This window comes from Theobroma cacao, chromosome 5 (assembly GCF_053813885.1).
Source record: "Theobroma cacao isolate CCN51 chromosome 5, ASM5381388v1, whole genome shotgun sequence".
In the NCBI taxonomy this organism is placed as follows: domain Eukaryota; kingdom Viridiplantae; phylum Streptophyta; class Magnoliopsida; order Malvales; family Malvaceae; genus Theobroma; species Theobroma cacao.
Genome location: NC_142643.1, coordinates 35,206,209 through 35,326,905, shown reverse-complemented (window position 1 = coordinate 35,326,905; position 120,697 = coordinate 35,206,209). Strand labels below are relative to the sequence as shown.

The 120,697-nt window shown below is 33.4% G+C and overlaps 12 protein-coding genes and 1 pseudogene across 16 annotated transcripts in view; 8 read left to right on the top strand and 5 right to left on the bottom strand.

The window, feature by feature from the left end:
- Nucleotides 1-1,464: 1,464 nt before the first annotated feature.
- Nucleotides 1,465-4,234, bottom strand: LOC18598980 (Chlorophyll A-B binding family protein). The gene is made up of 6 exons (XM_018120571.2): nucleotides 3,997-4,234; nucleotides 3,726-3,892; nucleotides 3,151-3,297; nucleotides 2,616-2,748; nucleotides 2,079-2,171; nucleotides 1,465-1,869 (listed from the first exon to the last, which is right to left on the bottom strand). The coding sequence occupies exons 1-6, from the start codon at nucleotides 4,162-4,164 to the stop codon at nucleotides 1,567-1,569; spliced, it is 1,011 nt and encodes a 336-aa protein (XP_017976060.2). The 5' UTR covers nucleotides 4,165-4,234; the 3' UTR covers nucleotides 1,465-1,566.
- Nucleotides 4,235-25,181: 20,947 nt separating this feature from the next.
- On the top strand, nucleotides 25,182-32,114 carry SIP2 (seed imbibition 2). Its single transcript, XM_018121543.2, has 14 exons — nucleotides 25,182-25,525; nucleotides 25,731-25,944; nucleotides 26,709-26,944; nucleotides 27,253-27,343; nucleotides 27,578-27,626; nucleotides 27,772-27,863; nucleotides 27,973-28,080; nucleotides 29,087-29,209; nucleotides 29,802-30,354; nucleotides 30,591-30,658; nucleotides 30,759-30,893; nucleotides 30,976-31,193; nucleotides 31,403-31,491; nucleotides 31,584-32,114. The coding sequence occupies exons 1-14, from the start codon at nucleotides 25,306-25,308 to the stop codon at nucleotides 31,944-31,946; spliced, it is 2,559 nt and encodes an 852-aa protein (XP_017977032.2). The 5' UTR covers nucleotides 25,182-25,305; the 3' UTR covers nucleotides 31,947-32,114.
- Nucleotides 32,115-32,332: 218 nt separating this feature from the next.
- LOC18598977 (pentatricopeptide repeat-containing protein At1g59720, chloroplastic/mitochondrial-like) lies at nucleotides 32,333-42,859 on the bottom strand. Its single transcript, XM_088806639.1, has 9 exons — nucleotides 42,599-42,859; nucleotides 41,987-42,155; nucleotides 41,315-41,639; nucleotides 40,387-40,458; nucleotides 39,712-39,793; nucleotides 39,472-39,585; nucleotides 38,572-38,776; nucleotides 33,772-34,697; nucleotides 32,333-33,563 (listed from the first exon to the last, which is right to left on the bottom strand). The coding sequence occupies exons 1-9, from the start codon at nucleotides 42,857-42,859 to the stop codon at nucleotides 32,736-32,738; spliced, it is 2,982 nt and encodes a 993-aa protein (XP_088662765.1). The 3' UTR covers nucleotides 32,333-32,735.
- Nucleotides 42,860-47,441: 4,582 nt separating this feature from the next.
- LOC18598975 (polygalacturonase-like) lies at nucleotides 47,442-52,172 on the top strand. Its single transcript, XM_088806638.1, has 13 exons — nucleotides 47,442-47,581; nucleotides 48,135-48,294; nucleotides 48,579-48,657; nucleotides 49,039-49,073; nucleotides 49,166-49,297; nucleotides 49,394-49,561; nucleotides 49,658-49,678; nucleotides 50,555-50,762; nucleotides 50,866-50,947; nucleotides 51,170-51,278; nucleotides 51,379-51,495; nucleotides 51,586-51,948; nucleotides 52,031-52,172. The coding sequence occupies exons 1-12, from the start codon at nucleotides 47,442-47,444 to the stop codon at nucleotides 51,799-51,801; spliced, it is 1,467 nt and encodes a 488-aa protein (XP_088662764.1). The 3' UTR covers nucleotides 51,802-51,948; nucleotides 52,031-52,172.
- A 1,046-nt stretch (nucleotides 52,173-53,218) lies between these two features.
- On the top strand, nucleotides 53,219-55,872 carry LOC18598974 (polygalacturonase-like). The gene is given in 10 exon segments (XM_088806271.1): nucleotides 53,219-53,250; nucleotides 53,252-53,594; nucleotides 53,838-53,969; nucleotides 54,100-54,267; nucleotides 54,361-54,381; nucleotides 54,632-54,839; nucleotides 54,937-55,018; nucleotides 55,150-55,258; nucleotides 55,351-55,467; nucleotides 55,579-55,872. Coding segments are annotated over 10 exon segments (1,455 nt in total). The 3' UTR covers nucleotides 55,822-55,872.
- Nucleotides 55,873-56,958: 1,086 nt separating this feature from the next.
- On the top strand, nucleotides 56,959-64,424 carry LOC18598973 (putative cellulose synthase A catalytic subunit 8 [UDP-forming]). Of its 2 annotated transcripts, XM_018121750.2 has the most exons (14): nucleotides 56,961-57,301; nucleotides 57,874-58,066; nucleotides 58,158-58,378; nucleotides 58,467-58,542; nucleotides 58,633-58,834; nucleotides 59,507-59,773; nucleotides 59,851-60,196; nucleotides 60,283-60,420; nucleotides 60,787-60,912; nucleotides 60,993-61,205; nucleotides 61,328-61,592; nucleotides 62,240-62,442; nucleotides 62,804-63,154; nucleotides 63,495-64,424. In XM_018121750.2, the coding sequence occupies exons 1-14, from the start codon at nucleotides 57,278-57,280 to the stop codon at nucleotides 64,077-64,079; spliced, it is 3,210 nt and encodes a 1,069-aa protein (XP_017977239.2). In that variant the 5' UTR covers nucleotides 56,961-57,277; the 3' UTR covers nucleotides 64,080-64,424. The 2 variants fall into 2 exon arrangements, with proteins under 2 accessions (XP_017977238.2, XP_017977239.2); XM_018121749.2 differs by having other exon boundaries at nucleotides 56,959-57,301; nucleotides 58,467-58,834.
- A 1,589-nt stretch (nucleotides 64,425-66,013) lies between these two features.
- LOC18598972 (fission regulator-like protein) lies at nucleotides 66,014-67,032 on the bottom strand. Its single transcript, XM_007028723.3, has one exon. It carries the CDS (start codon nucleotides 66,560-66,562, stop codon nucleotides 66,236-66,238), a length of 327 nt encoding a protein of 108 aa, XP_007028785.3. The 5' UTR covers nucleotides 66,563-67,032; the 3' UTR covers nucleotides 66,014-66,235.
- Nucleotides 67,033-68,209: 1,177 nt separating this feature from the next.
- LOC18598971 (zinc finger (C2H2 type, AN1-like) family protein) lies at nucleotides 68,210-70,546 on the top strand. The gene is made up of 2 exons (XM_007028722.3): nucleotides 68,210-68,499; nucleotides 69,548-70,546. Exons 1-2 carry the CDS (start codon nucleotides 68,401-68,403, stop codon nucleotides 70,331-70,333), a joined length of 885 nt encoding a protein of 294 aa, XP_007028784.3. The 5' UTR covers nucleotides 68,210-68,400; the 3' UTR covers nucleotides 70,334-70,546.
- A 1,868-nt stretch (nucleotides 70,547-72,414) lies between these two features.
- Nucleotides 72,415-87,673, top strand: LOC18598970 (protein SEMI-ROLLED LEAF 2). 4 transcript variants are annotated; one of them, XM_018121981.2, is made up of 20 exons: nucleotides 72,415-72,631; nucleotides 72,976-73,299; nucleotides 73,749-73,823; nucleotides 74,956-75,071; nucleotides 75,988-76,102; nucleotides 76,244-76,372; nucleotides 78,797-78,844; nucleotides 79,854-80,044; nucleotides 80,150-80,346; nucleotides 80,511-80,803; nucleotides 80,988-81,137; nucleotides 81,245-81,673; nucleotides 82,304-82,453; nucleotides 83,821-83,896; nucleotides 85,255-85,382; nucleotides 85,715-85,915; nucleotides 86,027-86,125; nucleotides 86,244-86,369; nucleotides 86,561-86,758; nucleotides 86,980-87,673. In XM_018121981.2, exons 2-20 carry the CDS (start codon nucleotides 73,153-73,155, stop codon nucleotides 87,139-87,141), a joined length of 3,030 nt encoding a protein of 1,009 aa, XP_017977470.2. In that variant the 5' UTR covers nucleotides 72,415-72,631; nucleotides 72,976-73,152; the 3' UTR covers nucleotides 87,142-87,673. The 4 variants fall into 4 exon arrangements, with proteins under 4 accessions (XP_017977470.2, XP_017977469.2, XP_017977468.2 ...); XM_018121980.2 differs by having other exon boundaries at nucleotides 86,241-86,369; XM_018121979.2 differs by having other exon boundaries at nucleotides 86,027-86,167.
- A 398-nt stretch (nucleotides 87,674-88,071) lies between these two features.
- LOC18598969 (uncharacterized protein At3g50808-like) lies at nucleotides 88,072-88,906 on the bottom strand. The gene is made up of 3 exons (XM_007028718.3): nucleotides 88,699-88,906; nucleotides 88,379-88,609; nucleotides 88,072-88,300 (listed from the first exon to the last, which is right to left on the bottom strand). The coding sequence occupies exons 1-3, from the start codon at nucleotides 88,885-88,887 to the stop codon at nucleotides 88,142-88,144; spliced, it is 579 nt and encodes a 192-aa protein (XP_007028780.3). The 5' UTR covers nucleotides 88,888-88,906; the 3' UTR covers nucleotides 88,072-88,141.
- A 255-nt stretch (nucleotides 88,907-89,161) lies between these two features.
- On the top strand, nucleotides 89,162-91,876 carry LOC18598968 (ozone-responsive stress-like protein (DUF1138)). Its single transcript, XM_007028717.3, has 3 exons — nucleotides 89,162-89,302; nucleotides 91,299-91,399; nucleotides 91,479-91,876. Exons 2-3 carry the CDS (start codon nucleotides 91,306-91,308, stop codon nucleotides 91,625-91,627), a joined length of 243 nt encoding a protein of 80 aa, XP_007028779.1. The 5' UTR covers nucleotides 89,162-89,302; nucleotides 91,299-91,305; the 3' UTR covers nucleotides 91,628-91,876.
- A 23,434-nt stretch (nucleotides 91,877-115,310) lies between these two features.
- Nucleotides 115,311-115,816, top strand: LOC148762818 (large ribosomal subunit protein P3 pseudogene; annotated as a pseudogene).
- A 2,736-nt stretch (nucleotides 115,817-118,552) lies between these two features.
- Nucleotides 118,553-120,697, bottom strand: part of LOC18609062 (DNA-directed RNA polymerase III subunit 2-like) — a 13,174-nt gene continuing 11,029 nt past the window's right edge. The window contains exons 16-17 of the mRNA XM_088806637.1: nucleotides 119,969-120,097; nucleotides 118,553-118,794 (exon numbers count right to left, since the gene is read on the bottom strand). Of these exons, the coding sequence (XP_088662763.1) occupies nucleotides 118,744-118,794; nucleotides 119,969-120,097 (180 nt within the window). The 3' untranslated portion in view covers nucleotides 118,553-118,743. The remainder of the gene's footprint in view (nucleotides 118,795-119,968; nucleotides 120,098-120,697) is intronic.

The following is a 120,697-nucleotide window of genomic DNA, read 5'->3' as shown; positions in this document are numbered from 1 at the left end:
ATCCAAAAGTAGGTTTTGTTCTCCATTCTCGTGCTTTTTCTGTCTTATCCATGTTAAAACTCAACTGATTTAAGGCAGCGTCTGGTACGAGAGAAATGAGGTATATTTTTTATAATGTATTTAATTAAATTATATTATAATATTTATTTTATAATAAATTATTATAATGTAAAATTATAATATAATCACATTATAGTTGATGAATGTATTGTGATTATAGTTCAAATTAATACAATCAAATTACATTGCACTTTATAATATTATTAAAAATATTTTTATCTTTCAATTTGGTTGCTTTATTAAAAATATTTTATAATATTATAATTTATTTTTTATATAAATTTCAAGAATGTCTTTTGATTATTCTCAGTAGTTATGGTGATTGTTAATAAAATTTATATTATCTTTTTAAAAAATTAAAATAAAATATATAATATAAAAATTTATATTAAAAATAAAAATATAAAATTATAATAAAAAATAAAATATATGATATTAAAAATATATTTAAGACATGATATTATATAAAATTATCAATAAAAATACAAGTATATTAAATTTATATTTTAATAAATAGAGATAATTATGAAAATTGACATTACATTTTCAACAAAATATTTGTAAAATAAACGTTGCAATGTTATCTTCTCTACATTTTAATCATTACTTTATTTATATACTAAATACTGTAATATTATTTTTCAGACAATCACATTACATTAGAAAGTACCAAACGCAATCTAAATACCAAATAGGGAATTTGCAAGAGACTTTGGTGCCTTTTCCTTTTGCAAGTCCAAACACCCTTTTCATATTATATATATATATAATAAGAGGACGTGAATGATGATATGCCGAATTGAATGAGAGGTATTTAATTTAGCTAATTAAGAGGACGTGTAATGCTCTTAAAGATCAACTCGACAAGGTGGGCTTAGCGTGAGATTCGGGCATTATTCCTTGAGAAGGGGATTATAATTGGGATTTTTCCACGTAATTGAATCTTCAAACACTTATCCATAAAAATATTGCTGGAAAACCACATGAGCAATTGACTTGACAATAGGTGCATGAATCTTGTAGACATCACATTTTTTTTATTGGATTGGACATATTTTTTAAAAAGAAACCGTGGTTAAATTAGGCTTGTTTTGCTTAAAATTAAAAAGTCCATCCCAATCTTAGGATTTTGGGTCATTGGGGCTCATGGGCCTTTATAAATTTCTTTAAAAAAAAAAAAAAAACAGACGAAGAAAGAAATAAGAAAGGGCTGGATTGGCATGGTTCAGCCTGGTAGTCGACTTTCTCCTCTTTCATGTCCCTTTCCCCATATACATTCTTCACCTATTCCTTGTTTCTTTCCGCTATTTTCGTCCGTCCCCAACCCAAAAAGACCATATTTTGCCAACAGACAAATCTCAAATCTCTCACCTCTACATTTTCCCTCCAAAACACCAAATCTCATTCACATAATTAATCATCAGTTATATATATTAGTACGTTAAAAGTGGTCTACCAAGAGCTTTACAAAGTATCTGTATTTTGGGCGCAGTTGACAAATATGTATTACATGGATTTGAGTATGGAAAATAAGTTATTGTGAAATGGATCAGAGAGGTGCTCAAGTAGGTTCTGTACAGGACCTTTACCTGTCAAAGCTGCTTGGGAGTAAAAGCCTAACCAAGCAACCATTGCTAAGCGCCCATTTTTAATCTCCTTCACCTTCAGCTCCTCAAAAGCTACTGGGTCTTTGGAAAGGTTTAATGGGTCAAAAAGCACTCCTCCTGGGTAATTTATATCGCCCGGCAAGTAAATCCCTAGAGGCTCCAAAGCCTCAATCCCACAATATCTTGCATACTCTGGTCCAACCTTTTTACATACAAATAATAAACTTTATATAACAATAAGCGAAAGAATGATGCACAATCCTTACGAGTTTAACATGCCCTCAAGAATCTTTCCCCCCTTCCCCAATTATTACATGCGCCAAAAATATGAAGCATGATTTGAAGCACACAGTGTAATGATATTTGTCAAGGCCAGTGAACAGATAAAAGAAATTGCCAAAAAGTCATTACCATCAGAAGGGCCTGGCAAATAGCAATGACAATCACTCCTTGCCCTCCAGCTAAGTGTAAACCTGGGATGCCAAGGTAGTCCAGTGTCTCTCCCTAGTGTAAATCAACAAGTAGGTATAATGGGTAAGTTGTAATACTATTAATAGTCATTTGTTTCGAACATAAAAATTTCAAATGAACTTAAATTTGATTAATCAGTTCCTGTATGTTGATATGCCGTTCCTCCCATTGAGTCTCCACATATACCGAACATATGTTTTGATATGCAATAAATAGAGCAATTTACATTTCATGTATTCTACAATGGCAATATCAGTAAATGAAAATTACTAAAATTAAGGTAAAGCCTTGCATCAATAATATATATCTTAAAGTAGAAGACTTAAAAAGTGCACTAAATGCATTAATTAGAAAACTCATTCAGCACTAAAATAGACACTGAAGTCCCACCAAGGGAATTACCAAAGATGAAACAGGATATATTCATTTCAGAATGTCCATGAAGGATACTTAATGAACTGAGGCAGTTTTAACAACCTGAAGTTTTGAATAGCCCACCCGCCACCAAACAGGTTCAACAAAGTGAGAGAAGCCAGACAGATCTAATATTTCTGGAACCACAACACCAAGGGCTGCAAGCATAGCCCACCGAGCATGAAGTATTTCAAAACTGCATAAAAGAGATTGCTTTGATCATTTAATAATTTAAGCTATCATCATTACTAATTTAATGAGAATAGATTGTCTTGAATCAGGAAGCCTCGCTCCATGGTACTGATGTTTAACATTGTGAACTATTTTGAAAACAAAAAGAAAAAATAGTTTCATGCATCTGAATGAAGTTGGGAAAAGTGATCCACAAAAAAGAAACATGCACAGAACCTCCTCAGCAATAATACATACTATTTTGCAATGGCTCTCCAACTAGCTATATGAACTCAGCACCTATAATCCTATTACAAATTAGGTCATGATTTTTTATTTGCATCATATTAAAAACAAACATTTTTCCACTGTAAATGTCTTAAACAGCCATGACTTTAGAAGAAATGAAGTGAAATGAATGACTTACTTGAAGTACTTCTGAAAATCCACAGGATCCTTGCTCAGACCTGCAATATCAAAACCATAATCCCCAGGCAGCTCTCCAGTAAGGTATTCAGGATAGTCATAGCGGATGGGACCAAGCCAGCGAGGGCGATCCTCTCCATACCAGAAGCTGCGAAATCAGAGGTATAGGCCGTAAAATATACATATACATAACACTCTTAATAAAAATATAATAAAGTATCTATCAGGAGCTTATACCTGAGCTGGTAAACAAACAAAATACCCAGTGCACAAATTCTTAAATTTTTAAGACGGACATCCACAGGTGGAGTGATCCTTATTACCCAAACTTATTAATAGTAATCAATATGATTAAAGACACCTAAATGCAGAATTACCATGAGCATTCAATTAGACATAAAAAAAAAAACAAAGAGTAGCATTCTTAATTTATTTAAGGGAGAAACCAGGGAAATGAACAAAAGCAGAACCAAAAAAGCTTGAAACTTTTGGTGCTTCTTTTTTCTTGCCTCACTGGCTATATCCCTATACGTAAGGAGGGTTTCTTTATTTATCCCAGAGCCAGAATATTATTACCTCTCATTTCTTGCCTTGTCAGCTAAAGCCCGGAACTTTGAAGAATTTTGGACAGCTTCTTTCTTCTTCTCTAACAATTGCCTCTGCAGGGACTCGCCTAGAGGGCTATAAGCGATGGCTTTGACCACCGTGAACGGAATTGCTGAAAATACCAACACTCCCGCCAGCTGCAAATCAATAAGAAACAAACTAAATACATTTCAGCATATTATTTGAATAAGAGTATATTACAACAGATTGAAATTGCAAAAAGAAAAGCATAGAGAGAGACCTCTTGCCATGAAGCTTTGCAAAAAGAACGAGGCTTAGCGCTGTTAAGGTTAGAAGGAGGTTTCAAAGACAAAAAGGTAGAGAGAGAGCGTCGGTCTTCTCCTCCTCCTCCATTGAAGAATGACGAAGATATGGAAGAGAGCCGAAGCTGTGGTCCAATTTGAGCCATTCGATTTTAAGCCCTTAATTCGCTTCCCTCTTCGCAGTCCGCACCAACTAATCAACTTGAGAAACTACAACACTACCAAGTGACCGTAAGGGGTTTTAATTCGAATTTTATTATTTGATATTTTTTATGTAATTTTTATTTCTTGATAAAGTATTTAATTTTTACAAATACTGATTAAATTCTCTAATTGTTATCTGATCTTACATTTCTTTATTCATTAAGTATTCGATTAAAATAAATTTAAAATCAATTTAGATATATTATTAATAAAATTTAAATTAATAAATTAAAATTAATTCATAGGTAAATTTAATTTTTTAAATTATATTTAAAATAATTAATGAATTTTAATAAATATGACATTAATTATAAAAAATTTATAAATAAAAAATAATATATAAAGTTAAATTTGAATATTAAAAATTATTATACATAATCAAGTTTAAATCGAAAGTATCTTAAAAGTATCATTTGAATCTATAACAATAATAAGATACTACTCTAATTAGATTATAAAATACATTAATTTTAATTAATTAAATCGAATAATACAAATACTCGATTACAAATACCTATTGATAGTCCTAATAACCAATCATCAAATCACCTGCACTCAAGCTTGGCCCATCCCACAATTGTATTAAGCTTGATTTTCTCTCTTTTTTTTTCTATGAAACTATTTTATTATGTCAAATATTTGAATTTTTTTAATGAATATTTGTGGCAAAAAAAAAACTGTAAAAACAAACATAAAATTTAATTAAATTAATTTTTAATTTGAATCAATGATTTAAACATACAAATAACAACCTAAATCACTTGGTTGAACATTTAATAAACAGTGATCAATTATATCGAAATGAAAACAAATTATAAAGAAGAAATAAAATTACATATATATACAAAAACAAATTATCAAAACTTCTAACAACAAATTATAAAGGATATTCCGCCATTATATAATTTATATTATATACTATATACTACAATTTCTTTTTCTTTTAAATAAGGATTTCTTTCTTTCTTTTCTTATTGTCATTTTCTCTCTTTCAAGTATAAAAATAAGCAAGGCTATTTTTTCTTATTCTTCCATAAATAAAATTATTAAGTAAAGATAATTAATTGCAATGAAGGCTATTTTTTCTTATTCTTCCATAAATGAAATTATTTAGTAAAGATAATTAATTGCAATGATATATGTCCCTTCTATACTCATTACATTTTCTTTCTTTAATTTAACTACTCAATGTGTAATAATACTTAATAAATTTTAGTTGAACTAACACTTAATGAATATATTGGTTAAAAAAAATAGCTCAAGTAGTATGAACTTGTTGTAGTAATTGTTTATATGAATATAAATACAAAAATCATTTTTTACAGAACCATAATTGGTAATTCTTCTCATTTTTAGAAATCAAAATCTTACGAAGTCTTTATTACATACTTAATGATTGCACTATTATAAGTAACATTTCTTCCGAAACTTTAAAACATTGTATCCATTAATAATTTTTATGTTATGTTTTATTATAATGTAAATTTAATTTTTCATAATGATGCAAGTGGGTCAATATTTTCAAACTGAAAATTAATATTTCTTATACTCTACATATTCTTAACGCTATGATTGAATCAGTAAAAAATTTGTCTATCTTACCTCGACTTGACAATTCAAGTATTTGTATCTTAAATGTGTCATGTAAATATAGGGTATTAATAGTTATATGAGTAAATGCGAATACAATACGATTAATTAATTATATTAAGATCTTAAATATATATACAGATACATTTAATAAACATGTAACACGATATGACACGGTTAACACGTTTATTAAATGTGTTGGATTAAATTTTATACAACATGATACGATTAACACGATTAAAATTTATATAATATATAACTTGTTTACACAATTGATTCGATTAATAAACGATTAATACAGTTAACACGATAAAAACAATTAAATTGAAATATATATATAAGTAAAATATGATTTTATTATTTAAATTTACAACAAAAATTATAAATATCATAATATTTATCAAATATAATAAAATTTAATATTAATAGATCTTAATTATTATAAAAATATTAATATTTATATGAATTAATAAATGATTCTTAACTATGTACTAAAAGTGTCTATACGACATGTGAACACGATTAAATATATGAGTAATAAACGGGTCATTTGTTATACGAATATATAATAACACGATCAACTGATCGTGTCTTAAACAAGTTTAGTGGATTTGACACGGTTAAGACATGATTTATTTATATCTTAACCGTGTCGACACAATTAATCTAAACCCAAACCCGTTTAAATTCGTGTCATATTGCCATATCATATACAAAATTATCAAGTCTAATCTCACCTAAAAATATATAACTTGATATACATAATAATTATTTTTTTAGTTTCTATCAGTATTATTAAAGATAATAGATCTTAAAATGTTCACATATACATGAATACAATTACTGTGTGAAGTCGCAAAAAATACATTTATCCAAAAATAATGTAATCCTTCCCGCTTCATCGGTAGAGGCTTTTAGGACGGCCTACAAATGGAATCCAAGCTTATAGTGGGCATCAATCTTAATAGATGGTCCAATTTTTGGGTTTGCTGTGGTATATCCATTATATTGGAACTTTGAGCCCAAATGTGGTGAAGGAAGCTCCAGTTAGGAGAAGCACCAAGTTTCTTCTTTTCTTCTTTTCTAAAGGATTATTAGTTTTTTTTTTTTCAATTGGAATAAGAGGGATTTGAACTTTTTTTTTTGTTTATTCAGGATTAATAACTTCTTTTATTATATCAGAGTGCCTTCAAAGTTCAAATATATCTGCATCTTTGTCTTTCTCTCAAAATTTGTTCTCCACAAATAAATATAAGAAAAGATTTTTCCTTTAGATTTTTGAATTTGGTTTTACAGTTTGATAATACTATGACATTAATGAGACCTTGAGTCACTGTTTGCTCAATGATTCCATGGGATTGTCCGATCCAAAACATCCTTAAATTCGAAATCCATTCGATTTTCCAATCCCAAATATTAATAGTTTTGAGTTGACATAAATGCAAACAAAATAGGGAAAAAAAAAGAGGGAAAATATTATGAATGAGAGACAAATGTTCATTTGGCAATCAATGGATTAACTTCAGTGCTAGATTGTACTATTTCAATGATGAAAGAGGAGAAAAAGTTTGATGATGGTGGTCATTACAAGTAATGTGTCATAGGGTCATAGCTGCACTCATATTCTTTTATTATTTCTATCATTACCAGTATGAATCAATACCATTATTGTTGTCATTTTGAGCAAAGAAGAGCACTATGACCTCCATATTAATTATCAAAACTTAAATTAATTGGATCCTAAATCTCAATATTCAAGTTGTGCTTTTGAGCCTAATGATCCCGAAACAAAGAAAAGGTGTCATTGACAGCTATACTAAATATTTTATCTAAGTTTGTTCACTGGATACGTACCATGTGGATGAGGGCCCCCAAATGCGAAGCAAAATTTTCTTCTTTCTCTTTTTAGATTTGCTTCACCCTTTTTGTGAGCAAAAGTGTCCTAGGATTGAAAATTCAGCTATGGAATCATTGACTTAAACAGTGATCCAAAGGTCTGCAAAATCCTACAAATTTCCGGTGAAAATTAAATAATTCTTGAGGCATAATGATTCACAATGAACAAATGACCTTTTCAATATGTAATTTGAGATATTATGCCAGGATGAGAAGGTTTTTACAAGATAGATATGATAAAGAGGAACAAAGAAACCTAATTAGACAAATTAAACAAGGATGGAGAATGCACGAGGCTTGAGGTTTGATAATTATAAAATATTTTTTTTTTGTACATATTTTCATTAATGAAATGCGAATGATATTAATTACACTGTTAAATCATCCAAAGGAAAAATCAAATGTGTGAATATCAGCCCATCACAAATAATCATGGTACGTAGGAGTATTAAATTAGGAGCCACGGTGACGCCATCAAGTTTCAATTATTGTGGAAACGTCATAAGGTTGAAAAAGACACAATGAATGATTTGAGTGGAATTTGGATCCCACAATAAACCCTGTCGTTTCATTTTGCAAGCCTAACATTCAACTCATCCCACGTACACTGAGGTGGGAAAAAACAAATGATTTTAAGGCCTTAATTTCATACATTCTGTGTACTGATAAAAAAGTTGACTTGAAAAGGAAAACAAATTTATATAAATCTCTTTTAAATCAATTACACCTAATTTAATAGATACTTAGAGTACAAGGAGATATCTATATATATATATATATATATATATATATTTATATATATTTATTTAATAACAAACTTTATTAAGATTTAATTAAATAAAGAAAATTAATCTTTAACATATCGTTCATTAGAAGAGATCTGACCTTTACAGGAAATACATTATAAAATCTATTTTTTTCGTCTAAATCAAAACTTTTGTTTGCCAAATAATCCATTACAGTACTCTCTTCTTTAAAAATATGTAGTATTTTGACTTTCTATTGACGATGAAATACCTTGAATAGTTTCAATCAAATCTGAATCTGAACATGGATGGTTTATGGGGGAAGTGATGGCTTGCACCACTAGTTTACTATCCACTTGGAGTTCTATTTTCCGGTAACCCAACTGCCACGCTAAATTTAGTCCTTTATAGATACCCCACAACTCAGCTCGGTATGCAGTGCACCTACCAAGGGTTGCAGAAAAACCTCCCAACCAGTTGCCACAGGAATCTCGAAGTACTCCACCAGCTGCTGCCTTGTCCAGTGATCTTTTAAAAGCAACATCTGAGTTTAAGGTAAGCCAACCATGTATCGATTCCGATTTCAATGATAGTACTTCCTTCTAAAATTTAAATTTAAGTTTAATTTGATCTGGTTAGTTTATTTTTTAAAATTAAAATTAATATTTTTTAAAATTAAAATTAAAATATTAGAGACCATATAAATATGAAGCACGCACATACTCTGATTGTGACCTTTGAATAAGATTGAAGAAAACTAAACTTTGAACCTTAATCTTTAAAATTCAAGAGTAATTATCGCAAAAAAATTAGGAATGAAGTTGATAAATGATGAAGCTCATAATATGTATTTTGATTGTGACCGGTTTTAGGAGTAGTGGCGGATCTTGCCTTTGTCTGATTATGTCAACAAGCTTGTGGCGTTTGCACATTCCCTTGGGATGAATAATTTCTTTAAAACCAAATTAGTCGGAGTCATCTCACCGTCGAGCTCATCATGGCGGACTAAAAATTATCTGATTCTGGCAATGATTGCACCTGTAACCATACACATGGACTCGTGGAATAGGGCCACACTTACCTGCTACAAAATTGGCCTCCATTGGCTGATGCTGACCCTCTGATGTATATGCAAACCATCTTAGTTTCCCGTTTTATTTTATGTTTATTTATTTTTAATCTCTAGAGTTAATATAGTTATTCATTGAAATATAGGGCAAGTTAATATAGTTGTGTTATATGTTTCGTAATAGAGGTGTTTAGTGATCGAATTTAATCAGATTAAAATTGTTAGATAAATTAAAAAATAAATAAATAAATTTGGATACAATTTCAATAATTTTTGTTTTATATTTATTATTAAAATATTTTATATATATATATATATATCAATGTTTTAATCTTTTAAAATAAAATTAGCTATTGATAGCCTTAGTTTATTATGAATAATTGAGATGCATGTAGCAAGTACTAACATAGATATACATGTGCACAAACCAACACGTTCGCTTGCTCACACCAATTAGGTGCGTAGCTAGCTATCTAGCTGACATGAAAGAAAGTTGGGTGCAAAATCATTTTTAGCTGAAAGGAACCCTAGGATCAAGTACCTTTGAGTTTGGACTGCATAGTTCACTCCACCCACTTGCGAGGTCTAATACATCGGTCGCTTTTGATATTTTAAAATATAATGTGATTATAAATAATTTAATTATAATTAATATAATTATAATGTATATAAATAAAATAATAATTAAAATATAAAAAAATAATATTATAATATTTGATTTATAAATATTTTATTAAAAATGTAATGTCAATTTTAAAAATTATCTTTATTTATTAAAATCATAGTAATTTTTAATATAATAGTACTGATTAAAGCACCTATTCGTACTCCTCTGAAATTTTTTTTGCAAAAAAAACTTATATAATAGTAATTTTTAAAATTAATAAAAGTTAAAATTATATTTTCAATATTACTATTTTATCAAACAAACAAAAATACTAACAATTGACTAACGGCTAAATTTATGTGTCTAACAGAATATTTTTTTAGGATAGAGTATTAATTTCAAAAACCAATGTATCTACTTAGAATTATGATTAAAAGTTTAAGAGTGAGGGTATTTTACCCTAAATTTTAACTATAATTCTACAAAAGTGTACTAGTATTCAAAATAAACAGTCCGTTCCAAACATATAGACGATATTAACTAGTAAATGTAAAATGTCTAAAATATTTTTTTTTTCTCCACTTCTTTTCATTATTTTCTTGTCTCTCAAGCCGGTCGACGACACTCCTTTATGCGGGTCAGCTACCCCATGACCAGATTTGACCGTGGAATGCCAAATTCGGTCAAATCTCCTTGGGGGGAGCCCAATTTGGCCGAATCTAGCACTCTTTAGCCAAATTTGATAGCATGAATGCCAGAGGTAAGGTAGAGAGAATTTTTTTTTTTAATAGGAGAATTTTTTTTTGAATAGGAGAGAAAAAATTTTAAAAATAAAAAATTATAATTTATATAGTGTGATAATTTTTAAAATTAATAAAATATAAAATTATTCCAAAAATATTACCACATCATCAAACTAATAAAAACATTAATGATTAATTAATAGTTGAACTTATATATCAAATGAAAGATTTTTTTTAAAACAGACTATCTATTTTTAATACTAATTGATTCAGTGAAATTATAATCAAAACACTATGATGTTAACTTTTGTACATACAAAAAGATCTGTGAAAACATAACATCAGATCCTGATCTTAATTTTATTCATGAGTGTTGACTTTTTATTAATTGGGCAACAATGAATGTATAAAATTAAAAAAGTTGTCATAAAATTGATTTTTTACTAACTTGTCAAAGTTCTAACAGTTTCCATTTTACAAATTAAGTTTTTTTACTAAAATTATATTCGCAACTCGAAGTTACATCATAATCAAATAATTATCAATAAATGTGATATAAATTATTATTACATGCAATATAAAAAAACAATTAATAAATTACACAAATTAATAAAAAAACCCATATAAAATTGAGCAAACCCACAAACGTTGACCTAATGGAGTAATAGTGATATAGACAATGGCAATCAAGTAAAGCAGGAAAATCACGAGGGTAGGAGCCTATCCTTGCAACAGACGTGGCCTAATTACTAAATTAGCTACTTGCTCACACACAAGCTGGTGTGCTCGCGGTCTTTTTTGGCAAACTTGCCTCTAGCAGCTCCTTCCCCCGGCCCAGGCGCAATCAGTTCGTTAGGCTCATATTCATGATCTATATTAGTGGCAGGGCCTCCTTTTTATTCATTTGTTTAATTCATACAATATCCTTTTCCTGGGTACCACCAAAATTCTTTTACCGACCATTTTCATCTTCTTCGGAGGAAACCGACAATATTAAAGGAAAAAGAAATTGATACCAATGAGCTTATTAGCAATACTAGGAGACAGCCTAGATTGATTGAATGAATTGGTGAGAGAAATCAAAAACCATAGCGTTATGAAAGCTATATGCAATGCTTCTCTACATGCATGGTTGCATAATTGAAGGCTGCGGAGTTCTTTTGGAATGCATGCATGCATGCATGTGATTGAAGGCAGAGTTTTGTGGTTTTTTTTTTTACCTAACCTTGAAACATCTTCTGGTCCACAAGCAAGCATAATTTTAATCCTTTCCTAGTCAATTGTTGAAAGAAAGTTGTTGGTTTTACATATTAAAATCATCAGTGTACTTTTCATATTAAAGTCGTGACAGCTTAGTGCTATCCGCTAAAAATACATTCATTGCAAGTTGTGATTGCTGAGAATGTAATTATTCACTCCATCCAAAAAGATAATTAGGGCCCTATGCTTCTGCAATGTTTCAGCCAATAATTCATTAATTTTTAAGTTCTTTTAGGACCATTTTTAAGGATAAAGAAACATGAATTAAAATGTCCAAAATAATCCGATGGTTCGACCACTAGTATAAATATTTTATATGCTTGGACAAATGAAGTTCATCAAAGGCTTATATCACAGATTCTTTTTTCTCAAGACCTTTTTTTTTTTTCGGTCATTATTAAAAATAAATTTTTTAAAAGAGAATATCCAAAGAAGCAATTTTGGGTTTTGTTTTTTTAATTTTAGGAATGGTGTCAAATATTTAAAAAAATAATAATTTCTTTTGTGCACATACATGTAACTCTCCTGAGTGGTTATAGCATTCCAACTCTTTTCTTTAATTTTCTTTCAGGAAAAAAAAAGGAAAAATCAAGTCCTCTGTTTTCATTTCTTTCATATGACTAAAAATTAATAAAGATTTAAAAATATGAGGACAAAAATAAGAGTACTCATGATATTTTGTTAAAAGAAAAATAATAAATAAAAGGGGGTCTTTTATAAACCCTCTAAACTTACAATTATTTTGATTTATTATATAATATAATAGCTAATATTTTCCAACTTCCTTCCATAAAAAAAAAAAAACAGCGGTAAAATTAATACTGCTACCAAAAGAAATTACAAAGAAAAAAAACAAAGCAGGTGGTAGGATCCACATCCGTGCAACCTATCTTTTTAACCAACCACTTGTCAATTAATAATGGAGCCTACCGGCCAGCACATGAAAGAAATATTTACCATGTGCTTTCCATCTAACAAACATGATCAACACGTTTCCGAATCTGATAGGGTCCTTTGCCACAGATGCTGACTTTGGACTTCGGCAGTGACGTGGACTTAAACACTAGAGGGAGATATGATTTCCAATTAATTATTACTTGTAAGTGGAGGCCGCAAATATGATCCAAATATAAGAAAATCCCGTTAACTTATCTACTTCGATCCGATTTTATCAGAAAAATCAATGATTCTCGACTGCATTTAATCCAATTTTATAAAAAAAAAAACATAATTTGAATTCGTAACAAGTTAAATTTAAAAGATTTGGAAAATTAATCTAAAACAATTGAAACTTGTATAATTTTATTCTTAAAAATTTTAATTTAATTAAAAATAATAAATATAACACAGACTATTACCGTAATAATATTTAATAACTTTAAATTATCTTTTAAAATCTCTATTATTGCTTGTATTTTTATATAATTTTAGAAATTATCCTTTTTAATTATAAGTAAAAAAACAAATTATTAAATGTAACTAAAAAAGAATTAAATACATTTAAATTCAAATTTTCAAAAGTTTTTCATTCGTTACCTCTACAAAAAATTTAATATTCTAAACGCTAATTAAATCACTTCAAACTTTTGATAAATAATTATGGTTATGGTTATGGTTGATAAACTTTTGATAAATATTCTAAAAGTTATGGTTATGGTTGATTTTGTAAGACATTTATCGTACTATAATCATGATAAATAATTAATAATAAATAATAATCAAAAAATGAAAATCATTAATACTTTTTCGAAGCAAATTATAAATTTTTATACAAAATAATTCTAAATTAGTAAATGATTTTTTATTCATTTGTTTTTTTATATGATTTAATTATTTTTGAAAAAGTTTATTTTTATGTGACTTTAAAAAACTTATTTACAATTGATAAAATCTAACTTGATTTATATAATTTATCCAAACTACTGGTCTAATTTAATTTGACTTTTAAAGTTAACAACTTAAACTTTAAATGACCGATCCCAATAATTGAAGTGTTAAACTCAAATAACCTGAACCCAAAATCAGTAAATTCAAAATGAATTGATGTAATGTGATCTGACTCAAATTGGAGCCCCCCAATTGCCAACTCTATTTCCAAGTTCTACAACATGATTGATTTCTTTCTTTAATTTTTTGTTGCTTTGTGAATTTAAAGAATGTATAATTCGGATAGTACAATTTTTTACTTAAAAAAAGAAAACAGAATATTCTTTTATATTAATGATCATAAGCTTTTTACTGCTTTTTTCCTTTTGTAATTATTATTGGTTAAATTATAGTGACAATCAAGTGAGTCAAATCGACTTCAGATTGAGTCACGAGTTTTATCAAATTACCTGATGTTTGGGTTTTATCGTCTTCAAGTTCAAGTTGTTTCCTTTTGAGTCACTAGGATTTCAAAATATTATACAATGAGTTAAATCAGATTTGAGTCACTACACATAACAGGTCATTCTCGGGTCATTACAAATTCAGTTATTTTTTAGGTTTGGATTAGTTTAAGATTAGAGTCATTATGTTAAGATGATTTTGATTTTGAAAAATTTAAGGTTTGCACCTTCTACTATGTTATATTTATTTATAAATATTATTATTTACTAGTTATATCGATCTTGCTTTTGAATAAGTTTATATTTAATTATTTTTAAACATAGACATATTGAGTTAAGATTTTATATTGATAAGATAATATTTTACATTTATTATTTATAATTAAAATTTTTTAATAGAAAATAAATTTATCTTTTTAATAGAAAATCAGTATAAAAGGTCATCTCAATATGTTACTTATGCTAATAGTTCGAAAAAAAAAAGAAAAGTAAAAAATATATTATTATGATGAATTTTTTTGAGATGTGTCATAACTAAAATAATAATAATAATTAAAAAATTAATGAATTCATTAGTATTATTAATTATAAAATTTTAATGTACGTAGTATAATTAATAAAGATTTTTGACATTTCAGTGGTGTCATCTTACACCACTTGTATCAAGATGGATTCGCCCTTGCCTATCCACCTACAATATAGTATACATAATTCTATAAACAACATAAAAGTTTGTTATTTGTCTTTATAATTGTAAATAAAGAAATGAGCTTCAAAATATTGTAAAATTACTATACCCAATTTATGGACACATGGTAAGTAAACCTACAAAGTTGCTAGTGAAAAATTTTTTCATGTTGCAAAATGATAAATTGGTTAGTGAAGCCTTTACCCTCCATGAGTAACAAGGTCACATGTAAATGCAATATAACTCTTGTTCCATTCACTCCATTTAAATTCCTTAAGTCTTTATTTTAAGAGAATTAGATGGAAAAATGATGAATTATGAGGTTGAAAATTAAATGAGAATTTTTGGTGCAAAAAAATTAAAATTTTTACCCACTAGGGGTAAAAGCGTAATTTATGGTTCGAACTGATAAATTGGATCACATTCACAGTCATTGAGGTATTGTGGATATAATTGGATAATTGAAATTGAAATGAATGGAATTGGAGATTTTAGAAATTTACACCGTGTATAGGCAAGTTAGGTCGGACACTGTGATTAAGCGATTGTCCAAACATTTCACACCCTATCTAGTGCATACGCATGGATAAGAGCCTGAAATAATATATATTGATTTGACACAAATTATTGAAATTTTTGTGTCATGCATTGTGGATAGGTGGTGAGCTATCTGATACGGGTAAAAGACTACACCTGAGGACCGAGAATAGGAGTATATGTACTCCTATTACAGTGAGTAAACTTACTATCGTCTTAATTATCTAGAGTAGATTTATTTAATTGTGTGATTTTATGGAAAAATGGTTTAATTGGAAAATTATTGTGTTTTATGGGAAAATGGGATTTTATAAAATAATTTTATAAAATTTTTGAAAATTTAATAATGATTTCAAAAATAGAGTAATTGGAGACCTATACTATGATTGTGTTGTTTATCCATGATTTTACATTAAATGACTTATGATAAATGTGGGTATAACTGGTTATTTTTATGATTTAAAAAATATGTGAACTGCTTTGATTTGCTTTGAATGTGTTAAGTGAGCCATGTCATATTATTGTGATTTTATTGGTTGGTGGATTATAAAGTGGGCACTGCAGTGACGGGGGTTCCGTGGGCCAACCTAATTAGAGGGGCACGGTTCCCAATTATTGAGCTTACCTCGATTGGAGAGGCACGTAGGATAACTCTCGAGGTAGGATTTGAGTACACTTCACGCTGGCCACCACGTGAAACTGGGACTCAGCCAACGCCAAGGAATGACTGTGTTGTCAGAGGTGAAATGTGTTTGTGTGTGTGACAATAAACAGCCTTGGCGGTCTCGGTAAGATGCCTTCGCGGGGTATCCCCGAGAATGGATTTTTGGCAAGGGCTAAGTTTTTGAAAAGTACATAAGCCATGTTGAGTAGTTGGATGAAATCCAATTATTTATATAGGTTGGAATGAATTATTTTAATTGTCTCATATTACTCGGCTTTAGATTATTTTGATGATGTCTGTCTACTCACTGGGATTTTATAATCTCACCCCTTCTTCCTATACATTTTTCAGGCTCAGAATAGGCAGTAGACTGTCAATTGCATCGAGAAGTAAATTTCGGAGTTGCATCCTAGAAAGCAAGGTTATAGACTTAAACTTTCTCAGTTATTTGGGGGCCCACGTGTCATTGTAATTTAAATTGCATATTCCAGTTTTCTATATTACAGTATGTATAAATTTGTTTTGTTTTTATGTGCAGAAAACTAATTTTTTGATGTTTCAAAAATATACATATATATATATATATATATTGTTTTACATTAAAATAGATTATTTTAATTAATATTTTTAGTTTATTTTATTATTCAAAAAAAAAGAAAAAAAGAGAGAGAAATGGAAAAACTGGTACGAAAGCCTTGCGAGGTCTCGAAAGGCATTCGGGGGAAGAATGTCTGTTGAGGCTTCGCGACGGTTGTCACGGACTCGATGGGAGTTCCGGGTCGTGACAATTATTAGTTAAATTATAGTGACAATCAAGTGAGTCAAATCGACTTCAGATTGAGTCACGAGTTTTATCAAATTACCTGATGTTTGGGTTTTATCGTCTTCAAGTTCAAGTTGTTTCCTTTTGAGTCACTAGGATTTCAAAATATTATACAATGAGTTAAATCAGATTTGAGTCACTACACATAACAGGTCATTCTCGGGTCATTACAAATTCAGTTATTTTTTAGGTTTGGATTAGTTTAAGATTAGAGTCATTATGTTAAGATGATTTTGATTTTGAAAAAGTTAAGGTTTGCACCTTCTACTATGTTTTATTTATTTATAAATATTATTATTTACTAGTTATATCGATCTTGCTTTTTAATAAGTTTATATTTAATTATTTTTAAACATAGACATATTGAGTTAAGATTTTATATTGATCAGATAATATTTTACATTTATTATTTATAATTAAAATTTTTTAATAGAAAATAAATTTATCTTTTTAATAGAAAATCATTGTAAAAGGTCATCTCAATATGTTACTTATGCTAATAGTTCGATAAAAAAGAAAAGTAAAAAATATATTATTATGATGAATTTTTTTGAGATGTGTCATAACTAAAATAATAATAATAATTAAAAAATTAATGAATTTATTAGTATTATTAATTATAAAATTTTAACGTATGTAGTATAATTAGTAAAGATTTTTGACATTTCAGTGGTGTCATCTTACACCACTTGTATCAAGATGGATTCGCCCTTGCCTATCCACCTACAATATAGTATACATAATTCTATAAACAACATAAAAGTTTGTTATTTGTCTTTATAATTGTAAATAAAGAAATGAGCTTCAAAATATTGTAAAATTACTATACCCAATTTATGGACACATGGTAAGTAAACCTACAAAGTTGCTAGTGAAAATTTTTTTCATGTTGCAAAATGATAAATTGGTTAGTGAAGCCTTTACCCTCCATGAGTAATAAGGTCACACGTAAATGCAATATAACTCTTGTTCCATTCACTCCATTTAAATTCCTTAAGTCTTTAATGGAAGATGTTAAAAATTTTCTGCCTTAAACACAAGAGAACATTCTAAGCCAGGATTAGGACCCAACAGGTTTTGGTCAAGGCATTCCCAATTTTGATTAAGGTACCCAAATCACACTTAGCTTCATAAAAAAGCAGTCAAAATGCCACCATTCAAAGTATGCTTAAACCAAGCGTCCCTGCCTGATTTCAAATGGTCCCTCCACTGGTCTTTTTCTCTGTTAAAATATGTACAATTGACAATGATACCAAATTAAAGTTGAATTTACGTTAGCAATCTATTATATTTTACTTAAAGTTGAATTTACTTTAAATATTTATTATGTTTTACGTAAAGCTATCTTTATTATGATGGATTAGAGTTGTTTTAATAGTCATCTAAGGGAGAAAGAATGTTCCATGTAATTTTTTATGGATTTGCTTTAGCAAAATATTTATTATCTAAATAAGTTGAGCTAGTATATAAATTGGTTACCTACTTACCCATGTAATCCCAAACCATTGTGCTAGCCACCACCGACTTTGGTCATGTATTCGAAAGGAGATGCTACTTTTGCTTTAATTTGTTGGATTTTCATTTTCTATTGAAAGGTCAAATTCTTTGCTATTTTAAGTAGACTTTATGAGTGGTGTACTCAACGCTTTGTTAACAAGCTATTTTTATTAAGCACCGTGATTATGCAATGCAAGCAACAGCAAATTTGTGCCTTTTAACACTCTGTTTTATATAATTGCTTTGTTTGACTTCTTCTTCCTCTCATTGCCGTCTTTGGTGTATATCCTACGTGGGACGATTGCATATATATATATATATATATATATATATAAGACAAAAACTGATGAGGGGGAAAACCAGCAGGGAAAAGAAAAGCTCGATTTTTTGTATACTGATCAGATTTTGTTTGTTATTTTGCTCTTAAGCAATGCTATATAATTTCCATTATATTTAATTTTTTTTTAAATGATGAAATGAAATTTAGATTTCTTTGTAAGCTCGTCGGATTTCGTAATTCCTTATATAATTATTCTTATAATGGATATGATTTGAATAGGTTTAATACGATAAATTTTTTCTCATTAAACTTTAAACCAATTTATTTATTTTGAAATATAATATTAACTCACTAAAACAAATTATTGTTATTTAATTATTTTTCTTAACTCAATTTTTATTAAGAGACCCTTAATCAATATAATGAATTTTGACCTCCTGATCACTTTTAATTCTAACTTTGTCACTCCAATAAATTTAACTTAAGATTGTACATTTTTAAAATGTATTATTAAAAATATTTTAAATATTAATTTTTGTATTTTTTGACACTTTTGTAAATTTGATTACACTAAACAAATTTTTAACAATATTTGTAGCATATGTGGTTCCTACCATTAATTGGTTAATTACCTCAATCTATAATTGGTCGGCTTAATGACGGCTACATTAGTATAGTAAATCATTCTCCTCAATTATTTGGACATTCACAATTACGCCACCATCTTCATTTTCAAATGTGACAGGTCAATCACAACGTGGCTTCCCAGCTTCTTACGAATGGAACAGTTTTACTTTAAATTTTTTATTAAATTAAAAACAATCTACTCAATACATTAAAGGGCTTTAGATGCAATTAATGAACTAATAATATATGGTTGCAATTTCGAATTTTTATATGTGAGAAAGGTGAATAAATGGGGGTAGCCACCAGAATATTATCTTAGGTTTTGTATTATTCAACCATTTATGTGATAAAGGTTTTGAAAATTATTTTAAATGTAATCTTTTTAGAAAAAAATATTGTGCTAATGTAAATAGTCCAATCAAAAAGAAAAATTTTGTATTTTAAATTTACATTTATGTGCATATATTGCCATAATTTTTGTTTCTTTCTATTCAATTTCAGACCATAGAATCATATCCCAAGCAAAAAAAAATTGTGGGTGGGAGATATTTTACTGGGATACGAGTGTCAGGGTTATTGAAGTGTTGTTGGAGTCGTCATTTTCATCGAGTTTGACAAGAGAGGCTTATTAATTACCTCAGTAGAAATCAAATTCTAGTTAACTTCTTCCCGTCAACTGATCGTTCAAGTAATGCATTAATTAATGTCCCCCGTAGACATAGACATCATGCAAAAAACAAAAATCTAACTTTCTAAATTCTAATGATTGAGAGAGTAAATATTAAATAATAGCATTTTGTTTATTGATTATATATATGGTGTCATGTCAAAACATTTTTAAAAAAATTATTAAAGTATTTTAATATTTTTACGTCAAACAAGTAAGAAAGTTTTTGAATAATTTATAAACACTGATGCTGCATATTTTATTAAATTATTTTTGAATAAAAGGTAGTGGACTAGTGACACATAATTAAGTGTTTATATTGTGAATCTATATTTTCATCTTAAATTTTTATTAATGTGAGATTTGTAATATTTGCTTGCTCTTGTTCTATTAACCAAAACATGTGACAACATGTATTCTATAAACAATAATCAATGAGGACAAATTTAATTTTTTGTATTTCCTTATTTACCAAACTTAGATTTGAGTGAAAATAAAAAATCCACAACCATAGTAAAGCCCTATCTATAGATTTGATATTCAGTTGGCAACCTTAATTATGTCATTAAGGACTTAATTTCAAACTCTTTGACTTCTCGCAATTGGGTGCAAATTGCGTTTGCAAAAAATCCATTTTCTTGTAGTGGCATATTATGTATAGGTTTTGCCATCAAAAAACACATGGAGCTTTGATCTGTGATAGTCAATTCTATGAGTTTTGAAATTGGAAAATAAGATTCATTATTGAAGCCACTCACCACTGATTCTATATATGTTGATTCTACGGTGCTCTCCTCTAAATTTTTATACTAGTAAACATGAGTTGAATCATAACCACCACATGACTAGTGAATTTAAACCTTTTTTTTTTCTTAATAAAATAAATATAAATAGAATTCTATATATGTTGATTCTAAGATGCTCTCCTTTAAATTTTTATACTAGTAAACATGAGTTGAATCATAACCACCACATGACTAGTGAATTTAAACCTTTTTTTTCTTAATAAAATAAATATAAAGAGAAAGTTTTTGAATTTCTCAATTTAACGAAACACAATATATATTTTATAAAAATAATACATTTAAAGTTAAACATCAATTAAGATTATCAATAAGATTTGAATTTAAAAAATAAAATTCTACAAATCTAAACTTTATATTTGGAGACTTTAAAGTAAAAACTCGGGTAGTAATTGATTAATTGAGTATTGAAGTCCAAACAGTTTTGTTTTTCAATTTAAGATGAATGCAAGTAATAATTAAGATTTTAGTATATTCTTTCTGAATATTAAAACAATTCGAACCTAAACCTCGGAAGATTTAAGAAAAGACAAAACAAAACACGGTGCTTGCTTGGTCCAGATATATATATATATAAAGACAATAAGATGACAAGGAGAGAGGTATGAAGAAATTTCATGGGGAAAAATCCAGGCTGGTAGAAATGTAATCAGAGTCAGAGCTGACGTGTCTGGGACGCAAACGTTCCTAAATTATTACCAAGGCTTAAACACACTAACCCTTGAAAAAGATACTTTTAAATTAAAAATAAGTCTTCACCTAATTACGGGAGCTTAAATAGGGAAACTCCATAAACTTAGGCGCATGGGACCCACCTGTCCAACTCAATGTTCTGTACAGATCTGCAGCTGACTTGGCGAAGAGGATCACGCAACGATTATTTTGGCCCATTTCTGACTTGGGTCTCGTACGTGTTGAGTTGTGAGTGGGCCAACGCTTTTATCTAATGGACCACATTTCCACTGTATTATTCCCCCCGCTCCTCAAATTTTGCTCCCTGTTACGTGTTGCAACTTGGCCACGCTAATCGTGTTTTTTTCCCCCTTCTTTTGGTTTATGAAAACAAGAATATGAATACTTAATTTCTTTTTAGGGTATCACAACCTTGCATTATTGGTGGATTTTTTTTTTTAGTTTTTTCAGAAATGTTTTGGTCATTTTTACAAGTTTTTTCTTAGGTAAAGCAGGTGGAGTTTATATGTCATTTTTCAATAACAATTAATAATATTTAATTTAATAATAATTACCCTTTCCTTCAAAGGATAAAGGTGATTTTCCAATCAAGATGAACTTAATAATATTGCTTCTTCTAGCTGTTTTATTATATATATGAAGCCATCTAAATATTTATTTTTATCACGCACACATACACTCTTGTTTTCTATTTCTCTCTCTTAATCAAATGTTCGGAAATATTTGTGTTGGTGTTAATAATAAGCATTTTACTATGATATTTGATAAATTAACTATCATATTATAATAAATGTCAGACTCCCAAACTTAAATTGAGAATCGAAATCCTAATATAATATTTTCAATGCTTGCAAAAATAAGAATTAAAATATTTTTTGGTACATAGTAGATTAGATCTTTAATCAAATTGATAGCATAATGAAAGAACTTTTAATATGCACATGTATAAGCGCCAGTGAACTGATATTCTTAATGCTTAATCAACTCTCTATATTTCAATAAGAAAGCATTGGAAGGAATGTTTGACCCCTTTTTTTTTTGAAAGAAATGTTCTTATATGGTATGGGTTTTAGTGGAAAAGCCTTAAGCATCTAGGTAAATACGTAAGGAATTCATCTTAGGCAATGTTTAATTTAGTTCATATGCATGCGTTTTATTCAAAAGAAGTAAACACTTGGTGGTTCATACCCATTTAAGGATAAGATCAACATATTCGTAAGCTGAGAAAAGGACAATGCCACAATTGTATGGCTTTGCTTGCAGCAAGTAATACCAATTCTAAGGGAAAAAAATGGACAGAATTTTTGTTGGTTTAAAAAAAAAAATACAGTTTGAATACTTTGATAAAGTGCCTTTTATGAGTTTAATGTGTTTAATGTGAATGCGTAAGAATATGAGACTGAGCTTTATACATGCACGGCTACAATTAACCATAAACAACATTTCATTTAGCAAGAATTAAAAGATTCTATCATCATTGAAATGACTCAAAACTTGATAATTACGAATATAATTTGGATTCCCATGCTAGCATAGTAAAAATTGAAAATTCAACGAAAGATTTGATTGGATTGAGAAGGTTGCCTACTTCAAAAATAAATAATATTAGATTTGTAATAATCACGATTCATAAATGTTGTTTATTCAATTGTGCGTATAGATTTTACTCGTCTTGTTTTGACGAGGATGATTGAACAATTAGGGGTTTGGGGTATTAAATTTTGCAAAAAAAGATTGAAATTTCCAAAAAATATGACCCTTGGGGATTCGCAGGGAAAGGGTGCAGTTTTGAGAGTGGAACTTGTTCAGTGTCCAAATTCATGTTGTCTATTGTTAGCCAGTCAGAATGGCCGCCATTGTCTCGGGGACCGTAAAATGAGGCGGCCTGGTCATCCATGTCCGTCCCAAAAGGTCAAAAGGCAATTTATCACAACATCAGGACAAAGGATAAAATGTAGAACAACTATTTTCTGTATCCGTTCCAGACTCTTTACCATGGGCAACGTGGGTTCAGTGGCAGTCCATGACGAAACTAAGATGACCGAAAGCAACAAAAAAAAAAAAAAAAAAAAAAAAAAAAAAAAATATATATATATATATATATATATATTAAGTACCGCCTTTGGTATGTTCGACCGAAATAAAGCCTCTTTCCGCCAATTTTAGCGGCCTTTCGGTTTTACACTTCACAAGCCGAAGGCACAAAATAAATTTCTATGTTATTTTAAACGGATAAATAAATATAAAATCAAAATTACTGACAAAAGAAAAAAAATTCCACGTGGCGATATCCCGAAAGGTATAGTAAATAGAAGTTGCTCGATGTTTAACTCCCAATTTTGGTATATAAACCCAGCTTCCCCGCGTTCCCGTACTCGCATCCTTGTCTGAGCAAAGGCTCTGTGACTGAGCGTACCTTGCTGTGCTTTGCTTTCTCTCTCCCTCTAAGAAGAGGCATTCCCTTCGTTGGAGTGCACTTCTACTGAGTGTTCTTTTAGCTGTTCCTTTTTCTAGGCTTTCCTCCCTTTTCAAGCTTTAAGGAAGAATTTCAGCCCTCGGCGGCCTGAGGAGTTAGCGACCGGTGAGTTTATTTGGGGTGTGGAGTTTCTTTCCACTATATTTTTTTTACTAGCTTTTTCGTAAGTTGTTGACTTGATGATTGATGGATTTCCAAGAATTTCTCTCTTACGTGAGAGGAAATGAGATGAAATTTGGAGCTTAGCTTCTTTTAAGCTAATGATTTCTTTTCTGAGATTTTGACGGAGCTGTGTATGGAGGAAAGCTAACCAAAAAGATGACTTTGGAGTCTGGAGTTGAAGCCAAATTCTTTGATTAACGGTTGGTGAAGATGATGATCATTTTTTAGGACAGATCACGATGATTAAAGAGACTGGGACAGATTTTTGCAAAATTTTATTTTTAATTAATTTCTGTTTAATTTAGAGTTCACCGTCTTTTCTCTTTCGCTGTATTAAGCGTGAAGATTTTCCAGCTTATATGGAGCTGCTTTTCTCGTGAATCGGTCCAAAGTTGCTCTTTTCTCTGTAACTCTCAGCAAACGCTTTTTTCTTTTTTAAAAAAGAAAAAAGAAAAAAGAAAAAAGAAAAAAAGGCTTTATTCGGAGCCGGAACAGATCGTGGTGGTCCACCGGCGGCCTTCACCAATTCCAGTTTTGTTTTATTTTCAGATTGTTTCCAAGATTTCCCCATTTTCTTTTTTCTTTTTGATGATTTTCTCTTTAAACCGTCTGAAAGTTAATAGTTAGTATATATTCCTTTCACAAAAAACTTAAAAAGGAAAATATGTACATTTTTTTCTACACAGTAATAAAAAAAAGGCCACGCTTAAACAACCCCACACACCAAAAAAAAAAAAGAACAATAATTTCGATTAAATAATTTCTTTCTTCTTCCTTCTTCCTTCGTACCTTATCATCCTAGATATTCTTTCACGGAGAGAGTATTTTCTCCCAAAAAACAAAGGAAGCCAATCAGAAGAAAAAGAAAGAAAAAGGAAACGAGCCCAGAAAGCATGCTGGTTTTCTCTTGTTTCAACAAATAAAAATGATTTTTAACATTTCACACAATTTTCTCCCGGAGTTTTTTTTTGTCATTCTCTATAATTTTTTGGTGGCTTCAAATTCAATGCTTATTCAACGGTTAGGTGAGAGAATGCTAAGGACATCATCAGTAAAGCAATTGAGGTGGAATCTCTCTTCATGGAAATCTCATGGCAGTGTTCCTTTTAAAAGCCTTAGCTTTCACAGATACTTTAAACCCATGGGTCCTTTACAACCTCCCCTACCCCTTGTTTTATTTTATATTTGTATCTACAAATGGTTGGTCTATATATATATATATATATTTATAAATCTAATTATTCTCTGTTCTGACTGAAACGCTGTTTCTAAGATAGAGTAAACATGTTCTGTTTTAAAATATGTTAGATTAATCTGTTCACTGATGTTGTTTAATACGTTGTGTGACAGTTATCAGCTGCTCAGTATCAACAATGACGGTCACACCAAGAATTTCTATCAACGATGGGAACCTTGTCGTTCATGGGAAGACCATCCTTACTGGAGTACCAGACAACATCGTTTTGACTCCACGATCCGGTGTGGGACTTGTTGCTGGTACCTTTATTGGTGCTACTGCTTCTGATAGCAAAAGCCTTCACGTCTTTCCTATAGGTGTTTTAGAGTAAGCACTTTCCCTCTTTTGAAATTTATTATCTTTCAATTTCGATATATATAGCTGCTTTTCATAAATTAGAATTGATGTTTGCCTTTTCATACTATTATGTTTATAAGTTGGCGATTGCATTGTTGTGTGAAAATGTCTTACCAATAACATATATATGTGGATTGAGATTTAGCAAATCAATGGATTTTCTTTCTATGACAAATTGGTCGTTCATAATGTTTTGTATTGCCAATATGTAGCATAAAGCTATAAAACTAACATAACAAGTCCTGAAAGACTATGATGGTTGATTTCAAGTCTTAATAATTAACAGAATAAAGCTTCTCATGTTATTGATTGTTGCCTTAGAAGATTCCACTTCATCCTTTAACTTTATTTCACTCTTTTCATCTGTATAGATATTTAGACAAATATTCATTTGGGTCAATTTCTTTCCAAGTGAACATGGTAAGAAATGAATTATATGAGTATGCAGTAATTTTGAATCTAGAGTTTATGACTTTTCTTTTCTTTTTTTAAATATGTCTATTCAAATGTTTATTAGTATAATTTATGCTATGTTAAATATATTTTAAAATATTTTAGATAGACATGTTCATTGGATTTTGCACTCGCCATCCTTATGCCTAATAGTTAGCCAGGGACTGTTTTTGTTGACATATGCTTTTGATACTTAAGGCTTATAAAACTGTAAGTTCTTGGATGATTATGGTGTGGGGGAGTTGCAAAAGTCTTAACTTGAATTTATCTTTCTCTAACAGGGGTCTCCGATTCATGTGCTGTTTCCGATTCAAACTATGGTGGATGACTCAGAGAATGGGAACATGTGGGAAAGATGTTCCTTTCGAGACTCAATTCATGCTTGTAGAGGGCAAGGAGGAAGATGATCCGAATGCCCCAACAATCTACACTGTTTTCCTCCCACTTCTTGAAGGCCAGTTCCGTGCTGTTCTGCAAGGCAATGACAAGAATGAGATAGAGATATGCCTTGAGAGTGGTGAGTAGCTTATGGCACTCAAAAATATCTGGCATTGGCCATATGCAGCCTGTCTGTTACTCAATTGCATAGGGCAAATCTTCAGTCCCATCTTGTTGGCCATTAATGAAGGACTCAAACCATATCAAATCATGGGGTGGAGTTATCATTACTGTGAACAACCAGGGTGGAGAAACCATGAATGACTGCCATCCCCATAAATAAAAATTAATGGCATATATAGCATTCTGTGAAGAAAATAGATAGAAAGGATCAAGTTCGAAAGAACCGAAATGACTTGTTTTTTGTGGTGTGATTTGGTTTTGCAGGAGATAATGCTGTTGAAACAAACCGAGGTCTTTACCTTGTCTACATGCATGCTGGGACCAATCCCTTTGAAGTTATCAACCAGGCTGTGACGTGAGTAGATATGCTTCTTCGAGCAATTTTTTTTTCACAATTTCTTTTATCCTAGTTGGTAGTCATTGAAAGTATTTTTTAAACAACTTATTGTTAATGTTTTCTTTCCCTGGAAATTACAGACAAATTACAATCATATCTCCAGAATTTGATTTGATTTCCTAGATATATGTTGTTTCTTGTGTTTTGGATGCTTGCTTAATGAGCACTTAATATTTTGGTTTTGTGAACCAGGGCTGTAGAGAAACACATGCAAACTTTCCTTCACCGGGAGAAGAAGAAGGTAAAATTACTCTTACGTCAATGTTTACTTTCCCTGCCTTTCTTTTTTTCAAAAGAATGTTGATTTAAACTCCTGAATTGGCTTGTGACAAAGCTAAGATTATCTCTATGTATCTTCTCTAAATTTATTACATTGGTTGTGCTAGGTGCCTTCATTTCTTGATTGGTTTGGCTGGTGCACATGGGATGCTTTCTACACTGATGTCACTGCAGAGGGTGTTGAGGAAGGCCTTAAAAGGTAAAAGAATTTATAGCAAAGTGAGCTAGCGATTAGCTGTATATGGAAAGTAAATGCTATGATCATGATAAGATGGTTGTCACTGAATTCTTTTCGTCTGTAATTGCAGTCTATCAGAGGGAGGGACTCCACCTCGATTTTTGATCATAGACGATGGTTGGCAGCAGATTGAAAATAAGCCCAAGGACAGTGATTGTGTTGTACAAGAAGGGGCACAGTAAGATCTCTCTCTTTCTCTCTCACACACACATAGACACACACACATGCATGTGCATGCACTCAAGCACGTTATTATGTGTTGTTAGTTGCCCACAAGTGTCTTGTGAGAGGAGCACAGTAAGATCTTCTGTCATCTGTGTCTGAAAGTATTCAATTTTTGCTCTAATAAATTCCCCTCTTTATTTTTATGCCTAGTTTGGTGTAACAGCGTGTGCCTGGATGGATGACTAAGAGCTCTTTAAAAATTGATTAATCTGTTGAAGGATTTTGAAAATTAACATTTTAATATTTCTTTTATCATGTTTCATTTTTACATTATATTTCCACTTCTTGGAAACAAAACATTCTCCACCTATCTTTTTGAAGGGTTGTAAACCGGGAACTTGGAAAATGTACGCTAAGTAGATAATCAAGAAGTTTTGGTAGCTGTAGTCTAGCATTACTTTTGCAGACCAGGTCTAGAACACAGCTCTTGTAATGAGAAGCAGCTCTTAGTCTCAGATGATGCATCCACAACCTCTGGGCAGGGTGGAGTAACCGTGTAAATAGGGGCATCTTACTTTCATCACATGAACTGGAGTGGAGGACTGAATGTCTTAGTGTTGAGTCTTTACTGGAAGTTTTAATTCTGCATACCCAGATGATTGGACCATTATATTGCTATATATCAGATATAGTTAGATATAATAGTCTGGTGAATCCCGGTGGTCCCTATTCCTGTTCAGATCTTGTTTTTACTTGTGGGTGGTCCTTGTTTTTGTCAGAATGCAGTTCTCACTCTTGGATTTTAGCTCAGTCTTAAAACTTCAATGCATGTGAATGACATGGAGTCGAATTAACTTGGTAAATGGCATGTCTTGTCTTCGTTTGCTGGCACGTTTTATGTTCTTGTATGTTCAGTCAATTCTTTCTTTCTGTTTCTTTTTTTGAACAAAGATCTTGCATTATAACTGTGATTATCACGAAGGTTGGATGTAGATATGATGTCCAATTATTTCTTGCAGGTTTGCAAGCAGGCTGACAGGGATTAAAGAGAATGCTAAATTCCAAAAGAATGGCCAAGACAGTGAACAGATCTCGGGCCTAAAACATGTTGTAGATAAAGCCAAGCAGCATCATGATGTGAAGTAAGTGTCCCAAGTTATTCTGGTTCTTTGTGTTTTTCTGTTGGTTGCAGTGCTTTTTATTATGAACTCTCTTTTGAAAGCAAAAAGACTCATACATGCTTTGCAGATATCTTCCTCTCAATCAGATTCCCATTCTTTATTCAAAGCAATTAATTAGCTTCCTCAGTTACATGATGAGTAATTGATCAGTTTCATAAACCTATCATTATCTGACTTCATATAATAATCTTCTGGTTAAAAGCTGCTGCTCTCGTTAGTTTGAGCAGGAATTGCATTGACAAATGCATTTATTTTCTGATTCAACCATCCACTTTGCAAATCCAAGTTGAAAGAAAAAGGCCAAATTAGATTTGACACACATTGGAATATAAATTTATTCGACATATACATGCAAACCTTAACACTTGCCCCTTGGTCATTCATGCTAAAATGATCTTGAATCAAAGCAGCATATTTGTGTAAAGAAAGTCTACTTGTACTTGTTTGTCATGTGTAAGATGGATCTTAGTTTTGGAAGTTCATTCTCTGTAATTTCTCTCTGAATAATGTTGACCTCTATCACAAGTAACATTTTGCCCTACTTTATGCATAGGTATGTATATGTGTGGCATGCTTTGGCTGGTTACTGGGGTGGAGTCAAACCTGCAGCTGCTGGTATGGAACATTATGATACAGCATTGGCTTATCCTGTTCAGTCCCCTGGTGTGATGGGCAACCAGCCAGACATAGTTATGGACAGTCTTGCTGTCCATGGCCTAGGTTTGGTGCATCCAAAGAAGGTTTTCAATTTCTACAATGAGCTTCATGCCTATCTGGCTTCATGTGGAGTTGATGGAGTGAAGGTTGATGTGCAAAACATTATTGAGACCCTTGGTGCTGGTCATGGCGGTAGAGTATCTCTTACCCGCAGTTATGTCCAGGCCCTTGAAGCCTCAATTGCCCGAAACTTCTGTGACAATGGATGCATAGCATGCATGTGTCATAACACTGATGGAATCTACAGCACCAAGCAGACTGCTGTTGTTAGAGCTTCTGATGACTTTTATCCTCGGGACCCTGCTTCGCACACTATCCACATTTCCTCAGTGGCTTACAACACTCTTTTCCTTGGAGAATTTATGCAACCTGACTGGGATATGTTCCATGTGAGTAAAAAATAAGCGTTTTATGTTCCTTAAGCCGCTGTAGCTGCAATCTTCGTATGTAATGATGGTCAACCAACATTCTTACTAAATGAATGAGAAGAGGGGGGGGGGGGGTTGTTAGGAATAGATTATGACCTCTCCAATTATTTCTTATGAAATTGCTTTTGATATTCATTAAAGAAAGGCTCCAAAAAAAGGTTACATGTGACCCTGCTGATAAAATTAATGGTTTGCAGAGCTTACACCCAGCTGCAGAATACCATGCTGCTGCTCGTGCAATTGGTGGATGTGCTATCTATGTCAGGTATTGTTATGCTAAAGTTGATTTTTAATTTTCATATATACTTATCATAGTGATGATGTGCAATTTTCTAACATGAAATCTGTATTTGTGTTCTATGCAGTGATAAGCCTGGCAACCACAATTTTGAGCTCTTGAAGAAGCTGGTCCTTCCTGATGGATCAGTTCTCCGTGCCCAACTGCCTGGCAGGCCTACTCGTGACTGTCTATTTGCTGATCCAGCCAGAGATGGGATTAGGTGTGTGGCATTCTTTGTCCTTGCTATTGCACATCCTTTGTGTTTGGTGATGCAGCTTTAGTGACTGAGTTCTATTTTGCAGCTTGCTCAAGATATGGAATGTGAACAAATGTTCTGGTGTGGTGGGTGTTTTCAACTGCCAAGGTGCTGGTTGGTGCAAGATCACCAAGAAAACCCGCATTCATGATGCATCACCTGGCACCCTTACGGGGTCTGTTTGTGTCAACGATGTTGATTCAATCACTCAGGTTGCTGGTGCAGACTGGAATGGGGAGACTGTGGTTTATGCTCATAGATCAGGTAACTCGTCTGTAGCCTCCCATGCCCTCAATGCCTCTTAAACGCATTTATCTAGAGATGTCCTGGCAGCCCTTGCGGTGTGTAAGGTGATGAGTGCCAGCTGGATCTAGGCCCTTGGATTAACTAAACACATGCATGTGTGTATGTATGATGTATTTAATCAAAGAATTTATACTTCAAAAATGCTAAAAAATGCTTTTGAATTTCAGGGGAGGTGGTACGGTTACCTAAAGGTGCTTCAGTGCCAGTAACGCTTAAGGTTCTTGAGTACGAATTATTCCACTTCTGTCCTGTCAAGGTTAGTTTCTTTTGGTTTCTTTCCTTGCTTTTAGGCAGCTTTGTTAATTTGACAATGGTGGTTTATTAAATGCCTTTTTCTGTATGTTGCAGGAAATTACCACGAACATTTCATTTGCACCAATAGGTCTGCTTGACATGTTCAACAGCAGTGCTGCTGTGGAGCAGTTCGAAGTACAAACGGTAGCGAACAGGGAGCCAGAACTCTTTGATGGTGAGGTCTCCTCAGAGCTGACAACTTCACTTAGCAGCAACCGGTCTCCAACTGCAACAATCAAGCTCAAAGTTAGGGGTTGTGGACAGTTTGGTGCTTTCTCTTCTCAGCGTCCATTGAAGTGCACTGTGGGCAACGCTGAGACTGACTTCAACTATGACTTAGCTACTGGATTGGTGACACTGACTCTGCCAGTTGCACCGGAGGAGAAGTATAGATGGCCCATAGAAATTCAAGTCTGAGTAGTTTCAGGTTATTAGCATCATATTAGTGTCATCTTTGTTATTTCTAGTGGTGATGATGGGTATTATGCTGGGAAATGGGGAGCGAGTGAGAGAGGCCCTTACATATAATCGGCGTACCATGTTAATGCCACTTTCTACCTAATAAAAGTGCCCATTGTTCAAAAATATTTGTGTTCCTTGTCTATATTTCAATAGCTGAATTATTGGTTTCTGTTACCCAAATTGGCAAGGACCTGTGTAATCCGAAATGAACCCTTGCAAAGTTGTAATCTGGAAGCTTCCCATTTTCATTTGAAAACCAAGTGAGAATTGCTTTTGCTACATGTACTCATACACAGAAACATTCTTCTTTAACGAATAATCAAATTCAAGGGCAAAGAAACAAAATCCCAACTGCAGTAGATCCTGTTACATTCATATATGCAGACCAAAAACTGAAACAAAAAGATTTTACAGGTCAAACTGACTGGCTGTGTACTGATACAGACTATTTATAAATAGTTTGAAAAAAGACAAAAAAAGGACCTCGAAAGTTATGTTACGTGGATGATTTAGGAAATTTCAACATACTGACACTTGTGATGCTTGTACACAGAAATCACCTGATTCGATTCTTGATTACGCAATATTGTTTTGCTGGTAGTTGTTATTTCTTCTTCCAAATCATCACTGACGAAACAAGCTTAGAAATCCTCAGCATATATGTTGTTTAAGGTCAGGTTCCTAAGTTATCAATAATGGTAGGTGTATCGAAGCAAAGTAGTGGAGAATCGTTAAGGTTGGTAGTCACCAATAATCTATGCATGAGCAAGTTCCATTTACAAACTTGTGGAACCGAACTCGATCTCTTACAATAATTTCACGCTCATAAATTTTACTGATAATCTTTGTGACTTCATGGCAATCGCTACAAATTCTTAGATTCTTTACTATTCTTATTGGCGCTGGTGCTTTGGTCTTCAAAAGTCCATATGCAATAGCAAGCCTTTCACTATGCTCACACAGGTATGTTCCTTTCTCTTCATCAGCAACATTGTGCAGTACATCAGAAATATGTGGTTCGTGCCCATAACCACTAACTCGCTCAGAAATATCCTTCAGAACCTGCCTTATCTCCTTTTCCTCAGGATGGGACCAGTCTCCCATCACAAACTCATGCACAAAACCATCAATTTCAATTGAGGTACACCCTGGAACTCCCTTGATGCCCTTTTCCTTCATCATCTTTCTGACATGGCTCATCTTCTCCCACTGTGATACTGATGCATACAGATTTGACAGCAGAATATAATTCTCAGTATTCAACGGTTCTAATGCAAGAAGTTGTTCAGCTGCGATTTCACCTTTATGCAACATTTTGTTCTTCTGGCAACCAACAAGTAACGTTCGCCAAATTACTGCATTTGGAGAAAAGGGCATGGTTTGAACAAAATTGTAAGCCTCACCAACAAGGGAGGCTCGGCAGAGAAGATCAATCATACAACCATAATGCTCTATTGACGGTTCAATTCCTGATTCAATCATGCTTGACCAATATCTCCTACCCTCAGAAACTAGTCCACTATGGGCACAGGCAGCTAAAATGCCAACAAATGTAACATGATTAGGTTTAACCTGGAAAAAGAAAGCAGAAAATGAGAATCACCAACTTCCTTTTTTAGCAGTCCAAACTACCTACTTACTAAACAATGATTTTATCCTGGCAAGCCAGCTTGATGAAAGCATGAGCATATATGCATATGATCATAACAGAATCTTCCAGAGTGCAATGCTATAAGAGTCTAAAAGTTAAGATGCATATCCTCTTCATCTATTTCAATACCTTTGATTCTTCCATCCTAGAAAACGCTTCCAAAGCCTCTTCTGCCAGGCCATGAACTGCCAATGCGACAATCATTGAGCTCCAAGCTTTCTGGTCTTTTACTGGCATTCTCTCAAAAAGTTCTCTCGCTTTTTCGATGCACCCACACTTTGCATACATGTTAACTAGTGCAGTACTAAGCATGATATCAATCTCAATCATCTGCTTCTCAATATAGGCATGAACCCACCTACCAATATCCAATGCCCCAGCTGCAGCACAAGCAGAAATCACGCTCACCATTGTAACCTCATCAGGAACAATACCCACCTTTTGCATTTCCCGAAACGCACCGAACGCCTCATTGACCGATCCCATCATAGCATACCCACTTATCATTGTACTCCAAGCTACCAAGTTTCTTTCGGGAATTTCATAGAACACTTTCTTTGCGAGGCCCATATTTTCACATTTTGCATAAAAATTCACTAACCCGGTTAGCACAAACGGGTTCGAACCAAACCCAGATCGAAAAACACGGGCGTGAACCTGCTGGCCTTCTTCGAAAGCCAAAAGATTGGAGCAAGCCTTTAGCACAAAAGCCAGGGTAAAAGTATTAGCTGAAGGGTACCCTTTTTTGACCAATTTTTTATATAAAAAAATGGGTTCTCTCGATTGGTTTCCGATGAGAGAATAACCCCGAATAAGGGAATTCCAAGAGAATATATTTGGGTTTGGGGTTTGAGAGAAAACTTTGCGAGCATGATTGATATCTCCATGGCGAGAAAGAGCACAAAAACCAACTATTTTCGAGAGAAGGAAGGAGACTGCTGAGATAGGCAGGAGGCGAGTGAGAAGACGCGCGTGGATTTGACAGATAACGCGCGTACTGGGGCATTTTTCAATTAGAGAAGCGATTCTTTCTTCTTCTTCTTCCAGCTTTTCTTACTTTGTTCGGAGTTTTCTGTTTTTAGAGAATCCGCAAAAAGCTTCAACTGAAATTTGAAAGCCAACGGATAGTGACGATAAATGAGCCTAATACAGGCCTAGACCCTCTATGGGCTTTTTCAAGCCCATTTAAAGTCTACAGTAGAAGTAAAGTAGCCCAACTTTTATTATACTTCGTTGAGTTTCAGAATCTATATATGCATGTGCATGCTTAGACTTCATTATTTAAGCTTTAGAACAACTTTGGCTCGCTGGTTAAATTTTGGTCATGCTTGATTTTATAAAAGAAACCCAAAAAAAAAAAAAAAAAATAAACAAACAAAGAAAGAAACTAATGTATTATAAAAGTCGTCAAATTTCAACAATGCAGTATCTTAACCATTTAGTATCGGTCAAAATTTCAAATTCATACACATGCTTGACTAATACTTAAAACTACATGCATGTCAAATCAAACATCAAATTAACTAAGAGGGTCCTGTATGATTTTTCTTGGTTAGGGTTTTGTTAGAGCAAGTAGCTATTTAATCCAAGTTGCTTCTGAACACAAAGCATTGCCAGAAATCAATTATGCATTCAGAACTCAATTGGACAGATTTTGAACCCCTCAAGTTTCATTCCACTGGAGTAAGGTGTTGATTGCCAACTTTTGAAGGCATGTACTTGGTAATGATGAAGCTAAATAGGGTAGGAGCAATTATAGAGGCCCCTTGATATAATTAATTTCCATAACCAAATTGAAGAAAATGAAGTTAGTCAAGAACCCACTCAAGTGAATCTGCCAAGCCATATCAAGAAAAATTGGCATCTGTGTCACATAATGTCCCTAGCTTTATCATAAGCAAGACATTTTATCTAGTCATCTTGGTGCCATCTGCCATGCATTGCTTAAAGGCAACATCAAAGCTCTTGAAGGAAACAATAACTTAATATAAGAAGGGTCAATTCTAAAAATTCTTCTCAGGCATTTCAAATCATACATTTTTTTCCTTATATGATAATGCCATAACTAAAACAAAAATTAAAAAAAAATAATTAAAAACAAGGATAATAAGTATTCGAGCATTTATTTTATTAGTTGGTGTATGATCTCTTTCTAAAAAAGTAAGATTCGAATCTTTTTTTTCAAATATATATAAAAAGAAAGTTCAGTACATTCAAAGGGTCCAAAGACTATTGTAGAATTTGAAATTTGAGAATAAGATAGAAAGGTAGTAAGTGTATATTGTTTATATATGGGAAAGCTTTTTATGCAAATCTATCCAAAAATTGGTGCAAGAAAATGTATCCTGAGTTTAGGTGCAAATTAGGTGTTGTTGGCATGACCATCAAAGGAATTTAATGCCCATCAAATTGGTGCTTGAGAATGTACTTGAATGAATGTGTCCAGTAAGATGGAACTGTTAAGACTTTTGTTTATATCTGAATTAGTCAAGTCGCCAAGCAAATTAATGATAAGGCAGTTATGTAATTGAATTCCTTTGTACCATACCACCTTGTTCCACCGGAAAACTATTGGCCAAACAATGTTTTTCTTTATTAGACAAGAAGGAGCATTACGGGAAATAAAACTTTATGATATTGGAATTAGGGGATTGCGACTGCGAGAGATCACATGTGTCGTCCAAGGATTGCTTTCCAAATGTTGGTAACTGAATTAGATCTATTAATTTATGGATTGCTTATTCTTTGTTCACTATCATTTGGTGGAAGACCATAACATCTTTTTACATAAATAATTTCTTAGGGCGTCCCTAAAGTCTTGCTTTCATCATGCACATTGACAAGCTGCCACAAGTTCCCCTAGGCCATAGCCATCTCCCTTGCACCACCAACGTATGACCTCAACACCTTGTGATGCTAATAACATGCTTTCGGATGTACCAGAAAGGCACGCTTTTAGGATTACTTGGCAGAGGTTGGCCAATTGTCGGGTGACACCTTTCGTTCCCTGTTTGTACAAGCAAGCCGACAGACAACTTGACTGCTTGCTTGGGTTCGTTAATGGCTGGGCATTGGCGGTTGAAATTCCCCAGGATGCACGTAAAATATTCTGTGGTTTAATGACCAGATAAGTAAGTATTTTGGGATTTTGTAGCTAGCCCTAGTGTCTAAAGGAACGGAGTACTGCTCAAGTTCCTAACACATATCACCCATACTATTTATATGCGATGTCATTATACTACAACATATATGTAAATTTTAGATGAATTTAAAATAATGGATAAATATTGTCTTATACGAGCTATCAAGATTCTTTTATTTTTTTCATTTAAAGAAAAAGAATTTAAATTTTTATACAAAATTATATATATTTATTATTGAATCAAATGTTCAAATGTAATTATTAATATTCGAAATATAATTAAAATATATCAAAGTGTTTGAATATTTTAATGGCATTGTTTACAGACTTTTGATTACAGATATGCAAGGAGATGATTTTGGAATACATGGCAGAGCCACGAATTACATATCTAATTTCAATATTTTTATTCTGTTACAAGGTTGAAACATGTTAAGTTTGTATAAAATGAAAATGTAGAGTTTCATTAACTAACCTTGGTTGCCCTTGTTCTTGCAAGGGAATTTCAAGATAACATATATAAATAATAGCTGCTGCTTCACATAAAATGTTTCATGCATGCTTGAATTTTTATGAATATATCACCTTCTTAATTAATTTTATCTCATAATAATTAAGCTCTACTTGTCGTGTTTAGGATTTGAATTTGAATCTTCAAGTTGGAATTGAAAAATTCCTAACATTGTGGAACATGATAAACATTTATGCCCTACGAAACCTAATAAGTTTCAACTTAATTTCCAATCATTATATAAGTATATTGCAAGGAATTTTCATATACTAGCTGGGGTAGGTGCTATTCTCTTTTTTATAATTTTCATGAAAATATACAATTATTCTTTTAATTTTCTGTAAATATGTGGGGCAATCACTCTGTTCAGAAATCCAAAATGCCCAATAAAAGTAAAAAAAGAAAGGATATCCAAAATGACAACACAGGTTCATGCATGAAGTCCAAAAAGGTAATTAAGGGATGGCGTACTCATAATACCCCTCTAGGTGTCTCACGACTCAGGTGCTTCTCAAACACCTGAGTCCATGCAGTGCATGCATTTGCCCAGATTGAAAGGGATGATAATTTTAGGACAAGTTGGAAACTACAAAGCAAAAAGGATGTCTACATGTCCATATGACAACATGTTTTGTGACAAGGGTGACTTACAAGACTATCTTATACCCAAAATATTGTGAAATTAATTATGCCTTCACTTGTTCTTCTTTTTCCTTTTTTTTTTCTCTCTTTCTGGGCAAACCAACAAGAGGCTGGTTAATTTTTACTATCTCAATCATCATCATTTTCTCTCGAAATAAAGCCGAAAGTGATTATATATAACAAATTCTTGAAACCTCAACATGCAATTAGTTTTTTTTTTTTTATGCTAGAGTTTCCCATAGCCAACTACCCTATAATTGTTTTATTAATAATAATAAAAAAGTAAATACAACAGGGAGGGGGACCGAAACCTTACCTTTAGAATTATGTGAGCAATAAGGGATAGAATTCCTAATACAGGGATTACCTCATTCGCTATAATTTCTAGTGCAAATGATAAGTAATTTACCTATGTACAGGGATCTACGAGAATTTTAGAAAAATTAACAATACAAGGAAATGAAAAAATAAAAAAGAGGAGTACTACTCATTTACATTTATTTAAAACGAACATAAGGTAAATTTAATCTATCTAGCTTGAGAATACCACATAGTTCGCCTCGTGCTTCAGTACATACACAAAGATCCTGATGACTGTAGCCTTGATTAGACAAAAAATTTACTGCCTGATTACCTTCTCGATAAATATGCGAAATTCGATAAGAAATATTTTGCAAACATTTCCTTATAGATTCCAATAAATATCGTATATCGTGGGACCATTTCTGAGATTGTTGGATCATCTGAATCACCACCAATGCATCCATCTCTATCCATAAATTATTAATATTGCGCTCTTGGCACAATAGCAAGCCCTTAAGCAGAGCCTGTAGCTCTGCCTGCAAGGAATTAAAAGAACCAATGTTTTCCAAGAAACCAAAAATGAGCATAACTATGTGATCTCGAAAGACGCCTCCACTTGCAGTCTGCTGCCTATTTTTAGAACTACCATCTACATTCAACTTGTATTCACCTATAGATGGTTTGGTCCAATGCACAATTTGAGGAGGTAAAGAATTTTAGTAGAAAATTTAAAACCCCATAAAGCTGCTATGTGGTAATCCCCTTTCCATTGCCATCGTTTTAGGAGAGAACCTTCAAATAACTGTTTTAGCAATTTCATGATCCTTCATACAATTATGTCAGGGTACATACCCAAGTGCCTATGCTTTATATCATTTCTTTCCAACCACAAAAACCAACATATAAATAATGGAAGTAAAACCCGAATATGACCCTATTTAGTATAATCACCAGAATAATACAATGCCCACATAATTTGAGAGACATGTTGAGGATTTGAGATATGAATTTGAAATGAATTTGCAAAGATAGTCCAAACTTGTCTTGCCACTGGACTTTCCCATAGAACATGTATTAAAGATTTCTCAAAGTTGCAACATAAGCATTTAGAAGCCAAGTGAATACCTTTTTTCTGCATTCGGAGTTTCACTGGTAACCAGTTGTGTACTACTCTCCATAAGAAAAAAGAAATCGTTAATGGAATACTTTTATGCCAAATAAGCGGGCTTACAGTAGTATGAGGTTGCCGTTGCCAAACTACCTCCCATGCACTCCTGGTAGAGAACTCCCCATTGGGTGTTAGAGTCCAATAAGCTACATCATCCTGCGAGCTATCAATAGGAATCTATAAAATGTCATCAACTAGGTCAATAGGCAACAATAATTTCAGTTTATCCACATCCCATACATCACCATTGTAGAAATGATGAACAAAAGACATATCATCTTGAAAGGAAGGGAACAAAGTTACCAAAGGTTGCTCTTCCATCCAACAATCATGCCACAAAAAAGCTCTGCTCTGCCTATCTTCCACCGAGTGTGCTGGATTGTAACTGTTCTACCATCAAGCATTTGTTTCCATACTTTAGAATCATGGAGTTTTAGTTGAACATAATGAGGTAAACGGCGAATACAATATTTTCTTTTCAAAAATTGTGTCCATAGATTATTACAAGTTTGAAATCTCCACCATAGTTTCATTGTGAAGGCCCCAAACACGTCTTTCAAATTTCGAAAATCAAGCCCCCCTTTTCGAACTTGGGAGAGTGACTTTATTCCAAGCCGCCTAATGAATCTTCTTACATGCAGTAGAACCACTCTAAAGGAAGCTATTAAATAGCCTTTTTATCTTCTCAATCACAATTACCGGGGGTTTAAGGACTTGTAATAAGTCAATTGGAAGTGAGGATAAAACACTTTTCAATAATGTGACGCGCCCTCCCCGGTGATAGAATCTTATTCTCTCATCTTGAAATACGATCTCTAATTTTAGTAATTAAAGAATAAAAAATGATTACCTTTTTTGGTCCTTTATACAAAGGAGCTCCGAGATATGTAATAGGGAGTGTTTTGTGTAAAAAGCTCGTGGCTTGGGATATGATATGCCTTCTGAAAGTTGCACAACCATTAGACGTAATGAAGTAACTTTTCTGGTGATTGACCTGTTGTCCAGATACTTGCTCTTATTCCTGCAAGAACTTTAGAATTTTCTGCAAAGCTGAACGGCAACCATTAATAAAAATAACTATATCATCAGCAAAAGCTAGGTGCTTGATATTCATTGGGCAGCTAGATTTATAATACAAGGAAGTGTAATGACTAAATAAATGATTAATTCCCCTTGATAAGTATTTTGCCACCAAGATGAATAAGAAAGGAGAGATGGAATCCTTTTGTCGTAGCCCCTTTTCGAATTTGAAGTAGCCCACCACAGAACCATTGATGAGTAAAGAGAACCAACAATTGGAAATACATGTTTTTATCATGTTTATCCATTGTGCATTAAAACCAAAATGGTCCAACATTAAATAAAGGAAACCCAATTCAATCGATCATATGCTTTTGCCATATCCAATTTTAGCACCACATTACCTCCCTTCATTTTAGAATCAAGTTTGCCCATGAGTTCGTGTGCTTGTAAGATATTGTCACTAACAAGCCGGCCACTAATAAATCTACTTTGATTTTATGAAATTATGGATGGGAGAATTTTTGATAATTGGTTAGCCAAAAGTTTAGTTACTATCTTATTTAAGACAATACACAAACTAATGGGACGAAAATCACTCCATTGACAAGCGTTCGGCTTTTTAGGCAATAGAACTAATGTTGTTGAAGTAATTCGATATGGAAGTGGGGCCTCATTGCAAAAATCTTGCACTGCCTCAAAAAGGTCATGTTTGATTATGTCCCAACAATGTTGATAAAAAAACGATGAAAAACCATCATGGCTAGCAACATTGTCTTTATCTATATTAAAAACCGTTTCCTTAACTTCCTTGAGTAATGGGGCTGCACATAAAAAATCATTGTAAGTGGTGGAGATAAGTCGCAGAATAATAGAGGAATCAAACCTGAAAACTTCATAATGTTCCACTTTCAATAAGTATTGGAAAAAATCAATGGTAGAATTTTGAATTAAATGGGGCTCTTCAAGGACAGTCTCATTTTGGTCTTGAATCCGAAAGATATGATTTTTCGCTTTCTTTTTCTGCATCCTCATGTGAAAAAATTTTGTGTTGCGTTCTCCTTCTACCAACCATTTGACACCAGATTTTTGTTGCCAAAAAAGCTCTTCAATACTTAATTGGCGATTGAGTTTAGCATAGGCTCTATACATTAGATCTTTGTTAATTACTAAAGGAGCCTGTTGAAAGCTCAGTTCCCTTTCTTCTGCTTCTGTTTTCACCAACCGAAATTTCTTAAAGATGTCACCAAAAATCTACCTATTCCACCATTTCAAGTCTCGTTTAAGCCACTGTTGTTTGTGCCAAAATGCCAGTATTCCTAAAGCCTGCAAAAGAGTCTGTCAACTTTTTTTTTTACAAAAGGAAGAAAGTCGTGGTGTTTTATCCAAGCATGCAGGAAGTGGAACATAGAAGGACCCTTTTGATTTGTATTAGAGCATTTGATTAAAAGAGGACAATGGTCAGACCCATCTCGGTTGAAGTGTTGAACTCATGTAGAGGAAAAGCATTTAGCCCATTTTTGGTTATACACCACTCTGTCCAAATGTTGAAACATACGGTTGTTAGTCCAGGTATAGTTACTGCCTTCAAAGCCCGCATCCAGAAGGCTGTAATCAAGTAAGGTGGAAGCAAAGTCTTCCATGGATCCATCATGGGGAGTTGCACCATGCAACTGCTCCTCACTACTGACAATGGAGTTAAAATCTCCACCCACCAACCATGGTGCCTACATATTAGCTGAGAAAGACTAGAGATTATTCCAAAGTTCCATTCGTTCGAGCTGGGTGCATTTAACATAAACAAAAAAGGCATACACAGGTTGGGGAAGCCAAAGAAATGATAGTTTCACATGTAAACATTGAACCTGGTCCATCACAACTTCACAAAAGATTTCATTAAAACAAAAAAAACCAAATTTTATGAGAACAATTAGTTATCACTGTATCAAATCCCAATCTCTTTTTAACATATTCCATTTTACTAGCATGCACCATAGGTTCTAATGCTACTAGCAATTTGATATTATGCATCATTTTAATTTCTTCATCCTTCTCTGCACAACTTTACTAGCAATGCCTTGAACATTCCAAATTAAAGAATTTATCATGGATAAGTCTGGATGGAAAGGTTCAATGAGATAGAATCATCGTCCTGAATACTGTTTTTTACCTCTAAATCATCATCATCATGCAAGGAATTTAGAGTTATTGGGGAATAAAGAGCACTGTATGATTTTCTCCTTCTGGAGACTAGTGGGTGGGGTTTCAAACTATTCCTTGATGTTGCATAGGAATGTATGGGAGATTGCACGTTGATGGCTAGTCCCTTATCTTGACCTGGTTCTGATCGATGGCGAGTCGAACATTTAGCACTACTTTGTTCCACATCCACTACTTCTTTAGTCGAAATCCTCAGCCCATTCATTTCCATTCTTGGTTTCCTTTTGCCAATTTAGTTAGCCTGTTTAACCGCCGTATCATGGATCCATCAACACTATCAACATTCATCGCAGAAACTACCTGCTTAGCGTTCTTCTTTAGCTTTTGTTTCCAAACCATGATATTCTGAGCATTTTCTAAGGCCCATTAAACGTAGTCATGGTCTCTAGTGAATTGCACACTATCAGCTGATGCACTCTCTGAGTCGGAGTTTACACATAACCTTCCATCTGTCGACAATTGAAATTTTTTTACTGCAAACCCATTTTTTTCTTCTTGTCCCACGTTTGAAACAACCTTCACTGCAAACATATTATCCTCCAAAAATTCACGTGCACCCTGTACGTGTGCCATATCAAAATTTTCTCTGATTTGCTGACCATCCAATAGGCTTTTAATATTTTCAACAGCGATATTGGCACTGTTCACCATCTCTGTTTGCCCTTGTTTTTCATCATTTTTTTGATTCTCCTCCATCGTTTCTCAGATCACATCAAAATGATTAAAAGTCATCGCCTGCACATTTTCTAACTCCTCTAAGACCATTTCTACTCCCTGAATCCTTGGCTCCACTCTTTCCGATTTACTGATCCTCTACCATTGTATACTTTATTTTGGCTCCTTCATCTGGATCGCATCCTTCTTTTTATCACCCTTGGGGGCTAGGTCTTTCCCTTCTCTCTTCGTGTCTGGCTTCAGTTCATTAGATCTCATAATTTGGATATTAAGATGATCCTCCGTCTGCTTTGCAATCCATGCCGGCTGTGATTTTTTTACAGTCATTTTTTCTGGTTTATTCCCCAAAACCATGCACTCGAAAAGTAGGTGCCCTACATGGCAATAGTAATCCGGCAACTTTGAAAATTCAACTTTCTGAGAAAAACCTCCAAACATTTCTTCGGCTCTACGATTGCGGCTCACGATCCATACATGGTATAGAGGCGATTTTTGACAGTCATATTCCACACACACACGAACCACACTAGGTCGACTTCCATTTGCTGTTGCTTCATCAACAAACAAAGACTTACCTACTGTCACGACCCAAAACCTCCCTCAAGCCCATGACAACCGCCGCGACTTCCTAATTGACACTCATTATCCGAAATGCCAATCAGAACCCCGTAAGGCTTACATATAAGTTTTTTGCCTTTTCTGTGAGCAATCGTTTTTAAACATTCCATTTTAAACAATTTTCAGTAGTTTCCTGCTCAAGTAAATCAAAAGACAAAAATATTTTAAAAGGATTTATAGATAAATATCACTATTCAAAATATTGATTAAAATATAATATTTTTTTATATAAAATAATATTTATAAAAACACGTGTAAGAAATCTTTTGTAACGTGTAAGTAAAATAAATTCACACATACAAAAATTTACAAAGTTATAATGTACAATAATGGTTACAATGACAAATGACCCAAAATACACCCAGTGTTGGTGCTAGAAACCTACTATCTATGTGGTAGAGATGTCAATTGGAATCCTCGACAAAATAGGTTATCTACAAGCTACCACAGACTTGAAATGTTTGGAAAGGAGGTGGGTGAGATTTTGCAATCCCAATGAGTAAACAGACATTATCATAAATATCTAAAGGCGAGTAACAGAGAGGCAAGTTTAAACAACAAATCACAAACCATTTCATAATGTTTTCAATTTATTTCTTAAACCATAAAATATTTGTAATTTACCAAAACAATTGTTAAGGCTTATGTCTTTTATAAAAGAAAACAAGGCTCAAGCCAAAACTAATCCTCGGGGATACCTTGGCCGAGGCATCTAACCTATCCACCAAGGTTGTTATAACATTTACATGTGAAACATATTTTTATTTTTAAAACAAGCCGTTCCTTGGTGTTGGCCGAGTTACACATTCACGTGAGGGTTCGACGTGAAGTGAGCTCTAATACTACCCCGAGAGTTACCCTCATCGCCTCTACAACCGGAGTAATTATATAACCAGGTTTATCGTGCCCCTCTAATAGGCAGTCCATGAAAATCCGTCACTGCAGTGACTAAACCCACCAATTTTAATAAAATTTCGTCAGTATAACGTGGCTTTTATTTATTTACCCAACCTGCGTAATAAAAACAGCTTACATAAATTCTCAATGCAATTTATCAAATATAGCCACCTATACTCATATTTCATAAGCCATTCATAGGAAAATATATATTTCAAAATAATTGTCAGCTTTCAATTACTCAATTTATAATCAACACAATATATTTTTTATTTGTCACATTTATTTCTAAAACATCAAAAATCCCATTTTAATCTCATTTTCATTTCATAAAATCCATAAAGATCATTTAAAAATAAACTTTAGATAATTTACAATAATAATAGGTTTACTCACCGTTTGTACAAACTAATTGCTTTTTAGGTGCCCCGATAACTACTCGTCGGGTACGATTTCCTTTCCTTTACCAGAAGGCTCTCCTCCTAGACACATTGCAAAAATTTACTCAATTCATCACATTAATGTTAAATCACTATATATTTGACTTAAATCCTATACTAATGCATGGTATGAAATGCAATAGCCAAAAATGGCTTAAATGCGGTATTAACCTATTTTTGACACTTTACCCGATAAATTGCTAACGCGCTCCATTTTAGCTCTAAATTATCCAATTCTCTCTCCAACCTTTCTAACCATTAATTATCAGCCAATATTCCTCTAAAATCACCAAAATCAGCTCACTCTCTTCCTTGAAAAATTCGGCCAAAAATGGGACATTAACTCGAAAAATTTTCTACTTTGTTTTTCTATCACATTTAACCATTTTTTCATCATTTTCTCTTCATTTCTCTTAGAATAAAAATAAGATCATCATCATTGTACATCAATGCATATTCAGCCAAGGGTGGGTATTGCGAAAATTTAATGCTTTCTTGCCCAATTTAATTTCTAAACACATTTAACTAACTAAAACTATCAGTTTAACTAAAAATCAAAACCTAAAAATTTCAATTTCTCTCCCCTAGAATTTTGTCCAGCCCTTGATATCACTTTTTGATCTCTCTCCTCAAGCATGCTAAATGGAAACAAAGGCATAAGAAAGGTAGAAATCAAGCTAAAGTAAAAAAACTTACCGTTAGACGCGTAAACGGGCGAAAAACGCGAATTCTTCTTTGAATTTTCTTGTTTCTCTTTGGTTTTTCTTTTTTTCTTCCTTTCCTCTCTATTTTCTCTCTTGTTCTCCCTTATGGCCGGCCAGCACTTAAATGGGGTTTAAATGAGCTGACTTTTCATTAAAATAATATTATATTATTAAAAAATATCACGTGTCACTTTCTCATTGGCCCATTTTTAAAATTTCATCCATTTGTTTCCAAATTTTCACCATATACTTGTCCCACATATCCATAGCTTAGATAAAATTCTCAAACTTAGCCAAAGTCTCGGTGGAGTAATTTTTAAAATTTACACTTTTACCTCCGTAAAAGTGAAAAATTACATTTTTACCCAAAAAACTGAAAAATTGCCCATAGACATATTTTTCATCCCTTATACTCATACCGTTCTCCAATTTGTCAAATTTGATCTAAATTCTCTCAAAATCTCAAATTTTGTCAGCGGGTGGTAAAATTACGATTTTACCCCTACACTCCAGAAATCACCAGAATCAAACTTTTTCACTTCCTATCATTAAATTATACTCCAAATAGTTAATCTTGGTCAAAAATTTCACTCCATTATCAAATTATTATCTTAGGTGGCAAAATGACGATTTTACCCCTGAACATTAAAATTTTCAATTTTATCCCTAATGAACCCTCGAACTTCGAACAATTATTTTTAGTCATTCCTGGACTGTAAAATATTAAATTTCATCATAGGATTCCTATTTGAACTAGTTCGATGTTAAATCAACTCAAGTGTACCGTTAGGTACAATATCATGTTTCGTCTATTCTTAGGACTTTTCTAGCGTAATAACATGCTACTCAGTGCATGTATATTATGACATGTGTTTATAGGGTTGGGTTTTACACCTACCGTCTTAGCAATCAACATCAAAGTGGATTTCTCTTGCAAATGTGCCCACAGGTTTGGAAAGGAAATCCAAACAAGAACCAAAGACGATTCTTTCCCGAGTTGAAATTTAGGGGTCCACTTGAAGACTCGCATCTTCTGGTTTGCTATAAACCAAACCTGGTGGATCTACATTCGGTTAAAATCGTGCTTATTCGTGAGACATATGAGAACATGTTTGTAATCAAGCCAATGGATCTCATAAGCACCAACCAATCTGATTCCTTTGAAAGCCACCCGGATCTCTCGCACAGGTGGCATTTTGAAAAATTTTTCGATGATGGAGTGTTTGAATGGTTTGGCAAGAGTTTCCAACTCGTCATCAAAAAAAGACACTACAGGCCAATCTTTGTACTAAAAGATATCAAGGTTTGAAGGAACAACAGTCGGCTTTTCCCTAACCGCAATAGACAAAAAGGATTTCTTTATGGCGCGTGGGGAAACAGGGGGCTCTTTGGAGGGTTGCATGGCTTGCGTTGCACCATGGACGAGTGGCGGTTGAATCTTTTCACTTGTTGACGGGTTATGGGGGGCCACCATGGGGCATGGGGGGGCTGTAGCAACCAGCGAGGGTACTGGGGTGGGTCTGACGGCCGGCCAACAGCCAAACCATGGGGATTTGGGAAGGGGGGGAAGGCATGGGAGCTGAGAGCGTTTTCCATGCAGTTGGTTATCTATTATTTAATTCTTTCTTTGATCAAATTATAAGAGCACATTATGAGTTAATTCATGAGGTTGAAATTTGAACAATTCTTATATATAAAATAATAGGTATATATTGATAATATTTTTGGAGCAAAAGTCAGAGGCTGCTCAAGAGATTATTTCGTCTCAATCTCTCATATCCTAGACCATACCTCAAGAGAGAGTCTTGCCCAAAGACACTAACCAATCTCTCCCTTTTGTCAAAATTTTCCTCTATAAATATAGAATCTCGTCATAAAAATAATTCACAAAACCAATCCTGTCTAGCTTTAATATCATCATCAGAGCAATCCATTCTCTCCTCGCTTTCAGATTAGTATTCTTAATTTGTTCCTGTCTCTTACAAATCAAGAAACAATTAATGGCTCTACAAATTAGACAATTAATCCAACATTTCATAATCGTTTTCTCCTTATTCTCACGTTACAACGCCTTGAAAGAGGACCCACGTTATAATTACTATAAAGAAGTGGTAGCTGGGTATGATCCGCAAGCATACCCTTCATATGTCAGCACCCTTGAAGATGGCGAGTTTAAGGACTTGATCAGGCCAAGCGCTGAAGTTCTTAGCTTGAGCAGGCTTGGTGAAGTGGATATCATCACGTCAACTTCAACTAAAACAGTTAATGTTGATGATTTTGGAGCTACTGGTGATGGAGATGATGACACCCAGGTCAGTACACATTTAACTTTGCATAACATGGAGATAATTCATTGATTTTTTTTGGATTTGTACTTTGTATGAGTATTCTCATTGCTTTAAATATGCATGGCTAGCTATTTCATCTACATTTTTTTCCTTTTTCTTTTTCAAATACGAGACATGTTACTTACAAAAGCAAACCTTGTTGTTCTTAATGTCTATAATATATTGTGCTTGAGTTGTTCTTAATGTCCATATGTTGTCATTGATTCATGAGTTTTTTTGAAATATTTCTTTTTTAATTCATGATTTAGAAACTTGAGTTTTGCATTCGCAATCTTTTAAATTTGTTTCGAATTTTTCTATCTGTCAATACACTTGTTATCGGAATATGTAAAAAAATATGAATAAATTTTATCCCATGACACTTTGGTGCACATACATGTGATGTGATGAATATATTATTTGTATTTTAGCGGTATGTTAACAGATGAATGGATGGGTTTTACATTTTAAAACGTCACAAATAAAAAAAAAAAACTTTTTTAGACTAAAAATGAAAAATGAAACATATATTATAAAAATATTATAAATTAACTAATTAATGATGCAATTTATTTTTATAACTAAGTGCCGAATAAGTTTAGAGATTATCTTAGACTAATTAATCTTGTACTTTGCCATTACATGGGAGAGTCCAGTGCTCCAGGCAAGTCGTTTCTTTTTTGCTTTTCCTTGATTCCTTTTTGATGAGAGAGTCCATGCAAGTCTAAGCACAAAGTAATGAAGAATACGGCGCCTTCATAAAGGTTCATTTTCAAAGAATTTCAAAACCCCAACATTTATGGGGCTTTTACCCTTCTTTTTCAATGTAGATTTCTAATAATTTTCTGATCCTCAGGCATTTGAGGAGGCTTGGAAGGAAGCTTGTTCGTCCAAGGGTACAGTTGTTCTTGAGGTGCCTGAAGGAAAGAGCTATCTTCTTAGGCCTGTACGATTTTCAGGTCCCTGCAAATCTAATCTTACAATCCAGGTAAGCCTGAAAAAATTTAAACCAAAAGCTTAATTAATTTTAACCGTGAACGATCAGCTGAAGAATAATTAATCGACTGGTGCTGTAAAATTTCAGATATATGGAACCATAGAAGCATCTGATGATAGATCAGACTACAAGGAAGATAGCAGACACTGGCTTATCTTTGATAGCGTTCATAATTTGCTAGTTGAAGGAGGTGGGAATATTAATGGCAATGGGAAGATATGGTGGCAGAACTCTTGCAAAATTAACAAAGATCTTGTAAGCCTAGCGGCTAGCCCCCTAAAGATTTCTCTATGTTTGCTTATTATATTCTTTTCTTTGCTGACTATTGTTGTTTCTTTCCCCGTTTTGCAGCCATGCAAGGATGCACCAACGGTAGGTTAATACAATTTTCTAGTTATTTTGTAGTATGTACTCATGCATGCCATTGCCACCCAGGCTATACTAATTAACTCTTAACTTCTCGCTAAAATAACTTTAAAATTGAGATTCATAACATATTTCAATTTGATTGCCTAAGTAAACACATGTATTTGTGTATTATTTTTTAGATCCTAAGGAAGGAAATCATTTTTTGCACCATAAGTTTATTCAAATATATTTACTTAGTTAAGTTCAATGTGATTTTTTATTTCTTTGATAACCAGCCTACATGCTTCATATATATGTAAAAACTCATATAAAAGACATTTAGAAATTTAGAAACTCTTCTATGATATGATTTGGTGAGTAGTTAGATGTGATTGAATTCCTTCTGTTCTTCATGTTAACTTTGTTTCTCCAATCTAAGCCATAAAATTAAACTCAATGTAACCAAGTCTTTCATATACATATATATATATATATATATATATATATATATATATATATATTAGTAGCAATTGAAGAAATAATAAAAATCCAGACAAAACCCAGAGCTACCCAGATTTCAGTTCATAAAGTTGAGTTGGGCTAAAGAGATTTTCAGCCATCAGAGAACTTTAGGTTTGAGTTAGCCTAGGCTTAACACGAGCTTGGACTTTTTCCTACCATGGCCGGGCCAGGGCCAGAGCCAATTTAACCCAGAGACCGGCACAAACATGTAATATTTTGGAGCTGGTGCCATAGAGTGAAAGGCCACTGGTGGTTCTTGCCTTTTTGTTTTTTTTTTTTTTTTTTAATTCTCATTATTTAGTCGTCTAAAGCCATTATTTACTTGAGTCATATTCATTTAATTATTAGAGTCTTATCGTTTTGGAAACCGTCATTCAGGCACTCACCTTCTACAAAAGCAAAAACTTGGTAGTGAAAGACTTGAACATCCAAGATGCACAAAAAATTCATGTTTCGTTCGATAAATGCACCAATGTTCAAGCTTCAAATCTGACGGTAACAGCACCAGAGAAAAGTCCTAACACTGATGGGATTCATGTTACACATACTCAAAACATCCAGATCACTAACTCTGTAATAGGAACAGGTATTCCATTCGTTAAACGAACCGCATTCATAATTCTAACTACTTTGCTCGATTCTTTGTACTCCCTTATTTTAACTTTTTTCATTTTTGTGCTTAACTGAAGGTGATGACTGTATCTCTATTGTGAGTGAATCCCAGAATGTGCAAGCCATGGACATTTCCTGTGGCCCCGGTCATGGAATCAGGTTTGAAACTCAACCCTCTAATCTTTTTCCTTTCTTCTCTTTCTTTGTACATTCCGGAAAAGCTGGATAAGGAGAGTTGATCTCTAACAATCACTAAGTGAAACCTGGATGCTAATCTCAACTCACATCATGTTCGTTTACAGATAAATATGTATCAGTGTCCTGCTTTCCATTTTTTCTTGATATCACTAAGTGATATTCTGTTTGTGATGATGAACTCAGTATTGGGAGCTTGGGATCTAGAAATTCGAGGGCTTATGTTTCAGGAGTGACTGTAGATAGAGCTAAGCTTTCTGGAACCACAAATGGAGTCAGGATCAAGACATGGCAGGCAAGTCCAGCTCTGTCAATGATATCTATGATATGCGTTCAGGTTCCTTTAACTAGCCAGTTGACATTAACATTCATCTTCTATAATAAATGATCACCAGGGAGGGTCAGGAAGTGCAAGCAACATCAAATTTCAAAACATTGAAATGGTCAATGTGACCAACCCCATCATTATAAATCAAAACTACTGTGATCAAGATAAACCATGCAAAGAACAGGTGATCAAAGTAATAACTTTTATTTATGCAGAAAGACTTATCTACTATTGGTTCTAATCAGAAAAAATTCGATTTGTTTAATTTGTGCAGAGCTCTGCGGTTCAGGTGAAAAATGTGCTGTACAAGAACATCAAAGGGACTAGTGCTTCTGAAGTGGCTATAAAATTTGACTGCAGTGAGAGTCATCCTTGCCAAGGGATTGTGCTACAAAATGTTTACTTACAGGAACAAGGACATGAAACTGCCAAAGCTATCTGCAACAATGTTAAATTGAGTGAAGAAGATGTTTTCCCACAATGCCCTTGAGAGGGATGGATATCAATTAGGAGACTGGCCTTGACATGTAAAATACTATATACTATGTACGTCAATAATACAATCCAGATTATTTGTTTAGGAGTCCACTCAGCAGTTCAGTTTGCAGATAAGGACAAGAGAAGAAATCTCCATGAGGTGAGACAATTGCTTTATCTATTAAGATGCTTCAAATCTCTTATTGTCTTATAATTTTCTAAATATTTCTTGATTATTTCAGGTTTACCTGGGACTAGAACTGCTTGGAGGAATCGCTTACAAACTTACAGAGATTGTTTCTTATTACAATGGCTAGGCTGACTACCTAAATTAGTACTATTGTAGGGTATACTGTAATAACATTGTTGTAAAATCTGATTATCTGGTTGCCTTATGAATAAAATTTAAATTTCTATATTGTTGCCTTGTGGTGGCTTACAGGTGAATCCCTTCACGTTAAAGCTGATTAGAAACTGAAAATTAATTAGTTTTTCTCTTGGCTCCTGTCACAAAGACTGCAAATCTTCTTCATTAAATAGATGGAATTAGCCTATGTGTTCATCATGAATCAAAAAAGTAATGGATCAATGAGAAGCATGCCTGGCCAATCAGCCATATATTATCTATAGAAATATCTCTTTTTTTCCCCATTCATTGCCAAGAGGGGACATTTGAACTTGACATATCATTTTTGGAGATATGGTTTACTTACCCTTAAACTGTCACCTCAGCCAGATGATTTAGGATAATCATTTGAAAAAGTTCAAATAATCTTACAATTATATGCTACTTTGAAGTTCCAAGTATGCTAGAAAAAGCAAGTGAGAAGTTTTTTCTTTTACACCATTGATACTTCCACCTACCTTCATCTGTTGTCAAAGATTGGATTCCAAGTATCAAATTACTTTAAATCAGCATAAAACTATTCGAAGATTATTAGTGATGTCAAATGTGTGATGTCAAATGTCAAATGTATATATTCATATGAAAAAAAGAAATCTGGCCTATTAGTACTCCTAACTTGTTAAAACCTCTTTACAGTCAAGTTTAGACATATAATCTTTTTATTAATAGTTAGACCCTCTTAAAATATTATACTTCACAAGCATTAGATGCAAACGTTTATGACATAAATATTTCATGTATAAACAGTCCATTAGCATTAATTTGATTTGATTGCAGATTTGAAGGCTAAGAACTTACTCTGTTTCCCTTTTTATTCTGCTAGAAATTACTCTGTTATATATGATAACTAAAAGATATTAACAAGTTATAGACCTTTAAATGAGGGAATAATGAATGATACTTCACATTTAAAACTTAGATTATATCCATGAAATTAGGTCTTTATGCGCAAGAGTGCATAAAGAGATATTCAAAGATCTCACAGTCTTTCCATTATTCCATATAAATATAAGCTCATAATTACATGGTTTTCACTACCATACACAACTACAATCATCTCATCAGTTTTCTGCTCCTTCTATTTTTTGCTGTTAACAATGACTTTACAGAGACATCTCCTCCTATTTTCCATAATCTTTTTCTGTTTATCCTCAACTTATCACCTTGGAGAAGCATCTAGTTATAATGCTCAAGCAAGTCCGTCGTATTTCAGCTCCATTTGGAATGGCAAGTTCAAGGGCTTTTTCAAGCAGACAACTCAGGATCTTACGCTGCACAGGTTTGATGATGATGGTGATGAAAATTACCCTTCATTGCCTGCAGGTCCTGGAAGACCTGCATCTAAAACAGTTAGTGTTGATGATTTTGGAGCTAGAGGTGATGGAAGTGATGACACTGAGGTACTCGCTTAAAATCATATTGTGGTTTTACAGGCACAGAATTTTTCTCTGATTAACCGACTATTGCAACATCTAGACATGAGTTGTAATTTGAACTTTTTATGTACATAAATTGCTGTTGGATTACTCTATGAAAGCTTGCTGATTTTAGCAATCATGCAAATTAATGCTTTTTATGTACTTTTTATATTTAGTTCTCCTCTCCAATGTGACCATTCTTGTTTTCCTTGTGAACTGTGTCAGGCATTCGAGAAGGCTTGGGAGCAAGCGTGTTCTTCTGCAGATGGAGTCGCTCTTGTGGTGCCTAAAGAAAAGAGCTACCGTGTTAAGCCAATCAGATTCACTGGTCCTTGTAAATCTAATCTTAGAGTAGAGGTGAGGTCGATCGTATATAGTGTATATATATAGACAGACAGATAGAGGTGCAATATTAACTTTTAAGTTTGAAGTCTAGTAGTAATTAATTTAATGAGATGAATGATAAAGCAATGTTAAAACGTGTCAGATATATGGAACTATAGAAGCATCTGATGACCAATCAGACTACCAGGAGGATGCCAGGCATTGGCTTGTCTTTGATGGTGTCCGGAATTTAATAGTGGGAGGTGGTGGAACTATCAACGGGAATGGGAAGATATGGTGGGAGAACTCATGCAAAAGAAATAAAGACAAAGTAAGCAATTGAGTTAAACTTCTTCAGTTTCTCACCATTTTCTCGCTTACCCAAGGCTAGGCTAACAATGCCTGTTTCTTTCCTTGATTACAGCCCTGCACTGGAGCCCCGACGGTTCGTACGCCTGTCTTTATGTAACAAAATTTTTTTTGGGTATAATTCAGGACAGGATCTGAAACTGAATCTTGTAACCTTTGCTTTTTAGACTGTCTTAAGGGTTGGATACACGACATATTAGACCAAATTGCCAAATGCTTCGGGTTATTCTATGTTTTATCTTCCTACAGTAGGGATTTTCTTCTTTGTCAGCAGCTGATTCTACTTTATTACATTCCAAATTATGATATATGGATTGGTTTGGCAGGCCTTGACCTTTTACGAGAACCAACATTTGGTGGTGAATAACTTGAAGATCCAAGATGCGCAGAAAATGCATGTTTCTTTTGAGAAATGTGTGGATGTTGAAGCTTCCAATCTGGTAGTAACTGCACCAGAAGACAGCCCCAACACTGATGGAATTCATGTCACAAATACCCAAAACATCCTCATTGCAAGCAGTACTATTGGAACTGGTATATATCAAACTTAAGTAATACTTATCATTCAACTAATCTTTAGCACCTTACCACAATAATCTTTCTAACTAGTTCATGCTTATATCTATCCAAGGTGATGATTGTATCTCCATTGTAAGTGGATCCCAGAAGGTTGAGGCCCAGGACATAATTTGTGGGCCTGGTCATGGAATCAGGTCTGAAACTTTATCTTCTTATACCAATGTTGTTCACAAAAATATAATTCATTGAAGATTTTTTTTTTCTTAATTCCTTTATTAAGTCCAGTAGGTTCCATTTTCTAATCTTTTTTTAATGGTGAGCTCAGTATCGGGAGCTTAGGGAAAGGAAATTCAAGAGATTATGTTTCGGGAGTAATTGTAAATGGAGCTAAGATTTCTGGAACCTCAAATGGAGTGAGGATCAAGACATGGCAGGTTAGTCCTAGCAGATACATATACTCAAACTGATGCATTAGGCATCTTCCAACATTATTCAGTTAAAATCCATTTTGTTTTCTCTGATACAGGGAGGGTCTGGATCTGCAAACAATATCAGATTTCAGAATGTGGAAATGAACAATGTGACTAACCCAATAATAATAGACCAAAACTACTGTGACCAGGATAAACCCTGCAAAGAACAAGTAAGTAATTTCTATAACAATTAATCTAGTGACAAAACACAATGGGACTTGATACCAATTACTCGCACAGATATTGACGAGAAGTATTTGTTTGATTAATTGGGTTTGCAGCCATCAGCAGTCCAAGTGCAAAACGTGGTTTACCAAAATATTGAAGGCACTAGTGCGTCAGATGTGGCCATTGTTTTTGATTGCAGTAAGAGCCATCCGTGTCAGGGGATCACATTGCAAGATGTTAACCTTATAGGAGAAGGAGGTGAAGCAACCACAGCAACATGCAACAATGTTCAAATCACGATGATAGGAAATGTTTCTCCAGGTTGTTCCTCGGAAGAGAGAAGCATGATTGCCTGATCAGAATTAAGGGGACACCCCGTGTGGTCTCAATGTATGTAGTCAAGTGATTTTGGAGTATTAAGTCATACCAATTATCAATCAATAAATTAATAAATCAATAATACATACATATATATATATATATATATATTCATGTATATTGTGGCTTGTGAGACACTAAGCATTTGTATGATTGATGAATATTGATTTGAGATTTAGCATTCCAAAATTGATTGGGGAGAATGCTAACACTCTTAATAACAACGACGGAGTGCCGTATAAACCCATGTCAACACTCAAGACCGCGTTTGGAACTAAGGCTAGCCGTGGGCCATCTTAATCAAGAAAAGGTCGTCAAATCATTTGTTTGGATCGTGTCGGCCACAGCATTCAGAAAGAAAAAGAAAAGACTTTTAAGATTTTTAAGTAAAGGTTTCTTTAAATACAATTGAGATAAACATATAAATAAATCATATAAAAAATCAGTATTCATTACTTACATTTACGCAGGAAAAACAAAACATTCACTATAAATATAAAGATTACAAAAAATATAAACTATTAAACTCAAAATTCAAAACAAAATGTAATTTCATATCTTTTACTATTTAAATTCATGAAATATTCTTTATTTTATGGTACTTAGTGCATTTTTTTTTCTTATATTCATACAACATTGTAAAACTCATAAAAAATACGAAAGATCTCATAATTTTAAAATTAAATTTATTTTATAAAAATTTATTATATAATTATTGAAAATTCTTTATTATTAAAATTAATAAATCATTGTGTGTACTTATCTTTTAAATAATTTAATCATCAAATTAATGAAATTTGATTGAAATCGGAGCTAGAATTAGAATTTGACTGAAATATGAAAAGGAAAAGGATGGCAGTGAAACAACCGACAGACAAAAATTAGATATCTATTTTCGCCATCATCAACGATACGGCACACGTCACTGTACAACCCCACACTGCCACTTTTTGCTTTTCGTGGGAGCCCCGAGAGTACAACGTGGCAGCAAAACGACATAAGAAAAAAAAATCTCCAATCTCAACACTTCAAATTGAAGTGTTAGTTACGCATTGTGCACTGTTGCAGCTTTCTTTAATTGGAAAGTAAAAGAAATACAGCACTACTGTACTAAAAGAAAATGTTTTTAAGTTAAGGAATAGGGAGTATGGGACCTTTGCAACTTTGGCCTTGTCTGACTCTGCCTGAGTGTCGGTGTGATTGACCCCATCTGCTCTTTTTTTACGGCTTCCTCTTTGTAAACTTCTTATAGTGGGAGCGGGCAGGGGGTGTTTCAGACCCCAATTGTCTCACATTTATTTTTTGATTTTTTATTTTTTGATAAATGATTCTGGGTTGAATTTGATTTCAATGAAGTTTTAGTCTTTGGTGTTTCTCTTTGATCCGGTGGGTTGCATTTGAATTGGGTTTTCGGACATTGGTATTGGAGACCAAATGGATTCAGCAGCAGATTCAGTGGTCAGTGGAAAAACACTCCATATTCCTTTCTTTTGATTTTGCTACTTCTTTCCAATTTTTGTTATTTCTGTCTCCAAAATATGATCTTCGTTTGCCTTGTTTGGATCTCTGGAAGTGGGGTGAGGAAAAAGGAAACAGATTTCCTATTTGAATTGTTTCATTTTTTATCCATTGTTAGGAATCTGCCATGTCTATTGCTAGTTATCTTAAAGATCTAAATGGGTTCTACTTGTTTGAGCTTTCTGATATTCCATTAATGGATTTTGTTAATTGATTTATTTTTTGGGTTCTGGATCTTGTTCTTAGCTTCATTTTACTTGTTTGATTCATGAAGCTTTGCTTCGTAGTTATTCTATAAAATGTTTTATGATGTTCGTTTATTTTAGTAGAAGATAATTAATAATGGGATCATATGTTCCAAAATTCCATTATCCTAGAAGTGGCCCACTCTTATTTCATGGCTTTATATTTGGGAATTATGTTGCTGTATTTACAAATGACTGTTTATAACTACATTTTCTTCTTCTTTCCTAGAAAAACATATCTGAATCTTAGTTTTATTGCTTGCTCAGTCTAAATCCGGTAAAATGGGGGGACAAGTTTGCCAGATCTGCAGTGATAATGTTGGTCTGACTGCTGATAGTGAACCCTTTGTTGCTTGCCATGTTTGTGCATTTCCTGTTTGCCGTCCATGTTACGAATACGAGAGAAAAGATGGTACCCAATCTTGTCCTCAATGCAAGACCAAGTACAAGAGGCATAAAGGTTAGATCATCTTAACTTTCATCTGTCTTATGCTATTCCATGAGTATATATATCAAACAAATGATGTATATATGTTCTTCTTTACCTTTAGGAAGCCCTCCAATTGCTGGGGAAGAAGTGGAAGATGCTGGTGCCAATAATGTAGCAAACAATTCAAATCATACGGCAGGGACACAAGGTGAGAAGTATAAGAAGGCAGAGCGAACGCTGAGTTGGGATACAAATTATAGCCGAGGGGAGGACGTGGCACCCCCCAACTATGATAAAGAAGTCCCCCTTAACCATATTCCTTTTCTCACCAATGGCAGTTCGGTAGGTTGAGGAATTGTTCATGCTCTTTCTTGCTTCTCTTGTTTTTCTGAAATCTGAGAGTATAATTTCTTTTGATTTTGAGTTTTAGGTTTCTGGGGAGTTATCTGCTGCATCTCCTGCAAGAATCTCAATGGCATCTCCTGAAAGTGGGATCAGGGGAAAGGGTATGGATCTAATCCATTATGCAGAAGGCACCATTTTATTTTGGTTTGCTGCTGGATGCTACAACGAAGTGATAAGTTTTTTTTCCACAGGTAACATTAGGTTGGCTGATCCAGCAAGAGAGTTTGGGTCATCAGGGTTTGGCAATGTAGCCTGGAAGGAGAGGATTGATGGTTGGAAGATAAAGCCCGAGAAGAATGCAGTTCCAATGAGTGTTAGTAATGCCCCTTCTGAAGGCAGGGGAGGTGGAGATTTTGATGCCAGCACTGATGTAGTTATGGATGATTCTATTTTGTAAGCATCTCACTTGATTCACTATATATTCCTGTTCATTCATTGTGGGCATATCTCTATCAACTGCCAATCATCATTCTATCCTTTCACTTCATCTGAAATTTATGCTTTCTGTCTCCCTCTTTCTGCTTTTTGTTATCCAGTTCTTTCTTCTCTCTTCATGTGCATGTGTCAATGAACTTCTTTCTACTAGTTGACTAAAATAGAATCAAGAAGGTAATGTGTACTTATAATTCAACTTGGTAAATATAGAATACCAAGCTGCTGTATTGAGATATCGAAGTATTCTTCAAAACATATTGCTCTCTTCATATGGTCCCCATCAGGATGAACTGTATATGTGTATACATATATTAAGTTATGCAGTATCTTGTTGTAACCATGTTTCTGTCCACCTACAAACATAGACATTGCAAGTGATGCTATTTTGTAGCTAGTTTTTCACCAGAGAGCTTGCAAGCCTTGTGCTACGGTGGTAATCAGTAATTGTATATAATACATACTTTCCAATTAACACTACTCCTTCGGGAGTGTAACTGTAGAAATTCTTCTGAGTTTTGCCCTATATTCCGATTTATGCATACTTTTATATGTTAGAAAATATTATTTTTTACTTATGCTTTATGTACTTTTCTTTTTTGTTAATCTTCAATATATATTTGTGTAATGCAGAAATGATGAAGCCCGCCAGCCTTTATCAAGAAAAGTCTCAGTTCCTTCTTCTAGGATCAACCCTTATAGGATGGTTATTGTTTTGCGGCTCATTATTCTCTGCATTTTCCTGCACTATCGTATAACAAATCCAGTTCGCAATGCCTATGCTTTGTGGTTGATATCTGTGATTTGTGAGATATGGTTTGCAATATCATGGATATTGGATCAGTTCCCTAAATGGCTTCCTGTGAACCGTGAGACATATCTTGACAGGCTGGCTTTGAGGTAGTTACTCCACTTATGAGGTCTTGAATGATGCAAAACTGTCTGAAGTCCTAATGAATTTTTTTGATTTCCAACAGATATGACCGAGAAGGAGAGCCATCCCAGTTGGCTGCTGTTGACATATTCGTCAGTACAGTTGACCCTCTGAAGGAACCTCCACTTGTCACAGCCAATACAGTCCTATCCATTCTTGCAGTTGACTACCCAGTCGACAAAGTTTCATGCTATGTTTCAGATGATGGTGCTGCTATGTTAACATTTGAAGCTCTGTCTGAAACGTCAGAATTTGCTAGAAAATGGGTTCCTTTCTGCAAGAAATACAGCATTGAACCACGAGCGCCAGAATGGTATTTTTCACAAAAGATTGACTACCTAAAGGATAAGGTTCAACCAGCTTTTGTCAAGGAACGCAGAGCTATGAAGGTAGAAAATTCTACTTTCATGTAATTATTCTGATATAGTAATAGATATTTACACTGTTTTTCTCAACAACAATACTTTTGTTGCAGAGAGAATATGAAGAGTTTAAAGTTCGTATTAATGGACTTGTTGCAAAAGCACAGAAAGTTCCTGATGAAGGATGGGTCATGCAAGATGGCACTCCTTGGCCTGGAAATAACACCAGGGATCATCCTGGAATGATCCAGGTTTGTTTAATTAGAACTGGCTTATTGTGTTCCTCAGCAGGAAGGGCCTTCTTAATGATGCTTGGTTTAGATTTTTTATATATAAAAATTAGTTTTGAGAAGCGAGATTTTTCTTTTGAGCCCCATAAAAAAAAAAGCAGATGTCAAGATATTTTTGAATGTATGTATTATATGCTAAATATCTGAATCAAATAATTGAAAGCTAATTCATTGGTACTCTACATTTAGTCTTACTGTTATCTCTGCATTTTCTAGTTCTGTTCTCCATGATGTGCAAATTGTGATTTTCATCACACCAGAAAGACTGATTTTGGCTTCCCTTCTTGGTTTGAAGCTTATGTCTTATTATTACTGAATAATTGACAGGTTTTCTTAGGTCATAGTGGAGGACTTGATTCTGACGGTAATGAGCTTCCACGATTAGTCTATGTGTCTCGTGAGAAGCGTCCTGGATTTCTGCATCACAAGAAGGCTGGTGCTATGAATGCACTGGTAAGTAGTTAGTAATTTAGTCTTAGAGATTCTTGTGTTTTGGCATGTACACAACTTAACAATCTACATATCAATATCAGGTGCGTGTTTCAGCAGTTCTCACCAATGGACCATTCTTGTTGAATCTTGATTGTGATCATTACATAAATAACAGCAGGGCATTGCGAGAAGCTATGTGTTTCATGATGGATCCCAATCTTGGAAAGTCAGTTTGTTATGTACAGTTTCCCCAAAGATTTGACGGGATAGATAAAAATGATCGTTATGCCAATCGTAACACTGTTTTCTTCGATGTAAGCTCTGTTGCTATGTGTGCCATCAATTTTTTACATCCTAATTTATAATTTTATGATCCTGTATTACATTACACAAGTGTTAATTTCCTCTTTTCTTCCAACTATTAATGAATGTCTAGATAAATTTAAGAGGCCTGGACGGAATTCAAGGCCCTGTATATGTGGGTACGGGGTGTGTCTTCAACAGAACTGCCCTATACGGGTATGAACCTCCTCTCAAGCCTAAGCATAAAAAACCAGGACTACTTTCTTCATGCTTTGGTGGATCACGAAAGAAGATTTCTAAAACAAGTAGAAAGGATGCCAATAAGAAGAAATCAGGAAAGAATGTGAATTCTACTGTGCCAATATATAATCTAGAAGATATAGAAGAAGGGGTAGAAGGTATAATGTTGATCTTTGGAATTTGTCTTGCAATAGTCACTCTGCTTCTTTAGCATGAATGTATGTCTCATTGCTTAATACGTTGATAGATAATGAGCTGTATTATGTTTTCAGTGAATCAAACCCATTCTCGAAAAATAACACTTATGTGTTTTTAGCTGTTAATTGGAATCAAGATGTTTTGCATCTTGCAGTTGTTCCAAATATACTTTTATCTAATTTTTTTTTTCTCATTGAGGGTTGTATTATTCCATCATGACTTAACATTTACTCACTCATGTTTATGCTTAAGTAGAAATATGCTAACTATTTCTGATGGATTATGGGATTCTACAATTGCATGAAAGATTTAATTAATGTCTGGTTTTTTTGAAATATTTCCTGAGAAAGTGACATGTTAATTTTTATTGAATACCTGCCTGACGTGTATTTTATGTTGATTATTTGTCTGTGCTACTGATTGTGAATTATATCCAATGTCATAAATAATGCAACTATGACGTATATTTTATATTGATTGTTTGTCTGTGCTGCTGAATTGTTAAGTATATCCAATGTCATAAATAATGCAACTATGACGTATTGGTTTTAGTTTTGAAGAACATTTTTGAAGGTGTGACACTGATAATTCTTTGCATTGAATGTAGGAGCTGGATTCAATGATGAGAACTCACTGCTTATGTCACAGATGACCCTAGAGAAAAAGTTTGGTCAATCAGCAGTTTTTGTTGCTTCAACACTTATGGAAAATGGTGGGGTTCCACAGTCTGCAACTCCAGAATCCCTTCTTAAAGAAGCTATTCATGTCATTAGCTGTGGATATGAGGATACGACAGATTGGGGAAGTGAGGTATGAAGCGCTTTTCCCGTTTATATCAACTCTCTGTTAGTTTCCTTTACAGGGAGAAAACATTTGAACTAGTAGCTATGATGGGAAATAAGAAATGCGCTTTTCAATTATGAGAAGCAACTTGTCTTAAAATTTTACATTGTGCATAAGGATGCAGTGTTTTGAGGAGAACATCATTTGCATGCACCTTATTTCCTTAAAAGTAATTAAGTAAATAAAATCTTCTGGGGATGGAGGGCTAACAGTGCCTTTCTTGTTTAAGCTGAATGATAGATGTTGTGGTTTTCTTAAATTTTTTGCATTGTTTCATCTATTTTATTCATCATATATGGGCTTATTCAGTTAAATTTATGTTTTGCAGATAGGATGGATCTATGGTTCAGTTACAGAGGATATCCTCACAGGATTCAAGATGCATGCTCGTGGGTGGAGATCAATCTATTGCATGCCACAACGCCCTGCCTTTAAAGGATCTGCTCCTATTAACCTTTCAGATCGTTTGAATCAAGTGCTTCGATGGGCTTTAGGTTCGGTTGAAATTCTACTCAGTCGCCATTGCCCCATATGGTATGGGTACGGTGGAAGGTTGAAATGGCTTGAAAGATTTGCTTATATCAATACCACTATTTACCCAATTACAGCCATTCCCCTTCTTGCCTACTGCACATTGCCTGCAGTCTGTCTGCTCACTGGGAAGTTTATTATTCCACAGGTATGCACAATATCAGTTTCAGCCTTGTTGAAAAATTTGCTTCCTCTTTAATGCTGACACTTACAAATCACTTAATATTTTCTGAACTCTAATTGAATAATAGATTACTGCCATGTGATGTCTCATTTTTTCGACATATTTTCTAGATGAACTTGTTAAAAGAATATATCATGATTCACAAGATCTCCAATTGTTGTCACCCAATTTCATGAATAATTAATACTTTTTCATGATTCTGCCAAATGGAAGAAACTAAGTTTATCAAATCATTTTAAGTTGCAACTAAGTTCTGACAGGACACCAGCTGAGTTTAAATTTGTGACCTGTCATATATCTGCAGATCAGTAATATTGCAAGCATATGGTTCATATCTCTCTTTCTTTCAATCTTCGCCACCGGTATATTGGAGATGAGATGGAGTGGGGTAGGGATTGACGAATGGTGGAGAAATGAACAGTTTTGGGTTATTGGGGGTGTATCAGCTCACCTGTTTGCCGTGTTCCAGGGTCTTCTGAAGGTCCTTGCTGGCATTGATACCAATTTTACTGTCACTTCCAAAGCATCTGATGAAGATGGAGATTTTGCTGAGCTCTATCTGTTCAAGTGGACTACCCTACTTATTCCTCCAACCACCCTCCTGATAATTAATCTTGTTGGAGTGGTTGCTGGAGTCTCCTATGCTATCAACAGTGGTTATCAATCTTGGGGTCCTCTCTTTGGCAAACTGTTTTTTGCTTTTTGGGTGATTATTCATCTGTATCCATTCCTTAAGGGTCTGATGGGACGGCAGAATCGGATGCCTACAATTGTTGTTGTGTGGGCAATTCTCCTTGCTTCTATCTTCTCACTTCTATGGGTTCGAATTGACCCATTTACCACTCAGGTGACTGGCCCTGATGTCGAACAGTGTGGAATCAACTGCTAGAGGAACATATAGATCAGAGGGAGAACATAATAGCAACATGGTGGAAAAAACGTGAGTTTTTTCAGATATCCTTAAATAGCAAAAGATGGATGGTAGTTGTTACGAGCTTTGTTATTGCTTGAATTGGAATCTTTATTACTTTGCAGGGGAAAAAAGGAGAAAAACTCTGGGTTCTAAGTTGAACCCATTAATTATTTGATAAGTTCATTTTTTTTAAACCTTATTGGGCTTTTTACTTTTGAAAGTTAACATTATACCATGATTGGTTGATGGAGTTGAGATTGGTCAATTTTCTATTATCATGTTGTATGAATAAGAAAATGATTGTTACATTTTTCCTTCCAACTGCTCTTTCTCCCAATTTTGGATGACATGACATTGAGGTTTATACTGTCATCTTCTCCCCTAAAATTCTGTGTGTCTAAAACGTCTTAGCTATTGAAGAAGTTAAGAACGCTTTCAGACAAGTGCCTGTCAAACTCTCTCACGATCTTTTCTTCCAAGGTTACCATGCTTCTGTTATCAAAACACTGGATGGATTTAATACATTGTGACAAAATTGCTGCTAAAAGCGGTAGAGTAAATGTTAGAACCTACTATGTCAGAGGGGGTTGAACAAATTGATCTTTTGCCCAGAATGCAGGTGACTTAGAGCATCGTATTTTCACTCTCAGCTCCTGATACACTTAATATAGATTGCCAACCATATACATGGAAATTAACTAATTAAGCAAGAAATATTCCTGTACTAACAGATGTCCTTTGTCAACTCTAGAGAAAAAACTAAGGCCATAGCCCAGGTAGATGTCTAGTGTTGAATTTGTCATGGTATTCTTCTTACGTTAATTGTGGATGACAATGATTTAGGTTTCCTTGCCATACATTTTCCCATCTCACTCTCAGACACCAGAGAGTGAATGATGTAATTAAAACAATAAATCTCGGGGAGTGTGAAGTACTCACCAGTCACTGCCACTGGAACTCATATCTTGTTTACTAATCAAGGATACAGCTAGCCTCATGTTTCAGGCTCAAGTACCGCTAGCAGGTCAAGCCTGAAGCTGTTCAGGAAAGGCTCGTGGTGGATGCTATAATACCGTTGTAAAAAATAGAGTAACCTTGTGGGGCATGCTATGATTGCAAAGGTAAAGGCATTGCCAGATTGCTAAAGCTTGTCATTTGTCCTTGATCAATCAAACTCGGACCTTGCTTAGTCAGATGGAACATGTTCTACCTGATGCTTTTAGTACCATTTGTATCTTTATGAAAAAGAACTAGCAACGGTACGTTTTCAGACTTTTTAAGATTTATATCTTAAAAAATGTAGTGAGATATTAGCTTTTGAAAAAGCAACATTTGAGTTTAGATTCAAAAGCTCTGGGGCCTGTTGTTAGTGTATATGCTTTTTCAGTCAGTAGACTCCTTTGTGCCTTGCCGTTGCACTGCCTTTGACCACTGTAGATGTGGTAGAAAGCATGCATGATTTCTGGGCTCCAAATTATCCTAAAGTTCCCAACATATGGCACAGATGAAAAATGTTGTCCCTAAGAAAAAGAAGAAATTAATAATTTAGCAACATATTCATGTCTTTGGTGCTTTTTTGTAGAATGGCTGGGCTAACCTGTTCCCCTTCCTCAGTCTCCAATCTAGACGTCTGTTAGCAATCAAGGGGCACAATATCTTGATCTAAGACCCAACCTGATTCTAGCCTTACAACTTTAGCTGGACAAAAGGGCTTAAGATCTTATGCTGTCAGGATTAACATGTACAGTATATAAAGAGTCCCCTAATGGTTACTATGTTGAACCTTTTTTGAAAGAGACTATTAATTCTTCAGTTATAGTAAGTGTAATTAAGGAAGGGCAATGATACAAAAATAAAAGGAAAAAAAATGCAGTGGGAGAAAGACTGCTAATTTGTTTAACCAAGATGAGTCATGGTAACATACATGTTCAAGTTTCGAGTGAAAGCACTGCCCTATTATGCTGCCTTGGCAAAGAATACAGTAATGAAATGGTGTTAGGCAGAAGCAGCCAAGAGTCCCTCTTCTCTGTTCAGCTAATGCGCCGTTATAGTGTTTCCCACTGCAGCATCCCTACATCATACAATTTTAACTAATCACTTACATTATAGCATTTCCATCTGTGTGTGCATCTTCATTTCTTTTCCTCTTCTGCTGCTGGCTTTGATCCTTCTGCGGGAGATGGAGCTGCAGTAGTGACTCCACCATCAATGCAACTTCTACACTTCCTTTCTATCCATCCTTCTATGTCATTCTCCCCATTGCCACCAAAATGCCTTCCACCACAAAGCCGAGCAATGATTCCTGCAATGACACCTATGATAGTGATCACAGCCAGCACTACAATCAGAGTCTCGATTGATCGATGTGAATAGCGACTTGGTTCCCTCACTGTAGGTGGTGCCTGAACTGCTGGCACAAATTGATCCTGTAACCTTGCTTCCATAGCTCCCATGACCATGAAAATCTTGAACTAGATGCTCATAAGCTTCTCTTTCTATTTTGGTACTGTATAACGGTATAAGACTCGAACTAAAATGCAAAAAGAGAGTCACAGTGACAATAAGATGTGATTTTGGCAGAACACAAGGACTACAGAGGGAAAGCCTGCAGACATGTGAGTAGAGGAAAAACACAAGGATAGATAGTTGGGTGTCGAGACTTGAGAGTAAAAAAGAGCAAAATGGTTAGCAGAACATAAAACCAAGAAAGCAAGGCAGCAGACTTCCGAGGTTTAAGATATGGAAATGTGCTATAGGATAATGGGATGGGGAAGAAACAGTGGAACTTCAATTGTACGTGATGCTTTGGAGTAAATAATGTGGAGAGGAGAGGGAGAGAGCAATGTTCCTTTTGGGGTGAAAGAGAGAACACTATTTTGTAGGGGAAAACTGATATAGGATTCCAGAATTAAAAAGGAGTTTCCAGGCTCACTTTTGGGTGCTTTGGATCTTCTTTGGTGTGATTATTTCTCATCTAGCTTTTGATTACTTTATCTACTTTGTATATTCTAATACAAAACTTGGGGAGATTTTTGAGTTGTAAAACAGGATTGCCGAATAAAAGTAATGTATTTACTTGATAGTTTTACCTAAATAATAAGATAGAAGGGTACTTCTAATCATGTCAGGGGTGCCTGGAATTCATCTGTGCACCCCAATTGAAGGGTCTTTTAGTTTTCTCTTCCCAATTTGTCCTTAGTGATATCACATGTTACTCTTCATTTATGTGAACCCCAAGATGAAATGTATTTTAGCTTTTTGAAACTTTCCCAGTTTGTCCCTAGTAATTTGCTATTTTCTTGTCTCTTTATAGCAGTAAGAAGTTCAAAGAGTTCAGTTTCTCTCCCCCACCCTGGCCCTGAGGCCCTGACCACCTGGCTGTTTTGTCAATTTGCAGAAGATACTGACAGGCATGAATCATGTAATCCGAGGAGACCATTTGAGAGAGCAAGCCCCTGAGCAAACCGACTTGTGTTAATGCAGGGTGGGAGGGAGAAAGAGAGATTTGGAAACAATGTTTAGGTATTTGCCTAAAATTTGCATGCTTTACATAGAAGAAAACATCAATAATGGGTCGGCCTTGGAGAATAAATATTTGGAAACAAATACCCTTTTTTCACTATCATCATCAGTCACTTTGACTTCCTCCTACTAGATGTAGATGAGTTTGTCAGATCAATAATGCTATCTGGCTTGGAAACTGCTCGAGCTTCAGTTCAATAGTTTCAGTTCATTGTTCGTCTTCCCAGGTATGATAGGAACCAGGATTTAACGTTTTATAGCCACTGGAGAATCTTATACTAATATTATAAAATGAAATTACTATTCTTAATTAGTAATTTGTTTTGCAAATGCCATTAGTAATTTTTAATTGCAATCATAATATAAGCCTATTTTTACCCTTCCCCTTTGGGAAATGAAAAGAACAGGGAGCTTAGTCCAAGCCAGAAATGGGCCGAACCCATTCAATGCCGGCCCTTTCTTGAAGCTAATAAAGCCCAAAAATAAACATTCCATTTTGGTATTCGTCAGACACTTTATCCGACGACGTTTTGATCAATTTCAATTATTTCTAATTTCTTCAGGAAAGAAAAGGACTGAAAAAAACGTAAGACGTTCGTCGTTTCAACGACTTTTTAGTTCATTTTCGTCGTGTCAACTTACTTTCGCTCTAAAATACGCGGAAGTCAAAAGTTTCCTTTCCGACCCGATCCTCGCATCAAATCTCGGACACCCAAAAATCAGAAAAATCAGATTTGGATTTAGCTGCTTGTTTTTTGGGGGGAATTGAATTAGAATGGGGACTCCAGAATTCCCAGATCTTGGAAAGCATTGCAGCGTTGAAGATTGTAAACAGATTGACTTCTTGCCTTTCACTTGCGATCGTTGCCGCCTGGTATGTTCCCTCAATCGATTTCTCCTTTCTGGGATTTTCTTTTGATTTTTTTATCCAATCTGTGTGAGGTTGGTTTGGCTTGATGCTACTGCTCTTAAATTCATTCTCCTTTTGCCCAAATCATATTCGTGGCAATAAAATCGGAACCTTTCAAATTTTCCAGGTTAGCTTTGGTGTCTTGGTCATATTGGAGTCGTTGCAGTTTCGCACTTAGATTTATAATGGGCAATATCCCCTGTTTGTCTTGATGTTAATGCTTGTTTCCCTGGATTCTGTTTGAAATAGAAAATCCAAACCAACTTGCCTGTTTCTTTTAAGAAATTGCATCTGATATCAGTAATTCCAGTGGCCATCTTAGAATGTTTTAGGTAATTCAGAGGCGATTTAGGCTCCATCTGGTCGTTGCTTCTCGTTTTTTGTAATTTGCTTTGTACTTCTTAAATTGTTTCTAAAAAGTTTAAGCTAAATCGTAATTGATTAGTAATGAGGGAATTACGGGAAGGAAACACGAATTCCAACGTAGTTTTTCTACTATACAAAAGTGAAATCATGTATTTTGTTAATTCAAAGAAAATTGTGTTCTTAATTTTGAATTCTTCGAAAATATTGTTTGCTTTTGTATCCAACACACCCTTTCTCTTGGAAGTAAAAAGCAAGTAGGAAAAGCAACAATCAAATGAACTTTGGACATTGACTGAAACATGCAAATCATATTGCTTCTTTCGCTTAGTATCCAATCTATTAGTTGTCAATAAATTCTAAGCTATTATTGTAATATGTCTGCTAAGCTGAGAACTATAGGCCTCATGTATTACACCTTTGCTTGTTATTTGATTGCTATGTAGTTTCTCTGCTTCTGTTCGTATGAAAGATGTTAGTTTTTAGAACCAGTACTTCCAAAAGTTAATTTCAAGCAAAAGCTTGAAGTTTGCTTTTAATGATTTTCGGTGTAATGAATTGTTGTTGTGCAACCAATTACTGTGTTAAATACTTTTCGTAAAATTTCCTCCTTTTTTATTCCAGTTGAATATAATGAATCTTCCAACAGGTCTTTTGCCTAGAACATCGAAGCTACATTAAGCATCGCTGTCCAAAGGCTGATAAAAAAGATGTTAATGTTGTTATATGTCCACTATGTGCGAAAGGTGTTCACTTAATTCCTGATGAAGATCCAAACATCACTTGGGAGACACATGTTAATACTGAATGTGATCCATCAAACTATGACAAAGTCACAAAGAAGAAAAAATGCCCAGTTCCTGGCTGTAGGGAAGTCTTGACATTCTCAAACACAATCAAGTGTAGGGACTGCACTATAGACCATTGCTTAAAGCACCGTTTTGGGCCTGACCACAATTGTCCTGGACCTAAGAAACCTGACTCAGGTTTTCCATTTATGGGTCTTTTGAGCAGGAGTAGAAAAGAAGAATCAAAACCCAACCGAGCTCCAGCCACATCTTCAACTAATTGGGCTACAAGCTTTCGTAATGCAGCATCAACCGTTCGAGCCACAGCTGAAGCAAGCATGACAAAATTGAGTAGTGAGCTTAGTCAAAAATGGCAAATTGCAAGGGATGGAGCGGGGTTGAGTGGCAGCAGCAGCAGCAGCAACGGGAGCACAGCTCAAGTAGAGGAGTGCCCACAATGTGGAGCAAAGTTTTCCTCAGTTACAACACTGGTGGAGCATGTGGAGAAGGTACATGAAAGGAACAACCAGTCTCGAGTCTTTAAGATGTCTATTGATGTATGCCCCACGTGTAGCAAAGGGTTTCGTGATCCAGTGGCCCTTGTAGAGCATGTTGAGAGGGATCATGGTGGCACTTCGAAAGCTTAAAATTATTTGGCTGCAAATTGTGAAGGGCATACTGCTGGTAAAGTAATTGTATCATGTTGTATTGCTTCCATTTTTACCTTTAAATCAAACGCCAACCCACATTTGAGAACTTGTCTTCCGATTAAATGATTTTTCAGCATTCAAATTTTTTCGAGTTTCATGTAACAATGTAAACTTTAAGGTTAAATACAAGTTCGTATGGGAATACAGCAAGATGGTGTTGATAGCCAACCTTTCTTGTATCAAGTCGAATGATTTTTAGTTTTGAGGCCTTTATAATTTAAGCGTAGGATCACGAGACTTCCATGTTTTCCCTTCACTATAGTAATCCCTATTCTTTGAGATGATTACCTTCTCTCAATGGCGTGACAGCTGATATAAATTTTGTATAAAAGAGCTGCTTGTAAGGAGGAAACCTTTTATCAAAAACCAATTCACTTTGAGAGAATATTATCACTTACTAAGACAATTTTAAAATAGGATTCAACCTTCCATGGTAGTAGAAGACTTCATAAGAAAGACTAATAGATCTACTTTTTCTTGTCATTTTGCTGGAAAAGAGAAATTTTGTAGGGTATGTATATCCCAGCACAAATAAGTTGCAACAACCCCATGATAATTGTTGGAAATTATGTCTTGGTGGATGAATGCTTTTTAAAGCTTCAGAGTTCTTCACACGGGAAAACTGTATTACTAGCATAAGCATTACCCTTCTTTTTTTGGTTTGGTTTAAAATTGGAATGGCATTTGCATCATTTGATTGCTTTCGTGATTGTTATCTCGATTACACCTTGAGTTTGCTTAAAGCAACTGAGATCAATCAACTCAAGACCCTTGGAATGGGGTTTTTGGTTTTATCTTTATCCAGGTTAGTCAATCAAACCCAATGATGGTCTTAAAAAGAAGACAATTTAAAGAATAATTTGATTGAAATGAGGGAAGCCTTCTTTGAAAGGAAAACAAAGTGATGTTTACTTTAATCATTGTCTTTCAAAATGGGGAAAGGTTGAACCATAAAATACTAGTTTATCATTCATTATTTGATCCAAGAAAAGCAAAATGTTTTATCTCTTAAATAATTGCTTGGCAAAAGGATAAGATAAATCATTATTTTGCTATACTGTTATAAAGCTGCTACCTCCATTAGGATTAAATTATATAAAAAAAAAACTTTCAAATGTATCTATTATCCAAAATTACGAATAAAATAAAATAAAAAAGTGAATTGATTTAACTGATATAGCCTATCCTATGTCTAGTGTGGGCAAGGGTTAATAAGAGTAAGATAAGATAATTTTTATCTTATATCATGATTAGTGCAAACAATGTTTAGTGTGCGCAAGGATTAATAAGAGTAAGATAAGATAATTTTTATCTTGTATCATGATTAGTGCAAACTAGATCGAGGGTAGGATAAGATAATTTTTTTCATTGATAAATAGTAAGCTAAAAGTATTTATCATCAAATCTCAAAAGTATTAAAATAACCCTTTTTTTAAAAGAGAATTAAAATTGCAATTTAATCCTTCATTTTAATTGCACACCAATCCTATCCAGTATCCTACGCACCAAAATTACCTGCATAGGTTTTCTAGTACATGTTTTTAATAAGATATTTGAGATTATAAAATTAAAATTCATAGTAAATTGTTTTTAAATAATTATAAATACGAATAGAAATTATGATAGTAATTAAATATATTCGATATAAAAATGAATGAACAAATCAGTCAAAATGTGAAAAAAAAATAAAACAAGTGACACAATAAATATGAAAAAGACCAAAGACGTGCCGGTAATTAACGGTCATCATGTGCCAAGAAGAAGACAGAAGAGCACGTTCGTGCGGAAAACCAACATTATTAGCAATAATTAATGGAATATTTCTTTTTGTTATAAAAATAAAATTGGAAGGTAAATTCAAATCAAACGGCTGAAAATTTCTCTGAAAAAATAAATATAAATGTTACAGTGAAGTATGCAGTAGATTTGATGATACACAAGGGTCCACATAATGAAACCGTTGAATGTGTAGCAAATATTTAAGTATTTATTGGGAGGCGGCAGGCTCCGGACTGATATCGCATTTAGAAAAAAAGAAATATTTTTTTATATATAAAGAATAGATTATTAAATTACATTACAGTACAGCTTTGGAATTTAATTTTAGCTTATATTTTTAGAAAAAGAGGGTAGTTGAATTTTGCGGTGTGGGGAATGCTGGAAACGCGGTAATTGTTTTGCATGGCTTAGACGGATTTCCAGCCTCTGCTCTGCTCTTTCTGGCATTGATCCGAGGTAACTTTGAAGTTTTTGGTTTTGATCAAAAACCCCATTTTTTATCATTAATTTCCCACTCGTTTTATTAAATTTTGCATTTTCTAGATTCCCTTTTGTAAATTTTTATGTACTCAATACAATTTTGTTGCTTTGTATCACATTTTGATTCAACATTGAATTTTGTTGATACCCATTTGTTTTGTTGAAGTCTTAATCCAGATTTTGACAGCAGTCACTCATAGTTTGATCAAAGTTTATAAACCCAAATGTCGGATTGTTATCATCCACCTTATATTTCTTAGTTTTTAGTTTGGTTTGATTGGGAGGTTAAAAAGTTGTGACACCAAGATTGTTGTCTACAGGCTGGTGGTTGGATTTGAGAGGTATCCCGTTTGTTTTCATGCTCTTCTTTCCCTTCTGGGCGTTGAAGTCCAAGTTTTTGATTGATTTTGGAGGGAAAGAAAGCAAAAATTTTTGAAGGATATTGAACATTTTTTAGCTATTATTTATAATTCCAATTCCGGACAAAAAAATTTAAAATGAGCTCAATCTCTGGAGTGATTTCGAGGCAAGTGTTGCCTGCATGCGGTAGCCTATGTTTCTTTTGCCCTGCAATGCGTGCAAGGTCCAGACAGCCTGTGAAAAGGTATAAGAAGCTGATTGCAGAAATATTTCCTCGTAATCAGGTTTGTGCTTTTCAATTTTCTTTCTTTCTTTTTTATTGGTAATTTTACATGTTCTTATTGTTGTAATATACGGCTCATCATATTTTTTTTTGTTAACTGCTGAAGATCAACTTAAGACAAAGACGCAAAGTTAAGTTAGCTCATGCTTGTTTATGTGGTAGGGCTTGATTGTATTTTACCAGTTCCAGAACATTTGTGTAAGGGTTACTTTATAATGCAACCTAGCAGGTGGCCAAAGTCCAGTAACAGATCAAATAGAACTAATGCAATTCAAGCATTAAATATGGTTTAGATATGCAAACATTAGTCATATGGCTCAAATTTATTTATTTTAAGCATTCTCTAACTATATTGTGGATGGATTTGCAGCTTTAGGATTTTGTGTCTTTTAAAGATTTTTTCGTTCCACATTATTTATCAAATAATTTGAACTTTTTATCTTCTGATAGGAGGAAGGAGCTAATGATCGCAAGATAGGGAAACTATGTGACTATGCTTCAAAAAATCCTTTACGCATCCCAAAGGTACAATATATTTGCAAGCTTCAAGATAATGACTTTGATGTGATTAATGATATTTTTGAAATCTTACTGTGTCATACTTGTGCATGCATTTGTTATTCAATTAGAGATTGTTAGAATCTTAATGCTTATTGATAACATACATGTTGATATCTGGTTGTGACAAATGCCACTACTTTTTGCACTGGTTTTATGAATTTCATAAAATTTTTCATAACATTCATTGAGAACATAGAATTCAAATAAATTATGATGAGTATGAGAAGAACTCACAGCAAAAATTAGAAGTTTTTGACAAATAATTTTCAGGTTTTAATTTGGTTTTATGGCCAACTAAAAACCTGTAGGGGAAGCTTCTACTCTTGCAGCAGATGGTCTTCAATACTCAATGGAAAGACATGCTGCAAATGGAACATGTTTGTGAAATCAGATAGGGAAACTCAGAAACCTTCAAAGGTTAAAAGTATAGATGTGTCAAGCTTTGTATTTCGGAAAAGCTAGAGCTTAACTCTTTGTTTTGAAAAAATGGAACCTGAGTTTAGATGAATCTTTGAAAACAATTTGACAGCCTGGCATGATCAGATCAAAAAGTAAGCAATTATTTTGGAAAGAGACTTTTGATAGGCTGCATCGAATGATATATTGGTGATTAAACTGAGCCAAAGTGTCAACTGAAACACAGTGACACCATGTTACGTACTGAATGTCAACTGGAAAATCATTTTATGAAGACAGTCAAGATTTAACAGTAGTATAGTGTTTGGTCATATGCATCATCATTATATCTATACATGCCTATCAGTTATATGGTCTGATCCAAATTAGTTGTATATAAACTATTTGATGCTTCCATTATATTGATAAAATCCTCACAACTATCCTCTCTGCCATTGCATGTAAGTATTTTCCTGTCATGGTGTGTGGTGATAAAATACCTATTAAAGTATCTTGAAAATTAAATATTCTAATGGTGTAAGAGAGGATTTAGTTAGCATTTTGTGTTACATTTTTTCTGGTCATGCTCATCTCTATTGATTGGAATGAAGATTTTTTTTTTCCTGCAATATGCACATATTACGTGTAGTTATTTATGTTCATCATTCTTATCACGGGTTCTTGCAAATTTTATGACCAGATCAGTAATTCCCTTGAGCAAAGGTGTTACAAGGAATTGAGAAACGAGAATTTTCAATCAGCGAAAATTGTGATGTGTATTTACAGGAAATTACTGGTCTCTTGTAAGGAGCAAATGTGAGTTATTGGGTTGCAAAATTTATGGGTTTGTATCTCACTGTTTTATGGATCAAGTGAATACTGTTGCGTCATGAGATCTTTTCCTTTTTTTTATTTGTCTTTTCGCTCCCTTTCTAAGTGATTTTGTTATTCTATCTTTTTTTAATGACCTTTAAAAAGAAACAAAGAAACTTTATTCTCCAAATTCTAATAAATTCTTTTGTAGTGCATTGTTCAGATTAGAGAACAAGTCTATTTCAACAAGGAAAATACTCCTGATTCAATAATGAAAACACCCCCCGTCATTAACTTAAGTTCTAAACAAAATTAGGTTGGATGGTATTAGTTAAACTCATAACAAAATGCTTAAAGAACTAATGATATGAAAAATGACCATACTTTTTTTGTCTGCAAGTTACAGATCACCCTTTGTAGAACTTAATAATGGAGTCAAATTTGGAGATGGGGGAATGGATCATTATGATTAACAAGTTTAATGAGCTGACTAGATATTGTAGCTAATTGCAAGTTTCATGGCAATGCAAGACATTTTTCTATCATATAGTCTATAGATATGATACTTTTGTTGACTGAAACTTGTTATACCGTTATGGAGTCTTCCCTGGAATTCTTGAGCTTGGGGCATGGAATTTATTGATATTAAGTGTTTGTATTATTTATATTAGTAAAGATGTAAGTGATATGTCTCTTGATCAATTTCCATTGCTAAAAAAAGAGTCAGCATTTGGATAATGCTCTAAAGCTTGAGTGCTCACATCAGTCATGTTCAACCTTTTACCAAAAGATAGAAACATCAGATTGTAATTTCAAGGGTAAAATCTCAAGTTCATGTGATGAAATTGATTTTAATTTGCTTTCTACTTGTAGTTTTTCCCTGAACTCACTTGATTTCTGATTATCAATAATTTTATAGGACTCTATTTGCTAGTAGCTTACTGAGCATTATACAGACTCTGCTGGATCAAACACGGCAGGATGAAATGCGAATTATGGGATGTCAGACTCTTTTTGACTTTGTGAATAATCAGGTTGGTGCTTTAGGCATCACTTGTATGCTTCTTTTGTTATGAAGAATGAATTTTTAGTTTCTAATATTTTATTTTTAAAAGTTAGTAGGTGGACAATGACAGGAAACTTCAAACTCATTTTATCTTTACCAAAATTTGCAGAAGGATGGTACTTTCATGTTTAACTTAGAAGGCTTTATTCCAAAACTCTGTCAGTTAGCTCAAGAAATTGGAGAAGGTGAAAGGGAAAGAAAACTATGTTCAGCAGGGCTGCAAGCACTTTCCTCAATGGTATTTATTCATGTGGCTGCTCTTCTTTTGAAATGCATGATTATGTCAACTTTTAGTTGGGTTTTTGGGAAATAGATGATAAAAGAGAACCTTAAATCGTATAACTTGTACTAACAATTGTATGGGCTCTGGAAAAGCTATATATATATAATGCAGCCAATAAATGAGCTTTGGTGGAATAATGCTGACATATGGCATTTTTTTTTTTTGGCAATTTATTTTGCATGAATCTGGGCATTCCTGTGAGGCTAACTTCTTAGAATGATGGAAGTACACTCCCTTCACAAGTAATCAAGATTTAGTGTTAGTGCAATCTTTACTATTACAGACTGAACTCCTAATAGTTTGGATCTAGGCTGTTTCAGTGAGGCTAACTTCTTAGAGTGATGGAAGGACTTCCTTCACAGTAAGCAAGATTTTGTTATAACACTCTTTTGTATTACTTATTGGAACTCCTAATAGTAGTTAATTGAAGTAGACAACACAATTGATATTGTTTATTTATTTGTTTTGTTCTTTTTCTTGGGGGGGGAGGGTCCTTATTCTTTTTCCAGTTCCAGTGGAGTGCTTAAAAAAGTAGGAAGAGAGAGTATGGAGTAAAAACTTCAATATTCTTGGATACCTGCCAGGTGATCTAGCCTTTACCATGGTCATTGCATATTGGGTCAATCTCAGTTATGGTGTGTCAAATGGGCTGTATGCTCAAGCTTATTTATGAGATCAAGTCTCATTACTACTTCAAGCTCGTTTTGAATACTGAGCTTGAGGTCACTTTTTAGCTCATGATTGAAGTGATCAAATTTCACTTAATTTTTCTCACATAAAACAAAGTCAATGAATGTTTAAATCTTTATTTCTAAAATGATTTATAGATTTTAATAGGTAGATATAAGGATTCAGTATATGCCAAAATATCCCATGTTAACGCATTCCTATAATAACATTCTGAATGAAGAAACTCAAAAAAGAAAAGTGTAAAACATCCAAATTAAAAACTAATCCCAAACAAAAGCATTGGAATAATGACAGGTTAGACAATCACATTAAAAAATCAAGCTTGAGAAGGGGATAACAAATATAGAAACCCTCTTACATTATTTTAAATAGCACTTGTTATTTTTATCCCTGTAAACAAACTTATAAGTGACCTATAAACTAACTTCTGGTGAGCTTGGAAATGAGTTTGAAAATTAAATGAGCTGTTCACAAACTTATGCAAGCAAAGAACCCTTGTGCTCAGGCTTGTCATTTATTAAATGAATTTAGAAATCAAGCTCAAATCCATGTATTTAGCTTAATAAAAGTGGTTAAACAAGCTAAAATCAAGCTAGGTTTTAACCAGTTCGCTTGCTGATCTGTTTCCTTGTGACCTTAGACAATAAATTTGTTTTGGCACATATGATGATTCCAAACTGAAGATGGAAGGAGTTTAACCAGTTGACCTTGAGGAATAACAACTATTAGGCCAAGTTTGGGTTCTTTACAGCCTTAGGCTAAATAAGTGGTATAAAAATGGCACAAGTAAGAACAGAAGTGATATTCTGTTATTCCTGCATTTAATCTTCTTCTGATGTGTTTTTGTCATGATTCTTTTTAATCCAATACTATATGCATGACAGGGCTCTTTTTACTTCTTTTTTTCTATGTTTCCTTCCAAGAAAGAAAAAAAGGAAGAGAGAATAGAAAGAAGTCTTGGGTGGCTATTTTTGGCTATTCAAAATGCAAGTTTTTATTATTTCAATCTTGGATTGTTTGGACACTAGTAACTGTGTGTCATGATTTTCATAATAGCATAAAATACTTTAAGAGGAAATGGTTTTAGTAAATGTTATAAAATAATTTCTCCATTGTTCCACTATAAAAATGGTTTTCCCTTATGCTTGATGTAAGTTCAGAACACTAATTTGTTTTCTCTAATTACCATAAAGCTCTTCTTTGAAACCAATATTGTTAATCTATCATACAATTATAAGGCGAAATTATTAGTATATCTTCACCAGGGTTACTCTATTTTCTGCATTTGGTTGTTAGCAAGACATTACAGATTCGGTACTTTTTGACATGTTGAATGGTAATATTTGAAATTGACAAAACAAACTGATCTTATAATGTATGCCATGTATAAGTCACTGAGTTGATTGCTCTCCACGAGTCATTATATATCTCTAAGCTTGTAATTTCACTGCAAGTTTTGATGCATCATGTAGCATTATGGGGTCCATTAAGCATATGTCAATCCATTTACTTTGATTGAATGCCTTCAAGGTTCACCTCAAAGCATCTTTCTCACAAGAATCAAGGCTATAATGTTTTCCGTTTCACAATTATTTCTTTCCTCCATACAGTTTACATTTTCTCGATGTCTGCATTGTCTATATAAGTATCCTAATTCATGTTCAATTATCCTTTTTTTTTTTTGTGTAGATTTGGTTTATGGGTGAACACTCTCACATTTCAGTGGAATTTGACAATGTAAGCAGATTCCTTCTTGTTTGAATATCTGCAAGTTTATTGCTCCGTTATCCATTAATTTATTTTCTTCATTGCCCATATTTGCATGTTTTCTGTAATAGTGATAGATTTCATTTATAAAATCTCAATTGAAGTGATTCACGATTTCTGAACTGGGCAAAGCAGCTACCTTAAAAGTATCTTTTATTGTTCTTTTATATACCAAGTCTTATGTGCAAATCAAAATTCTGGCTATTTCCATTTTTGTTTCCATAGTATTTTCATTGGTGGTGAATATGGTGTACCAATATTTTGGTAAATACCATTTTCTTTTTAAAAAGAATTTTAAATCTCTAAATCTATATATTTACATAGAATTTCTTACAGAAGGATAATATGTTACTGGTAATAGTTGAATATAGATCATGACTACATTGTGATCACTGTAGATCCAACAATTGGTTAATGCCTCTATCCTAGTGTTGTACTGGAATTAAATATACACAAGAAAGATACTGATGGATGCTGTTTTCTCCAGTACAATCTGCTGTGTTAGTGCCCTTAAATTTATTTGAGGCTATGAGTATAAGTGTCTTGCACTACTTTGCTTTGCTCTGGCCTCTGATCAACTACTTTGAGCACTTGGGTCTGTCTATTCCGGTAACCTGTGGTCTCTATATCGCAGTGAAACAAACTCATATGTATCCTATCCAAAAGATTACTCCAGTTGTGGCAAGACTGCTAAACCTTGCTTTCATTCTTCTTTTTAATTCCTCAAAATTTTAGTTAAATTTGGCTGATATTTCCTTAAACTTGTTAACATATATTCCCGAGAATTGTTTGGTCACATTTAGTGGAGTTGATTGCTTTCTTGCTTTAACTCTCTTCTTTTTTCCTGTTTCGTTAATAACATTTTACATGCAGCTGTATTGGTTAAGTAGCTACAATTTAATTGATCGGTTCTCTGAATTTTGGGAATGTTGTTTCATATCATTTTGCATTGAGGGCATTTTTCTACAATCAAACACAGATTGTTTCAGTAGTTGTGGAAAGTTATGGAGGCCCAAGGAAAAATTTAGAGAACCCTAATGGTGCCCAAAGTCGGTGGGTGCAAGAAGTGCTAAAAAATGAGGGTCATGTCTCTCCATCGCCAGATGTCCTCATAAGGGTTCCTTCTTGGGGGGCAATTGTGAACGACAAAGGAGAACCAAATGTCACAGCGTAATCTCATGACTCAAGATTCTGTGGATGCAATTTTGCGTTTTACTTATTTATTTATTTTAAACATTTAACTTGCAATAAGTTTCTTTATTTTTCTTCTGACAGGGAAGATGCCCAGAATCCCTGTTTCTGGTCCAGGGTTTGCTTACATAACATGGCAAACCTAGCAAAGGAAGCTACAACAACACGGCGTGTTCTTGAGTCTTTGTTCCGTTACTTTGATAAGGAAAACTTATGGTCCCTTCAAAATGGTCTTGCCTTTTCAGTCTTAAAGGATATTCAGCTTTTAATGGATAGTTCTGGTAGTCATTCATTTTTCAACACTCAACCTGTCTGAGCCTTTTTTCTGTTTTCTGATTTTATATTTTATTTTTTCTCAAATCATCTGTTTTCTGATTAATGTGCTTTTCCTAAAAATTTGAATTGTAAAGAGAGACTAATGCTATTTGTTTTCTCATGTTTGCAGGGCAGAATACTCATTTTTTGCTGTCTGTATTAGTTAAGCATCTTGACCACAAAAATATCCTCAAACAACCTGACATGCAGCTTCAAATTATAGAGGTTACAGCCTCTCTTGCTGAACTTTCAAAAGCTGAGCCTTCTGTAGCAATACTTGGTGCAGTTAGTGATGTTATGAGGCATTTACGGAAGAGCATACATTGCTTACTTGATGATGCAACTATGGGAGCTGACATTATAAATTGGAACAGGAACTTTAAAGAAGCAGTCGATAATTGCCTTGTACAGTTAGCGCATAAGGTGGCACCCTTCTCTTGTTCTTGAGAAAATGTTATTAGAACTTGGTTTAGAAAAACATGTTCTAATCCTTCACATTTTTATTTTGAGTTTCTTTCCAGATCAAATAATCCAATGACTTTGCATTTTACTCCTGTGGTTTTCATTTTCTTGGATATTTCAAAATTGAGCTAGCTATTGTGAACAGGTTGGAGATGCAGGCCCAATTCTTGATGCTATGGCTGTAATGTTGGAGAACATCTCAAATATTACAGTTATAGCTAGAACTACGATCTGTGTTGTCTATCGTACTGCTCAAATTGTAGCATCAATTCCAAATCCATCCTATCTAAACAAGGTATTAATCATAATTATTAATTATTTTTTGTTCATGAACATTTCATAGTGTTGTCTGCAGTAATATTTTATTTACCTTTGTTATTTGGTGTTTTTTTGTTCCCATAGGCATTTCCTGAGGCTTTATTCCATCAATTACTCCCAGCCATGGTCCACCCTGACCATGAAACACGAATTGGAGCCCACCGTATCTTTTCGGTTGTTCTTGTGCCATCTTCAGTTTGCCCCCAACCATCCTCTGTTTCTCCTGTAACAATCAAAGGCTCTGGTATTCCAAGAACGCTTTCAAGAACTGTCTCTGTCTTTTCTTCTTCAGCTGCCCTTTTTGAGAAGCTAAGGAAAGATAAATCCTTTGCTAGGGAGAATGCTTGTCTAGAGAACAAAGGAAACATTGATAGTGAGGTGGAACTAAAAAACAGTAATAATGGGATCCTGAATAGACTGAAATCATCTTATAGTCGAACATACAGTTCAAGAAGTCCACCTATACCTTTGCCAATGGACGGAAATCCTCTAAGCAATTCGAATAAGCAATCTGTGAGTGTTTGGCGATCTCCTATCTTTCTATGTTTTCTTATTTACACTATCTTGGTTATGTCTCTCTTTATTGGCCCATTCTGTTTAATCTAGGTTTGGTCCTTGCACAAAATCTGGCTTGGCAAGCCCAGGCTTGATTTTTGCAGTTATTTTTATTTTTATTTGGACCTGATCCTGGTCCATAGCCTCTGGCTCTACCATCATGATAATGAACAAATTAATCAAAAAAAACTTTACGTCTATTGAAAAATGAGTTTTCTATCTTGGGTAGCTGAGGAATTACAGGGAAATTTTGGGTGATAAACTAGGTGGACTCTATGGGAGTAGAGAGAGAAAAGTAGCCTTAATTTGATATAGTAACTGCTTCATATCGTAACTATTGGAATGACTGCATCTTCTGAAGTTGTATTATAGATGGGCATAAACTTTGATTAGGAGAGGCACTAGCTTTATAGCAGATATTATAAGGAGGTGCAAGAGCTGACTTGTGCTGCAGTACTTGCTTTTTATCTATATGCTTAAAGCCCCTTGCCAAATGAATGGTTCAAATGATTAACCCTATGAATTGTTTGAGAGTGGCTTCATTTGTGATCTATTTTTGTATGACTATTTCTATTCATGAAACCTCAGGAGGCCAATTCCCTACGGCTCAGTAGCACCCAGATTAGTCTCTTGCTTTCATCAATTTGGGCACAGTCTATCTCTCCTGAAAATACACCACAAAACTATGAAGCGATTGCTCACACATACAGCCTTGTGTTGCTCTTCTCTCGAGCCAAGGTAATTGCTCAATTGATGTTACCTGAATGGCGTTTCTTTTACATGAGTTACTGATTTTGGGGACAGGTTTTTATAACTTGGATCTTGGTTCTCTTGTGATGGATATCTATGCTTATAGTGAATTTACATTATATATTCGGTAGTCCATTTCATGTGTCTGTCATCAAAGGCTAGTTCTTTTCTACTAGGACACACTTTGTATCCCAAACTTTTCAGAAACAAGTCTGATTAATCAAGTTTATGCTGCATAATTAGCTTCAAAAACAAGGGGTAATTCTATCAGTCCTCTCATGCTCATCAAGCAATAGTGCTTATATTATGTTTCATGAAATTTATTGCAATGAACTCTGCTGATATTTGGGAGATTTTCCCTACAGCTCACCTAGGGAGGAGGATTTAGCCCCTCAAGGTTGGCTGGGTATGGCCTGGGGGTTATTTAGTCTTACTAGATGATTTTGATTTTATTTTGGGACCATCAGGAAATCTGTAAGTTATGTAGTTGAGGAAAAAATATGAGTAGTTTTCATTTTGTTTAGATATGTTAGTGCTACAGGTTTAAGTTAAGCAGTTAAGCTTGTCATTTTAGGGTGTAGGAACAAAAAAATATGGATAGTAGACTTTGTTTTATTGATGACATCTTTATCTTGTGGGCCTTTAAAGTTTGCCTTCTGTTGATCCTGTTAAACATCCAACCTAAAACCAATCAGCAACAGGTGGAGACACCCAACTACTGCAAATTCAAGACTTAACTTATGAAGTATGGCACCATATAACAGTCCCCTCACATGTAAGCCCAATACTAACAACCAAAACAAATGGGCCTAGCTTGTGGACAAACACATAAGGGGTGGCAAATAACAATAACGACAAATATATAACAAACTTAGGATCTGATACTATGTTAAGCATCCAACCTAACACCATGTAGCCATAGATGGAGAGGCCCAACTTGAACATAAAGCCATGGGAAATTTTGGACTTAATCAATGTTGGGTGAGACCATCTAATCTATACCTCTTTTTTACAGCTAGGGTATCTGGTTCATCTTCTTTTGTGGCTATTTACCTTTTCATAAGCCATGAATGCTACCTAGACTATTAGGGTCCCATTTTTGTATGATATAGACATATGTATATGTCATGTTTGAACCTAAGATCTTCAACTTTGCAAGTGATACATTTGTAAGTCATGGAGGGAACTTATTAGGTTTTAAGTTGTATCTTATTTGAAATGTATTTTTATAATTGATCGTCTAAGTTGCTTATTGGCAAAAAAACTTCTTTGGTTAATTGTATCACTAGCATCTAACTTCTAATCCTGCTATTTCTGGGGTTTAATTTCTGTATTTTTATTGTTATGTAATGCAGAATTCTGGTAATAAGGCTCTTGTTCGTAGTTTCCAGCTAGCTTTTTCATTGCGAAGCATCTCTCTCAATGAAGGAGGTGAGTACCCGAGGCTGTAGCTGTCTTTGCAATCCCATGGCTTTTAATAATGTCTGCTTGCCCGCCTTTCTCTTTTATCAACTCCCCCCCTCCCCCCTGCAACAAAAATTAAAATGAAATAAATTAAGAAAAACAAATACTTTTAAGAAAATAAAACTAGAGGATTGGCATGTCTTTCATGGAAATGACAAAATCATTGTTTGTTCAATCTGTAACTATTGTAAACCTTAGTCTCATATGTTTAGTGTATACATGATGACACCAAGGTTTCTCTCCTTAAGAAGGAAAAAGGAAACAATTTTGACAGATTGGAATTGTGAGAAGCTTTCTTAAGGACATTAGCTTGTTTGGCCTGGCTTTTTTCTAACTTAAAAGCTATTATGAAGCTCTTATGAAAAATAATAGCTTTTGAAATTAAGCTAAAGTTGTTTGGTAAATTTCTTTTTATAAGTTCTTTTTTATAAGTTTAATTTTTGTTAAAATTATCGTAGAAGGTATTTTTTTTTTGAGAGGGTAATATTGTAATTATTTTTAACAAATAAAGATATTTTTGGAACAAAAATGAAAATTTTCTTGTATTTTTAAAAGAAGAGAAGAAAAAGCTCCTCCTTGGAGCTTTTTTTTAAGCTCTTTTTTTAAAAATTGTGTTCTTAAAAAAAAAGCTGCTCTTTTTTTAAGAGCTTCTCAAAAAATAATGTTTGGCCTGACTTTTGCTTTTAAGAGGTAAATAAGCTGAAAAAAAGCTAGGCCAAACATGCACTAAATACTGAACCCAGTAGAAAATGCAGTGGATTTGTTCTTTTAAATCTTACTTTTAGATGAACTCACTTTTAAATGAAGCATTTTAACCCAACTGCCAGCTTGCCACATATGCAAGCCATAGTCAATCTTTGGCATGTTATCATTGGGATGACAGATCCTAAATTTTGATTCAAATTGAGAAATGGCCCAAATTTTGACTGTATGTGTTGCCTAATTGCACATTAACAAGTTCAAATGTAAAAACATGAAATAAGTTGGCTGATAATCTGTTGTAGTAAAATTATCTTCCAAATACATCTTGAGAACCTCTTATAATTTTTTTTGATGAATGCTGCATATGATATAGTGAGAGTGGTTCAGGAAGATGACTTAGTTCATTTATGATTAGATTTAGAACACAAGTCTTAAGAATAAGTGATACACCAAAGTAACTTTTTTATTTTTCTTTTTTTCCCTTTTCTTCGTTCCTTACATAGAAGGGAAGAAACAAGTTTTTTCTATTTTTCTAAAGAATTAAAGTAGGAAGGAAAGCAACTAATTTACATTCTGTTACTGTGGTGTCATCTCTTTAAGCCATAATTCCACTAATGCTGTAGGGCCACTTCCACCATCACGTCGTAGATCTCTTTTCACCTTGGCAACTTCGATGATCCTCTTCTCATCCAAAGCATTCAGTATTGTCCCCATTGTCTATTGTGCCAAGGTTGCTCTTACAGAAAGAATGGTATGGAACTTATCAGTCATGAAACCATCTCAGTACTTGCTTTTCCTTGCTAGTTTTTTCTGAAATATGTCTTGAAGTTTCTATATTTTCTATACAAAACATTTTCATCTTTTGTTGTTCCGAGTTTGTATGATACAAAGGAGCAAAGTAATTAATATCATGTAGATGTAAAGTAATGTCTTTATTTTCTTTTCTTCTACCTGCCTTCCATATTTTTTTTTATGGTGCTTGCCAAGGCAAAGAACCGGTAGCTCTGGGTTTTTTCAGTTGTTAAATAAACATCTCAAAACCAGATATCTTGTTTTCACTGGCATCATTCTATGATTAATTAGGTTGATCCATTTATGCGCTTGGTGGAAGATCGCAAGTTGGAGGCAGTTAACGCTGGTTCTGACCAGCCAACAAATGTTTATGGGTCTAAAGAAGATGATAATTTGGCTTTAAAGACTCTCTCGCAAATACAGATCACCCCAGAGCAACGTAGGGAAACCCTTGCTTCTGAGATCCTGAAAAGCTTGGGAAATTTGTCAGAAGTAAAGCTTTTTATCCCAAATGTTTGAGAATTTTGGACTCCAATTTATCATCAAAGAACTATTATTTTCTATTTTAATTTCCCTAAACTAATATCTGGTGACTCTTTTTAGCCTGAATTGTCCACTACACGGGCCCAGCTGCTAAATGAATTCTTGCCGGATGATGTGTGTCCACTGGGGGTCCAGTTGCCTATGGATGCACCACATAAAGTATATCAAGTTGACGTGGGAGATAATAAATCTATTAAGGAGGCAAATCTCCTAACAATGCCTTCCAAATTTTATCTATAAATGCTGGGAACTCATGTGATTTCATTTTGTTCAGCAGGAAGCTCCAATTTTCTCAACAGATAATTATGCTTTTCCAGAACCATTTGAAGGTCAAACCAAGGATAATTCAGAGTTGCCTGTGGAAATTCCAAATCTTTTGGATGTCAATCAACTTCTAGAATCAGTATGTCAGCTGTGTCATTCTTTTTTACTCTGTCTGAAACCACAAGGGACACCTTTTACATCCTCTATTAAAGAAATTTTATTTTGAGAACTGTCTCATATTTCATAACATTAGTACCATGAGGCTAAATGGTGATAGCCATAATTTATTTTGTGAGATGGAACACATAATTGTTTGCTTTATTTGCATAGGTGTTGGAAACAGCACATCAATTTGGAAGAAGTTCCATCTCCACCGGACCTGACATGTCTTACAAGGAAATGGCCCATCATTGTGAGGCACTCCTAACAGGGAAGCAGAAGAAGATGTCTGATTTGATGAGTGCCCAACTGAGACAAGAAAGCTTGATTAGCTTATCTTTTCAACATCCTGATAATGAGACAAAGCAGGTAGCCTCCAATTCCTGTGTCAATAGGGATTCACAAGGTCCTTGATTTAAGTGAATTTACGCATGCTACAATTATCATGCTTGTTTATATGCACCATGAACATGCTTCTTGGCTTCCAAATTCTGTTTTGTTGTATGCAAGAACTATCTGAGTTTTGAGGCTCTAAGCGGGCAACAGGCTTGACTAAGCATCTAATATTCACAACCTAACTTAAAATGCAGGCTGGTCCTGTCCTTGAGCAAACTGGTAGTCCCAATCCATACAAACAATCAGTTGGCACTCTTCCAATGCTTTGTGCAACTGAGTACCAGAATCATCCCCTGTCCTTCAGGTTACCAGCCTCAAGTCCATATGATAACTTTCTAAAAGCTGCTGGTTGTTGATCCTGTAAAGGTATGGAGTCAGATTTTCAAAAACATCCAGCTATTGATCCAGCAGGACAAAAATATTCAACTCCTGTTAAGCTAAGGCTGAAAATGTACAGTGCTTTTAAACTGGTGATTTTAAAGCTCAGAGGTTTCTCAGATGCAACAGATCACTATCTTTGCTTCTTAGTGTGTGGAGTAAGGCCTGCATTGTGATTTAGATTGGTTGAGTCTGTAACTATTCTACATTCAATTCATTCATTCTTTTCCCTTTTCTTCCATTCTATATGAAGTTTCCAGAAGATGCCGAGAGGTCCCATCTCTTCATATTATAAGTAATTTATTTGTTTCTTATTCTTCCATCATTTTTATGGACGTGTGTAAAATATAAGTTGGGATCTCATTCATTTTGGGATATGAGAACCCATCTAATGGTAGAAATGGTACTTTGGATTCTTCTTCATGTACCAAGGAAAAATTTCACTCCTTGTATTGCTTACTTGGACATTTTGTTTGCCCACCGACATAATTATTGCTTATGTTCAAGTGACTTGTTAGTAGATGGAAGGCACTAATGGGTTAATTGTACCAAGATTTGTTAAAAGAATCTTGAATTTCATCTTTTATTAGGGATCAAGGGTGATTGCTAATTACCATTGAGATGCGATTTGTGAGTTATGTTTATATAGTTCTATTGATAAAATGATTGTTATTTCAATCATGAAACCATAAAAGAAAATAAAGGTGAAAGGTTGAATTTGGTTCTCACCATCTCAATGCTGCTATTATAGTTTTTCCACAGTTATAACAATATTAAAATTACAATTAAATTTCATCGTGTGACTTACTATGTCAACTTAAACAAATTAGAATAAAAAGATTAAAACTATAAAATTGTGATCATGGAAGGATCAAATTTAAATGTTGATTTAATATGAATATGTTCTTGTCATGAAAATTGAGCTATACTTTCATCCTGCAATCTCAAAAAAGAATAAAAAAAATTGAATACAAAAATCTAAAGGAAGGGAGACCTTTGAGGAATCCCTTTTCTTTTTCTTTTCCTGAAAGAATTAGGGTCGGCTTGAGCAAGAGGCTGACAAGTGGGACGAGTAGTCGCAGTTGCATGAACCTCTTCAGTGCTTGTTTCCTCCTCCACATCCTTCACTCCATTGACCTAAAAAAACAGAGATGTTACTTTTCATAACTAGAAAAATCAATCAAAGTAAAAACCAAAAACAAAAAGGGTTCTCACTTTGCATTCAATTGAGCAAAACTTTGATGTGGAACATTGTAGTTCATAGCCACAGGCTTCACACTTGTCACCCTTTCGACCATTAATGCGACTTTCATGCTCTTGCTTTCTTTTTCTATGAATGTATACAAGCTTAAAAGAATTGCAGAGATAAGGTTGGATATCCGAAACATCCATCAAATTCTTTATGCCACGAATCCTAATCCCTGGCCTGCTTGAAGATTTGTACACCTACCAACACATAACCATCAACTCTCCTATGATTTATGCAATCATCCAAGGATTAATTGAAACTAAACGAAACAAAATAAAACACTTACTTGGAGACTTCCATGACCTTCATGTTTATGGGGGTCGTTATTGCAATTTTCACAGAATGGTGATCCCATGCAATCTCTACAGTAAAAATTACACTGCTTTGAGCTCTTACATTCACATGACCTGTAGAATTCAGTTTGCAACAATGGTTTTAGCCATGGCAAATCTCTTACTAGTGAGTTTCCTCTCATGTTTTCTGCGGATGGAGAGTCTTCTTTCATTAAAGTTTTTTAATTTAATATATATATATATATATATATATATATATACTTATGGGTATAAAGTAGGGTAAGACCCTCTCACTAATAAATCTAATTTAATTCTTATTTTACAGCTTATAAGTATAGCCAACCTTGTTAGTTGGCCAAAAAGCAAAAAAAAAAAATTTCTAATTTTCCTCTCCTAATTTATAGTGTATTCATACAACCATCTTGAACCGTCGGATTGGAAGAAAAGACTGTGGCCGTTGGATCTAAAGGGCTATTAACAAAAAACCTCCGTCCACAAAGCAATTGCTCACGCGAATTTTGTCCTCTTTCCAGGCAGTTCCGTTCCCTTTCTTCCTCTCCGGCTTTCTACTTCTTGACCTGAGACCCAGCAATCCAGGTAGGTTCGACCCGATCATTATACGGCTATACAACCTTTTGTTGTGTTTGTTCTAGATTTATGGGTTTCGTTTCATAATTTTGATGCTGCTCCCTTTCTTTTTCTTTTTTGCTTCGTTTGATGGTTGATTTTAAGTTTGTTAATAAGAAGAATTGAAAAATGGTTGCTTTGTGTTTTTATTTATTGGTTGGCATAAAGGTTTTGCTTTCTATGATTTGGGTTTGCATGGATTTGATTTAGGTTGGATTGAAAAAGATCAGAAGACTGATAGTTTTATGGGTAGAATTTGATCGTTGTTGTATTCAAGATTTCATTTTGGAGGATGGTTTTCATTTTTGTGAATTTCTTGTTTTGGTTTCCCTTAGGAGAAAAGGAAGCAGAAATGGGGCGATGTAGGATTGGCTAGATAATTAGGGTTTTATGGGCAGTTTTCAAGGTTTTAATTCACGAGGAAACTGAGGAAATTGATTTTTTTTTTTCTGAAAAGAAAGGATAGTTAGGATTCATTGGATCACACAAGAGCAATAATTCTGGAATTTCTTTTGATAATAATTCTCTATCATAAAAGCAATACACATAGACTCCTAAATATCCTAGTCTGGTTAGAACTAATGCTCCTAGTTCAATGTGGATTTCCATGAATGGTTGGACTTGAACTTGCAACCATGTGAAAACTTGAAATAAGATTCTATATTAAGATTTCGCAATTTGCAGCAAATGACAATTAATACCCAGGAAACAGAAAATAAAATAAGACCCTGCATGACTCAAAAAGAACAAATAAATCTTTTACAAGCATCCCATCATTGGGCATCTGCATTTTTTGGTTTGGGTTTTAGAACTGAACACATTTAGAGGCTGCTGCAGGTGTGCTCCTTCATGGTGTAACTCAACTATCTTTCCAAATATATTGTGAAAAAAGAAAAATTGCTGAAGTTAACAAGAATTGGATTAAGGGTTTGTAGTTTACTATATATCGTAGAAACCTTTTGAATTTGAGTTCTTGGTTTCATAAGTTAGGCTTCTAGGGTAGTCGCAATAGCAGTCAGTTATGGTATGCAGAGTCAGTAATGTACAAGATTATATGGTCAAATAATGTTGTGATAAGTTATTTTAGTAGTTCATAAGTAAGGTCGCCCTATTTCTTGGGCTAGTTAAAAAAAAGTTAAACTTGGTAAGTTACTTTGATAGAAACTTGGTTAAGCTAGTCAATCTTTAGCTACTTCTTATATTTAAGTCTAAATGCATTTAAATAAAGAGTCAATACTATAGTAGTGGGAGCCTATAGATCCATTTTCTTAACCAATCCAGATGGTGACCATTATAAAGATAATCCAGATGAGATGATTATCTTTTGCATTGGGTTAGAAGAGAGTAGTTATTGATGAAAAGTAAAAGGCAAAATAAAAAGGCGAGAAGGAGAGAGGGGTGAGTGTGTGTGTGTGTGGGGTGGGGGGAGGGGGGGGGGGGGAGGGGGAGGAAGGTGGAAAGGTAACACTAAGCAATCTACACTATTGGAACATAAATAAAGTTCTGAAATCCTGAATAACGCTTTAAATTGCCAATAATTTGATGTATGTTGTTTTCAGGTTCTGTTTTGCGCATTTGATGAGTCTTAAAATATGAATGTGATGCATTATTGTTTGTCCTGTAAGAGAACTGAACTGTAACCCTTGAGGCCTTTAGTACCATTATGGGCTTGTAGTCCTGTACATGTCAGGCCAGTAGCATGTCTACACTTTTATGATTTTGCATGTACGGAGAAATACATTATGCCAAGAATATCAACCTTGTTTGATTATTTATATTATTATTAAATGCTTTTTCTTTTTGAAAATAAGTTTTATTACGTACAACTCATACTGGTATATTGGTTCTCTGCTAGTTTGCCTGCCAATAATTGTTCTTTTGGAGTGGTATTTTGAAATTCATTATTATCACGTGCAACTTTATCTCGTTTTTGTCTTGACCATTTCTTCTTGTCTTATTATTGCAGCTTCAAAATGGCAACAAAGTACATAATTCCTGCTGTGCTCGGATCGTTTGCCATTGCTTATGTATGTGATCAGCTTATTGCTGACAAGAAGATTTTTGGAGGTAAGTTGCTGTTATACTTTTGAAGCTTTGTTATGGCTATTGCAGAGGTTTAATAATTGCACTCTCCACTCCAACTCAGGAACTACACCTTCAACTGTCTCAAACAAGGAATGGTGGGAAGAAACTGACAAGAAATTTCAGGCATGGCCCCGCACTGCTGGTCCACCAGTGGTGATGAATCCCATCAGCCGCCAGAATTTCATTGTTAAGGCTGGTTCTGAATCTTGAAGACAGAACCTGAAGACCAAACTTTTGCTTGTGTTTTTGTCGACAGTTCCAGTTTGATTGCTACTACCTGTGAAGAAATTGTGGTGCCCGACTCTGGTTTTGCATTAAGATTGTTCTTAGTTCAGAACATTGTTTTCTTGCCCTTTCTATTTCAAACTCAATCTGGCCAGAGTATCACTTGAGGATTATGTTAATCTTATTAGATCTGAATAAATTTCTGTGAAGCAATAACCAACTTGTTTTTCTGCATCTTCAAGGATTCATTATTTCCCTGGTATTCACCTATGGTTATATTGGACAGGTTGACTTGGACCTTTTTCTTATTTTGTATGATTAGCAGCATGTCATAATCAATTGCCTGGAATCTTCTTGTTATCAGGAATATGTTTTTGCGGCTTGGTTTCTAAGGGCTGAGGCTGCTTGGCCATGTCATTAGTTAAATTTTAAGTCATTGAACCCATTGATCCTTAACCTTCCTTGATGCTGTCAATGAATAAATGTTCTGGGTTGTCTGGGACTGCATTGTCCTATCTCCGCAAAGTGCAGACCATCTGTGAATTAATGATTGGTATCTTTAAGCCAAACCGTGGTCACCGGAGTCGTGACTGTCTTTATGTTTATCGTTTCACTTCCAGGTACATGGAGAATTGATAATTGCTTGATGAGATTAACCTATTTTCGGTTGAAGGGAGATAAAAAGTATATTTTCAAAAAAAAAAAAGTTGTGAAGAGGGCAGGGCCAGAAAATGGAACGGGGAAATCTATTCTAGTTTATTTGTTTAAGAGATAAGTAGGTTTCATTTATGATCATTGTTCTATTTTAAGTGATTCCATTTCGATTTTTTTGTAGCATAATTTCGTTAGTAATTAAGAAAAAGTTCTCATGAAATGTCACGGAACGTGTAATTTAATCTAAAATGTAAATCTAACGTCAATTTAACGGAAAAATTTGATGAAAGGATCAAAAGGACACTAATTTGAAAAGTTAGGGATCCAATTGAAATAACTCAGGGGTTAAGAACTAAAATGGAATTAACATAAAAGATTAAAGATTAAAGATTACAAATGGAATTTACCATGATAAGAGAGAAAATAAAAGAGCATTTTAAAAGTATTAAAATGGTAAATTTAATAAAAACTATTAGTGTTATCTCCTTTTTTTTTTCCAATAAATAACATAAATATTTTTCATAGGTATAAAACGAAAGTAAAGATACAGCTCATATAAATGCCTCAGCTACATATTATTGAATCAGCTTCAAAGTCCTCAAATATCATACATGAATATGATCAATACTTATAAAAGAAAAAAAAAAACATCAAAGTTCGAGAATGAAGCGGGGAAGGACTTGTTCCCATTTTAAAGCATATCGGATTGCCGGTGTTTCATGAACAAGTTTCGTTGTTGCTTTAGTTTTCTCCTTTATTAACTTTGTCAAGCATGTTTGAGTGATGTTATTCATGTGGATATTACACGTTGTTCACATTTCGTATGACTGGTCAAAGGGGAGCTCTCAAGTTTACAATAGAGAGATTTTATCTCAACCTTGAATAAATGAGCTTATCTCAACCCTTCGGATAAGTGTTAAAAGTTGCAGCCATTTTGTGAATAAGCAAGTTATGCCACGAAATGAATAATAAACCTTATAGTTAATAACATAATATCATTGTAACCAAAGTAGGAGTTATAAAGTTGTGGTTGGAATTTGAATAATGAACTATAGCAAAAAAATGAATGATAAAACTTACGACCAATAATAGTACAGTCCAAGTATGAATGATAAAACTACGATTTAAACATGAATAATGAAGTACAACCAAAATGAATGTAATAAAGTTACAGTTCAAATATGAGTTTTCTTTGCTTTTCAATGTCAAATTTTAATATATGGAGTAATTAAGAGTAGAAGTCATGGAAGGGTTGCTCTGAACCTTGTTCTCAATTAGTAACTCTCTTACTAGCACCCTTTTGTGAAATATTCTATGCAACTAATTACATTTAGCTAATGAATGACCAATCATTCGATGATAGTCACAATAACTTAGGTTAAACTTCTTTCTTGTTGTTGGAGGCAACAGAACATAAGGTAACTTCATCCGTCTATCTCAAATCCATTTGTGGAGAAGTACTCTGACTCCATCTAGTGAACCTAAGAATAGTGGGGGAGAATCGATTTCTTCATATTGTTTTCTTCTTATTAGATTGTCTCATATAGATACTAGATTAGGTTGAAAGCCTTTTCGACCTTTTGCTTGAATGCTCTCAACTTCTTCCTTAAATTACATTCACTGGGGTATTCATTTAATCGAAAAGAGTAGCTCCCTTTTGCCTAAGAACCGTATTATTGGTTTTTTGTTCAGCTTCAATGAATGTATTAAAAGTAGGAAAAGGTAAGTTTTCCAAATATAACTTATACTCATCGAACATATCTTGAATATAAACTTTCACTAGCTTTTTCTTATCGTGGAGTCTTGTATGTCTAACACCTTTATTTTGAAGCATTAGATATACTCCATGAGATCCTCCCTAGAGTTTTGGTGCTTTTTTCCCAAGTCAACGAGGGTAACCCTTTCTTAGGTGGATAAGAAATTGTCTCCAAACATCTCACACATTTGACTTCAAGACTCCATAGAACCAAGGGTAAGATTAATGTACTAAGTATATGCCTTTTCAATAAATGGCTTGAAAAACTCTTTTAACTTCATATCATCATCTAATCTCACTACTTTTAAAGTCTTTCCAAGTTTCGTAACATATTCTCAAGTATCCTTGGACTTACTACTGAAATACTTGGACTTAGGGATGCTGTAGTCTTTAAGGTATGAGCAACTACATTGGCTAGATATGGCAATTTTAGGTCAAACTCTGACAAAGTTCATGCTTATGTTCTGATCAAATAGCTTTTAAAGCTCTTCTTTAGTCAAGAACCTTGATTACTGGTTGCCAAAGTTGTCTTAATAGAGTTGTCATTGACAAAGGGATTAGTTGTATTGGCATTTGCAACAACTACTGTATCAACTATGCTCTCCCCATTTTCTCCATTCCTATTAGATTTGATGGTTTTATTAGTTGCGTTTTCACTACCATTAGGTTGCATGGGTTGAGATTGAAAGATTGTGATGATCAAGGATACAAGTTAGGCAGTTGAGATTTAGAGATTGTGACGATTGAGGATGTAAATTGGGCAATTATCTTCATCATTCATTCATTGTTGTCCTCAAACACTTGCATCCATTCTTGGGAAACTTGAAGCATCTTCATGTCTTGCATGTAGATTTAAATAGGTCAACCTTGATTGTCAGTAGAATCGTCCATTTTTCCAGTAGCCTAAGACTTTTCTTTGTGAAGTTTTACTTAATGCAAGCACTCCTACACAACTGTGTCACCAAAATATACAGGATTTTTTTAGTAAGGAGAGAGGAAGTGTTGCAACTAATAAAGTAAAATGTGCTAGAAGCAACAGAGAGGAAGATTGAAGTAATCTTTGAAGTGTTGAGTGCTTGTGGTAGGAGGTAAATGATACAAATTAAAGAAAAAGTAAAGAAAGTTTAGTGACAGAGTTTGGTGGAAAATAAGATAAAAAAGGTGAGTAAAAGAAAGAGTTTTTGAGAAAAGTTTAAAGAGAATTTTAAAACTCTCAAAAGGTGAGTTAATTGAATTTCTAGTGTGTCTTTTACATATACCAAGTAGAAACGATTACTTAGAAGTAGTTACTGAGAAAATGTTTATTGGGAATCATGAGAAGAGTACATCTATGAAGAACATCTATAACTATATATTAAAGGAAGCCCTAATAGGGCTCCCCAAAAGTCGACATTTGGGTTTTTGTTGGTTTGACACATGGCGTGCTAAGGAATTGGTTTGTCTTGGGTTTGAGAATGTGATTTGGTGTAGGGTTTGCTTGGGCGGGTTGCATGCCCGATGCTTTTAGACTTTTCCTCAAGTAAGCTTGGGCGGGTGGCATGGCTAATCATTTTCTTATATGTTTTTTTTCCCTGCGTCTCTTTGTTTCTAGACTCACATGAGAGACTTTTGGTTTCTCAAGATTTAGACCTAGTCACTGCATTCTGTACAACCGGTGGATGTGTGTGGCTCGAAATAGGTGTCTTGTTTGGGTTATTCAGTGTTGTCTTTTCCATGTCCATCATCAACTTGCTATCGTCTTCGTTGCTTATCTTTTGAGTTACTAGAAGTTTCTACTTGTGTTTTTCAGTCTTGCTTTTCTTTTTTCCAACTTTGGTTGCATTCTTTTTCCCTCGGCTCTTTGTGCTTCTCTGTACTGGCTTTGTCTACCTTTTCTCTGTTTAGTTTAATAGCTAGGGTCTTATTGGGTGAAAAGAACTTTGAACTTTCGAGTTGTTTAGTTCTTTTTTACACAATTTCTTCTTTACTATACATTCCCTTCTATTACCATGTTCCTCACAATTGTATTTTTGTTATTTTCTTTGCTATTATTTGTAGTTTTTTTATAATTTTTTTCACTATTGCTATTTAGGGAAAATGGATTAACCAAAAGTTCAAAGCCTTGACATTAAAATGTATTAGATCGGGTGTCGGCATCCTTTAGTTTGTTTTTTTCATTGTAGTTATTACAATATTCAATAAGAACATGGGGTGGTGTTCTTTTGCACCTTTGTTATTGATATTTTGGTCTTCGATGTAGATTTTGTTAACTTTTTCATGGGTTTCCTTACTGATTTTTTTTTACATTTTTGTTTTTAAGGGAACTTAGATCGACTAACTGAGTATTTGGCTCAGGTTAATTTTTACATCGGATTATGTTTGGAGTTTATCATTGTGTCTTATAAAGTAATGGTATAGAAATTTTAAATTGAAATCTTGCTCGTTTTTAGATATCTATGTTTCATGGTTTATTTATAGTCAAATTATATTTGCTTTGTTTTTAAAACATTATTATGCATTTGTTCTATCAAATCAGTCCTCGGGCTTTTAAGTCAGATGCTTTTATCTTGATGTTAATGTAACTTCGTCTTTGTTTATTGTTTTGTAGCGTGTTCAGCGTTTAGATAGGCTATTAGCACATATTGTAAAATGTTTTAAGTTACTTTCTTTTGAATTGAAATATCTTATATTCTTCAGTATTTTCTTAGTTTATTGATTTGCTTTTTTGAAGTCAGCCTTAATAGATATTACTTATGTAAGTTATTATAATTTTGATTGCAAATTTCTCTTTAGTAAATATACATGTTTTCTTATGTATGTGTTTCATGAGTTTCATGCTTGATTAATATGCTTTTCATGTTCAAATTTTTGGGTTAAATTCATTGCTTTATAGTGTATATAATATATCGTTGTCCATAAACGTTGCTTATGTGATATTTATGATTAAAATTTACTTATTCATTCATGGATATCAATTCTTTCTTCTGGCTTTTAAATAGAGGAGTTATGAATGCTTCTAATCACAGACAACTAACCTTAATTGCAATAATATAGGGTGGGCCTTGCCGTGATAGTTTGGTAGAAGAAATACATGTTTAGATATTAAAAGTTATATGTTGGCTTACATTGACTTTAACTTGGTTGAATAGTGTATAATATATCGTTGTCCATAAACGTTGCTTATGTGATATTTATGATTAAAATTTACTTATTCATTCATGGATATCAATTCTTTCTTCTGGCTTTTAAATAGAGGAGTTATGAATGCTTCTAATCACAGACAACTAACCTTAATTGCAACAATGTAGGGTGGGCCTTGCCGTGATAGTTTGGTAGAAGAAATACATGTTTAGATATTAAAAGTTATATGTTGGCTTACATTGACTTTAACTTGGTTGAATAGTGTATAATATATCGTTGTCCATAAACGTTGCTTATGTGATATTTATGATTAAAATTTACTTATTCATTCATGGATATCAATTCTTTCTTCTGGCTTTTAAATAGAGGAGTTATGAATGCTTCTAATCACAGACAACTAACCTTAATTGCAACAATGTAGGGTGGGCCTTGCCGTGATAGTTTGGTAGAAGAAATACATGTTTAGATATTAAAAGTTATATGTTGGCTTACATTGACTTTAACTTGGTTGAATAGTGTAAGCAAACTACAAAGTAGACATGCTAGTTGTGTTATGTTTGTTATTTTCGTTTACAACTACAAAGTTATGTATGATTTATTTCTTTACATGATTTTTTTTCATTAATTTTCTCTTAAAAAGGTTCTATTTAAGAAAGTAGAAAAAGTTTCTATAATGTAAATATATAGAGAAAGTGATACATAAAAAATATGGAAGTTGTAAAAATTAAAAAAATTAATTTTGGGGATTTTCTAGCAATAACAAAGTTTTTTAGGTTTGAGCTTTGGACCAATGAAATGGGTGGTAGAAAATGGAAGGAAAATAAGAAAAGGTTACCATTAAGCTTTTGGTGATATTATTTTAAAGCTTTTTTATGATAACTATTATGAAATTGGACTATCTTCGACTTAGATTGTCTCCCTCTAAAAGTTTTTTTTAAGTTTCAGACTTTTACTTTAGTAAATATGTTATTGCACCGGTACATATGAAGATGAAACTTCATTGGTACAATTAATTTTCATGTGAGCTTTCTACATTAATTATTGGTGACTAGATACCTCTTATATATATATATATAGTTTTATTTACATATGGGTGTGAATATTATCTTTTTATGCAATAAAAAAAGGAGGAAAATTTAAAGTATTCTTAGCACAATGTAACCGTAATTTTATGTTTAAGTAGTTGTAAAGTTGACATTTTGAAAAAAATTTTTCTTTTTTGTTGAAGTTCAATAAGTTTGTGATGGTTTAATTGAACCGATTAGCATTCATTAAGAGGATTACATGTTGTAAAGGGTTCTTCTAGTAGAGAGAGAGAGTGTGTGTTACAATAAGTGAAACTGAATGCACTAAAGGCAATAGAGAGGAAGATTGGAGTAGTCCTTGAAGCGTAAGTGCTTTGGTGGCAGACAGTGAGGAATAAGAAAAGGTGGAGAAAGCAACAAAGCACGGTAGATGGAAAGGGCTAAGTAAAGAGAGTATTTAGGAGAGTTATAAGGGTAGTCTCTACTAAGTTTTTGATTCTTTCTAATTGCCTCCCAATTTTCCAAACTCTCATATTTATATTTAGGAGAGTTATAAGGGTAGTCTTTACTATGTTTTTGATTCTTTCTAATTGCCTCCCAACTTTCCAAACTCTCATATTTATATTAAATAAGAGCACTTAGGAGAATGAGAGCACTTGCAGGAGAACACATTGAGTCATGGGAAAATGTGCTTGTCATGGAAAAGCACGTTAAAGAACAATTATTGGATGTTAAGCTCAACCATGGAAGAAAGTGCTTGTTATAGAAAAGTACATTAAGGAATGGCTTATTGGATGTTAGGAGAATGAGCATGTAATGAATAAGATTTGGGTAAAACACGTGTACTTCAAAAAAAGGTTAAGAGCCTCTTAACTATTTATATATTTGAGCTACTGAGCCAAACTTTATAGAACATCCCAAACGTAAAAATAACTAATGAACCCTGCCATTTGTTCTGAGTTACTTTAACTTTCCCATATGAAATAACTATTCCACACTTGTTCCCATTTTGTAGCACAATATTTCAAAAGATAATGAGTAGTCAAAATTGGGCATTTACATTTTGCCCCTTGCATAAAAATTCTTATAAGAAATTTTATGCATAGAATAAAAAGATGCACATAGAATAAGTAATACAAGGCAATGCTTGTTGGTCCCAAAGAGCATGTTGGAGGGGGGTGAATAGCATTTTTGGAATGACACAAATTATTTCTAAGTAAAGAGCTTATTAAAGGAATTTGAAAATGAAAGTTTAAAGCTTGTTGGAGGAATGATTTAAGTGCTGAGAGTAAAATGAAAATAAAAGAAAGTAGATAAAACACAATGATTTATAGTGGTTCAATTCCCTTGACCAACATCCACTACCTTGATCTCCCAATCAAGGATTTTCAAATCAATTCACTAAAATCAGTGGAATTCCCAAGCTTCCACAAAGCTTTTACAATGGCTTTTCACAAACTCAGCCACAACCTTGAACAATGGTTTTTCACAGCATCAACCAAAACTCAAAATGGCTTTGCACAAGCTTAGCCATAACCTTTAACAATAGTTTTTTTCGAGATGAACCAAAACCTAAAACTAACTTTTCCTAAGGCTTAGTTAGAACCTATAACAACAACCAAGCTAACCTAAGCTTGATCAACCCCTTAGAGTGTCTCTCACACTCTAAGTAAACAAGAAATGAAGAAAAAATGAAGTACAAATGATCACTTAGTTGATCTAAGATGTAAAAAGTTAAGCTCAAACACTTTTTCAAAGGATGGGAGTGAAATACAAGTGTAAAAAGAAAGTTTTTGGTCTTCTAAGCTCAAAATCACTTTGGATAACTTCTCTCTATGATTTTTAACTGTTAGATAGGCTTTAAATACTTGCAAAATCACTTCTGGCCGTTAGAGACAGAAACTAGCCATTTCTTATTGTTACTTTGTCCTTAAATTCAAATGTGCAGACAATAAGCTTTTAGCTGGTTAACCACACTTCTTAGTCAATTAAATCTTCTCTGTCTCATAGTCTGTTTTACTCTATTAATCAACTAATAATGGCTTTAGCTAATTAATAACTTTATGGTTTCAAGCATTGTTTTTGGCTAACCTCTTTTCAACCAATTAATGCTCCCTTTAATTGATTAAAGCTTATCTTTATTCATCCTTAACTGATAAAAATGGGCTCCAACCAATTAAGAAGTCTTCAACTTTAAATCTCTTGGTTTGGTGCCTTGAACAGTCATCAATATTTTGAATTTGAAACTTGGCACTTCTTAACACTTTAACTTTGACCTTTAACCAGCTAACTCTTTTCCTTTAACTAATTAAAAAGCTTTTGTTTTGCATTCAACACCCGCTTAACTAATTAAACCTTGTGTTAACTAGTTAAGACCTTTCTGTTTGCCTTAGTGTAGCCCCCAAAATTGCTTTAATCGATTAAGGATTTGTGTTAATCGGTTAAGACTAATCTATCTTCATTAAAGCTCTTTCTTCTTTGCTTGTTTAACCAATTAACCCATCTTGCGACAAAACAAGGATCTTGACTTGCTTTCAAACACCAATAATATTAATGAATTTAAGTTTTCTTCTGCACACTTAAATAATATAATTAGACACCAATAAATGAGAATGTTTTGTTATCATTAATAACATATGGAGTCAACATTCTCTCTCTCTTGTTTTTGATGATAACAAAACACTCCTAGATTAAAAGTGCAATGTCTATGTTGAATATGAATGCTTCAAATCTTTATGCATAATGAGTTGCTCCCCCGTAGTTAATGCATCTAGATTTTCCTTTAATTTTTAAATCAGACTTTAATGAATAGGAATGATAAGTACTCATATACTTAAGTCATACAAGCTTATAGATATAGTTCAATAACTTCAAGAGTCAAGCTTGTAACTATATAAGAACAAATGTATGGGAGTTAAATCATTTCAAGAACTTGTCAAGGATCACTCAAATAATGTTCAAGCAAATTTGATCATTTTGTCATAATTAAAGCTATAAAGTTTGATTATGGCATATATTGTGTGTTGACATAGTAGAAATTTATTTTGAATATGCATTTAAATATTAATTATATCTTTATTAAGCCTTAACTTCAAAAGATTCATGTGTAGCTTGTATTCTCGACATCGTTCAAACACTCTTTTCAAGTCTCCAAGATGATTTAAAGCTTTCTTGGACTTTATGGCTATGCCATCCGCGTAGTCTTCCAAGCAATCATGCATCAAGTCATGGAAAATTATTATCATGGCACACTGATAAGTTGCACTTACATTCTTCAACTTGAATGGCATAACTGTGTAGTAAAAGTTACCAAATGGAGTTCTCAAGCTTGTCTTCTTTGCATCACCATGTGCCATCCTTATTTCATTATATCCATTAAACCCATCAGTGAACGAGAACATCTCATGACCAATTGTAGTGTCCACAAGAGTATCAATGTTCGAAAGAGGAAAATCATCTTTAGGACAAGCTTTATTTAAATCTTTGAAGTTCATGCCCACTTGAATTGCTCCATTCTTTTTCTTTACGGGAGCCATGTTAGCTAGACAATTTGGGTGATGGATTGACTTGATGAACCCAGCTTTAAGGAGTTTGTTGATTTTTTCCTTTATCTGGCTTTCTACTTCATGATATAATACACGTGCATGCTGCTTCATTGGCTTGGTTACAAGAGAGATGTGCAACTCATAAATGACAAGTTTCTCATCCAATTCGGGCATTTGCTCATATGCCCAAGTGAACACATCTTGAAATTCTTTTAATAACTAAACAATTGTTATTCTTGATTCCTCTAAAAGGCTCTTACTTATAAAAAATGGCATGGGGTCTTTCCTTCTTCAGCCAAGTTGAGCTTCTCCAACTCATTTCCTTGTGGCTTTGATTGTTCTTGAAGCTATTCCGTTACAAGTGATGCTTGATTTGCCTATTTTACTTCTTTCGCCCAAAGACAAGACGATGCTATATCAGGTGGTTCATGTGATATGTTGTCAGGAAAGGATGCTTTTCCAAAACTCGCACCTTTTCATAAATAGTAAATCATTTTCCCATCTTTGTGGGCATATGAGCTTATTCTAGTTAGAATTTCCTTTTTCTTTTCTAAATGTCTTCTCTTTCCTCCATGCTTCTTCTTCTTTGATAGGATTTCCTCTTCTTTTTGGGAGTACTCTTCCCATTGTGGAAAAGGAACGCTTATGGGTCTAATTATGGCAATTTTGCCTTCCTTTGTTAGTCTCTCAAAGAGAGAAGCTTTAGTGTAACTTACCTCATGGTGTTCAAACGGTGTCTTGGTTGCTAGAATGAAGATTTCTTTCCCTTTCTAGTAGTCTTTAATGCATTGGTGGTGTGAGGAGGGAATGATATTATGAATGTGTAGGAACTTCCTTTCTATGAGGGAATGATAGGCCACATCAGCATCAATAATGTGGAAGCAAGTCTGGTCATGAATAGGCCCATCTTGAAACTCACCATGACTTGTCCTAAAGTTTTGATTTCTTTCTTGTTGAAAAAAGTAATAGTCATGGGATGGAACAAGCCCTTCAAATTTATCTTCAAAGCCTTTAAAGTAGACAGTAGCTTAAGGTTTACCAAAGATCCATCATCAATAAACACCCTCCATATTAGGTATTCATTAACATTGGTCTCCACAAAAAACGACTTGTTGTGATAAGGGTGTGTTGTGCACATGTCTCTTTCTATGAACACTATAGCGTTCTCATATCTGCTTGCCATTTTTCTTATAGGTTATCCCACCAAGCCACATACGCCATGCTGTGAACTAGTTATCTGTATCAACATTATGACTATTGAGGATGCAAATTAGGCAATTGTCTCCATCGTTTTCTTGTTGTTTTCTTCCAACACTTGTATCCTTTTCTTGAAAGCCTGGAGCATTTTCATGAGCTCCTAGACATAAGCGGGGACAGGCGTTTCTTGGTTGTTGGAAGAACTCTCCATATCTTTTGATAAAAAAAATTTTCAGTAACTTTTTCACTTAATGCAACCATTCCTCCTTAGTGGAGTTGCCAAAATGTAAAAGGTTCTTTTGATAGGGAGAGAGGACTTATTGCAATAAGTGAAACTAAATGCACTAGAGTTGGTAGAAAGGAAGACTAGAGCAGTATTTGAATCATAAGTGCTTTGGTGGCAGGGGATAAGGAATAAAAAAAAGTGGAAAAAGTAGTATAGCATGATGGATGGAAAGGGTTGAGTAGAGAGAATATTTGGGAGAGTTTGAGAGAGTTTTGAGGGTAGTCTTTACTGAATTTTTGGTTTTTTCTGATTGCCTCCCAGCTTTCCAAACTTCCATATTTATATTAAATAACAACACTTTCTTAAGAACAGTTTGGAGTAAGAAAGCACTTGTAGGAAAACACATTCAATCATAACAGAATGTGCTTTTCATGGAAGAGATGTTAAAGAATGTTTATTGGATGTTAAGCTCAATGATGGGAGAACGTGCTTGTTATAAAAGAGCACGTTAAGGATTGGCTTATTGGATGTTGAGCTCAATCATGGGACAACGTGCTGGTCTTGGAAGAGCATATTAAGGAATGACTTATTGGATGTCAGGAGAATAAGCATGTAATGCGTAAGATTTGGGTAAAGCATGTGTACTATAAGAAAAGGTTAAGGGGAGTCCTTTGAACTACCTCTATAAATGAGTCACCAAGCCAAACTCTCTCATTTTATCATTTTTTCATAGTTTCTTGCTCATTTTATGTCTGTTCTGTGCATGTTTTGTTTGCATCATGTTTTGATTTTTTTTCCCTTCAATGCTATTAGTATTTGTTTGTCTATTGGTTTTTGATGAACGACACTGGTCACTTTGACTAATTTCCATACTATCTTTAAACAATGCAAGAATTATTTGACTAATTTTTTTGCCTCTTCTATTTTTTTTTAAAAGATTTGCTTAAAGCCAAATGCTTTTATCTTAATGTTTATGTGATTTGGTCTTTGTTTATTGTTTTGCAGCATCTTCATTAATTTAGAATTCAACATGGGCACAAGCTAGCAACGCATATTATAATGTGTTTTCACTTAATTTCCTTTTCAACTACACCATTTTATTTTCTTCTTTGTTTTGTTGGTTTATTGATTTGTTTTTTCTAAAGTCAGCATTTATAGATATTACTTATGCAAGTTATTATAATTTTGATGTCAAATTTCTCTTTAGTAAAAATACATGCTTGCTTAGTGTCTTATCTATAGGTCTTTCTTGCATAGTTTTTTTCATTTTCTTTAGGCAATTTAAGATTGATTTGTAGTCATGGATAAACTCAATCAATCAAAAAAAAAAAAAATAGAGATAATAAGTTAAAAATATTGAGAGCTAAAAATTCTTAACTCCTATACACTTATATCTGAGAATAACACTTCATATCTTAAGCAAGGTAATCATTGTTCACCTTAACCGAATCAAATAAGTGTTCTACCAACTAAAAACTCTCAGTTACCTACTCATGTCCAACAATGTAATCGCACATTCAATGTTATTGATGTGCCTGTTGGAGGGCATGTGACAGTTCATTCAACTATTAATGTTAAGGGTGAATTGGAAACAACTTTGGTTAAATCTATTACTACTAGGTCATAAACGTTGTTTGTGACACAAGAGATATTAATTTTGCAACTTTCCCTATAACCAGTTCCAATAATTATCTTACAGGAAATGCCAGGTTGTTGATTGACAATTTGTATTGGAATCATCAGTTTATTGATTTTCTATTTTCTCATACTAGATCGATGAGTCCTTTCACTAGCGGTATTATTGATAAACTTTTTCTCGTATAAATTATAGATTATATAATATCATTTATTAATTTAATTTTTAATAAAATGAAAAAAATAAAATATAGTTAATTTTTGATCAAGATATTTTGTACACCCGAGAGAAGCAACATGATGTAATTACGTAAGTTAAATTATATTAAAAAATCAATGCATTAAATTATTTTAATATCTTTTGTGAATATCATCATTAACAAATGTTTATTTTTATTCATGATGCATATAATAGAAAATTGCTCTACCCTTTTTTGCTTCGGAGAACCTAATTATATATGTCCTTTTTGCTTGGTTTACATGTGGTATGAAGATATGTCTGATATATCAAAGGAAAATAGGAATTCAACTTTTAGTCTTTATTGTCAAGAAAGACTAGTGCAAATACTTGCTTTTAGAGAAACGCCTTGCTTTCTAGATGATTTACTTAATGATAATACAAATCATAGAAGACTTGCATTTAAAGATAACATAAGAATGTATAATAGTATGTTTCAATTACTTCATTAGGAGGTCAAATAGACAAATCAATCAACAATAGGCCATGACCTTACATTTTCAAAATCAATGGTCAAATTCATCATAGGATAGGTTTTTTGTTACCCACAATTGGTAACAAACCCAAATTTGCTCAACTGTATATTTACGATATTGAAAATAAAATATTAAATAGACTGAAAATTTTTCGCAATAATAACAACTCTGCTAATAAATCAATTGTTGAAGATTTAATGAAAATGGTTGATGATAATAATCAAATTGTCGAAGTCTTTAGAACGGTTTAGGATAGATTAACAGCCACAAATTTTACCACCCTTTAACTAAGGCTTATAGAATCCCGAGATGATTAATAACTCAACTATAGACTACTCATTCCTTTTGAAATAACTACTCTAATAGTAGGTGATTTAAGATAATATGATGGCCATCGAGACATAATAGTCAATTATCTTACTAAAGTTTTTAAACAAATAAATGAACTACACTCTTCTTTTATGGCGATGCAATACCCTCTTCTTTTGCCTTGCTGGGAAGACGATTATACACCTAATATAATTTATATTCATTCACTAGCAAGAAAAAAGCCAAAATAAAAAAAGTTTACAATACAAGAATATTATGCATACATAATTCAACAACGAACAACTTTTAGAAATACATTATTAAGAAGTGGTAGGATATTTCAATAATTTATATTGACATATATGCAATTGTAGAAGAAGAAAGATTACTGTACATGAGAAATAATAAAAAAATTAAATTTGAATTGTATAAAAGTTAAAAATATGCCTTTCCAAGAGGCGATAATAATACAAAACACTATAAGGAAACATATAATACTACTTGCAAGTTTTATTGGTGGCCTTTAGATATTTATTGTAAAACTACCAAGATTCCATGGCTATCTGTAGGTGCTACGATTGTCTTGATCCTTTTTATCACGTTTACATGTAATGCTAAATAAAAAGAAATTTCAGCTACATTATGCTTTATTCTAAAATCAAAAATCAGAAGATAAGCCTAATATAACATCAAGAGTTTTTAAGCTAAAATTTTGTTATTTAATGAAAGATTTGATGAAAAACAAACACTTTGGTCTTGCTACAGCTGGTAAGCCAATACTAATCAATTTTTTACTTTAAATTTTATATTAATGGATACATTTAACAACTATTAAATAGCTTAAGAACTTTTTAATACTGATCAACTATTATTAACTTTTCATCATTCCAAAAATGAGGATTTGGCGACATGTGCATATCCTTCTTTGGCTCCACCTTAGTCATAAATGCTCATCACTTGAAGATGTGGACAAAACTTTATAAGCTAAATTGCCAAACAAGTGTGTAGATCCTGTTGTGTACCAAGTTGTTGCAAAATTCATGGTTCTTGAACCATATGGTTCTGCACACCTAAATTCTTCATGCATGGTTAAATGATATTGCTCAAAATACTATCTAAAAGACTTTCAAACAATAACTATAGTTAAGGAAGATGGATTCTCAATACATCGAAGAAGAAACATGCCACATAATATAACAACAAAAAATAATATCGAATTAGATAATAAATATGTGGTAGCTCAGAATATTGATTTGGTTATAAAATATCAAGCACACATTAATGTTGAAATTTGTAGTCAATCTAAGACTATAAAGTACCTATTCCAGTACATCAATAAAAGACTTGATAAAGCCTTGGTCATCTTACAAAACACTAACTCAAATAGTCATGAAAACTTGTAAAACACAAATTCAAACAACAATGAAAATCAACAACAATGACTTATTGAAATAGATGAAATCAAAACCTATTTGGACTATAGATATTTATCAACATATGAAGCATGTTGGAGGCTTTTTGCTTTTCCAATACACCATAGAGAACCAATTATTCAAAGATTAGTAATCCACTTAACAGAAAAACAAAACATTTATTTCCATGATAATGAAAACATATCAAGAGGTATACATAAACTATATATTAATAAAACTACTTTCACTAAATAGATGGTTTGCAATTAAATTGATGAAACTGGTAGGCACCTACTATATGTTGATTTTCCCACTGGATATGTTTGGCACCAACAAAAATCTAAGTGGAAGAGGAGAAAAAAAGGAGAGTCAATAGGTAGAATAAATTATGTATACCTAGTAGCAAGAGAATTATATTACTTGCGTATGTTAATAAATATAGTTAAAGGGGCTTCTAGCTTTCAACATATTAAAACAGTTGATAGGATTACTTATCAAACTTACCAAGAAGTATGTTAGGCATTAGGATTGTTAGGAAATGATCAAGAATAGAATGATGCATTACGTCAAACTTCTCAATCGACCTCTAACCAACAATTGAAACAATTATTTATGACTATTATTATGTTTTGTCCAATAGCAAATCCCATTATCCTTTACGAAATTAATTAGAAATTATTTTATGAAGATATTGAATGTAAAATAAAACATGCATTTGGAACCTTAGAATACAGAATTCCAAAAAATGATCTTAAATATTATGTTTTGATTACTTTGTAAGATTTTTTCAATAGAAATTGTATTTCATTATCTAAATTTAGACTACCTATGCCAAATCAAAAAAGTGTCATTTATGATCAAGATAGACTCAAACATAAAAAAATGAATTATAACTTATTTGATCTACAACAATTACACCTGGAATTAATTACAGACTTGAATCTTGAACAAAGACAAATCTATTAATCTATTAAACAATCAATAGATAATAATGAAAGACAAATGATATTCGTATATGGACATGGAGGTACAAGAAAAACTTATATATGGAATACAATCATATTAGGCATAAGATCAATAGAAAAAATAGTTTTAGCTGTTGCCTTCTTCGGTATTGCTTTTTGGTTATTACTTGGATGTAAAAGCTCACTCAAGATTTAAAATACTTCTTGACATCAATGAATGCTCTATGTGTTAGATTAAAAAAGGAATACAACTAGCAAGATTAGTTCAGGCCTTTAGTCTAAAAGTATGGGATGAGGCACTTATGGTTCACAAACATTACTTTGAAGGCTTAGACAAAACTTTAAGAGGCATACTCAGCCATGATTGTATCGAAGGCATTGACGAACCGTTTGTAAGGAAAATCATTTTATTAGGGGGAGACTTTAGGCAAATTCTGCCTATTGTAGAATCCAACCATCAGACAGACATTATCAATGTTGCAATAAACCAATCAACATTATGGTCTAAATGTAAGGTTTTTAGGTTGAAAACTAACATGAGATTATTGTGGCCTGACTTAAGTGAATAATCAAATAAAGAAATTGAAACATTTGCACAGTGGTTAATAGATGTTGGGGATGGAAACTTGGACTCATCAACAATACAAGATAATTATGATGAGTCTGATTGTATTTCATTACCAAATAATTTATTAATACCTATCATAAACGACCCAATCAAAGATATCATTTTTGCTATTTATGATGGATTCGACAAATACTATGCAGATCTTGAATACCTCATAACAAAAGCTATAGTCACACCTTATAATGAAACAATTGACTCAATAAATATAGAGGAAATTGTGAAAAATGACCTTTCTTGATAAAGACATTTTAAAAGTAATTATCAAAATAAATTTAACTGTTTTTAACCATATTTAGTCATGACTTGACAAAAATACCCTTTAAACTATTTCAAATAAATTAAACCATTCATCACAATTTCTCCTCATTTTTCCCCATTTGTGCTTCAAATTTCTCTCTCACCATCCTAGTCTTTAAAATTTTATCGATTTCTCTGTTCGGCATTCATTTGCTATGCTTCCGATTTCTCTCTCTCACGTTTTCAGATTTCTCTTTCTGATACTTTCAAGACACCAAGCAATGGTTTTGATGTGCTTGGGTGGGTAGCTGTTTGAAAATTTTAATTTTTAGGTATTTTGGATAAAACTAAAACGGTAGAAATAATCATAAATGTATGAAATAGCTTTTAATTGAATCAATTTGGGACCTAGATACCAATAAACTCAAAATTTTAAAATTTATAAATCTAGGTTTTCAAAGAATTTTTTTTTTATTTTTAGTCAAAGTAGGTGTTTTAGATAAAAAAAATTTGTATTTTGATTTATGAAAACATGTTAAAAACACTATAATCTGTGCCAAATTGTCAAAAAAAAAAAAGAAAAAGTTGAGAGGTTTTGAAGTTTTGGTTCGTAAGTAACAACAACATTTTAGACATTAAAGTGTAACAAAATGTTTTTGAATATATAGTGTAACAACAATATTTTTTCAATAGAGCGTGTAATAACAATATTTTTTTTAACATGGCATGTAACAACCTTCTTTAACCATGGCATGTAACATGTTTTTATACATGGCGTGTAACAACAGTAGTTTTTTTCAACATGGTGTGTAATAACCTAACCATGGCTTGTCACAAGTTTTTGTACATGGCGTGTAACAAGTTAGTCATAACTTGTCATAGGTTTTTGTACATGGCTTGTTACATATTTTTGTACATGGCGTGTAACAAGCTAACCATGGCTTGTCACATGTTTTTGTACATGGCGTGTAACACGCTAATCATGGCTTGTCACAAGTTTTTGTACATGGCATATAACACGGTAACTATAGCTTGTCACAGGTTTTTGTACATGGTGTGTAACACGCTAACCATGGCTTGTCACAGGTTTTTGTACATAGCGTGTAACACGCTAACCATAGCTTGTTACAGCTTTTTGTACATGACGTGTAACATCATAGTGTGTAACTTCATTAAGGGTAATTTTGTCCAACTTGGTTAAAAATAGTTAAAATTATAAAGAGGGCTATTTTTAAAAACATCTTATCTTGAAAGATTATTTTTTAAAATGCCCCATAAATATATATGCACTTGATTTAATACCAACAAACACAAAAACCTATTATATTAGTGACTCAATATCCCAAGCAATCGATTAGGTATCAAATCATCAATTGTTATACCAACAGAATTCCTTAACTCATTGAAATTCTCTAGTTTACTAGATCATGCCTTACATTGAAAAGTCGGTGCTATTGTCATGTTATTAAAAAAGATAAACCAAAATTATGATTTATGTAATGGAACAACGCTCATAATCACACAATTGGCTCCTAATATCATTGATGGAAAAATCATTTCTTTAAGTGAAACAAACAACAAATAGTTCATACCACAAATACTTTTAATAGCAAAACATCATAAATGGTCATTTGTCTTCATAAGAAAACAATTTCTTACTAAGTTATCTTATGGTATGACTATCAACAAAAGTCAAGGCCAAACACTCGAAAAAATCGACATATATTACCTAAACCTATTTTCATGCATGGTTAATTATATGTAGCTCTCTCGAGAGTAACATCTCGAAATGGATTACGTATTTTAGCAACAGATGAGGATGGCTTAGCTCTGACTGAAACAAAAAATATAGCTTTTCAACAAATATTTGATAATCTGGTTTTAGGTTTGTCTCCATACTTATTTACAACCAAATCCTAATATTTATTCTAAAATCTTTTATGCTAATTTTATGTTCAATATTTGTTTCTAACATTACATATTATTACATCCTGTTTTTTTTTTCCTTAAATGCTTATCACATGCTGATCTTCCCAACAAGGTATTTCTTAAACTCCTAAAATTCTTATATTACGCACAACCCATTACTAATTAATTCTAAATGCAGGTTAAGAATGCTAGACCAATTTCTACGTAATTTGTGCCCTTTTCAACAAGCTGAGCCTAATGCATATATGACAGTCCATTGACCTTTTCAGTCAAGGTGAGCATAATGCATATATGACAGTCCATTGACCTTTCTCGACTAGACACGCTGCTAAGCCTTGACTTCGTAACTATTGACATTCAGGTACATCAATTTTATGCTTTTCACAAAAACATCACACCGTAAAAATATACTAAAAGTTACAATAATTATTGCCTAAATGTACAAATTATCCTAAACATTTCTTTCAATGAATCACTCAGATATTACAAAGTGCATGACAGATATAACCATTTAATTTTAAATAGAATCTCTATCAATATTTTCTTTCGGTATCTATATTACATTTTGATTTAATAGTAATAACATGTTTCTTTTTATTCAAAAACTTAATTTCAACCATACCAAAAAAATATTAAAAAAGTGCAAATAATATAAATCGCAGATAGTTATGCATTGGAACAGTGAGAAAACAAGAGAGAGAGTTTCAAGGAAATAAAGGAGAAGAAACAAAATCAACAACCATCAGACTTGATTTTGTCTTACTTCTATCATTTTCGTTTTGACTTTCTCCCCACATTAATTTAATTCCACAATACCTATATACTTAGGCAATTGTAATGTTCCAATAGGTTATTGTGCATGACCCAATATATAACCCTTACTGTCCTCAAGTTTGTAATAAAAAATGACTTATCTATTTTTTGCATGCTAATTTATACCTATACCATTCATTTAACTTGAATTTATATAACTATTTTATTGTATATATAACATAACAATCATGATTATGCCTATTCACATTATTGCATTCAACCATTATATATTCAATATTTTCATTTGATATCTCTTATAGTCAATTTTAAGATTAATTTATATTTTTACTTATCATTTACTTTCTTAAGGTTTATATTATGATTGAACATACAGATGCAATGCATTTTATGATCAGGAGTTTAGATGCACCATAGTTTCAACCTCAACTAAAAGAATGATGTTTTCATCAAATAAGGAGATTCTAGATCAATGACAAGAAAACCTCTTTCAATCTCATTCCCTCAAATATCATGGGCATGTTTACAAAAAGCATTGTTATCCACCCAATCTAGGAAGATTTGAATCCATACCTTACATATTATTTTAGTTTTACCTCCATTGATCAGTTCAATAGCTAAATCTGAAATGATACAATTTTGATAGGTAACCTACAGTTTACTAACACATATATTAATATATGATTCTTTTTTTACTTCCAACGCTCACTCTTACTCCTGATTTGATAACCTCAATACTTATTAATATTCTTTTTTTATATACTTCTTTTCCTACTAGACTTTATTGGAGCTCTTAAATTGATGATCACCATTGAAAAATTCTATTTGTAGAATCAAAAAAATGAGGTCAAGAAATGTGACCTGTGTATCGAAGACCGCAAGTATAAAAAAAAGCAAACATGTTTTTCACTCATCAAATAACTCAAAATTACATCATGTCTTATCAATGGTTGATTTGATTCACAGTGGTAACAATTTAAAGGTTGATCTATATGGATATAAAGTTGAAGGAATCAATCAAGATCAACTTCTTAATGATGTGATCAGTCTGATTATCATCGTGGTTGCAACAATGGTGAAAAAATACATGAGTAAGTGTAGTATGATTATCATCCCAGTTGACATGCGATTGAAAACCAAAGGATTTCAGTTAGTTTCTAAATGCCAACATTGCAATTCAGAAGAGTCTCTCTTGCATGTCATGTGGGAATGCCCGATTGCTACACAAGTTTGGAATTATTTTGTAAAATTTTTCCAAATCAACATAACTCATCCCCAGAATGTTTATCAGATTATATGAGCATGGTGGTTCTCTAGTGATTATACAAAAAAAAAAGGACACATACGCACGTTAATGCCTTTATTTATTTTTTTGTTCTTATGGGTTGAAAGGAATGATGCGAAACATAGGAACCTTGGTATGTATCCTAACAGAGTGGTGTGGACAGTACTCACACTTATCAACCAATTATTTCATGGGAGGCAATTCCATCAGTGGCAATGGAGGAGAGATCTACAGATTGCTCAGGCATGGGGTCTAATATTTCAGCAGGCAGCCCCACATCCACCAAAAATATTCTCTTGGCATAAACCATCAGCAGGTGAGTTTAAGTTGAATGTTGATGGGAGTTGCAAGCATAATTTTCAGAATGCTGCTGCATGAGGACTTCTTCGAGATCATACAGGTACCATGATTTTTGGATTTTCTGAAAATTTTGGATCGTGTGATTCATTACAAGCAGAGTTAATGGCACTACACAGTGGCATACTTTTGTGTATTGAGTACAATGTTACTAGACTTTGGATAGAAATGGGCATAAAAGTAGTGGTACACATGATAAATGATGGTCATCAGGGATCCTCTAGGACTCGATATTTGCTTGCTTCCATTCGCAGATCCTTGAGTGGTATCTCTTTTTAGATTTTGCACATCCATAGAGAAAGAAACCAGGCAGCAGACCATCTCTCAAATTAGGGGCATACGCACCAGAACTTGCAAGTATTTTCACAAGTAGAAAGTCAGCTTAAAGGTATTCTTAGATTAGATAAAGTTAGTTTACTTCATGTTCGCTTCAAATGAATGTAAAGGAGTAGTACTCCTAATTTATTTTTCTTCTTTTGTTATGCACATAAATTTTTGTAATATGGAAGTGTTTCAATTTTATGACGATAGTAAAAAATATGGTCATAAAATGAAACACTCCACTCTAGGTACTTTTCTTATTTTCATTTCTTGTTTTAAATTTTAGTTTAGTTTATTGTCTCAATGTAATAGTAAGGAATATCTGTTTTACTGTAGCATCAAAAGTTATGCACGTAAAATGGTTTTCCTTACTCTAGGTGATTCTCTAAAACTTTCTTATGATCATGTAATTTGGAGGTACGGTTTCAGTCCCCCTCCTTTGTACTTTTTTATTTCATAATTAATAAAATTTAACAGGGTAGTTGGGCCCTGCGTGAATTTTTAGCATAAAAAAAAAGTATAGTATATATACCAACACTTAAATTGATTCATCTTAATCAAGATTTTCTTAATTTTAAACTATTTATGTAGATATCCTTTACCTTACTTCCTGCTCTGCCACCAAAATGGTATGTCAAGAAACTATGGTCCACAAACAAAGGTACTATTGATATCTAAAATTTTTCATATTATATTACAAATAGACCATTACGTAATAACAAATCAACATACAAGTATGGAAAAGAGTCATTCAGTGTCCAAATTATTGATATGCAGATGTTGCCCCACCAGTTAGCAATAAAGAGCAATGAAATCAAAGACTCAACCATAGCAGATATCAATATTGCTAACCCAACCAAAATACAAGTAGAAAAAGTATACCTCACAATATTAGAAACTTAATTGTCTAATAGAAATATACTAACAACTCAAACACGTTGTAGGAAACTAAATACAAAATCAAAGCAACAATTACTGATATTGATTGCTCTAATAGATGGTACTATAATTCTTATAATGAATGTGGAGTAGCATTGTGATTCAATGCTAGGAAATATTGGTGCACAAAAAATGAAGAAAAAGCACCACTGCCAACGTAAGCAAATTAAGAACCATTTATATCTTTTATTCCCATCATATAATAGATTAACATTTCACTCAACAGCTACATTACACAATAACTTATTCAAATGTCTACTATCCTTTAATTGTCAACGCTTGCACTAACTTGGTTCAGAATCCTCAACTGCCTTCTCATTGTCTTTCTATTGTCATTTATTGTGGTGATATATTATTAAAAAAAAATTATATTACATTAATATGTTTAAGAACTGATCTCAACCATAATCAAAGATAATTATTTCAAAATCTATTACATGATTCTGTATAGGGATGTCAACGGGTAGGGTATCCATTAATTTTGAAGTACCCGAACCCTAACCCTATTAAAAATTAAATACCCTAACCCTATTAACTACCTGAATAATTTAAAAATTACTACCCTAACCCTAACCCTAATATATTTTCACCACCCTATAATTACCCTAACCCGTTTAAATACCCCGATTAAATAAGAAAAACAATGAGAGTTTTCACTTTTGTTTTGCAAGAGCAGCGCCGAGGAATGGACTACCAAGCAGTTGGAGGGAGAACTTGAAGGTTCTGCTGCTTCTGCTTACAAGCTCTAGAGGAAACTCGTTCAGTATGCTGTCGCCGTTGACTCCTCTGGCGGCGTTACCTCCTCTTTCTCTCTCATCACTCCTAACTCTGCTGTTTTCCAGGTGATTATTGGAGGTGGCAAAGGCAGAGGTTTCTGAGGAAGAAAAGCTGCAGCTCCTGTTGGAGGCGTTGCCCCAGCGGCAGAAGCACCAGTAATTTAGGAGAAAAAGAAGGAAGAGAAAGTGGAGGAGAGTGACGATGAAGATATGGGATTCTCACTCTTCGATTAAGTGCCTTTCTGTCTATTACTTAGCAAGTTATTGTTTACATTTACATGTTTCTTTTCTTGGTTTATGCTACCCTAACTAGCATTGGGTTTTTTGAGTTAGGAATTTGACAATTTTATAAGTATGTGGTTTATCTTGAGCTTTTATTTTCAAATTCTTGTTTTGTTTCATATTTCCTTTTCCTCTTATGTCATTGATTTTATGGTCGATTAGCTATTGCTTTGGTATGGAAGAGAATTGAAAGAACAAATTAAGTTGAGAAATAAAGCTACTTCTGCCAAAAAAAATAAAAATAAAATATTTATAAATAGTAATCGGGTTCGAGTAACGGGTACCCAAGGCATGGTACCCGAACCCTACCCGAACTCGATTTGGGTAGTGAAATCACTACCTGAACCTTACTCGAACCCTTTTATTGAGTACTTTAACTCGGTATAACCGGGTAGGGTACCCATTGACATCCCTAATTCTGTAATACCCTTCTAGTCGTAATATTATCTTCTATGTGATCGTAAATAGATTATAAACAAAATTAACAAATTTTAACATAATATGTATTATTGACCGATGAATTCTTCTTTTTCACTCTTTAATCTCACGCATCAATTAATCAAATGTTTTACTTCCTTTATCAAGCACTTATTTTCAGTTTTTAATATTTAACAGAAAATCATGTATTATATCTTTTTGATTTTAGATACTGCATATAACTTATTGTGGAGAATCATATTAGACAAATGGAGTTGGTAGCCTTTGATACGCCAACAGAAAAGGTGGTTGGTGTAACAATTACAAAACTTGCAACACTTCTATCAGTCGCATGACACTACTTGAACCTGTCTAAGCATTGATCAAGCAAGCAAGGATTTTCACCATAGGTTAACAACTAGGGCAATCAAAACAGGAATTGCCAACTACAAAATGTTTGACTGTGATGAGCTATGAAGCCAAGAATGGCACACTCTAAGTTCTGCTGATGCTTCAGGATCGGCAACACCTCCAGCATTAATAAAACAACCAAAAAAACAACTTTTGCTATCACCGATCAAAAGCCATGTAGCTAAAGAACTTTTCTCAAAGTCTACACCATAGAAACAACCCGCTACCAGCAAAAGAGGAGAATCACCCACCAAGAAATACAAAACCAGGTACAATTGATATATTCCTCCATTTCTGATACATTATCCACATTACAAGTGTTAACCTGCTACATCAATTTTTCAACCTTCAAGATAGAATTAGCTTTGTGTGTGCTTATTGACTTAAGAGGTAATACATCTGAGTTCCCAACTACCAACTTAACTCATTTCTTCATCCAAATTATATAACGAATCTTCTACTAAACAACTATTTCAAGGCCTAAATAATTTAAAAATATTTTCTCCTACACTTTTCAACTCAAAAAGAAAAAAACACATGCTCTAAGATTGATTAAAAAATATTTATTTTGTATTTACCTTTATCATCTCAACTCCTATTAATCATGTCATTATTTCAATTTGTTAATATCTGATTTTTCTTTATTAATCCTCTCCCATATGGCCTTTCCTTTTCTATTTTTTACTTAATATTATTATCTAGATCAGCTTAATTCCTTAGCTGCTAAACTCTTTACCAAACCTAACTTTTTATTTCGCTTTTCCCATGTAGAGGATCTTTCAAAACAACCCAATCATCAAAAAACAGCCTCACTTGAAGAGTCTTTGCCCACCCCATAATATCAAGAAATTCTACAATCTCACTAATAATTATGACCCAGAGTATCTTATATTTTTTGTTTACAAGCAGCATGATAAATTGAACACTCTGATGTTAACTTTTATATATATATACAAAAATCTACAAAAACAAAGCAGCTGATTATGATCTTAATTTGTTCATGGGCATTAACTTTTTGCTAAGTGGGTGGGAATGAATGCATATGATTATAAACAACTATGATGTGCTCTTCCACTTTGAATTAAAAATTGTAGCAGCTTTTGTGTTTGTATATTTTTATATCAACACTTCGTTCAAAGTCTTTTACTTCACCCGAGAACAACGCGCAGACCCAATTCTAGCATTTATAATAAGAAGAAAACATTTGTTATAGAAAAAAACACTTCAAGACGAGAATAAATTAAAAAACAAAAGAAAAATAGTCAAAATACTGTTTTAATTTATGAATCACGTACCACCTTTTATTATCTTTACTTCTTCTTTTTTGGTTTCTCGATCTTCCTCTCTTTCTAATAACAATAATTCATTACATTAAAATTCTCTTCTTCTTTTTTTTCTAAAAAAATACATAATTCGAACAATATCTACTTTATATATTCTAAATATTTGAAATTATTTAGATTAAAAGAAACGGAAAAAAATGCAAGTAGTTTTAAAAGAAAAAAAAAAGAAAAGGAAATTCAATAATAGAAGAGGATCAGTTTTTTCTGTTTACGTTTTCCTTTCTTCTCCCACACAGCCTAGTGCCACAGCTTGAAATAACACTATCCATAATGGCTATTAATTTAACTTAACATGAAAGACTTTGATTCTGTGTTAACACACTAGACTGAAAATATTACCACCTATGATTTCGTCTCTGTAACTCTGCAAATGGACAATAAAAGAAAACTGTTGATATAGTAGTATCAAGCTCCCAAAAAGGAGAAGCAAAAAACATATCTGATCCGGATGTATTTGAATGATTACGAGATGTACTAAGAAAATATAAGATCATATGATGCAGCAAATGAATCAACCTTACATCATCCTTCATTGACAACTTCAAATCAAGAGCCAACTCCACTAAGGCAATCAATCTGATTTTTTCTTATATATACTTAAATACTCATTGCACAAAAGCCAAAAGAGCTGAATAAAATTACTAAATATGCATTTCTTTTTTCTTTTTTTTTTTTTTGATAATAAACTAACTATGAATAGCTAAAAAGGCTTTCTCCAGCGTTTGGCAAATCAATAGTATTGAACTAAACTAAAAACAAACATACAATTCCTACCAATAAAAAAATACAATCTAAGTATTTCAATTACACTGGAAAGAGATTCATACTCTATTGGGCTTCGACTGTCTTATGGTTCTGCTAAATTGATGCGAGGAACAATGTTCATTGATTGCAGTTCCTGAAAGCATGTCATTCGAAAGCATTTGATCAAATCACTGTGGCAAATAAATTATTGAAAATAAGATTGAAAGTAGAAAAAATATTTACTCCTGCTATCATCAATGAGGTTATTACAATAAAAATTTGAAATGAGAGACAATTCAGATTAACACACTATATAAATATTCCTTGGATGTTATCTAAAAAACTGCAGGTAGAGTTTTTCAACTTCACATATGAGATTAGATGATGATTTCCACGTCTCATCAAGCTATTTAAATGAACATATCACAACAATCTAACCCTTATGGAGTTTAAAAACTCCAACAATATTGTAAAAGAATAATAATCCATACCTCATGCAAAAACTACTGCTAGGTAAGTATTTTTACCACAATTATATTATGAAATTTCAAAGTCCACAGTGCCATTGCTTGGTCACTGTTATTTTCCATCTTGAATTCTTAATGAGAACAAGATTTTCTATTACCACTTGTTTTGAACGTTTTGCTTTCATTTCAAGAAAGCGGAAAGGTATATACTTTATCAAACATACAATTTGTTGTCAGCTTCCAAATTTCTCAAAACAAAAACCGTGATTTTGAAAACACAACAGTGCCAAGTAATGCCTCAATGTCAATCAAATTCCATCAATTTGCATTGTTGTTGCATTAGATGATAGCAAAGGACAAGGAATCTTGTCAGCAAACGACATCAAATCTTGAATAGACTAATTAATTCTCCAACCTGCATAATCATTTTTACCAAAGCTGTCCACAATTATTTACTGGGACAGATCACCAGCCCAGCATTGCTTAGTCAAAAGATGCAAATCCTGCCTTTAATAACTCATTAAAGGAGACATTCGAAAATTCGACACTAAACCTTTGAGACTTTAACTTTTCTCATAGTGAGCCTTGATTAGCAATAAAATGAAAAGCCTTCATTTACCAGTCAAACGTATCCATAAACTCATTCAAGTAAAAAGGATTCTCAAAAGAAGCACGTTTCTATATGCACATAAGACAATTAAAACACAATTAAGGAATAAGTCACTGAAACTTGCTCACATGAAATTCCCAACAAAATATCCAAGAAACAAGCTTCATCACATACAGAATTAGAACATTGAGTCAAAGATCTCATTTCTTATTCAATCATGCTAATAACCACAATCAAATGTCAAACCATACCTGAAATAAGAGCTTGCAAGCATATGGCAACTTAATCATAGAGATATTATCTCCATTACTACAGGAAGAACAAATCCCTCTTTTCAGCATATGACTGAAATATCCTAACAAACCACACTTTCTACAAACCTGTGTGAAAACTCCATAAATGTCAGGTACAATGGCTTTGATAAAATATGCAGAGAAAACTATTAAAGTATGCAATGAGTCTCTATTCTTGGTCAAATGTTCAAATGTGATCAAGACTTTGACTAGCTTAAATCAAGAGAAGCACAGGGCTAGTATAGTAGGGAAGCGTAAACAAACAGCTATGTTTGCTCTTCTTTTAGCCACCCTTCCCCTTTAAAGGTGAAGAGACTGGCAGATATTGAAATGAGATAAAACTACCATATATAGACGAAGAGGATATTTCAAAATAGGAAGAGAATGACTGTGCAATCTCGAAAAATATGGTGTGGAGATGAGTGTCATGAAGCTCTAATTGAGGCATCTTTGAGGGAGGAGAGCTAACAGAAGTGGAGAGAGAAAGGAGGAGCGATAACAGACAGACAAAAGAAACAAAAGAAAAGCCTTTACTTTTCACTTGTAACTTTTTTTTAATTTTAGTTTTTGCCACATAATTTCATGTAAAAATAAAAAGGTCAATATTTGTCACATCAACAAAGTTAACAGAGTTGGTTAACAAGGGCAGCAAATTTGAAACTAGTGGGATAACATTTTTCACAAATA

What these genes read in the sequence shown, in the direction of transcription:
- LOC18598972 (XM_007028723.3), bottom strand. Translation starts at nt 66,562, where the DNA reads ATGGTCATGGGAGCTATGGAAGCAAGGTTACAGGATCAATTTGTGCCA.
- LOC18598977 (XM_088806639.1), bottom strand. Translation starts at nt 42,859, where the DNA reads ATGGAAATGAATGGGCTGAGGATTTCGACTAAAGAAGTAGTGGATGTG. An exon ending in CTATACCTGGACTAACAACC is followed by an intron (nt 41,640 to 41,986) that starts GTATGTTTCAAC and finishes TGGTGAAAACAG; the next exon opens with AAGCAGAAGAAAGGGAACTG. An exon ending in AACGGCAACCTCATACTACT is followed by an intron (nt 38,777 to 39,471) that starts GTAAGCCCGCTT and finishes AATTCCTTGCAG; the next exon opens with GCAGAGCTACAGGCTCTGCT.
- LOC18598973 (XM_018121749.2), top strand. Translation starts at nt 57,278, where the DNA reads ATGGATTCAGCAGCAGATTCAGTG. An exon ending in ATCATCCTGGAATGATCCAG is followed by an intron (nt 60,421 to 60,786) that starts GTTTGTTTAATT and finishes AATAATTGACAG; the next exon opens with GTTTTCTTAGGTCATAGTGG. An exon ending in GTAACACTGTTTTCTTCGAT is followed by an intron (nt 61,206 to 61,327) that starts GTAAGCTCTGTT and finishes ATGAATGTCTAG; the next exon opens with ATAAATTTAAGAGGCCTGGA.
- SIP2 (XM_018121543.2), top strand. Translation starts at nt 25,306, where the DNA reads ATGATTTTTAACATTTCACACAATTTTCTCCCGGAGTTTTTTTTTGTC. An exon ending in TTTCCTATAGGTGTTTTAGA is followed by an intron (nt 25,945 to 26,708) that starts GTAAGCACTTTC and finishes TTTCTCTAACAG; the next exon opens with GGGTCTCCGATTCATGTGCT. An exon ending in TTCACCGGGAGAAGAAGAAG is followed by an intron (nt 27,627 to 27,771) that starts GTAAAATTACTC and finishes TGGTTGTGCTAG; the next exon opens with GTGCCTTCATTTCTTGATTG.
- LOC18598970 (XM_018121978.2), top strand. Translation starts at nt 73,153, where the DNA reads ATGAGCTCAATCTCTGGAGTGATTTCGAGGCAAGTGTTGCCTGCATGC. An exon ending in AAATATTTCCTCGTAATCAG is followed by an intron (nt 73,300 to 73,748) that starts GTTTGTGCTTTT and finishes ATCTTCTGATAG; the next exon opens with GAGGAAGGAGCTAATGATCG. An exon ending in TTTCAGTGGAATTTGACAAT is followed by an intron (nt 78,845 to 79,853) that starts GTAAGCAGATTC and finishes AATCAAACACAG; the next exon opens with ATTGTTTCAGTAGTTGTGGA.
- LOC18598975 (XM_088806638.1), top strand. Translation starts at nt 47,442, where the DNA reads ATGGGGGGCCACCATGGGGCATGGGGGGGCTGTAGCAACCAGCGAGGG. An exon ending in GCAAAATTAACAAAGATCTT is followed by an intron (nt 49,562 to 49,657) that starts GTAAGCCTAGCG and finishes CCCGTTTTGCAG; the next exon opens with CCATGCAAGGATGCACCAAC. An exon ending in ATAAACCATGCAAAGAACAG is followed by an intron (nt 51,496 to 51,585) that starts GTGATCAAAGTA and finishes TAATTTGTGCAG; the next exon opens with AGCTCTGCGGTTCAGGTGAA.
- LOC18598980 (XM_018120571.2), bottom strand. Translation starts at nt 4,164, where the DNA reads ATGGCTCAAATTGGACCACAGCTTCGGCTCTCTTCCATATCTTCGTCA. An exon ending in GATTTTCAGAAGTACTTCAA is followed by an intron (nt 2,749 to 3,150) that starts GTAAGTCATTCA and finishes TCTTTTATGCAG; the next exon opens with TTTTGAAATACTTCATGCTC. An exon ending in TTTGCCAGGCCCTTCTGATG is followed by an intron (nt 1,870 to 2,078) that starts GTAATGACTTTT and finishes GTATGTAAAAAG; the next exon opens with GTTGGACCAGAGTATGCAAG.
- LOC18598968 (XM_007028717.3), top strand. Translation starts at nt 91,306, where the DNA reads ATGGCAACAAAGTACATAATTCCTGCTGTGCTCGGATCGTTTGCCATT. An exon ending in TGACAAGAAGATTTTTGGAG is followed by an intron (nt 91,400 to 91,478) that starts GTAAGTTGCTGT and finishes ACTCCAACTCAG; the next exon opens with GAACTACACCTTCAACTGTC.
- LOC18598971 (XM_007028722.3), top strand. Translation starts at nt 68,401, where the DNA reads ATGGGGACTCCAGAATTCCCAGATCTTGGAAAGCATTGCAGCGTTGAA. An exon ending in CTTGCGATCGTTGCCGCCTG is followed by an intron (nt 68,500 to 69,547) that starts GTATGTTCCCTC and finishes ATCTTCCAACAG; the next exon opens with GTCTTTTGCCTAGAACATCG.
- LOC18598969 (XM_007028718.3), bottom strand. Translation starts at nt 88,887, where the DNA reads ATGAGAGGAAACTCACTAGTAAGAGATTTGCCATGGCTAAAACCATTG. An exon ending in AAGGTCATGGAAGTCTCCAA is followed by an intron (nt 88,610 to 88,698) that starts GTAAGTGTTTTA and finishes ATGTGTTGGTAG; the next exon opens with GTGTACAAATCTTCAAGCAG. An exon ending in TTTGCTCAATTGAATGCAAA is followed by an intron (nt 88,301 to 88,378) that starts GTGAGAACCCTT and finishes CTGTTTTTTTAG; the next exon opens with GTCAATGGAGTGAAGGATGT.